General features: G+C 38.2%; 1 protein-coding gene and 1 non-coding gene across 7 annotated transcripts; both read left to right on the top strand.

Moving 5' to 3' along the window:
• Positions 1 to 12,036: 12,036 nt before the first annotated feature.
• MRTFB (myocardin related transcription factor B) lies at positions 12,037 to 89,249 on the top strand. 6 transcript variants are annotated; one of them, XM_057407889.1, is made up of 16 exons: positions 12,037 to 12,184; positions 31,040 to 31,257; positions 56,804 to 56,869; positions 59,181 to 59,236; positions 59,787 to 59,862; positions 60,780 to 60,941; positions 61,489 to 61,673; positions 68,236 to 68,376; positions 69,849 to 70,096; positions 71,633 to 71,786; positions 73,838 to 74,863; positions 76,604 to 76,759; positions 79,605 to 79,763; positions 80,043 to 80,180; positions 81,762 to 81,822; positions 83,807 to 89,249. In XM_057407889.1, exons 2-16 carry the CDS (start codon positions 31,104 to 31,106, stop codon positions 84,343 to 84,345), a joined length of 3,321 nt encoding a protein of 1,106 aa, XP_057263872.1. In that variant the 5' UTR covers positions 12,037 to 12,184; positions 31,040 to 31,103; the 3' UTR covers positions 84,346 to 89,249. The 6 variants fall into 6 exon arrangements, with proteins under 6 accessions (XP_057263872.1, XP_057263867.1, XP_057263871.1 ...); XM_057407884.1 differs by having other exon boundaries at positions 12,045 to 12,184; positions 61,492 to 61,673; XM_057407883.1 differs by lacking the exon at positions 12,037 to 12,184 and adding an exon at positions 16,843 to 16,860.
• Positions 89,250 to 95,438: 6,189 nt separating this feature from the next.
• On the top strand, positions 95,439 to 95,510 carry TRNAT-CGU (transfer RNA threonine (anticodon CGU)). The gene has a single exon. It is a non-coding gene; the product is annotated as a tRNA-Thr (tRNA).
• The last annotated feature ends 20,721 nt before the right edge of the window (positions 95,511 to 116,231 follow it).

Here is a 116,231-nt window from a genome sequence, read left to right as displayed (position 1 = left end):
AATATATGGTAACTGTCTTTACCAAAAAAACTTCCTACAATCTGCTATTCTACTCCTAAGCAGTATCTTGGCTAATTCATGCTGAACTTTCTTAGCCCATCAGGCAGAGCAAACCAGTACCCCTACTTGAAGGAGCTTTGCTTTAGGGCCAAGAAGAAACAAAGCAAAATGTAACTTTTCTAAACAACTCCTATGCTACACCGTGTCAAATGTACATTTTAAAAGTTGACATTCAGCCAGTGAGGAGTACAAACACCCTATCAAAGACTTCCGATCATTTTTAAGGCAAGATTTCGTCTGGTGGCAGATACATAAATCTAACACTACTCACCAGTTTATAATACAGTATTTATACTTCCACCCTGTGCATGCTGAATGATGGCAGTGGCAGGTGAATCAAAAAGGAACTTTACAGCTTCCCAAATGCTACAATCTGAGAATATTTCATTAGTGATATTTATAAAATATCTCTAAATCAAACTGAGGAACAAAAGCATCCCTAAACTCTTTGCAGGGACAAAAAAAAAAAAAAGGCAAACCTCTCCCTCCTCCTCTCCCTCCTCCCCCCCCCCCTCCCCCAACATACAAAGTCAACGTGTTAACAGGAAGGATGGATGGTGAATAGCGCTGTTGAGACAGAAGTGTGTGCTTAATACAACCCTTTACAGAAACTGCAGCCTGTAGCGTCCTGGCATCCTTCCTAGGACACCTTTTTGTCTGTCCTATTCCATACAGATCAGTACACATTACGTAGAGCATAGTGGTACAGAGAACTGAAGAAGCCTGAGCTAGGGCTGTGCAGCTGAATCACAGCTGCATCAATGTGCGTATGATAACAAAACTGGGTTACACGACTAAGCCAGTCACACAGTCCCAAAAACAGGGACATGAAAAGGATGGTGCTTAAAAGGTAGGATGAACATGAATAATTAATTTTCAACGAGTGCAAAATGATGTGATCACCTTCAGATTTCCCTCATCTGTTGCTAAGCAGCATTCTTTAGTCACAAGCTTTGACTTACAAAATGAACAGCAGCCTCCGCACATTTTGCTATTTTTACATTTAAAATTGTTCTTTTGCCAAGCTTTCATTATATTTCAAAATGCTCTAGAACAAAACCAAATGAGCACCGAGAGACCTGCATCCCTTGGGAAAAGACCTTAGTTACTACCTGGGACAACAGCTCACAGACTCTCCAGTCTCCAAAAAGGAATGGAGAGAGCCTCCACCTCCTAAGTACCAAAGCAAGTGCTCATATGCCTCTCAGGCCTGAGCTCTACATGAGAAATTGAACTTGCATCATGGAAAAGGCAAAAGTACCATACATATGGGTTTGTATATTCATCAGTTTCAAACTGTATAAACAAAATCCCAGAACTTTTCCTGCGGTGTGGTAAATTCATTGTATTAATTCTTTCAATCTGTACTAAGGATGTTGTTCAATGATCAGGCCCTGTTCAATGCTCTGGGCATTCTGACAAAATGAAATCAACTACCTCTCTGTGTGAGAAATTCTCTCTCATTTAATTAGAAGTAAAGGGCTGGCTGCCAATGTTCCAAAACTAACGTCAAACATCCCCACTTCAAGCACCCTCTCTTCAAAGGCCTTGATGCACTACCAGGGAGTTCAGAAATCCTTGCTCTTGAAGGCCAAGAGAAGCAATTGACAAAGAGTTCAGGATCTTTCACCAACCCTGGGCTACTAATAACCCACACTTAGATCCCATGTGTCTGCAGTTTAAACGCACTACACTAGTAAACAAAATGAATAATCATTCTAAAGTGTGAACTGACCATCAGCTCTTTTCTGACATTCATGACATGAACAAATCGTCAAGTAGAATAACATTGGTGGTCCTGCGGTGTACGTGGCCCAGAGCAGAAGATGCCTCCCAAGGAGAGAAAAGACATATTCAATAGTTACAGCAAGTTTTTTCCTACATTTCTATGGGAAAGGCAGAAGGTTTCTAGGTTAGCTAAACTGGCAGTAAGGTGTTAAATTAGGCTCTTTCCTTCCTCATCTCTCTACTGGGTAGCAGTAAGAGAGACTATAGCCACCATCACCCGGGCTTCATTTTTAGTGTTTTGGGTGTTTTTTTCCCACTGGCAAACGAATGACCAGAGATTCTGGAGTCCGCTGCCAAACCACAGAATGTATAGTCAGCTCTCTAGAAAAACATTTCCCAAAGGGATATCCTGAAAGCTTCCCAAGTCTCCCTGCCTAACTGTAGCAGCCTTTAGAGAGCTACCAATTGCTTCTCATACAGCCACTGGCCCAAATCCACACATTAGTCTATGTCTTTTTGTGTCCTTTCAGATCCATCAGCACTCAGAGAAGCATCAACTCCACCTGGCCCCGTCATCTTGTTATACCCCAAACTCTGTGCAGCTGCCTTGTTCTGCTGCTGCTTGGGTTATCACTGTTTTGGCAAGGAGTACTGCCCCTTGAAGAAGATTTGTGTTTTGTATACAGTAATGTACCAGTAAAATAGCTTTAACAAGCTGGACATTTATATTCACCTTCTGCCTGGGAATACCTGCAGACCTACACTTTACACCTACACAAGGCTATGTCCCAAGACAAATTTTTTGCAGTAGCAAGAATCAAGTGCCTTTTTCTCCCTTTTTTTGGTATACCTGGAAGAAAGAGAAAGTCTTTCTTTTTTCTTTTTTCTTTTCTTTTCTTTTCTTTTTTTATTTTAAATCTTTGTTCACTTCTTTTTTCCCCACCAACTGCTGAGTAAAAGGACAGGAAGCAGGCAACATATCCTGCAGCCTACTGGTAGGTAGAATCCTGTTGCCAACTCAATTTTATCCCCATGAGACTCCAATTTGTGCAAAACTTCAGGACCATGTCTGAGACATGAAAGAACAGCAGTCTCTGGCATGCTTCCTCTTGCTTAAAGGAACAGGCAGATGAGGAGAATAGGGGCATGAGGAGGCAGCAGGGATGGAATACACACATGTTAAAAGGTGGGGCTGCACATACACAAGAGGAAGAACAGAGAAAAAAGTCTAATGCAGGCAAAATGGGCTGATACAGGGGGATGCAGGTAGCTCATAGGAAGAAACAGCCAAAAAAAAAAAAGGAAGCTACTAGGAGGATTAAAGTAAAGAACTGGCAGAACTGGATACACCCAGACTACGTGTACAGCTGGCAGATTGCAGTGAACTGTTTCTCTTGAGCCATACTCCTGGTTTCTGTTTTTTTAGGACATAACAAGTAACATTTATAGAGCAAATAAAAAAGTTCAAAAAACATAATTTGCTGGCTGGTTTGTTTGCTCTTTAGATAAAGTAAAAACATAGGTTCTAGGTTTTAAATTCTAGCATCATTAAACATTCAACCATCAAACATTAATGAAAGCACAGAATTTAAACACCATTAATAAATACCTATTTCTTGTGTCAGACTATTCAAGGTTTAGTGCAAGACTGAATTTACAATTAATATAAGTGCTGTTTATTAGTGGTACAATCTAATGTAGTGAAAGCCAATATTACTGAGTTTTAATTATCTTGTGAGATGTAACCCTAACTTTAATACTGTTTTCTTTTATGAGAAGCCACTGATGGCCTCCAGTGAGCTTCATTCAATAAGGTCAGCTTGACTACAGTTGGCAATGGAGACTAAAGCTGTTTGCAGGATCACTGCTTCCAGACATCAAGTCCCCCAGTGTATAGTGTATAATCACTGGACTAAAATCATTGCAAGTTTCTCTAGAGAATACAAAAAAAATTGTGGCAGAGATAAGGTCAGCCTACTGTTTCTGCAACACAGCTGTTTCAAATTAATAATGGCTTAGATACTTATTTAACCTACTCCTTTGACCAGTTCTTCGGTGGGAGGGTTTTGTGCTTTTTGTTTTGTTTTGTTCTTAGCTATGATGCTGATAAATGCTGTCTTTTTCCATTTCCTTGGCATACAGAGATAAGAACTGGTAGCGTGGTTTACACAAAAAATCCATCTAGACCAGCATCCTCCCTCTAAGAGTAGCCATCCAGGGACACTTCACATAAACATTCCCATCCTCTGTTTCTTACTGAACTTAAGGAGTTGCTGGTCTGTGAAAGAATCACCCCTTTTTAACTATGTTGCCATTCTGTAAGAGTCTTTGTAACCTGACTGTTAAAAGCTTATTCAGATCCAAACAACACTGTAACAACAAACCAGCTTATCCACTTCTCCCTCAGTCATTTGAAATAACTCGGAAATACCTTTGGAGAAAGCTCTTTGGAGAATGGAGTCATTTTTACCTTGCAGAGCATGTTTTGTCCATCTCCATCTTATTTTGATCTCACACCTTTAAGGAATGTATTGGAATATAATAATTACTATGACACTAACAGAAGCCATAGCACTCATCCTAGTTTCAAAACAACCTGCTCAATTTTAAGCTATCTGTACTACTGTTCTGTAATCCTGCAAAGTACATGGCAAAACTGTGAAATTCACTCAATGACTTCTACCAAGAAATTAAATATCTACCATCAAATACGTAGATGACACTTGGCTTTGGGAGATGAGGCTAATAATTGCATTTATTTTTCTGCAGGTACTCCCGATCTTTGAGGCTATACCCTGATTAAACTGATGAAAGAGCACAGATGATAGATATTTGCAAAAGTTAACATATCCCCTACTTAAGGACCTACTGAAAGAAATAGGGATTTATCTCGTTCGTAAGTGAAAATAATATTAGTAGAATGTTACTAGAAAGTTTCCTCTATATCTTCCTTTTCCCTCTAGCTTGGATGTGATCAAAATATTCTAACAAGCAATTTCTGCAGTCATATCCTGTATTTGAACTTCTGTTGAGCTTCAGTGTTAATTGTTCCTTTGTTGACTATGGATACTCCATAGGTATGCTGGGAAAACTGGAACTACATTCTGACAAAAATACCTGGAGCAATGAATAAGTATTATAAAATGCTTTTCTCAGCATTTGAATTCTAGTAATGTGTAATTAAACCTCTTAAAGGTTAATCGTTCAATAACATTCATGTTGAGCAAAAAAACCTCATACCCTATGTACTAATCGCAACCTGAACAGGAAAAAAAAACCAAAGTGCTTCACTGGTACTCCAGGGTAAAGACAGATCTACAGAAATCCTCTGAAATGCTTCATTTGTAATCTTGTGCAGAAGTTGATTTTATGTATACAAACATATTATCTTCAGTGCTTCAATGAAGGTGTATTTCCAAATCGTTATAAAGCATTAAGCTTTAAAACTTAAATTACTAATTTTTATTATAATGGTTTTTATAATTTACAATTTATAATTATTATTAATGATGCTTTAAGACATTCTTATGCCTATAAATAACAAAAACTATATTAAAATTCTTATCTTTAATGTAATTCATTTACATGGCATTTCTGTATAGAGGTGTAGCTGTACGATACACTTCATGTGAGTAGGTGCTAAGCGTATCTCTGAAACAGCATAAATTTGTCCATTTTAAACTAAGTGCTTCAGTTATTTGTGTTGGCAGATACAGGGTTCAAGCGCTTTCTTGAGAATGATGTTCCAAATGAATGTCACAATGCCTGAAGATGAGGGCCATGAAAAAATACTACTTGAAAATGTACACTGACATTGTTTTTAAATTCTTCACTAGAGTTTACACAGAATGTGGGTTTATTGAGTGGTGTATATGAATTTTCTACCCAGAAGGCTAGTGTGATTCTTGTATACAGTTACTAAATATTTATATATCAGAAAGAGAAAGACTAGAAGACCTGCAGAATACAGGCACTGTAAGACAATCTTTCTATAAACAACAGTAGCAAGTTAATAGTCAATAAAATGATAAATAGTGAATTAGATGCACTGACTATTGCATTACCAGCAGTGACATTCCATATTCATCTGAAGCTATATATACAGGCAGCAGTGACAGCCAGATATTCTTAACAGTTCTGTGTAACAGTGTCTTCTCCTTATCAACCCATATATAGACTTGTTGGTCTACAAGACACAGAATAAATCCTCCCTTTTCTACTATGTTTGAGAAAAGAACTGATGCAAAGCTTCTTCAAAAAAAAAAAACAAATAACTGAGGTGTCATATGCAAGATTTTTACAGGTACATCTAAGACAAGTACACTGATGATTATACTCCTGCTGCTCCAGGATTATACTCCTACTCCACCTGTATTTGATATGACTTTGACGTGTAAAATCACACAAAACTGTATGGGTGAATTTGATAATTCTTGTGCTAATTTAAAGTTAATTACAGAATATTTTATTTTGTTTTAAATAATGATTTGTCTTTATTAGCAAATCTGAAACCACTGTTTAAAACTCTACAACCATCAAATTCTTTATATAAAACCTGTGCTAGAACTGAAAAGCATCTGTAGTTTCTGAATAACTTCTAAAATAAAATTTGGTGTAATGTCATTAAATAAACAATCCCTCCCTCAAATACACAGCTTACAATGGCATAATGAAATACATATTTGTTATAACTCAGAAGTACTTTTTGTTGTGAATTAATTTGGACATTAAAATATTGATATTGTGCCATTGTGTTATGCTTACTTCTACTGCAAGAAAGGGAATATAGAGTTCACTGTTATTCTTGGAGGCAAATGCTGAATGCTCTAGCTGAGCTTTTCAGTACTAAGGAGGAAGTGTTGTACACGTTCATGCCCGAGACAGGAAAGGTGGTGCTCAAAAGACAAGAGCTATTGTGTGGAGCTGGACAACTTCCGTAGAGTGATTTTATGGGAGAAACTGTTTTCAAGTAGCTACTTGCTGCTTTAAACGTCTTCCTTTCCGCTGGCTGGTATGACCATGTTGGTTTAGAAAGCACAAATACCTTCAAGACATGAGTCTCAACTGTGTTTAACATCAAACTTTTCACACACCTTTGCCACTGATACTATAGAATACTAGAAACCCAGAAAAAAAGTATTCCTTATCTTATGGAATACCTTAGAAGGTATTCCATAAGATGAACCATATCTATACCCTTTTATATCAATTAATTGGCAATGCCTTAATGCGTGCAGCAGTTGAAATCACCAGAATTACCTAGACTTCTTTGTGACGTTGAAGAGACTTTACACCTCTTGTACAATGATCTTGCTTCCCCATATTCTTTACACACTGTAAAGAGGTAATCTGCATTTCTGCATTAACTATGTAACTTCAATTCTTATAAACAAGATAGAAATATGATTTACATGTTACTATCACCGGAAATCACAGCAAATCTTTTTATGTTTCTGCATTTAAATGTGTTGGATAACTTAAAAGGAAAAACTAAGGTGAAAAAGCAAATTGAACTTTGTCAACATAATCCCTCTGTAGCAAAGGGATGTCTTGCATTTTCAGGAAAACAGAAAACAAATAGTTCTTTCTGACTAGAAACCATTCCAAAAGATTAATACAGCAAATATTCCTGTTAGTATATTTGAAGGAGAAAAAATAATAACAATTTCTTTGGCATAAATATCTGACATCCCATCTTCAGAACCATTCACACCAAAAAGTCTGTGCTAGAATTTACATTATAAATCTGTTCTCCCCCAGTTACTGTCAGGTTTGTGTGCACTATTGAATTTGTAGGCGAGGACTTTTTTCTTGTTTAATTATTAGTTTTCCCAGAACTCTCTATACCAATCTTTTACTCCCAAAACATTTTAAAATTGGAAAACTTCATAGGAGAGGGCAGCATCAACTATTTAGTGTTTTTGAAGGAGAATATACATGTTCTAGGCATGGACATTGGGATGACTTGATGAAGCCTGCTTGATTTGTCCTTAGGGAATAAATGTGAAAAACAGACATGTAGCTACGTTCAGCTGAATCCCTGTTTTTTGTGAAACACAAACATTGCTGAATAAGTCTGTAAACATCTTTAATCAAGCTCTACAGACTTCTGACCACATTAAAAGCATTTGTCCATGCAAAAAGGCCTTGAACTGAAGGTATTCCAATACTGGTTCTACTGTCTAGTTCTTGTTAACTGAATGAGTCTCACCTACTTCTCTGATATGTGCATCTCTTCCTGCTGGTTAACAGCAATAGCTGTTTGGTCTGATGTAATAATTTTTCCTGAATTTAGAGTGTCATTTCTCTCAGTCTGACACAATGATGCTTGGACACAATAAACATCCATTGAATTTGTAGGGTTATCATTTCTCTGTTTTAGTTTCATAAGTTTCAGGACCTCCTCCAAATAACATAATGGCAAAGCAGGAGCAAAATTTCAGCCTCTGAGCCATTACACAGCTTTGTTCCATTTTCCTGGAAATCTGAAATTTCAGATATACATTGGTTTTATTCAATTTAACATTAACTGTTTTGTAATCCTAATTTGATTACTTATGAAGCTATACATGAAGTACTTATTTGTAGGTGCTCATATTTCTGGTTTTTACAGCAGCCTCGCATCTGAACTGTTTCATTTGAAGGGTGACAGAAGTAAATCTGGAACAAATTATGGGTTTTCATGGTATCTTTACAGTTCATTGCTAAATTTCTGGGTCATTGCTGGGTTTAGTTTTTTTCTCAAATGAGATAAAATCTGATTAGCTAACTGTAATTTAGAGGAATGTAAGAGATATGCACCCTGTTTTAAAATGCAAAACAAGTAATAACCCTTCTAATTCATCTCAATAATTTGAACAAATAATTTGGTGTTATTATTCTATAATGAAGCATATCAAAATGTCACTCATCATCTTAAAACTGTAAGAAATCAAAACCTGACTTCTCTTAATGCATGTATGTGTTAATAATAATTGGCCTGATGGGGTATACATACAGCATTCGACTAGCTGGGTTATTAGTCCATTTGCTAGTAGAATATTCAGTCCTGTGAGTTCCATGTTGCACAATACATGTAAGAAATTACTGTGTGTGTGATCACATTCTGCTCGCAGAATACATGCATATTTTTTCCAAGCGTTCATCACCAGGCTTCCCAAACCTCTTCTAAGGCATGGGGGCGTTTCCTCCTCGTTGTTTTGATGTTTCATCAAGTTCAGTCACCTCAAACGTTTATAGCTAAGCCTGAAGGGAAAACACACGAGTTACGAGTCCCACCTCGCTTAGGTGTGTTTGCATGGCGGAGGTTTGAAGCCACACCCCGAGTTTTGCCTCGAATTTCCAACTCGTGCGACGGCAGCACCTGAAGGAAAGCTCCGTGGAACCCCCCGGCCTCACCTCAGAAATTCTCCCTAGCGCAGGGCTGGGCCAGGCCGAGCCGCAGGGTTAGCCCGGCACGGCCACAGGCCAGGTGCGCTCAGAGAAGGTACCTGACAGCGGGCGGCGGTCACCGCCAGGGCGGACAGGGACACGGCAACGGACGGCGGTAGGGCACACCGGGGAGGGTTACCTCAGAAGTGGGCAGAGACCCCCCCAGCCCCAGAGAACAGCCAAGGACAAGGACAACCCCCCGCCCCCAGCTACGAGGGTGCGATGCCGGAATGGGGCAGGGCAGGGTCCCCACAGGGCCGGGTCCTGTGGACGGGCTGAGGGCGGCCGCGTCCCCTCAGCAGGGCCGCTTGGCGGGGGCTGCTCCTGTGGTCCCGGAACCTCTCGCATCCCGTTCGGAGGTCTGCCCGACCTGGCTTCTGCCGAGACCACGCTGACAGACTTACCTTCTGTTGCACTGCGGCCGCAGATTTTTATTATTATTACTAGTTCAGTAAGGCACACAAAATGCTGGGAGAGGTACGGGGACTGAGAGTAAAAAGGTATAACTGCAGGGCCTGGCCTTAAAAATAGGTGCATTGAAATGAAAGCTTTTTCCTTTTCAAAGTAGTGAAGTCGAGACCACTGGCCTTGGTGACCCAGATCACACAACCACAGCTTGTGTTCCCTTACCTGTTAAAAGAGCAGATGCCCTTATACCAGGCTGTTAAAGAGTTTGGTTTGTTACCTATGAAATACAGAGATTTTAGATGGTGCTTGATTGGAAAATAAGTGTGTTGTCTGCAGCAGTTGTATGCGCAGATCTGTGGCTCAGGTGCACTTAAATCGACACGTGTGACGCTCTTTGGAGTGGAGGGAGCAAGGCAAAGAGCTGTGCTGCAGTGCCTTTCCTTTGTGCCAGCAAATAAATTTGCCTTCATTCTGTTTGTATGGGGTTTGTACTGGTTTCTAAGTATGCAGTGTAGAAAACTGCTGTTACACTGTCTCAGTGCAGTTCAGAGAGGTAATACTGGGACTTTATGGCTGCAGCAGGCAGTGTAGCTGAAACACAGGCAACAGGATTAAAAACAAACAAATTTAATCACGAAGTAAATATCAAAAATCTACCTTTTCATGCATATCATACAGGCAGCACCATGAAATCTCATGGCTGTCAATAAATCCAAAAAATTTACACTTCCGTCAGTCACCTTTTAAGAAAAACTCAGCTTACACCATTCTGAGTACAGCATGTTCTAAAGTTCTTGGTTATGGGAAGGCAGTTGCATTTCTTCCACATACTAGATCTATCCCTTCATAATGGAAAAATGCCCAGGTTTTGAATTAATTGATGTTTTGAAGCCTTCAACAAAGGTGCAGCTGGCATTTCATGAGATTAGTTTCTTAATGTTTGACATTTTATCTAGTTCCTTCCTGAAGTTTTCTTTCCTGTGTAATTAGTTAGGGCAAATTATGATTTTTGTGGTATAAACTTGCATTCAAAGTTCAACAGAGTGCTGTGTGGTAATCACACCAGTTATAAAGAAAATAAAAGCAAAAGCTGAAAGTCCTTAGTACGTTATTGGAAGTGCAGAGCGACTTTACCAGTTTGGCTGTATTTGGAGAAATGTGCAACACTGACCTTGATACAGGGGTATTTTTAAGAGCAGTCGTACAGTAACTTGAAAATCACCTTAATATTTACCTTTTTTTGATTTACAGGCTTCTATTGAATAAGTTACTATTATAAACAAGCTTGAAATGAGGGGCTTAATACACAGATATTCAAATAAATTGAGGGGTTTTATGTGTAAAATGTTCAGTGAATTGTAGCCCATACTTGTTAACCTAGAAATCAAACAAGATAATTGATGAAATTATGGATTAATATGATACTGAATAGGAAGTATACTTAATTATGGGTTTGAGGGTTTTGTTGTGTTTTTTTAAACAGTGTTTAGAAAAGTATTGGAAGGAAGAGGGAATACCTTTTATTGTAGGCCATTTCTTTTTTTAGACCTTTTGGTGTGCCTTTTTGGTCTTGGAACCTCTTCTTCTTGTGTTTTGGATTGTTTTTTTACATGTTTAGGTTTTAACCTCTTCCACTGATATGTATAGAAACCATCACAGCAGTCTCAGCCTTTGGGCATGCAAACTTTTAGATTAAGAAAACCCTCTGCTTGTTAGGATTCATCTTGGAACAAAAGCAGCATTGCGTGGCTGAGCCATGTATGGGACCTCTTAGGCCAACACTGATGGGTGCATAGCTCAAACTGGAAAACCCCATTAATGTTGTATGAAACAGCATGTAGTAAATGCCAACCTTAAAGATAACTGATTTTCTTTCTAACTTTTCTAAATTTGGTGTGCAGAAGGTTTACGTTGACATAATCATATGTGTCTGTAGATACATATATGTACACACATGCTCTAAAACATAAATGTTGATGACAGAACAAACATCAGTTATTACCATAGCAAAAAGCCAAAATGTGGTTATGGACATTTTCCTTTTTTGTTTAGAAAGGTTCCTTTGTATTGGAATCTGTAGAAAGCTAATACATATTTCTGTTATGAAATGATGTTATAGTGCATAGATGTAATTGGTGCTTTAACTTCCAAGTGTAAAGACATTCCAGCTCTAATGAACGGGACTTTAAGGAGCTAAGACTGGTCTTATATATTGCAGCTGAATTAAAAAGAGCACTTGTTCTTCCCAGAGGAAAGACAAATAATTAGTGTGTTAGAATTTGAGTAGTAATACAAAAGGTGCTAAAAAATTACCTTGAAATTAGTTTAAGTTTTTTTGACCTAGTAAGATACTTTAACATCCCCAATATTGAAAAAAAATTAGAAAGAACAACTTGTATTCTCAAGGTTTAAATTTCATAAGTGGAATACAGTATGCAACTTTTAAAATAAAGAATTCTCGAGACATTTTTCTGATTTTTGTTTTTCCTGTCTTTACTTTCCAATTGACCAGAAATGTGCTGAAACAGACACCACAGAAGGAGGCTAAAGATACGAGGTAAGTGCTGTATCTTACACTAAAACTTTACTTACAGGGTTTTTTTATAAAGCCACTACTTACAGTGAGCAGTCTCACTTTAAATTGTGCTGGGTATATAATCCTGTTAAAATGGAAGGCTTTCCAGAAGATATGTTCTCATACAAACAGGAATTTGGATATCAGTACTACCTGTGTTACATAAGCTAAGAGTAAGTTATTGTGATATTTTTGGTTTGCCATTTGATTTTAGTTGTTTTTAATCACCTCTTAGAATTTTGACTTATTAAATAGTCTTCTGTTGATTAAATGATATTTTCTTTTTTTTAAAAGGACTGTAATGCTTTTAAACCTTTACAAATTATGTTAGACTTTTTCTAAATGTTAATAGTTTTTGTATTGGTAGGTAAAACTTTGGCCTGTATAGCATTTTGTTGATTTTTGATTCAGGCTAGTACCAGCATAGCACCAGAGCATGTCACAGCACTTCCAAAGTGCACCAGATCCAATGTGTTTTGATTAAATAAATCCAGGTATAATGAGGAGAGGAAACTTCCTTCTTGAAGGGAGTTATGAAGAATGTTTAATGGCTGCTGATAGGATTCTGTTTCAGTAGGTATTAGGAAGGGACCCAAGCAGCTTCTTAAAATAAGGAACTTGGGTTATGTCAACTAAAACATTCTCATTTCTCTAACTGTATGCATCTCATGTTCAGTTGGTACCTAAATGGTGAAAATTGCAATCCTACCCCCTCCCTCATCATCTTTTGTATAGAGGAAAAGGGCTTTGTTGGGGTGAAGGGGTTGCTTTATTTTGGAATAACCAAGACAGAGCATCAAGCTTAAAGCCTCCCTGATAATTTCCACTGAGGCCCCTCTAAGGTGAACTAAGCTTTGGCTCCACCTCTACAGAAAAAAACAGACAGTGCACACAACTTCCATGGTTAACTGCTCCAGAGAAGGGAGGAACAGCAAGATGTACAAAACTTCCTGGGTATCCACAGAAGGTGGGATATGTCTGGAGCATTGATGTATTCCAGCAAAGCCCAGAACTGTAAGGGTAGGCAAAAAATTAGCAGCTGGAAACACTTAAAGATGGGGAGCTTCCTTTAACCTGAAGGTAAAGTGTGCTTTAGGATTGCATTCAGGCCATGTAAAGAAGGGCCAGTTTGATTAGACTTGGCAAACCAGTTCATTTCATGTCCCTGCTTAGTAAATCTGCAGCCTTTGTTTCTTGCTGTGAATATAGCTGTTACTTTTTTAGCAGCATGCCTAAAAAAAGAGATCAACAACTGAAATTAAGCCTGTTCACACTTGACAGCCATGACTGTTTCATGTTTGCTTCTTTAAATGGAATTATTCTGTGTTGTGTTGAGCACAGGGAACCAATATTGCTGCCATTGTTTCTTCAGCATTTTTATCACCTGAAGTTCAAGAGCCTAAATTGCATTATATTTATTATGGAATAAAACTTTTTCAAACTTTTGTTCTGCATTAAAGATTGACAGCTTCTGTAAAACTACTCTTTGGGGTTGTTGAGGCTTTGTTGGAGCCACAGCCACAAAAATCTTCCATATCATGAAACTCCAAAGCAAATGCACATTACAGAATTTATTAAAGTGTTCGGATTACTGTTATTAAATCCAGATGTTAATGTAATGGGTTTGCACTTGTGCAATAAACTGAATCTCTGTGATTGTTGACTAAGTAGACAGTATTTTAAGGTTTCATGTTTGAGTACTTGGCTAAAGCCATTAATTAAATGTTTGAAAACTGGCTTAAACCTGGGCATAAGGCCAAAAGCAACAAAGTGAGAGAGAAGTCATGGTTAAGCTCATTTTTGATCTTCACACTGACTAGTGAAATACAAATGAACAAAAATGCTAAAAATAAAGACAAAGCCCACTGATTTTCTACCCTTCTCCAACTGTGAATTTATGAGGTAATAGGCCCAAATTTATATCTCTAAAAAGGACGGACAGTTACATTTTTATTTCCACTTTTTGTTTCTAATGTCAGAAGTCTGTTGGAACACTGGGAAACTGCTGAAAACTTGATTACAAACTCTAGAGACATGAAAATTAGTTTGCCAGTCATTCTTTATTAGAAATGTAAAAGAAGTAGCTCATAAAAATTTAGCAGAGAAACTTGTTAATAGAATTCAAGTTAGCATGTTCCAGTAAGTCCAGTTAATACCCATAAACGGTTCTTGTACATCACGAAGTGGTAAGTTTGTAAGTATTTCCTACACAAAAAGCAAAATAAAATAGAAGCATAGAATGTGAGCTACTGCCATTCTCTGTAATAGAGTGTTGTCTCAATTCCTAATTTTGTTCCCCTTTTTTGAAAATGAAAATGTATTGTTTGGTGAAGTTGTCATCCAGAGAAGCTTTAAGCATGCATTTATGAGACTAACTGGGTTGCAGAAAGTGGAACACATGCTTAAAGCTTTTCAGGATTTAGAACCATGTGTTAGTAAAGCTTCAGGAAAGTAATAGTTGTGACTTAACATAAGCAAAGAAATCTGTATATGAATGTCACTTTTACATTGACAGATTTTCAGTGTAAATTGTGAATTATGTTTTTAGTAAGTGTTTATACTTAAATGTTATGTGAGACAACACATGATGTCACCATTACCTCATTTTGTGTTTTAAAACATTGTGTAAGTTGTATGTGCTACCAGTATTTTGTATGTTGTGAATGAGCGATCTTCCTCAGCACGTTTTGCTCTTTGATGTAAGTGCCTTTGGAAGTGTGAAAGCAAAAGGGAGTGTGTGTGTGTGTGCTTCTGTAGTCTCTCCTTGGTGGTAACTGAGTAGACAAGGGCCTCGGAATATGGGTCCTTCAGAAGTGGAGCTTGCTGAATATACTGAGATCACTATACAGAAATTAATGTTCACTAATGTTCTTCATTAAAGAACACTTTATGTTCATTGGAGTTGGTCTGAGGCGTTCCCTTTTTGTATTATTTTAGGAGGTTTTGAATGGACTAACAAATCTCTCAAATATTTTGGAGCGTTTGTTTTTTCATTGTTACTGTTACTTGGTACATTAATTTTTTAGGATTTTCTCTTTTAAAAATACCATTTAAAAAAAAAATCTTTCAGTGGAAAATACAACTCAAGACAGGTAACCAAAGGAAATGCCTTAGCGTTTTGCTAATGATTTTCAATGTGTAAGCTGTACTTTTTGTGCAGCTGTGTTCTTTATAAATATACCTAGTATATTTATATATATAAATATATATATATACAGCTAGTATATTTATAAGGGTTTTGTTAAAGCCTTGGGAACTATCTGAATTAGGAAAGAATTTTTAAAATCTTAAATGAGCTCTTGACACCATTTAATAGTGATGTGTCAGATTTGCTGTTAATTCAGATCAATGAAATACTGGGTTTGTATGGCAGTATGCTTGTTCACACATTTTCCTCTCATGGTTATGGTTGTGCTTGCTTTGCATCCAACAGGAGGAAATAAATGGATATATGTTTCTTTAGTAGGAATATTCTGAACACAGATAAATTCAGACTCTCATTGGTTGAGTGTTACTGTGCAGCAGCATTGGCTATGACATTGAATGCAGAACTGTCAATGAAGAGGTGTGTTTGCACATCAGTTCTCTTTTAAGTTTTTCACTGTTATAAAGTTCGGGGGGGGGGGTGTGTCTCAAGTAAATTGCAGAATTGAATGCTTGTACTTCAGAGGAGTAGATGAGCTTGAGCTGATTAATGTGTCTTTGCAAACCTCGACCTTTTTTCTAGTAAGAAATCCAAAACTTAAATACATCGCAAGCTTGAAGTGCTAATACTACCTGCTATCCCTGAATGCTGAGGAAATGCTCCAAAAGCAAAGGGTGGTCAGTTAACAGGTTGGTTGTTTGGGACTTGTAGTTATTTCTTTAAAAATTTCCAGTATTTCTGTAGTTTGGCTTATACCAATGAGAATAATCATGTCATCATCATAAAACTGTGTGTGAAGCTACAGGAGTGACTGAAAACCTCACCATTTTTTAATTAATGTATTCAACACTGTATTTGGATTTGAAGTTTCTCAAAAGCAGAAGGGTTTTAATACCTGGTTTATAAGGGTGTTTCCAGTAAACAATTCCAAAGAAGTTATTACTTATTATACAGTCATATGGGTTATTTACAGTAATGTTTGCTTATGTTAATGTCAGACAGTACAGCAGCACTCATATACTTGTGCTTGGTGTAAGATAAAGGGTTTTAAATGCTATCGGTTTCTGCAAAATGTAAACCGTCTTTATGGTTATAGGAATTATAAATCTTCAGTGTGAATTGAGCTTTAAATAATTCAGTCTACATCTGTAGACAATTTCAACCACCTTTCTTTGCTTCTATGAATAACACAGTAGAACTGGTGATTTCTTCTGGAATCAGATCAGCATGGTGAGGCAAACTGTTCTAGCTGTGATAGATCCAGTTTGAGTGGTTAATGGCTCCCTCTTTTGCCATATGTTCCATCCTTCCTCTGTTCTGCCAGTTTTACCATTTGACTGCTCTTTGACTGGGTCCTGTAAAATATGCCTGATTTTTAAAAAACCTGTCAAACAGCACTGGGAAATCAGAAAGGTTGAATCTCTGGGAAGGGTTGAAATGCGCATAGTAACAACCTGCTTCAGCCAGTATTTCATTTTTCTCTGCCCTGAGAAAGTTCTAAGCAGGAACAAAGGTGAGCAATATGGAGACAAACTAGAAATCTGAAACAGGGTGAATAAAACACAAGAAGGTACTTCTGCAGACTAAACCAGATTGACAGTTGACAGAAGGCTGTTGCACATAGGTAGAGTTATACATCTACTGTTTCTCAAACACTTGGGGCCAGTAATGGGGCCAGAAGGTAGTCCGAATGATAGAATTCAGTAGCATCTCTTTGATCTGTCTGTAGGTAGGTTTTTGAAAGCTTAAACCAAGCCTTGTGCTGGCTGGTTGAGAGAAGAGGATATATTAAGGACGGATGGTATACAGAGCACTTTTTAGAGGTAAGGTAGAAGTTGAGATGAGAAGTGTTTCAGTGATAAATGGAGGTTAAAAAAATAGAGCATTCAGGAAGAGGAATTGAGAAGGAAAGCAAGTAGTGAAATGATAAGACCTGATGTCAGAGAAGAAATAATGAAAATAAGCCAAGAGCAAAAGAGTAACCTGGGTTGTACTAATTCTGTCTGACCAGATAATGTTTAATGCATATCTTGTTTTCATCACATTATTAGTAGTTTTCCAACAGTTGCTAATAAAACTTTGCCGTATTTTGTTGGTATTTGGTTTTGTGGTGGGTTTTTTTGTTTTGTTGTGGGTTTTCTGGAGATTTTTTTTTGTTTTGTTTTTTCCTAAAAAATCTATTTTATTCTTTTTTAAAAAAAAAAACATCTTTGAGGAAAGAGCAGTATTGCTTCAAATTTTCAGCCTTTTCTTACTAGGTTATTCATGGTTAAATACATTGCGTGTTAGTAAATGTGTCTAACCTAAGTGTTTTGAAACATATTTAACCCCAAGAAATTATGTTTATTAAATGATGGCAGTGTCTTACATATCAGAAGGAATACAAAAGTAGGTATGTTTTCTGTTATGCTGCTTAAGACCAAAAATGTACATAAATACATAAATAAAATTATGTGGGAGAGAAATTACGGCCTGAAGTGTTTTTAGGCTCGTGAGTTTGTAAATTGACTGTTACTCTAGTCTTGATGTGTTTATGAAATGTTCAGTAAGAGCTTTTCCATTAGCATTGTGCAGAAGAATATTAGGAAAACACATTAAAACCTATTTCAGCCTGTATTTTAAGCATTCTTTTGGCTTACTGAAGCTCATGAAGTTTACTCCACATTTGAAGTACAGTTTCAGTTGAGGAAAGAGAACTATTCAGCCACGTAACTTACTGAAACATGATAAAGGTGATACTCTTTGTCCTTTGGCTCAGCTTCTCTGTTTTACCCCTACCAAAGCTTTTTGCCTGCTTGCGTTTGTTCTTCTCAGCCATTTGAGTTCAGGTTAGCCATGTCCGCTACGGTAGCTCTGCTCAGACGGAGCACCCTGTGGGTAAGGAGCACCCATGCCAACAGCCAACCCCACAGTGTGGACATGATCACCCTAACCGAAAATGAGGGGGTGAAAATCAGCCAAGAGCCGGTGATCTGGTCAGCCAGCACATCTGGTAGTGGGTTTGGTGGGTCTAATGGGAATATCCTGTATTTAGTCACTGTGCCACTGCCCCTAGTTAGTAACTACAGTTTAATTTTTGTAATCATTGGAAGATGATACACTAGTGGGGGCATGTGTTCCATGTTGAATTAGGGAATAAGCTTTAGTTAGAGATGTTTAAGTTCCATAGTAATAAGGTAGTGTTTTATTAATACAGCAGACTTAAGTAATGGTTTCTCCTTGTTCTTTCAGAAATAGCCCATTCTTCAAATAGAGGGGTGGGTACAAACTGTGTCTTTTTTACACTCACGCTAAATTGATCCTTTGTGTTACTACTTTCATCATAAATTTCTAAATACTATTTTCCTTTAAGATGATCTTTGGAAGTAATTAGTCTAAACTGAGTGAAGGAAATAATCTGTTGCAGTCAGGCATTCTCATCTTTAGGTCTAAACATGAAGTATCTGTCTTTAAATAAAGGAAGCCTTTTTTCTGTGTTGATTAACTTTTTGTTGAGTGGTTCTTGTGATGATAACTATTTCTGAAGGTCATTGTGTTTGTTTCTTGATAAGCCTATTTATAGTTACCACCATTTCTGCATGAACAGAGGACTTTTTTCTCTCCTTTATAACTGAAGGAGATTAGAATGATGATTGTTTTATAAAGGAAAGCTTTAATGGCTTTTTTTCCACTTCAAGTTGTAGTATGAGAAAATCCCAAGAAATACGGAATTTAGTTATGTTACAGCTGTTACGTCTAGCAACTGATACAGAAATGTACTGTAAACAAATTCATGGTCATCTATCCATTTATTTATTTATTTTTAAACAAGCATCTTTGTGGGGAATAAAATACTGGAACACACAATAGTTGGACAGATAAGACTTCTTTGAAAGTGGCCTTAGGCAACATAAACTCTCCTGACCCAGGGTTTCTGCTCTGTTAGTCTTCAGCTAATTTCAGTAAGGAAAATGGAATTTGAGTTCATTTTAGCTTTGGAGATCGTGAGAAATTGGTTCTTAAAGCACTGAGGGCATGGACTGTGGATTATAGCATTAAACTGTTTTGAACATTAGAGTTTTCAGGCATCATACTAATAACATATTTTTTTCTGGTTATTTTAGAATATAGGTGTTGATCTGGGGATTAAGTTTGATCCCTTATAATCTTGGTTCTGTATTTATAAAGAAACAGAAGTGATGTTCCTGCCTGTTGTCTTACTCTGTTCACAGAGAGTATTATGGGCCTTGTTGGAAGAAATGTTCTCAATTTGAGAAGTAGAAGTTTGGCTTTTTTTTTTAGTAAAGATTTTGTAAATTTTGTCTTTAACAAAATTTATTTATTTTTCTCTTAAAGTCATAATACTTCATTTGTGGTATGTCCTCATGCTTAATTTCCAGTTTTTAGGAAGCTGGGGCCTGGAGGATTGTGGTTTGGGGGTTTTTCTACTTGAAAAAGTCCTTAAATGCATGGAATTAGCATCTTTTAGTGTACATCCTTATTGGAACTGTAAAACCCCTCACTTTAATTCTTGGGAAGATACTGCAAGGAGTATATCTGTTACCACTGATGTAATTGCACTCACATTCTGACCTTTTGTCACTGTTGTGTAAAAAATTAGGCCACTTAATATGATGTGGGATTTGAGCAGTAGTTCACTGCAAAACAAATGCAATGTGACAGTTTCTGTTTGCTTCCAGGCAGGGTGTAGCAACTGCTCTTTAACCCTGCTCTATCAGTAGGTGTAACTTGGAGAAAGTATCAGCTGAAGACTGAGGAGGGAAGAGGTTGTCCTCAAGCCATGAATCTAAATGAAAGCTGGTATACAAGTGAGGAAACAACTGTGCTTTTTTCCGTTTTAAATGCTTTATAAAGTTCATAATACAAAGGAGTAAATAAACATACTTGCTCAGTTTCAGTAGCAGCTGTGGCTATCAGAAATGAGAAGTATGTTGTCCTCATTCTGGCTCCAGGATTATGATGAATACCGTGGAGAATAATTTACGTATGTTGAGTAGAAGAGTTGGCAATAGCATATGAACTGCCAGAAGTTTGTGTCACTGCCTCTGTTCAGTTGAGAAGGATGAGCATGCATGCAGTGAATATATGTGTTTAATGTATGTAGCTGTTGGTTATCTTTGGGAGCACTGACTCTTATGGTTGTAGCTCACCCAATGGTTTTATCTAAGCAGAACAGCAGCACTATTTAAAAAAAAATAAATCTTAAAACTTCCACAACCTTTTTAATGAGCCCTTAAGGGTACTTCTGTTGCTATTCAAAATGGGTCACATCTTCCAATGTAAATTGAATTGTTGAGAAGAAGAGATGGCCCCTTGAACTTGTTAATTTTTTGTTATTAGGCCTCTGTTTTCTTTCTAGTTAAAGGAAATAGAATAGAGGAGAAGATTAAGTACTTGTAGTAACTTGCAAAGTAAACCCAATCATTTGGGACAATTAAATACGTATCATAATGCTCTGCCATGCTTTTTACAGGGTGGTAACATCATAAATAAGAAGACAACAGAAAAGAGTATTCCAGATGAACTCTTTATGGACATAGCATAAGTCAGATAAAGAATGCATGGCAAATAGCTGCCACTTAAGAGGTACAGAAAGATGATTTTTGTCTTTCTTTAAATATTAATAGGGCACCTTCTAAGATTTTCTTTTGTCCATTAGCGGGTTGTTTTACAAATTTTAGTTTCAGAAGTTAAGAGCAACAAGTTGACTGGTTTCCATGGGAGCTAATTCAAGTTACTGTGGCGGTTTTAATATCTGAAAGCAGCTGTGTTGGTGGAAGCCAGGATGCAGCAAAAGGTTTGTGAGACAGATCTTCTAAATTGTCCTAAGGTTGGAAGTAGGGGGTGAACTGAGCATCATCTGCACATGTGTACTGGATTGCAGTTCAGACATAAGCATCATGATACTTGCAAGAGCCCCTCAAATGGAGCTGCTGGTAATCCCTACTTCTGCCACATTATTTTGAATTCATGTATTTAGTTTATTGCTGAATCTGAATAATAAATTCTGTCCTGTAGAAGTTGATTGTATTTTTTAAGAGGTCAAATATCAGTATTTGGTAAACCAAATATTATAATAATAACATGTTGCTGATCTCTGTAACAGTGTATAGAAATAAGAAGCAGCAAACTCTGAATCATTAAGAAGTGTTACAGAAATGCTTGTGTAATGGCCAGTCATGCTTACGAAGGAAGCTAGAAAGTAGCATGTTCAACAGGAAACAGTCCTGCAGTTCCTTCCTCTCCAAGTTGAATCCTAGTGCTTTCCTTGCTTTGTTCAAGTCAAGGGGTTGGTTTACAGGCACTAAAATAAACAGAATAGCACCTGCAGCTTAGTCATAAATGGGAACATCTTAAAGTAGCTAAGCAAACAATGAAATCATGGAGATTTAACCTTTTCTGAAATGCCTTAGCTTCTCTACCAGCATTCATTTTTAAGATAGATCAGCGTTTTGGTGATGAAAGGACTCTGAACATGTAAAGGAATTGTTAAAGATGAAGATCCAATGTATTGTTAAAATTAACTAATTCATTATTTTGGGAACTGTCAGAACACCTCTTGCAAAAAGCTCTGCGGATTTTAATTTATTTTTTTTTTCTACTGAATGCCCACTTCTAGGACATGATACTATAATGTTTAGCAATTGTATGATGTGCTAATATAAATATTTGACCCTTACTCCAGACTTCAGCTATCAAGTGCTTTTATAATACCAAAATGAACACTTGTGTTATGATTTTTTTATATGTTGCCAACTTCAATTACATAAATAGATTCTGCTGGCTACACTGGTTATGTTTACTGGTGACAGAAGATGACAGAACATGTTATCGAGCTAATTCTTTACGCAAAGTTCTGTCATAGACCAGAATAACTGAACTTGCTTTTTGGCAGGTAAATCTGAATTGATCTTGCAATTATTTGAACACTGCTGCTGTGTGCTTCATATTAAAACAGATATTAAGAACGTTTTATTATTTTTTTTAACTGGAATTCAAATAAACTGCTTCTGCAATCATATGTCACGTTTTATTGGGAAAAGGAGATGTAATTTAGATGTGTAGAGATCTGTAAGGATGAGAAACTAGAAGCACTGTTTGTTTGCACACCAATAATGTGCACAGTTTATTTGTTTTGCTTTGTTTCTTTGTCTTGCTATATTTCGGTATTATGTATGACCTTGTGTTTATTTTCTAAGTTGAGCCTAGATTTATTTGCTTCTTATTTCGTAAATCTTTATAAACTTTCTGCTACAAAGAATACTCTAAGTTAAGCTAGTGTAGGGTTATATAATTATAAAGCATTGCATCAGTAGAAGGTGTATTAAAAGATATTCTGGGTGATCCATATGGATTAATATATCACAGCTTTGATGCTTGGTTTTAATAGCTTGCACAGCTACCTGGATGACCATATCTCCCTTTCACATCATAGGCTAGCAGAGCAGTTCATACTCTTATTTCAAGAAGGTGGTTGTTGACTGCGTATTATCTTTGAGGCATAATCCTAAACTCTGCTTTTTTGTTTGGTCCATCAGACCATTTGTGTATTGCTTCTGGTGCATGCTGCAAAGATGTTTTCAGAACAGCTTCTTACAGGAAGACAGTAGGTTTGAAATATTTTAGATAATTAGTAACTAATTTAAACATTACTTTCATCTGAAGAGATTGGTTTCATTTTAGTGACTTGAATATTATGTGTATTGAACCTTGCCTTGCTTTACATTTGTGAGAAGTTTTGCATCTTGGATAAATTCTATTCTTAATTAAGATTTCAAAGCCCACAAAGTGTGAACACAGAAGATAAATTTTTGTATCTACTTAAAACATTATTAAGAGAGTTTATAGTATTTAAACTCTAACTTCACAACATTCTTATGGTTTCTGTTCTTTCCACTGAAGGGTTATGTGAAGTCCAGAAGACTCTACTAAATGTTATTTGAATGGGTTAGTTTTGAGAAGGCAGGAATGTGAAAAAAGAGTAGTTAAATCACCTGTATGTCCCTGCAGAGCAACAGGGCAAGCTTTGACTTCCACAAGCTTTAAGGAAGCTGTGGGAGGCTGCCTCTGTTCATAACAGCTCCGCACTCTGCCTGGATAACTAATTCGCAGTTAGGCTATGTCTCCCATTACAAATGAAGCACCTTTATTTTGGCCTGGAGATGGTGCAGGAAAGAGTGTATCATCTAAGATTCTGTTGACTCATCCCTTGCCTCTGTCCAGACAGAAGTAATTTCTGTACTTTACCTAGTTTGTGGTGTGCATTTGCCAGTGTAACTTATGTCTTTTCAGATTTTGATCAGTCCAAGATTTAAAGATTCCGTGCTAAGAATTAGGAAAGAGAATCTCAGTGAGGCATTATTATCAAAATATGCAAAAGTGTTGAATGAGTTTCCGGAGGTCTTTTAGTCTATGCTTGGTGGTAGTCATTTAGCTAGAGTAGACAGTACAAAAATTTAATCTCAGTGTATTAAATAAGAGAGGGGATTTATCAGAAATACTTCTCAGTCCAGTCTTGACTCCATGCCCTTTTAAGAAGCATGTAATTCCAGCTACAGGGGTGGTGAGAAGCATGACAGGACCTCAGTTCTGCACCCTGGTTTTCAAAGAAATGAATAGTAACAGTGAGTTTTTTGACAGTGCATGATCGAAGAGGATTACTCAGGTAGTCAGCCTTGAGGTTTCTCATCTCTTTCTGCATTTGTTTAATTACCTTTGTAAAAATAGCTGTATGATTTAAATCCTCTTTGCTGTGTATTTTGCTACAAAATTTATCTTCAGTAGTTAGTATATCAACACTATATTTTAACTGTAGGATTGCAATTTCTCTTTCAGTATAATAATTTAATGTCAGTATTCATTTCAAAGTTCATATACTGTATCCAAAATATTTTTAATGAGAAAGGCTGTGTAAGAAAACTGCCAAAGTTGCAAGCACCAGTGGGTTGTCAGCAGTGGTGATATCTCTTTGGGAAGAGGATCAGCACTACACTGTGTGAAGTGCAATACTGAAATGGTTGAATATTTTCAAGACTTTTTTACATTAAAAATGCCTTTTGGTCTTTTAATCCACTGTGGAATACACAAAATGAGGGGCCTAAGTCTCAACAGAATAAGCATTGTTCTTGCAATGGAGGCAGACTTAATTTGAGACATTTTCTCTTAATCAGGGAAACTATGAAAGTGAAAGATGAATTAGATTAACATATCCAGTTAAATTACTGATAATATTATGCTTATTCACATTTGTATGCTTATTCATAGCAAATACTGTCCCTTTCTATGTTCCTTTTGTACTTTGTCATGTATTCATCTTTACTGGTTCCAAATACTAGTTCAGTAAGTGAGTTTGAAACCTCCTGAGGAAACTGAAAAAGAAAAAAACAAAAGAACTTTTCTGTAAGTTTGTTGTTAAAATTGTGGTACTACATGCAAAAGGTTATTTTTTGGTTTTTACATCTCTGCTATTTTCAAAACACCAATATGTGAGACTTGGTGTAAAAGACGGGTTAGTGATTTAGAGGAACAGATTTAAATGGCTTTTTAGATACTTTGTAAGTATTTCCAAAGCTGGTTTTTATTGCTGTTATTTATCTTTCAATATTGTAATGAAATACAAGTAGTCTTTAGAGTTTGGATGGAAATTGTGCACGGGCTTGCAGAGAAAGGTATTCAGAACAATTACAATACCTTTTCATGTAGGAATTTAGTAAGATCTCAGACACGTAATAGGACGTAAGCAGAGCTGATAAGGAATTGTGCAAGTACAATATGTGCTAGTGTCTACCAAAGAGAAAGTGCTGTACTTTAGAGGTTACAGAGAAACCATTACATACCAGGCTGAGGAGCATTGTTGTCTTTGTAGCAGACGCCTAGATTTGGTATTGCTCCAGGAGCTGACTAGAGATGGATTTCCTGGAGCCAACCCTACTATTTGTTAATTTTCTTCTCACCCTTGCTGATAGGTGGCATGCCAAGAGGAGTCACCCTTTTGAAGCACGGCAGCTTTTCCTCTCTTTGAAATTGGTATTTCATCCCCAGTTCTTGTCTCTGGGAAGTGACTGTCTTAGCTTACAGTTACTGTATTGTTCATTGAGCTAAATGTGCCTGCGTATTTTGAATGTTTATGTCCCACTCCTGCTTGATCCTGTGGAAACAGGGAGGTTACTGAGCATTCCAATGGTCTGACCACTGGGGCTCAGCTAATTTGGAGATGAGAAAGGAAGTTTGCTGCAGGCATATCTATACGCTTGGTAGGGCAGCTGCATTTGGAAAGCATAGTTTTTTGCCTTTATGAGATAGAAAGAGGAATTGCCAGGTTAGTCTCATATTGTGACTTGCCACATTACCTCAGATACAAAATTCTTTCTACGCATTGACAAGGAGATCCAAGAGCTTAATGCAAGTGACCTTCATTGGCAGCTGTCACACTAACCTGCTGTGTGCGCTGCTTCAGCTTTTTAGGTGTCTCTTCTAGTGTTTCCTGGTTTCCTGACACACTGATGGGGGGGGGGGGGGGGGGGAAGAAAACCAAATCCAAACCCAACATTTTGCAATTGTAGTGTTCTTCCCACTGCAGGTTCTGGTGTATTACAAACTGCAGCAGTATCATTTAAAATTGTACTGGGTTTTATAAATGGAGAAACTTAAACCTAGGTGATTTGACTGTGATGTTCACACCATGATTCTTAGTAAGTTATGCACTGGAGCCTGGTATTGCTAATACCTTATCTGGTGTGACTACTAATAGTTTGATGCTGTGCATAGCGAGCTAAGTTCCTTGCAAACGTAAATGAATGAGCAGTGTTGAGGTCAGCCATTTGACTTGGCTGGAGTTTGAATTCACTGTGATTCTTGAACTGTTTTCCAGCAGATTTCCAAAATGAAAGCTGATTTACTACCTACGTGTCATCCAGATTTCTGTTTGTGCCAAATAAAATACCAATTCCAGTGTCTCGGCTGGCAGGGAAGTATGGATTTTCCCCCTTCTAAGATTTTTCTAAGGAAATATACTTTGTCTTTTGAAGAGAAATAAAAGAAGCGTTTGTCTTCAGCAGTTCAGAAAGATAGCAACCACCTACAATCTGTGAGAACACTTACATAAGACTCATACATTGTACAGGAGTTCTGTTCTGCCAGTACTAGAACACTGTTTCTGTGTAGTTGTCAGATACATGTGAACCAAAGCATTGCTTGCAGGGCTGCTGCACAGTCTATTCTGATAGTCTATTCCAAAGGTTAAGTAGGAAAATAATTCTGTCCTAGTTTTCGCTTTGCTACTCTTAAGCATTTTGCTGAATTCTGTGTCAAAAAAAAAAAATGAAACCACCCCCCAAAAAAAAAAACGCAAAACCAACCCACAGAAAACCACCCCCAAACCTGAGATCCTTTGGGACTATTGGAAGAATGGAGTAGTTTTATTTTAGTTGCTACAAATAAACTGGTATTACACTTTCCAACACTATCTAAGTAGAAATTATTTTCATACCAAATAGGATGATGGTTATACAGCTTAATAAACCTTTAGATATCTTGGTTTCAAAGAAGGGAGTGGAAACCCCTGAAGTGACGATTTATTTCTGGCTGTCAGATTATTCTTGTATAAAATGGGGCTTTCTCAGATTATGCAGAATACAAAACCAAGAATTTAATATACCAGTTTTTTTATTTTTTAATTGTATTTTTCTTGTGCACGTTTTTAGTGTTGAGTTTCAGTTACATTATTAATATGCTTCTGTGTATTGGTCTGCTTAAAGTCAGGGGTTACCTAGAAAACAATTACTATCTGCAAATGCAAATGGCAAATATGAAATAATTCTTCAAGATAGAGGAGGTTTCAAATAAATGAGAAAGGGGAGGCAAATGTGTTATCTTTAAAATATGATAGTATCACAGTACATTAAATTCTAAATCAGATGTGTTTCTCACTCTTGCACCTAATGACTGGATGAAGTATTTACTGTGCAGGGTTAGATTTCAATCAGGGTGAACTAATGTTCTCTTCTACCTACTCGTTTTGTGTGTTTGAGTTGCTGATGTCCAAACAAGCAGTTCTGTTAGAAATGTCAGAATGAAGCATGGGTTTTGCAAACTGAAGATAGACAGGAGACGTTCTGCATATCTTAAGTCTAGTTTCATGTGTAGTAAATGCTGCTGGTTGTAACCTCCAGCTGATGATAAAGCAATTATATGCATCTTCTCTAGCAACTAAAATGAGCGTGCTAAAAAATAGTAGTGGGTTATTATCCGATGCATACAACAGTGTAAAAAGGTGTTTCATTGAGATGTCTTTATTTTCTTCTTGTCTGTTTGAAAAGGTATTTATCAAAATTATTTTTATTTACATTTCCTAATTACTCTGACAATAAGAAAACCTGCCTAAGACAAACTAGTAATTTCACGGATGAGCAGTAACAGCTGAGTTCTCCTTTAGATTCTAATAGAACAAGAGAGAAGAGACAAATTGTTTACATTTTAGTATTACAAGTCTATAATTTGTCATCTTTACAGTATTGTTTAGATATTCTGTTCATAGAATCAGATTGTTTTGGGGTTGGAAGAGACCTTAAAGCTCATCCAGTTGCAACCGCCTGCCACAGGCAGGGACATCTTCCATTAGACCAGGTTGCTCTGAGCCCCTTTCAGCCTGCCCTTGAACACTGCCACGGATGGGGCAGCCACAGCTTCTCTAGGCAACCTATGCCAGCGCCTCACCACCCTCATGGGGAAGGGTTTCTGCCTAAGATCTCGTCTCAATCTCCCCTCTGTCAGTTTAATCCTAGTGTATCTGAGCCACTATGTAGGTCACAGACTTTTTTCTCTCTACCAAAAAAACCATTACGTATGTTAGGTGGTGGTGTGCGTTTTCTTTTTTTGGGGGAGAAGGTCAAGACAATTCATTGTTCTAAGCTCAAAAATATTTCTGTAGTCTCATACAATGACAGTTCATCAGTAAAAATGAAATGAGAGCCAATATAATTTGATACATGACTGAGGAATTTGAGAATTCAGGCTCTCTGGGAATTCTAGAGTGTCTTACATTCACAGATGATATAGCAACATAGCAACAAGGTTGTTCTGGTGTTAAAGTATCATTTGGGAAGATACCTGGATTTTTAACAGCCTACAGCCTATAAGTAAAGGAGTTTGCAGCACCCCTGCAGCAAAAGAGGCAAAGAGTATTCTGCATGGAATAGTAGGTAGTGACCTCATCCTGTTCTGTGAATCAGTGTAGACAACTGCTTGAGGAAACAAGAGGCTCAGCTGTGGTATTTCAGTGTACATGCTGCAACCTGTTTCAGTTTTGCTTCCTAGAAGCATGTTCTTGTGAAATTCTGTAAAGGATGGTAAACTGATAAATAGTGGATATTTATGCTAGCTGTTTTTTAACCAACTTTGGGTTTAGTGGTTCAAATTGTTTATCCAAAAGATTTAAGACAAGGAATTTGCAGTATCTGAGACTCTACTGTGAATTGAAACTTTCTGATTAGGGTTAGAGTTCTGCATTGGAGGACTTTGGTTTCAGAGTTTCATAATTATAAGTACATGGATTGCATGAAACTGCAATAAAATCTGAGATCTGAGAGTCACAATCAGTAGCATCTCCTGTGTTAGAGCAGAACAGCAACATGCAACAGCCACAGGTTGCAGGAGAAGAAATTCTGTTTGAAGGGGGTGGGCAACGCATTCACAGAGGGGTTACCCAGAGGTGGTGGAATCACCACCTTTAGAGATGTTCAGAACCTGACAAGACCTGAGCAGCTGGTAGCCCTACTTGGGATTTGGGATGGACTAGATGACCTCCAGGTATTTCTAACCTGATACAGTCAGGTTCAAACCACAGTTAATTTAAGCACATTTTTTGTGAGAAGTTTGCTTGTTTTGGTTTGCACTTCAGTGGTGCAATAAATAGAATTTAATGTGCTGTATATACTTCTTGCACGCTGTGTTCTTAGTTGCATCTGGTCAGTAAAGCCACATTTACATACGTTCCTGAAATGACAGTTGAAAAATGGACATGTAACTAACTTAGCAGCTTGTTCCAGAAATTATGAGAGTTGAGATGATTTAATTTATAGCAGGATATGTAGTTACCTGTAATGGGGAAAGGAGTTAGTCAAACCTAGTATGTTAAACCTTTAGTACAAGAAGGTGTTTCTATTAATTTTGTAGGATTTAATGGTGTGAATACAGCTAATGTGGTTTAATCTTTTTGAAAAGTGATTCCAAGACATAACTCATAGCTAATAAGCTGTGGATAAAATGCTAGGAATATGAGCAGATAAGCAGCTAAATTTTCCCTGAAATTCTGCTCTGAAGAGACTTTGTTAATAATGTACTTAATTTGTATGGGTGCGTAGGAGTTTGAGGAGAGTGTAATGTCAGGGAATGGAATCTGAGTCGGGTAAATTATGCTTCTAAAAGCTAAGAACAAAGAAAAAAATCTTGCATAACTGTAAGTTAATGTGTCTTCATGTAATGTGAAAGCACCAATTGGTAACTATGGAAAATAATGAAAAAATATGCACTTAACCATCATCATTGTTCTACTGAGGTATGTATCAAGCAGCACTTGTTTTTATTTTTAAATTGGCACTTTAAATCAGCGACATGATGCATTACCCCTTTTGGAGTGTAGGCCATTCTTTGGTGGTCATGATAACTTCTTTGTCATTTGTTGCTTCTTAAAATACCAAGTAACACTTCAAATCTTTTGGGTCTGGTCATCAAAATCCATGTTGCGTTGTAAAAACCTTTAAATACACACACCAGCATGTACAGTATTTATGTTCAGCGTACACAAAGTTCGAAATTGAAGGTTGGGAATGGACAAGCAGAAGTCTTTCTGAAGAAAAAGAACTAAAATTTAAAAAAAAAATCAGTAAGATTTTTTTATGGGTCTTCTTGAATTGTTAATATTTTGTATGGTTTGAGTTTCCAAGAATCCAGGGATGAACTTCATTGAAGTCCATACTGATTTATTGAAATTTTAATGTCTTGATAGGGTTCTGTGAGCTATGAAAAGCTTCTGCCAATAATTCATACTTCTGTCTCTCCTCACTGTAGATTAAGTACCACATTAATGATAGAAAGTAATAAACTGGGACTTCTGTTCCATTCTGTATTTTACAATAAGGAGCTAGTATGCAGTAAAGTTAATTTGAAAAAAAATCATGGCAAGAAGACTTCCTTCCTGGAGAGGTCAGACTAGTTCTGATACAGTTCTTTGGTACCAAGTCCAGCATTAACACCAAAGTTGATTTTTGATCTGAATGAAAGTTGTGCAGTGCTTGAAAACATTAAAAGCCCTTTGTATGTTCTCATGTATTAGAGAATGCTGAATCAATATAAGCTACTGAAAAAACAGAATGTTCTGCTGATAATCAGGCCATGTCACTTGCTAAAAGGGAAAGCACAGGGTATCCATACTGATTATTAACACTGTGTGGTTGTTCTGTCAAAGTTGAGCAGGGGAACTGCCCTGCTCAGAATCAAAGGACTGTGAAATTGCTTGTAAATACATTGCTTAAATCTATTTTTTCAAACGTGTAGTATTTCTGGAAAATTTATGGATCCTGTGTGGATCATTCTAAATTTGCGTGTTGTATGCAAAGGAACTGACCAAAACCCGAATGAGAATAGTAATGTGTCTGCCTTTAATTTTTTTTTTTTTTCTTTCCTCTCTTTCTTAGTTTTATCCGCTCCAGTGTGCTTAAGAGAGCACTTGCTCTCCCTGTCTCCAGAGGATTTACCACAATGAATCACCTGGGGACAGCGGATGCTGAGGATGACTCTGGATCACAGACCCGACTCGCTCCCAGCCCTCACAGTGAAGCAGTTGCACATGAGTTCAAGGAACTCTCACTGCAGCCCAGTCAGTACTTACCTCCTCTCAATGAACGGAAGAATGGTGAGTGCACAATGGACTCTTCTCATTTTTGCTACATTGCTTAAATGTTCCCTGTGGGAATAATGATGTTTGATTTCTTCAAATATCATTAATTGATTTGCCTGACTTGCTCTTCCCAACCCATGTTCTGTAGAGTTAAAGTGCTACAGTGCTCTTCAGGAAAGCGGTCCTGATCACCTTCACTTGTAAGTCTGGCCTGAAAGCACAACTGGAGTACTTTGTTAAAGCATATTGAATGGAGTTCTTTATGTTTTTAAATAGTTTTAACCCCACAGCTAGTGTAAAATAGAAGTATTCAATTAAATGTTTTTGGGAGTTGTATTAGTCAAAAAATAATACACACACAAAGGGATAATTATCAAGTATGTTTCTTTTTTCTGAAAAAACGATGCAGAATTGAAGTTGCACACTGTATCCTAGAAAGTGTAATTCAGCACGTAGCTTAAGGTTTAACAACACAAGAAAAAGAAGATTTACATTTTGGGAATCTTTCCAGCATCTTTCCTTGTTGTTGACGTTGGCATGGCAACTTAGGAAAATAGTATTTCCACTGTTACAGTAAGCATCAGGAGGAATTAGGTCTGAATCCAAACACAGGCTCATTTTTACAGCAGAGAAGGAAGGACTTTTTTGTGGTAGTTGGTTTTTTTTTTTTCCTCACATGAATATCTTTAATAATGAAGATTTGTTTTCCAGTATTTGCAGTAAATACTGGGAACACTGAAATGATGTAAATGATGTAAATTTCTTTAAATTGGTTTAGCTACAGTTAGCTGTTTAGTTATAATACTATAAGCATTATTAAGTAGGAAGAAAACTAACTGAATATCCGGCTTCAAAGTAGAAAAAATGGGGATATGTTTTACTAGGCTGTATGTATATCAAATGCTTCATTTTTTTTTCTTGAAGAGCTTGAAATGCAGAATATTATGTTAACTGATATAATGTATTCAGAGTATTATAAACTCAGGGACCTGCAGTTAGTTTATTAATAATTTTATTAATTTATTTATATTCTGGCTCTATATCCCTTAAAAATATTTTATATAAGTCAGAAAAAAAATTGTAACTTGGGCAATACTGTTTTTTGTTGGCTGCTATTTGATGTTAAACTGGTAATAGGTATGTCTCTAACAGAAGCTTGTTTTAGGATGTGTTACAACACTTCACCTTTTTATGCAGGAAGCAACAGAAATACTATTTAAAGCTATTTCATAATGAAGCTAAAAATGCCAGTGTGTAACTCATAAATCTCATCAAAGAGAACGTAGTGGGGGTTTTGCATCCTCTTGTGAAACTATAGCTCTAGAAAATGAGATTGTTTTTTTTTAGTTGTCTGTAAAACTGAACTGGAGGACACAGGTATCTATGTTGAGCCTAAATAAGTCACGTTTTTCATTTCTGAAGGCTACTACCCCAAGAATACACTAAATTAAACAGGGAAAATCCCTTCTACATGGACAAGCTTGTCAGTTTCTCTTGACAGCCCTTGCTATGACTGTGCTAAGTACAGACTTACCCCTTTGCTTAATTTCATTGTTTTCATAGAATCCCAGACTGGTTTGGGTTGGAAGGGACCTTCAAGCTCATCCACTGCAACCCGCTGCCATGGGCAGGACACCTTCCACTAGACCAGGTTGCTCCAAGCCCCTTTCAGCCTTGGCCTTGGACGCTGTGGGGCAGCCACAGCCTCTCTGGGCCAGGGCCTCACTAACCTCACAGGGAAGAGCGTTTTCCTAATGTCTAATCTGAATCTCCTCTCTGTCAATTTAAAGCCATTCCCCTTATCCTGTCACTATGAGCCCTTGTACAAAGCTCCTCTCCAGCTTTCATTTTATCTTCCTACTTTTACTAATAAAGGTAAAGTTGTCAAGCGGTAAAACAAAGTGTGTAGCTTCAGGTGCTAAACTTATTCATGTTTGCTCTTTAGTATTTCACAGAATCATAGAATAGTTAGGGTTGGAAAGGACCTTAAGGTCATCTAGTTCCAACCCCCCTGCCATGGGCAGGGACACCTCACACTAAACCATATCACCCAAGGCCTCATCCAACCTGGTCTTGAACACCGCCAGGGATGGAGTATTCACAGCCTCCCTGGGCAATCCATTCCAGTGCCTCACCACCCTAACATGAAAGAATTTCCTTCTTATATCCAACCTAAACTTCCCCTGTTTAAGTTTTAACCAGTTACTCCTTGTCCTATCACTACAGTCTCTAATGAAGAGTCCCTCTCCAGCATCCTTATAGGCCCCCTTCAGATACTGGAAGGCTGCTATGAGGTCTCCACGCAGCCTTCCCTTCTCCAGGCTGAACAGCCCCAACTTCCTCAGCCTATCTTCATACGGGAGGTGCTCCAGTCCCCTGATCATCCTTGTGGCCCTTCTGTGGACTTGTTCCAACAGTTCCATGTCCTTTTTATGTTGAGGACACCAGAACTGCACAGAATACTCCAGGTGAGGTCTCACGAGAGCAGAGTAGAGGGGCAGGATCACCTCCTTCGACCTGCTGGTCACGTTCCTTTTCATTTCTAATTTCATTTTTAATTCTCCTATATTGGAGAGTTCTTTTCTTAGGCATTCTTCCCATAACTTGGAAGTTTTTTGCAATTTAATGAATTAGTGAAATAATTTATAGGTAGGTTTTGTACTGTCTTTGTGTATATTCTGCTGCTTGTTTATTTTCTTCCAAATAAAAGGCAGCAGCAAGAGATTTTCATGCTTAAGGGCATAGGAGATTTTCCTTAAGAAAGTGGTGGTGAGGAAACGATAATTTGAGAAGCTGCCCCTCACTCCTCTGTGCCAGTTGACTTACGAACTGCTACTCTTCAATATTTGTCATAATTCCCCTTATGAATTAGCATACTTTTGAGCATCTTTCCTTAGCAAGTATCGGGCTTCCCACAAAGATTTTAATGTCGTCTTTGAGGAGGAGATCATATGAAGGTCACAGAATGGGCTGTTGAATATTTTTCTGCAGGAATCATTATGCTTACTATGAGCTTTGGTAGTGATCCTTTAAACCTTTCCTTTACTTGAAGGAGTCTTCTGGCAGTAGTCCAGTAGAAGGCTGAATTATTCTAGTATTGTTCTGCACAGTGTAGTTAAGCTGCTTGCACAAGTTAGTACAGAAACTGCATTTCAAGCTTTTCCAATGACACTGGAAGTGTGGGAGGCCTGTGCTTTGCTTTGGTTTTGTTTACTGTGGAGGTAATCACAGTGACAGTGCAAGCGTGTGCCTGGTGAGCCAACAGTCACTTGAGATGTTATTACCTTGTCCTTTTTCACATTTTACTCCTCTTTCCATGCCCCCTGAGATTGCAGCCATACTGCAGAGCCTAGCGTAGGAGTTCAGGTGAGCATAGTTCAGTGCTTTGTGGCCTAAAACTTCACGGTTTAGACTAAGCTGTTGTCCGTTGACAGTGGAACGCTTCTATGCTCTGCCAACTCTGTTGGAGAGGTTGGAACTTCCAGTAGAGGATCAGTAACAAATGCTTGGAGGGCAATAGCATCTTAAGCTTCTCCAGCCATTTACTACATGCAGGTGTTTACTCCCTGAATAAATTTCTTTGGCGATCGAGAGAGAAAGGGCAGCAACATTCTTCTTGAATGTCATTTTCAGGTATCTTCCATCATAAAAAGTCTGTGAAACACAAATTCTGACCAATTCATGTTTCATATTTTAATAGCAGAACAAGTAATGGGAGTTTTCAAGCTGATTTGCTAAGATTAAAGGTTTTATTGCAGGCTGAAATACTTGGACTGAACCATCTCTGAAACAAGGATTTCAGTTATTTGAAGTTAGAACAACAAACTGTTTATAGAAGTTAGCTTGTGTACGTGTTTACGTGTTATAATGAAGAATCATCTTTCCAGGATGTTGTATGTTAATGTTCTGGACTGTCACAGTTTTAGGATTCCCCTTTGTCTTTTGAGCTGTTTTCAGGTTAATGGCTGTGGGCAGTACTGGATTACTAATGAAATTAATTTCAGTTTCTCATTAGTCTGCATCTTTCTGGATAATTAGGCAATACCTAGAATGCACTGATAATGTGAACTTATGCCCTGTTCATTGCAGCGTATTACCATGCCTGTTCTCTGGAGACCAGCTCTTGTTCCACTTGCCAAAAAGCAGCAAAAGTTGCCTTTCCATGGGTTCTGCTTTTCACACTTGTGACCTGCTGAGTGGACAGCAAAGACAGGCCCATGATTCTGGCAGTTTGATGGCCAGTACTGGTGTATAGCCCATCTTCATCATGTGAGCAGTTGGGCTTCTCACAGAAATGAAGATTGGGAAATAGAATGCCATGGCCTTGAGATGCTCTGGGTTTGCATCCCTGCCTGAAGGACACTAAGTTATGTACACAATATTTGCTTTCTTAATGAAGATGCTGTGTCCTTAGGCAGGATGGTCGCTGGGGGGGAAGTGTCACAGATGAGGCTCTTCTCTGGGAGCAGAAGGGAGAAGATTGATGACTAGGTGTTGCTTAGTTAGACTGCAGTGGAGGAAGAATGACAGAGTAGCAGGCAGCACTGGCACAGCTGAAGTACTAGTCAGAACAATATACTACCCACGCACCGCACTAGTTTCACAAGCTTCTGTCTGAGAGCCAAAAGGTGGCAAGGGAGGAAGGAGGGAAGGATAGGCTGCCTGCTGCTGCCTGCAGGAGGGCGGATGGGAATGATGCTGCTTGCAGCCTTCCAACCTGCTGTTTCAGAGCCAATGGGTGGAAAGGGATTGCACATGCAGATACCATCAAAGAAAGGAAGCACTGCATGAGTAAAGCTTTTTGCATGCTGAATTAGTACTTTCCCAGAATTGGTGAGTGTGTCACTTTGGCTGGTAAGGCAGGTGTGAAGGTCAGGGTGTCAGGAGCTAGGCAATCATAGTTGTTGCCAGGGATGTTTAAAAGATCCTGGCTTCTGTGTCTTACAGCAGCCTCTCTTGGCTTTGCAGTGGCTTCCTTGTCTATCCTACTGTGCCAGAATCTCCTCGTGGCTACTAGTTTCTAAAACGGAGACATGTAAATGACTCCTGTGCAGTTGTCATCCACAGAGGAGAGCGTGGTTATATTCTTGTAAAATGGATAGAGAGCTGGTTAGCTCCTGTACAGGCCCTGGACTGTCCTTTAGCACTCTGTAGGCCTGCTTCAGCACTTTGTCCTGGCTATAAATCATTTCAGGTTGTGAGTGTGCCTGTTTGCAAATTGTGTGGGGAGCCAATTTTGTTCCAGCTAATGGGTATCTGCTTCTCTAAACCCAGAACCAGAGCAGATAAAGGACTGTGTTCTCGTTTGGTTTGAGGTTGTGTATTTTGTGCTGGAGGAGGGTATAAAAGGTTGTGATGTCCCTACCATGGCTGTCTGCTAGATCTTGCAAGTTTATAGCTAGCAGCTAATATTCTACAGCACAAACAGAGCTAAGAGTCTTGGATATTTTGTCAGGAAAAAAGCCTTGAGACAGTGAACATCTTAAAGTAAAAGCAAGACTGGTAAAATTTCAATGAGAAAATTAGCTCAAAGAAATTAGTGCCTCTGGCTGCGTAAGAACGACACTCAGGAGCAAAGACCTTAAGGCACTGAAGGTCAGCTGAGAATGACGGCTTCCTGTGGGGCCACTGGAGCTTGTGGGGAGCTGTAGTGAATTAAGGGGAAGATGCAACACCACCCACACACACCCCCAAACCAGAAAACTCCCAACCTCAAAAAAACAAAACAAACCAAAAGTGCATGTTCCAAATGGTGTATATTGAGTCTTTCTGAGGGACTGGTCAAGCCAGCTGGGAGACAGGCAGTTCTCAAAATAACTGAATGAAATGTACATTACACTTAACCTAATGATGCTACTGAAACAAATTTGATGAACCAGGGGAATTTTTCTGGCATGTAGAAGAGTCATGGGTATATTAGTTTGCCTGTTATTTCTTACCTTCCATTCCCTCATTATGTAGCACTGATAATATGCATTCTTGGCATAGTTTTATGGCTTCTGAACAAATTGTTAATCCTCTGTGCAGTTAATAGATTTGGAGCTGCAAATTTTATACTAGGGAATCAGGTGAAATCTGGGACATTCTCTTTGTATCTGTGTATGAAAGGGCTTTTTTTTCCCCAGTCATTAAGATCTGTGATTAGGTGTATTTTTTCCTCTCCAAATGGTACATAGGTAGATTACTCTGCTTAGAAGTTATTTTCTTGTGAGAGTTAGGAAAGATGAAGTGGAGAAAAGATGGCTAGCGCAACACTAGAAAACAACAAATTGAAAGCTTAAGTTCCGATTTAAGTAATAGCTTGGCACAGAAAATAACTGGAAATGTCAAATTCAGCAGTTTCATAGTCACTAAGCTGAAAGCAGTGAGATCTGAAAACAGCATTCAGATATTCTGATTAACACCACCACCATCACCACCACCACCCCCCCCCCCAAAACCCCACAAAACCAAAAACCTGAAAGTGTATTCTAAAAGGCTTATCTACCTATAGAAGTATACAATTTATGTAAGTTTACAATATAAATGTGTGCATGTGTATATAGTATAATATATATACACAATGTGTGTGTGTAAAATGGTTGCCCTGAGAGGTTGTGGAATCTGCATCCATGGAGATCGTAAAGCTGAGTGCACACAGCTGTAGGCAAGCTGTTCCAGCTGACCTTGCTTGAGCAGTGGCTGGGCTTGGGCATCTCAAGAGGCTGCTTCCAACCACAGTAATTCTGTGATCTGTCTTTGCTTTAAGGTTTTAATAGTCTATGGAACATACAGTGCAAATATTCTACTAAATAATCCTTTGTAAGAACACACAGCATGTTGTAATTAATATCTGGTTGTCTCTTTGGGGAGGGGGAGAGGGTGCTGTGGGATTTGGGGAGTTTGTTTTGGGGTGGTTTTGTTTGTTGGGTTGTTTTTATTAACAGTGTCAGCAGAAAAAACAAATGTCTTTCAATGTGCAGATTCTTTTGGTCTTCCTATAAATGTTGTCTTATCTGTTATGAGATGAGAGAGCAAACTGAGTAGGTAATGATTTCCCATTAAGTATGTCTTTGTCATTGGTACTGCCAGTTCCCACAATCCGAGCATTCCCAGGGCATCAGTCAGTGTCTACAAGGAACGATTTTCAAATATTAAAGCATGTGAAAAGACATACAGGCCAAAACTCAGAGCTCTCTAGGGACTGTGACCTCTTAAATGGAATATATTCTGACATTTTCACAGGCTACATGAAAGAATTCCAGCAGGGTCATTCCATTTGGTAAACTTATAAACAAACATTCCATCATTTTAGTTTGATTTATAGATTATTATTTTTTTAAATTATCTGCTTATTGTGAAGAGATTAGCATGGGAGACGTGACCTGTGACTGACTCAATTCAAGGCATCTGGTATATATGAAAAGATCCTGTTGGAGGGCTTGGCATTTGAATGATTACAGGAGATATGTATGTTTTCCTTTCAGGAGATCTCTCTATCAAAATGTCTTACTGTGACTTCTTTTTCCCTGAAATTCCTTGTGGATAACAAAATGCATAGCTAGAAAAGAATGTTGAGTTAATTTTAAATTCCACTGTATAATTGTTTTAAAGTGTTAGAAGCAAACCTTAGCTGTATGTGGTGGTGTTGAAACGTTGGCTGGTGATACAGTCACGACAAGAAGGTAACGTAGTGCAAACAGAGCTGGTAATCACTGTGCAGTACTTGGTATATGCACGTTTTGCAAATCATAAGTAGCACGGTAGATGACCAAATACTGCCCTTAAAAAAATTATATAAATATATGTGCAGTTAATCACGTGCACAGATAAGATGGTCTGTGTGAGACTTACTGCTGAGTTGTTGTAAGTGTCTTAAGTGTTCAAAGCAAAGAATTTATGTACTGCTATAGAAAAACCAGAACAAGAAAGCAGAATAGCGATCTATTATAAGTGGCAGGTGGGGACAGAGGAGGAAGGGGAACAAACAAAAAAACCCAGACCAAAACCCCTTAAGTTAACAGTTTGAGGTGACATTCTTACTGCTTAAAGAACTAATAGAATAAACCGTAACAGGAACTATCTAAATTAATTCTTTAGCTTGGGTAGTTAGAGCACTGTTTTGCTATGATTACACCATGATCAAGAACTGGATTATCCTAACACAGTATCACGGACCAAGAAATTCATCACGGTGTGCATAAAGCCAAGATGAAATAAATGTCTGTTTTCCCCTTTTCAAAATCATGTGGTAGTGAAATAAATTAAATACTGAAGGCTATTATTTTTCTTTTTCTTTCTTTTGTATTGTTAGGTTTGGGTTTCTTTCCTGGGGGGGGGGGGGGGGGGGGGGGGGTGGTTGGTTTTGTTTTTATGGGATTGCAGAGAAATGAGCTCCATATGATGAGAAGAGCTGGAATGTACTGTTAAAGCAATTGTTGCTTAGTTACTTCACGTTTAATGAGGTTGTGAAGTTGCTCACTGTTAGTGATCTCACTCACCAGGTCCCTGATACTTAAACAGATAACGGGGTCTATTCTGAGGGCCGACAAGCAGGCACTGTGGAGGGTGCACTGTCGCTGCATTGCTTCCTCCTGTACATTGTGATTTTGGGGAATATTTATTAAGCACTTCCTGTTTTTAAAGAATATGTTTGCTGTAGGCTGGAGTTGAAAGTCTGTGTTGCATGAGGATGGAAATAAAACATTGATTGCCTTAGATTAAAAGCAAACATGTTACTGATACTCTGATGCTCTTTGTAATCGGGTTTAAACCTGTGATTGAAAGATAACAACATTTACCGCTTAAGGTTTTCTTTTAGCTGAAAGAGATAGTTGTGTTTTGTTGTTTGATAGACATTAGTCTTTCAGGCACAGTTTTGTTTCTAGCTCATTATGGGTTTCTCTACCATTTTAATGTCCTTTAGCTATTTGTACTGTTAAAAAAAGCTCTTTGGAAACAGGTGTATATTCAAATCAGAGAGGTTATGCATCCAGTGTTTCCTTTGGAAATGAGTACTTCTCCTTCCTTTATTTCAAAACCTTCTTTATTTAAGTACCCAATGAGCAACTGAAAGACAAGATGAAAATTTATCAATTTGAACAACTTTTTTGGCCTGTTTTTTAATAATGCCATCAATTTCAAATGACAAGCCAAATTCCAGCTGCCTTTAAAAAATTAACACAAAAGCATTTCTAACTGTGAGTGGAATTGAAAGACCCCAAGCTTTTTTGAGTATATATTTTATATTTCATGGGTTGTGTTCTGTTTACAGCGTATCCGCTAAAATAAAGGCTTTAAAAAGTAGTCAAAAGACAAGCAAGTTGCTAGTGTTTCACTAACATTCTAAATGGTATTTTGTTATAGGACAGAAGGGTAATTTGAATGGGAAAGTCTTAAGTTCCCACCATTGAAGTGGATTCCTTAAAGATACGTATGGAATTAGCATCTTTTAAAACCAATAATGATAGTAACTGCTGTACAGAGCAGGTTTTTTATCTGTCAAAACAATGACCTTCAAGACAGATACTATCCAAACATAAGATGTATGCTTAAAGTGTCAACCTGGAGTTGCTGGCTGATGACAGGGCTTCTGCTGTTTTGCAAGAGCTTAAAGAATTGCTGTCAGATTTGAAAGTGCCTAAGTAAATCTGAGAAGTAGGTATGGTGCATTAGCAGCCAAAGGTATGAACAGACGTGAACCATTCTAGGAGAGTTACAAATTCATTTCATTTAGCAGGGAACAGGGAGCTGTTAAATGGCTGGTGGGGTGGTTCTGGGGATCATGAGGAAGCCCTTTGCCTTGATCCACGTGGGACCTGCTCATGATTGGAAGACACCTTTGAATAACTGAGTCTTGTTAGCTGATGAATTTAGTATGTGAACGTGCTAACCAGGTAACAGTGTTTGTTTCTTCTAGTGCAGTTCTTAGGAATGTAAGTCACTCATAAACCCGTACACTTTTCCCATGTTACAGTGCTGAAACTACAGCTATGCAGCCAGCAGTGATGAGATGCCTCAGGTGCCTGTGAAACTGCCCCAGAATTGTAGACCTTTCTAACAGGTTATTTTTTAATTTGAAGCCTTATCACTGTCATGTTAAAGCCGCTCCCCCTTTGGCCTGTCCCTACAGGCCCTTGTCCAAAGCCCCTCTTCAGCTGTCCTGTAGCCCCTTCAGGCACTGGAAGCTGCTCTAAGGTCTCCCCTTAAGGAGCCTTCTCTTCTCCAGGCTGAACAAGCCCAGCTCTCTCAGCCTGTTTCCACAGCAGAGCTGCTCCAGCCCTTGCAGCATCTCCGTGGCCTCCTCTGGGCTGGCTCAAGCAGGTCCACGTCCCTCTGAACAAAAACCGTTTTCTTCTTCCAAGGTATCTTTTCTTCCTCTCCATATTATGTCTGCTTCCAGCAGAGGCAGACATAACTCTCCAGTGTTATGTCTGCCTCCAGCCCAGCAATTCAATATTGCATAGCATTTATTGGTAATTACAATATTTGGTTACATGGAAAATAAACAGCATCATTTTGACCATCTCTTCCAGTCTGCACAAAAATTTTCTTATTTTCCATAAATTCTGTGATCCCTGCTTTTTTTTCACAAAGTTATTTGTAAATTACTGTTGATCAAACTTCTTATAGGCATTTCAAGAATTAATCTGCATGTATTGAACTGGGAGGTGAACTTGAAGCAAAATATTAGGTTTAGCTCCAAGAGGCTGAAGCATAAGCAATTTCGTTTCTGTAAATTCTGCTGTGGAATGGGTACCCTTGAAAAAGAGGAGCTCCATGTTACTAAAGCTCATCTTTCTGAACAGGTAAGAAACACTCATGAAGCCTTGAACTGCTGGCACCTAACTGCTGTTGCAGTGATCTGGCATTGACTTGAGCACTCTCACTGTTAATTTATATAAAGCACTGTAGACAGATAGGAATGGATAGAACTACTGTCACTTATGCTGCAAGAGTTCTTCTTTTGCCTGTATTTTCAGCTCCTTAGGTGTCAAGAAGTTGATATGGCCTAGTAAACTCACAGCTCCTTTAATTTGCAGTTCCAAGTATATGGAGGTCCCCCTTCTGCCAGAAGTGTGAAGCCAGGGAGAGTCTTTCAAGCCCTTCTGGCTCTGTCACACAGCCCTACACCACATAGTATCAACTGCTTGCCTGGGAGCGCGCTGTTAAGGTGAAGCGTTGGTGTTGAAGGATTGTCTTGTGGAAAGAGCTAAGGAGGCAAGATGATTTTATGATTTAATTTACTATTAAAAATTCTACATCAGGGGTTTGTTACTGTATGTAGATCTTTTCAAATCTGATGCTATAAAGTGAAGTAAGTTTTCTGAGTGGAGATGTCCTTTATAATTTCAAGCTGAAGGATTTAAAACATGAAGTAGGGGTGTGGAAAATACATGTCATGATAGCGTTTTTAGACCAAAGCGAAGGGAAAATGCACCTGCTAGAGTTACTTGTGTGACAGGTAGTGACTACTTATTTATGTATAGTTTATTTTCTTTAAGTACGTGACTTGCCAACTAGTGTCTGCTGTTCTCTCATGGCCAATGCCAGCTAATTGGAGGGGATTCATTACGCCAAAATCTTCCAAGTTGATGCTGAGGTTGATGACTCATAAGATAAATGGGATATGCGGGAGAGAGTGTCAGATCAGAAGCTGTGGGAGGAAATACTCCTAAAACTGCTGGGAATAATGAAATGCATAACTGTAAGGCAAAAGGGAGAATAATAAGATACAATAATTTATTTATCTATTTATTTAGATTGTTTATAACAAGGAAGAGAATCTGTCTTACACTGCAAGTAAAGACATGGCAATAACCAGTGGTTTTCCCGCTTGTCACTGCTAGTTAAACGTCTCTGAAACAAGACCTGGGGCTGGGGCAGGGGAACTGTTCTCCAGCACATCTTTAACATGCCAATGTGCAGCTTTGGTTATTGGTGAAACTCAATGAGCAATGAATGTGCCAGTCAGACGAAGATCAGGTGTTTCTGCTGCCTACAGCAGTGTTCAGAGCAGTGGGGGCAGGGAGAAGGAAGGAGAAACATGGAGAGAGTCCTCGGCGGTTGCTGGTCTTAGGTATCAGCGAATGCTGCTCCTTCAGCAACGGCTGGATTTATTTTTAACTGCTTGCCTCATTCTTTGTCAGATGATTGACCATCAAGCTGCATATCGAAACACGACTGTGCAGAGGAAGCGAGCGTAGCTGAAGGCAGAGGGGGAGTGGTTGCCTGGGAAGAGGCGGGATCGGGAGTTGTGGCAGGCAGCGCCGGTCCGCAGAGCGGCTGGGGGATGCCGGCGGCGGCTCCGTGCTGAGCGGAGGGAGGGGGAGCGGCGCGCTGCTGCTCGCAGACCAGGGCGGATTTTTGTGCTGGATGTTGCCATTGTAAAGGATTGTCATCATGATCGATAGCTCTAAGAAGCAGCAACAGGGCTTTTCCGAGATCCTGCCGGCGGGAGATGTTAAGCCTCTGAAGGAGAAAGAATGCCTTGAGGTGAACAGCCAGAAGAGTCTCAAGGAAGGTCAGTCACTTGCTGGGTTGGGGGCACAAGTGCCAGGCACAGGCAGCTCACCAGCATCTGTGATGAAATGCTCAGTGTCAGGAATAAGCTTTGTACATTAAATGAGATGTTGGGCTTCATCTTAAACAATGTCTCAAAGCTAAATTTAGAGTTTACCTGAGACTGTTAAAGCAACGGTGGTATCAGCTTGATAGAAACTGTAGTAGTGTCTTGTCGGAGTAGCACCTAGTGCTGACTTCATGAAGTGCTCTGAAATTGTCCTGCAAATACTGCACAAAGTGCTTCAAAATGTCACTACTGCAATACCTATAATGAAATTAATGTTAAATGTAATACTATTAAAAATAAAACCCCACAAAACTTTAGTTGTAGATGTAGATTACTACCACATTTCCAACAGTGCTTTTCTCAGCTGCTGCCCTTCTCTAGAATCCCCTTCTCCCTTCATACTTTAAATTGAATTTGATTCTGCATTTCAGGTATATGCTTTTCAAATTACACTGTGTCTCCTTAAATGATTGGGTTCAGACTGTGCATTAAATTGATATAATGCACAAGCAGTAGTTTGTAAAATAGCAATAGTCTGAGGATATTTGGAACGTTATTTAAAGCTGACAAATGGTACTACACCAGATTGATTTACAGTAGTACTTGTTGGACTGTGGTGCTAATAGTGCTGAGGCAGGGGAGTTGCCTTACTCCTAGCTGGCAGTATTCTTCCAGCTGGCCTGTGGTACGGAGAAGGAAGAAGCCTCCTGAGGTCAACTGCCAGCCCTGCGCAGCCCGGTTTGTTAACTGGTGCATGCTAACATACAGGGCTCTTGGCAGTTCAAGACTCAAACTCCAACTTCTTAATCAGAAACAACCTGTATTTGTAGTAGCAAAATTCCTGCTTTCCTTTTGCAACGCTCTGCCATGGCTCTTACTGCAGATCTCTCTGGATTGTCTGGTGATTCAGAGATTTCTTCCTTGGTGTTGTGGCAAGACTGCTGGTTTTCCCTCGTGTACATGAGATCATGCCTTTCTCAGAATTTAAGTGCTGGATTTTGGTGGGGTGTTTTTTTTTTAAATTTGGATCTTAACGTTTAAAATAGCAAAAAAGCACATTTCATTATTGAATTCAGTACCTGACAGTTTATTTTTAAAGCCCCGTTACTTAGCTCTATAGCAGGGCTAGAGAAACCACTGATTTTTATATAATGTACTGATCCTAAAGGTTTCTCCTTGATTGGGAAGATACATGGTAAGCTGAGTGTTGATGTATGTGGCTGTGGCTGGGAGTATAACAGTTCTACTCCCTTTAGAGCAGGAAAGTACTGACTGAAAGACGGTTGCAGAGAAAAGGCCAACTGGGGCTGCTTTTTCATGGAGTTTGCCTTGCAGCTCTAAACAGACCCAGTTAAACCTGCTGCTGCCGCACCCTCTGAAGATCTGTGGGGCTTCAGGAACAAAGAGGGAAGGCAAGGAAGTTGAGAGGGAAAGAGGAGTATGCATACTGTTGTGGAGAATGCTGTAGAGAAAAACAAAACCTAACATAAGCTACTAAGAAATAAAGGGAGAAAGACATGTAAAACCTAGCATGGCGGGTAATATAGGTGGGCTAATAAGTAACCACAGTAATGGTTATCTTCAGTCTTCTTTTAGTATGTCAGTTATGTAGAAAGTGGATTGAAGAATGTACATTACAGTAATGATGGTCTGTCAGAGTAGCAAAAACCCTGCAATTATGGGACACTCTTCCAGTGTAAATTAATGAATATTTTAGAATTTAAATTATTCAGTGCATAAAAGAAGGTATGATTTTTCCCCACAATCACTATCTTTGCTTCCTTTTTTCTGTTCTAGTATCTGTTCTCCATTTTCATTTTTCCCCAGCGAATATTGCTTATCCTTGTACTGCTCCTAAGTTTGGCAACCTAGTAATTAAAATAAAGAACCTCTTTTTGAGAGTATGAATGACTACAGGATCTCCTCTTCCAGCCTTCTCTCTTTCTAAAGCTCAGAAAAAGCAAGCCTCTTCTTTTCTTGTAGTATATAGAATGAATTATTGAAAACACTGCAAATCTGCAGGATTTGCCTCTAGAGAGACTAGAACAGGGTTTCACCTTTTCAGTTTATAATGTCATAAAATATGTAGCTCAGGTATTCTTTAGATTTTTAAACATCTGACTGCATTTGTTTAATTTCATCCTATTTAAATAACACTATGAATAACATTAAACCACTTCTTTTCCAGAACAGTATGTTCAAAATTAGCTTGTGGTATTCTCTCACTTCTTTTTCACCCCTGCTCTCTTTTTCCTTTAATTCAAACAAGGAAGTGACTGATTTTGCACATTAATCATCAACCTTTTTTTGCTAGAACACAAAAATACTGAACAATACTGTCTGTGAATGGTTAAAAATGCAATTCTGTTGGCAGTGGATAGAGCACATAGAAGTCAAGTAAATCAGAAGGTGCTACAGCCTTTGCTTCATAATGTATTTTGCACAGGTTTGATAAACCTAAATACCCTGAGAGAGTGCAATGCGCTTATATCAGCAACGTGTACCTTAGGAGAATTGTTAGGTGCAGTTCTTTTTTACTTGGTATTTTTTTATAAGGAAAGCCTTTTGATGGAAAAGCAAATCCTGACACTGTCTTCAGCAAATTAATATTAAGGACATTGGAATATTAGATTACAAGGATGACTATTTTCCTTTGCTTGGGCTAATGAATACTCTTAGAAGATATACATTATATTGTCCTATAGCACAGGAGGAAATCCTCTTAATTACCCTACCTTCTTGTAAACAATTCATGTATTACTATTACATTTGACCTGTTCAGTGAAATCAGTTCTTTCTTTTATCTGTTTCACCTAAAAGGTAATTTTGATAAGCAAGGAACAAAAACCACTTTTGGGCTCTGAGGCTAACTGTACAGTGCTAACAAAACAGTTTGGTCAGAAATTTCTGCAGCATTGACTTCTAATGTCAAGTAAGTCACCAAAACATTTAGAAAATTCAAGTGAAAAGCCTTAAATGAATCAGGACATCACTGTGCATACAGTTAGTAAGAAAGAGGATTGTCAACAGTATGTATATTAGCAATTAGAAATGTGTTTAGGCTGCCGATAAGAAAGTTTCTGACTAAGGAGTTAATTTTAGGAAGTCTTGCCATGTATCCTAAATTGGTTTAATATAAAGATTGATGAGCTTCTGCAAGACTGCATGGCCCTGCAGATCTCTTGAATTATTGAATTATTACATTGGTGAAACAAATCATTATGGTGCTATCTGAGCTGCGATTTAAAAGGAGACTGGATCCCAGTTTGTTTGCACCATGGTTTTCATATAGTCATCTGAGCTTCAGAGTTAAGAGTTGTCTGCATGAAAACTGTAAAGAAAAACCCCTAATCAGGAAGGAAATTTTTTTTCCACATTAAAATGTAATTGCTTTCCTGAATTTGTACTGCTTTTTAATTTTACTGGTTTGTGAGGAACTGGAGACTGGCAAGTGCTAGGAACAGGATACAGGGTAGAATGAGTGAAGCACAGGGATTTCTCAGGTGTTGCTGGAAATGTCTTCACACCGTCTGGTTAGCAGATTACCGGATTTAGTCAGGAAGGATTTCTTCCCTTCCTTTCTTGTAATCAAATCAATGTTGCATGAGAATTGTTTATTTAACAAATTTCCTACTATTGCTGGCATGTTGAATATTGGTGATACTCTTGACCTCTGCTGCTCTCCTGCGGTAGTATGTTAGACTTAAAGATTCTGCTGCTGGTTTGCCGGTTTTGCTTGGGGTTTGTTGTTTGGAGGTTTTTTTGTTTGGTGTTTTTTGGTTAGTTTTTTTGTTTGTTGTTTTGTTTTGTTTTGTTTTAGTTTATTTTTAAGTTTTGAATTTTATTACATGATGTTTAGAGATGTTTTTATGACCCCTTATCAATGGCAGTCTATTGGGTATGTTTCTTGAGACACAGATGATAAGAAAAACACTGGAAAAAAATACTATTATTCCCATACTCTTATTTAATAGAGGAAGCACTGTAAATTCAATACACTGAAACTGTGAGGCTGTGTTAAAATTCTTAACTTTATGTATCTACCATAAACGGCATCTTTAATGACAGTAGGATAATTGTATGTCTCACAAGTAAAACAGCACTTATTCCACAAAATTTTCTTCTTCAGCGTAGCACTTAAATGACTAATAAATGTTTGGTAATAGCATTATAATAAATACATGCTTAAATACTTCAATAAACCAAGGCCACAGTGTATTAATTTGATTTTGTATATAATCTGCATACAGATTATATTATAGTAGATTCTAATTAGAGGATACAGTGGAGTTCTAAGGAAACTTGCTATGGCAACTACAAGATTTGTGACAGGTTTTATAAAAGGTGAGGATTAAGACTGCTGCTGTCAAAAGTAGGTGTAGTCCCATCCAGCGCTACCGTGCCTTTTTCTTGTGCTGGCATCAGTAATTGTGCCACCTTGAAATGAGTAGGATCAGTGGACAGGTATTACTGAAGACTGTTTATTTAAGTGGTGCTGGTGTTCAGCAAGATCAGAGCACTGACCTGACATGCTGTGTCTTTGCCAGCATTGATGCAACTGGAGCCACTGGGTTTGGAAGGAGGGAGAGACCATTGTCCTTGTCAGTAATCCTGTCTTAGATCACAATAAGTTATGAAACATGCTCTGAAAACCACTGTCTGTTTTGTTACTATGCTGGAGGTTTCTTTTTTCCTCTAACAGTGCATCCAACAAAACATGTATGTACCTCAGCCTTCTTAATGTAAAGTCCTTCTAATGCAGCAACTTTGCAGTCACTGTAAGTAATCTGAGCAATCATCTGCAGAAATCTGATGTTGTTGTCTACATAGCAAGAGTTGACACCATGCCATTGCTTACATCCCAGTTTGCAATCAGGCAAATTGGTGTAAATCCACCTTCCTCAGTGTTGTGAATTAATGTTTAATCTCATGAGTTGCAGGATCTGCTGGGGTATGCTTTTTGTTGCTGGCTCTGCTGTGCCTAGGAAAAGCATGGAAAATGGAGGTAATACCTTCTCGAGAGGGCTTGGCTGGCAATCATCTGTCATCAGTGTAATGTGTTCCAAATTACCACAAAGCAAGACTGTAGCAGGTGCAGAATTTGAATGCAAGTTCCTGAGTGCCTGGACAGAACATTGCTTGACTGATGGTCGTATTTGAGGAAATGCAAATTAGTTTTTAAAAAATGAGAAGCCTGTACTAAGCTGGGGAATATTTGCAGATTTAGAAAACGTAGTTATTGTTAGTAGGCTTAAGGTATACAATTTTACAGAATACTTGGAATGTAAGCTTTTGTTTATTCAGACTTGCCACCCCAGGTAGCAGTGATTTTTTTCATTTTAAAGATTTAAACAGAGAAGTATAGATTTTGCTTTTTACCTACAGATGTGCATATACATATTCATCCCAGCAGACTTTCGGGTAATTTGTTTGGAGGTTCTTGTATGTTCTGGTTTGTTTCTAAGCAACATGTTCCATAGCAATAGGATACAATACAGATTGTCCTATATCCTAATCATTAAAGCTTCTCAACTGATGATATTGTTGTGCTTTATATTTTGTTTTAAATGTGAAGTTTACAGTTAGCTCATTCCCATCTCACTTTTTGTTTTCTGCTTTCAGTATGATGATGATACTTCTGGAAAGAGTTGTGTATACATCATTACTGGCTTACAGACACCAACTTTAAATCACAGTGGTGTAATTTAAAAGACTTGGAGGTCCTGCAGGGTTTCCTTGTGGAATTCTGAAGAGATTATCTGAAATGGCCCTCAGGAGTCTCCACTCACATGCTTTACATTTATCCAGAACATTTCTAAGCTGAAATGAAAGTATGACCAAAGAATTGCTTGAAATGAGTATGCATCAGAGGCTATTTCACTTGTCGTAATTATTTTGGATATATTCTTTGCGGAAAAATCACATATGCAGTAATGGAAAAAAAGAACTTTAAAAGTATAGAAAAGGGATTATTTTTTAAATAATATATTTTCTTTCTTAAAATTATATCCTGGCATACATTAAAGTTTTGAGGACTGAAACCAGTATAACATTCATTCATGTTTAGATGATGTCTCATTTCTTTAATGATGAATTGGTTTTGTTTCAACATTGTATTCAACAAAATGTCATCATCAGGTTGATGGAAGGCAAGTGCCACGATTTTAAATGCATCTTATCTTTAAACACTGTACAACTTACTTAGAATCACTTCCAACAAATTACAGGTAGCTAAATATTTTCATGGCTTTTCCCTGTCTTTGTCATGACATATAAATGAAAATAACATTGTTATCAAATTTCTGTATTCTGACACCTGTGGAATGAGGAATGACAGATGTAAACTAGCCACCATATTCTGTAACCTTCCTGAAACATGTACCTTGCATATCACCTGCTCTGTCTTTTAGTTATTACACAAAACATTTTTTATTCATTTTTTGTTGTATTCACAGAACAAATATTAGTTGAAGAGATTAACCTTTTTAACTCAGTAAAGCATTTAATGAGTTATAAATAGAGTACATCACCCCATATAGAATTGAGGGAGAAACAGCCACTACTCAGGAGGAAGCAAAACATCTGTCTCAGGGAAATTAATGTAAATTCTGGTATTAGAAAATGACATGTAAACTTTTTAAGTCTGAGCAGATGGAGTTTGAGGGGCAAAGGTAACTGACAGAGGCACAGAGTTAAGTACTCAAGGTGATCTCTGCTGTTCTGTAACTGTTGCCCTGTGCTATGAGGTTGGTGCAGAATTCTAATACAAAACTGATGATCACTTGTATAGTCCACCTACCGTCTGATAAAATACTCTCCTACTTTACTGCCACCCTGCTGTTCATATACTTGTATTATAGTCTTTATGCCAAATAACTGGTTTTAAATTACTTCAGATCAAAGGTACAAGAGAATAGTTCATCTCCTGCAGCAGGGCTTCATTGCAACTACAACATCTGGTAGTAACATCTATTCCTCTGTGTTTCGATCTCATCATGTTAGAGACCTTGGTTGCATGAGGGCTGTTTGAAGCTGGCAGAAAGCGATGGAGGCTTTCTGTGCAGGAGCTTTAGTTCAAAGGGAACGCCCTGTTTCCAGCACTGTCTGTTTCCATGGCAGCCTGCCTGCTGCCTGCACTGGAGTTCCGACCACTCTTGGAAATTTCCAAGGCAGGATGCAGGAATGTTGGACATTGCATTTTCCCATTTTTACTTGGAGCTTTAAGGGTTTAAATAGCTAATATCCAGTGGATTTTAACTTCGGAGGAAATAAAGAAAAGATCATATACAGCACATAAACAGTCTTGATGCATTATTTTTCATGTTGATGTAATTGGAAAGAACTGTGTGCTGTCAGATGAACCCCTTCCCTTCCCGTGGGTTAGTGTGTTTCAGCTGTGTAACTGTTAAATGGCAACCACTATTTGCTGTTTCCTAGCACCTTCTCTAAAAAGATATAATTAATATTTGATTTTAAATTAACAGGGTATGTAATTAACTGTGTTAGATGTGGAATTATTGTTGCTGGAACTGTGCACAGTATGAGTTCTGGGTTTTTTTCAAGACAAGAAGCAGTGGTGAAAGCTTGTCAATCAGTGTAGATAGCATTGTTCCTGTAGGACAACTATCAATTTATTTTTGGCCTCTTTACATTCCAGTGCTTGTGATTATATGGTACTACTTTGAGACATCTTTTTCCATAGGATACAAATTACAGATTTGTAACAGAAATCACTTGCTCAACTTTTATAACAGCTGCTTGCTCTAAGTGATTTAATAATACACTTTATTGTCACTTATTCTGTCATTCACACTGAGTAAGACCTGACTGGACTGCTCTGTATTTCTTACTTTTCAGAGGGTCTTACACAAAATGTGATGTGAACTTCCTGAAGTGCCTACTCATGCCAGCTTTAACGCACCCAAATCAGCATAGTGCTTCAGCAAGCTATTGAGGATCTGCTTGGTTTGGTTATTAATCTGTATGCCCCTTCAGGGCATAATGCATGTGAACCTGAACAGTACTCACTGTTTGGAAACAGAGGCCGTTAACTTTATAAAATCTACTGCTATATAGAAATACATTTGAAAATAATAAAGTGCACTGGTTAACAGATAACTTCTCCTTTTGTGTACCATCATCTCCATTCCCTTGATATAGAAGCATCAATTCCATGGGATGCTGACACTGGAAAAAAGCTGTAAGACTGGGAGCACCAGGCTCTGGCACTCAGTTTTTCAGGTGCTGAGAATTCTGTACCTCCAGTGAAGTCAGAAGATGCTTACTGACTTTATGAAAGCAAGATAACCTGATGTTCTTATTGTGAGGAGGGATTATGCTTTTTGGTTTCTTCAGTACTTACTTATTAAATAAGCTATGTAAGATTTTTGATCATTTTATTGACTGAAGAAAACTTGGAAATTTTGGAATCTCTTCACCTGGCATTAGTGTTACTCTTTAAATCATACACTGACTTGAAAATAAAAAAGAATATCCTCCCTTCTCTCTCAGTCAAAACAGGAGTTTGACAGACCTTTCCGTGCGTGGCTTTTATTCAGAAGCAGTTCAAAGACAGTTTCTTAGACTTGCAGTGATGTGAAGGGGGATTCCTGCCAGATAATGTTAAGTGCAAAATATTTGTGCTGTCTTCTGGTAACTAGATTTGCTCAGTGGTGTTAACATAGCTCTTCTTTTACACATACACTTTACAAGAAGAATATTATTACTGACATTAATAGTGTTTAACATATCTAAACCTTTTTCAATTCTGGGCCTTTATTTTGGAGATCATCTTCTATGATTTTAGATGTTATGCAGATAATCCTAATGCCTAATTTAAAAAATGTAAAAGTGAGAGGTAAACCATTGGGCAACAAGCTGAATGGCTTTACCCTAATAAGATCTGTTACACACAATGTTTGACTAAGTACCACCCCATGGGGAACTTCGTTTTGTAGTCCCTCATGTCTTTTGCATTCCCTTTTCCCCAGATTCCACACTGGTTTGTCTGGAAATGGTTCTTTGCAGTCAGGGGAGGGGAGAGAGAGGGGGAAGCAACCAACCAACAAAAAAACCCCACCACTCCAAAAAAAAAACAAAACAAGAGAACACTGGAGCAAATAGCACGGTGTAGTAAAGCCTGTAGATCTTTTTGGTAATTGTGTCCTCTGATCTCAACCTTCTTATATTTACCTATTTTGTGTATTACTATTGACTGTTGTAGAAATTTCTTGCTATATGGATTTATATGTATGTGATAAGGAAAGTGTATTAGATTTAATTACGTTAGATTTAAACCAGTCTGCATTCTGATCTGTAGGATGTTTCTCACTGAAATACAGCAGCAATTCTTTGCCAAAAGAATTACCAAGTGTTACCATTTCTTCCTTAGAAACGTCTCTGCTTTTAACTTTTTGTTGCCATGGGGGCTAAAAATATTTTAAGTTTTTATGTCTTTTAGTGAGATATAAATATTAGGTTTTTTTCCCCATCTGTTTGCTTTAGAAAAGCAAAAGTTTTTTGGTTTTTTTTTTTCAGATTTTAAACATCAAAAAATAATATAATTAGGATTTTTATTCACAGTTACTTTCTGTTAAGCAACTTTGTTAATGTTTTCAAGTGATTAATATTTAAACAAAAAACAAAAATTCAGGCACCATAATTTTTTTTAAACTTCTTAATTTGGGGGTTGTTCACAAAAGCAAACATCTGGTTTTCATCCAGCTTTGTTTCTGTTTAACCTCCTTGCTCTGGTCAAGTCAAGTCTTCAATGATTATCTTATACCAGTTTTCTAATCATGAGTCATCTCTTCTTTAGTATTCCCACTGCAGTGCTCTTCTGTGAGTCATGCTACAGGCTGTTCTTTCTTTACTATGTAATATAGAAGTTCCTGATATGTTTAATAAGTGAATAGCTGCATGTTCTATGTCTTCTATAGCTCTTGGTTTTTTCAGTCCTCCCCCAGCTTTTACAACCTGTCCAGATACAGATGGGACAACTTCAAAATCATCCCTTACTTGCTTTGTGATACCCAGTGTAGATTAATAGATGGGAGTGTAGGCAAGTAATGATATGAGAGACCATAATTATTTGTTAGATATATTTTTGCTAAAAAAATGCTAAAGCTTCACACTTGGCTGCATATGGTTTATGTGCAGGTACATTCTTACTGTTCTTCTCATCCTTCTGCTATAGTCTACTGTGTATTCTCTCTGTTTCAAAGCTTAAGCCAAATATCTGATCATAATTGAAGCCACAAATTACTTAAAAATACTAATTCTGAGTTAGTTACTGTGTCTGATGAGATGTATCAGTTCTGCCCTGGACATAACTGATATTGGAGCGGATCATTTTTCTTGGAAGACCTTGCGCCTGAAATAAAGAGGCGTATGTTTAAAACTAACTTGTAACTAGGTAAAAGGTTTGGTAGACACGTTTGTAGTGTGCTTAGTGTTCTAAGAAAGACAAATTTAAGTATGGTGTAAATACGGACAAAAGAGAGCTGTATAGCATGGATGAGTTTCCTGCCCAGAGCAGAACATGCTTTTTAACCCTTTCCACAGCTTCCCAGTTGTGTAAAAGAGGACATAGTTTGAGTGAAGAACAGAAAAAAGTCAAAAATAGAGTGTGATGTACGGTAGTCTTGCCATGCTGTTTAGAAATTGGCTCTCACATCATTTGGATGTGTAAAACTTAAAAGATTTTTAAAGGGGTTGCCTGTTTAGTTTTAAGACTAACTCTTGAGCTGTCTGGTTTTTTTTTCTTTTTACAGTTGTAAGCAAGAGAACCCAAAACAAAAACATACCAAGAGTTTGCTTTCCTGTAAACATCATGCCAGTTAGTGAATTTCTCAGGGCTTTGTGCTAGTGCAGCCACAGGGGGATACAAGCTTAACATGGTAACATTGTACCATATGCTTAAAGTGCACTTCCATCGAAGTGTGCATTTCTTGAATGAGCTAAATCCTGACCACTACATTATTTTTCTTAATTCACACTTGTATAAAGCTTGTGGGATTTTAAAGTTGCATGCACAGTTGCATAAATGTGTGTTTGCACACACTTACCTGCGGTTTTGGGAGCAGATTAGACCAGTGAGATTTTGAAACCCACATGGTTTTCTGCCTGAAGACTTGAACTTTCTTTGCCCATGCTCTGAACTTAATGCTACACCATACACCAAACCTGACCTAGGAAATGCTGCTAAAAGGAGTGTTAACAGCATCATTTGAGTTGGTTCAAGACTTCAGTCAACATATGTTTGCATTTACTAGCAAGAGCTACTGTAAGAAGAGGTCATGGCTTACCTGGAGCCAGATGAAATTAAGGGAAACCAACAATAACTCAAATTCTTATAAGTCTTCCCTTAACTTTTTATAGTTATTTAATATTACTTGGAAAATACAATTCATTCGTCAAAGCAGGTATTTTCAAGTTTCCAGAGGAACACAATACATTTTGAATGACTTCCCATTAATTTACATTTTACTGTTGTTACTTTTGTATTCTCCCATCTCTGTCCTTTGTAATTCTTGTGTAGCAATATTGTAAAGTCTGAACAGATCTGCCATGCCACAACCCTGAAATGTTTATATTTAAGTTCTCAATGTTTGTGTGATTCAAGAAAATAATGTCCTTGTTTTCAGGATTTGCTATTCCTGGTCTTAATGCTTTAGCCAGAGGAGTATCCTTCCTGTACTGTAGAACAGGAAATAAGCTGGTTCCTTTTAACTACTGAAAACAATGAACTTAGCCTAATTTTTTAGATATTATATTCATTTTGATGTTTTGGACAATGCATTAGTTTGTTTTGCTTCCTTGTGAAACACAATGGGAGCAGCATGCTATAATCATACATCCATAATAAGATATCAAGGCAAAATTAATGAAGGTAAATATTACACCTTTAATATTTTTTTCTTTACCATCTCTTGTTCAAAAGATCAAATCTCACATTAGGGTAATGTCTGTATGTATCTAAGAAATAATGAAGTGCTGTGATAAATTGATAAAGAAACATGGGAAGGGAACAACAGAAGAAACAAGTTCTTATTTTATTTTGGATTTTTTTCTGGGTACATTTACAAAAAAAAACCCTCATCTTTGAAAGTACGAAGCCTTTATGTCTGTGCCCTCCCCCAGGGTTTGTGGAGTTCCTGGTATAGTATTTAATGTGTGTCACATTGGTTCAGAACCTTTGGACATTTTATGAAATGTAATGCGACATAGGAAGTTACCTGTGAAACTGAAATGTTTTTTCACAAATTTGACATTATTGGATTTATTTGGTCCTTGAAATAATTATGATAAAATATATCTCGATTAAGTGGGAAACAGCATTTTCTGGTGTTTGGAGAGAGAATAAGGTCTGTTCCTGGTTGTTCTGGTGTTTTTAAAAAAGCCAGGTAAAATGTGTTTTCAGTTTTTCATATTTCAGCAGGATTTATTTAAATATACAATAAGCCTTTATATATATATTAAAAAAAGAAACTATACCTTTCCTTTTAAAATCTTCTGCCAACATAATTTCTGTTCCAGCATAGTGCAGTCATGTATGATTGGTTGAAGACATGTAAGAAGGCTATATAATCATTAGGTGTTGCAGTTTATGATATAAAATCTTTATACCCCACTATAAATGAGGTTTTCTTGAATATTCTCTGAGTAGTGTTACAAGGAGAATAAAGAATTCCTAGATTCAGACGGATACTTAATACCTCTTATGAGGCCTAGCTGATAGAAGTGGATATTATGTATGAAATGTAGTCCCTTTATCAGGTGTGACCAAAAAGCAGCAAATTCCAGTATAACTAGGATTTGGGAGTGGTCACTTGTAACTATGTTAATAGCAGTTACTCCTTAATGGTAGCTGGGTTAGAGGTTACTTTCAGGTCTGATTACATATAGAAAACAAATATTACTGAAGTTGCAATACAGTACCTTGTGAATTCTTTGTACTTTCAGAGGGATAGGGTGCTCACATATGAATGAATGATTGTTTTCTTTTGTCAGTACTTCAGCTGAGACTACAACAAAGACGGACACGAGAACAACTGGTGGACCAGGGCATCATGCCACGTAAGACTTACATTATTTCTAGTCATTTGTATCACTGTACTGTATTAATTATGGACTGAAAATGTAGAATAATGAGGATCAGCATTTCTGTGAGAATCATTAAAAATAACTTTATTATTTGAAGAGACTTGAGATCCTTTTCATAATCTAAATGAACATCATGCTCACCTAATATTTCAGTTAAAATAGCCATTGTGATGGAAATCCAAGGATTTGCAGATATAGTCTGATTCTCCCTTTATTTTCTCTCTTTAAATTATGACTAATCTTACCGAAGTAAATGGAATTATATAAATGAGTGAACATCAGTAACAAAGTTAGTAGTCTTAAAAGAGTAGTATGGCGAGGGCTGCCTAACAAAACCAAAGGGCATGTAAGAGTTGTGACTTAAGTGCCAACAGGCACGTCTTGTATGTCAAACCCTGCATGATGGTAGCTGTGATGCTGCAGGACAAGAGCCCGTGGATTAGGCCAGGCATTGGGCATTGAACACTGGATGACCTAATGCAGAAGCTTCTGTGCCTAAGCCTTTCTGAATCCCTTTCCAAGAATCTTGGGGCTTTGGTGAGTTTTTTTTAAATTTTTTAGAAAATTGATTTAAAATGTTTTTTCCAGTTGCCAGAAGTTCCTGATCAACGTGCTACAACTGGCAAACTGTCCAAACTGGTCCAAACCCAAGTTATACGATCTGTATAGTGGTAAAAACTCAATGAATGTCTTTAGATGCTGTCTTTGAAAGAGTTAAGATTGCTTTAGTGTGATGTGTCTTGTGAAGGCAGCAACATCACCAAGTTCATAAACACATTTAGAGATGTATTTATGATTTCAGAACACTCTCATGCTGAGCTTCTGTCTCTTTGGCCTGGCTACCTACCCTCCTTGGCAGCTATGCAAGAAGTTAACCGGTTCTTCAGTAAACCATTTTTCTCTCTTACACTGGAATTTAATTGCTGATCCTACTGCTTTGACAAGCAGATAATGTTTGTAAATTTGGATGTCTATTGTGTTTGTATGTCTGAATTGACAGGACTTGTATTTTGAAAGTAATTGCTTTATGCAGCTGCACTTTAGAGTCCATTTTTTCCATTATTGATTTCAGTCTGTTAGAGATGATGGATATTTCAGCAGTAACACTTGTGATTCCTAAATTGATTTTTAGGTATCATAAGAGAGCCCTCCTGAATATGGCTATTTAGTGGCCTAGAATTCAGCTGCAGTTAACTCTTTTTTTAGAGATGTTTTGATGTTCTTCCACTTGGTCTCCCAATGACTATGCTAATTGTTTAGTATGTCTTCTGACTTGTTTTGGAGATCAGACTGGCCTCAGGATGAGGGGTACACAAAACATTGAGAATTCCTAAGTGGTCAAGATAATAGGTCCAAGTTGTTAAAAGAGTCAACTGTGAAAAGTGGTTTTCCTTAAAACTAACAAATCCCCCAGCCATTGAACACTTATCAACATTATATCAAGCTTTTATAAATAGCCCAGTGTGCACTAGGTAATTCTAACTTGAAAGCACAGTTTTATAAAGCTAATCTCTTCTTGCAAGTATACAGCAGACTTCAGATTTTTTGCTTTGCTAAAGCATCTTCTCCTTCCCAGGCCTGTAGTGTTAATTATCTTCAGGAACAGAATGATTGTTGTTTTTTTTTTTTAGTGAAACCTGGGAAGAAACTTCTAAAGTGTTAAAGATTTTGTTTTGCACATTTGCAACATTCATTTTCTCTTTGCCAGAAGTGTGGCAAATAGGATGGACTATGGCTGCTGCCATTTCACTTATTCAACAGTACGGTTGAGATAGTGTTTTTTGCTCTTTTTGGCTGTTCTGCAGCTAACTATCTAACTAACTATTCTGTTTTCCAGTCTGAACATTTGAGGCTTCTACAATTTAAATCAGCACAAATAGTTCTTAAGGGATGGTCCAGTTCTCTCTAGTAACAGCAAGTATGAGGTATAGACATAGTAAATACAGTGGAATAAATGAAACAGTGTTTTGGCATTCTGAACATTACCTCATAAAAATTTCTACTGTGGAACAGTTTTGGTAAATAGATCCCAGTATACACAGTGAAAAGGTTAACTGTTACATGGTAAGTATCTGCTAAAATCAAATATTCCAAGTACTCTGTATAGCAGTGTTGCTCATCTCTGATAAATACTAGTGAATACAACTAGTATGAGTCAAAAGTAAGACTGGTAACATGCACACACAACTCTGAGATGGTGTTAAACACCCATGCACACCTGCTGATTAGGGTTTTTTTTTTGGAAATCACTTCTGTCAATTTAACTCTTACTCTCCCTTCACAGCCTTGAAAAGTCCAGCTGCATTCCATGAGCAGATAAAGAGCCTGGAGCGAGCCAGGGTAAACCATTTTGTGTAAACTTGTTATTAATATCTGAAATGAATAGTTGTGTTTGATACTGAATTCTCTGAGTATGTGAAAAAAATTCTTACCATTACAGTAATAACCTGTGCTTTTATCTTGGAAAAATCCATTAAAATAAAATATTGGTGTCAAATTTGAGAGGAACTTTGTTAAGCCTTAACAGATGAAGGCGGGGAAATAGATTTACAGTCATGATGTAATACGTGGCTTCACTGAGTTAAGAATAGGATACACGGGTAAAGTATGCTTGTGCAGTATTTCTAAAGCAAATCTATACTATTGTGATATGTGTGGTGGTATGAGGTCAAATCCAAAAGCATTCCCAACTTGTTTGGGGAAGATAGAAATTCATTAGCACTGCTTGACTGATAGAAAACCATAACAAACCAAATACCTTTAGAGCCCATGTTCTAACAGCATCCAAATGCAATTGCAAATATTCATTGATTGGATATCAGAGGTTTATCAAACCTCTTTATTTTTTCTCATAAGTAGTAGTCAATGCTATTTCCTCATTTCTTTAAAGACTGAGAATTTCCTGAAGCACAAGATTCGCAGCAGGCCAGACCGCTCTGAGCTTGTCAGAATGCACATCCTGGAAGGTACGTACCCAGTTCTAGGTACATTTTGAGCAGCTATTGGAAGGAATGTCTGTTTTGCACAGTTTCCGAACTGAATTAGGCTTTGATATGAATTATTTCTAAAGGTGTATATGCTCTACAATGGCTGTGGTAATCTGTATAATAATAGATATATCCATGGTGGTACTCAAAAGTTATGTGACATCATGTACTCTCCACCACCATGCCAACCAACCTTTAATGAACTCGACTTTTACCTTGCCTTGTTATTTTCCTTGTTGCTCAGGTCATATGAAACAACAGTCTTTTTATGAATGCAGGTGTATTACTGTGTTTCATCATAATCTTACCAAATAACCGTGATCCAAATCAATTAACAGACATTGCTTTTCAAAACATGCAATTGGATACTAGCTCGGATAAGAGTCTCTATATTGATATATCGCATCCATATTGACAGCCTTTCTCCATATTTTCATTGGCATACAATTATGAAGACTGAAATTTATGCTAAAAGCTATTTTCAAAGGTAAACTTTTTAAGATGCTTGTCAAAAGACAATACGAAAATCAGTGGATTAATTAAACCTTTACCATAGCTCACACTGGTAAACCGCTGGAGCAGCAAATGCTGTCTTCAGATTATAATAATTGCTTGTTCTTTTATATTCCCTGCTTTACTGTTGGACATTATATAAATGTTTACCAAAAGTACTACCACTGTTAGAAAAGAGGTTATATGTATAGAAAAACATGATCATGAGGATGAAAAACAGCTACAGAATCTTACGTTTGCTTATTAATTTGAGAATTTTCAGGATACTACTTGCCTGCTTTTGATAGAAGTGGAATGGCTACTGCAAAGATGAGACAATGTTGTTTGCCATGAAATTGGAGAAAAGATGGAGCAGAGCATTTAAATGAATCTGTCTTTTTTAGAGACCTTTGCGGAGCCTTCGCTACAAGCCACTCAGATGAAACTGAAGAGAGCTCGCTTGGCAGATGACCTGAATGAGAAGATTGCTCAGAGGCCTGGCCCTATGGAACTGGTAGAAAAAAATATTCTTCCTGTAGACTCCAGTGTTAAAGAAGCTATTATAGGCAAGTAGGAGTCCCACAGCTTCTCCATATCTGCCTGGAATTGTGGAATATAATAATTTAACTCTTCAGGGTAATGTTCACTAGAAGAAAATATACTCAAGGTTTATTACTACTTATTCTTTCAGTTTCTCAGTCCTAAACATCATTTAATTAAAGTTATCCTATTTTTATTCAAAACTAAGTTTTAATGACATAGTTGGAGTATAATACTGTTTTTGGAAATACTTGTTTCTTAATAAAAATTACTACAAAATAATCAAACAGCTGTGGCCGCTACTTCATCTCTCCTGGGTGCCTGTGTGCACGCCACAGATGTTAAACATACCTTTGAATCACTATGCACTTAGCTTTATCAATCCCTTGAATGTGATTTAATATGCCTGTCAGTATGTTAAAACCACAATAAATGCTTATGTATCATATGTTTAGACTGTGCTGAAAACTGACCATTTTCCAGCAGTTGGCTAATTCTGTCACCAGTGTCAAAATTTACTTTATGCAACAACAAAACAATAATTGTTTGCTTGTTTCTTTGTAAACATTCTAGCAGTTGGACAAGAGAATTATCCTCAAGCTTTGGATGATTATTCCTTTGATGAAGACAGCAGTGATGCTTTATCACCAGATCAGCCAGCCAGCCAAGAATCCCAGGGTTCAGCAGCTTCCCCTGGTGAGCCAAAACCAAGTGACTCACCATCACCAGTGACACCAAATGCTGCTACATCCACACAGGTACAGTTTTTAAGTGTTGAAACAAAATATTCACAGGAGGGGTTTTGGTCTGGGACTATAGAAACGGGGGCATAGTTTCACATGGAATTAATTCATTTGCTGTTGGACAGGAGTGCCTGTGACTCTTATTTTCTGTTTAGGAGTGTATACACTAGAACCCAGACTTAGCTGTTGGCAGCGATGAAATTCCCATAGGCTGTGGTAAAGCCATAAATTCACTGAAATTCATTATGGCCCATAGAAGATCTACATCTTTCCCAGAAGTTGTTTAAAAGGTCACATCCATGGTTTACTCCAGCTGTTACTGATTACTTAATGTCTTTCTTCATTCTGGGCAAGGTCTTGAACTCGTTGAGAATTAAACTTAGCTGAAATGACAACAGTTGACGTCAGTTCCATTATATCTCCAGAGAAGTCCATAAAAAATTTAGGTTTCCCACATAATTTAAGTGTTCTCTCCTATTGTTTTAAAATACTGCCTAAGGAATTTACTATTTGAGAGATTTAAGTAACTTTTACGTTGATTTTTCTATGAGGTTTTTAGTATTTTTTCGAGTTACTTACAAAGAAAGAAAAATAACTAAGTCTGCCATAGCAGATAAAATGTCTTAATGGTAGAGTATTTAAATGCATGACAATGTAAAGAACAGTGCATTTGAATGAAAATACTTGACTTTTCTCAAATGCTGAAATGAAGAGTGACAAAATTTTTGCCTTAACACCAGTGCTGAATTGGTTGTTGAATCAAATTGACACAAGTCTGCTGAGCTATTGTGTGTGCTATTAAAAAGCCCTTGATCCTGAACTGCTGTTTCTCTCAGTAAGCCCGTTTTCCTGTTGTACGTAAGTGGAAGCAGCTGTATTATTACAATAATTTATGTTTCAGATTGGTGCATTTTACATACAATCCATGGTTAAATTTAATGAATCATTTAGTGAAAAGATTTGGGTGTTCATCACAGTTATATGTACATTAAGTGACTACAAATGGCATCAGTTTAATAATATTGCTCTCAGCCTTGTGTGCTTGATATCGATACACCATGTGTGTATATGCAGACAGAAATTTCGTTAGTGTTGTCATTTCTGCTTGATAAGCTGAAATGTTTTCTATTAATTTGAACAGTAGCTCTTAAGCAGAAAGTGTTAATTCAATGAAATTCAACAGCCTTTGGATTTGTTTCATTTTATGCCAGCCTGCTAAAATCAAGTTGTTCTAGCCTGTATACCTTTAAAATACTTTATTTTGAAAGAATTTGAGGGTGTATTAAAATTTGACCAGTATGTAAATGGTACCACTATAAACATGTAATATTCTTCAGGTTAATGTTGATCAACTCTTATCTGTAATGGACTTTTTCCTCAGGAGGACTTTCCAAGAGTGTTCCTTCATCACTTTCTTCACTGCACTAAAGAGAAAAAGATGCATAAATTTGCTATTCAGTTGTGGTTTTTTTCATGCCTTTCTTTTTATTAAGCATTCTTTTGGAAAATGCATCTATTTCTATCTGAACTCTCAGAGGATGTGTAGCAAAGCCAGAGCTCTACATAGGGAACTGTGCTGCAATTTATTAATTAGGACACAAACAAAAGATAAGACAGAACTGATTATGGAGTTCTTACTGCATAAAGTAATGTAAAAATAAACATTTAAATAGGAGATAAATATTGTTTGTACCCCAAAGATGTTATTGTCTTAATGACCATGGATCCTTGACAGCTGAGTTAGTTTAGGATCTGCAATTACTCTCCTTGGTTTTCTTATTGCTGTAGTGGATAGAGAAAGTATTGTAAGGTTCATATTCAAAACCAATGCTGGACATGAAGTATGGCACATCCGCTTTCTTTCATTGTTCCCTAAAATGCAGACTAAGATGTGAATTTGGTTTCCTGCAGAGAGAATGTAATTTGTGTTGCATAAATTGAAAACAAACCACATGAAATTAGATTCCTAAGCAAAGAATTAGGTTCCTAATGGAGAGTTAAATAAAAATACTCAAAGCAATACGTGCCAAAAGCTTTTCAAGTAGGAAGCATAAGATAGATATGTGATTGCAGCAACAGCATAACAGAGCACTTGAATTTGATTGAAAAAGCACTTCAGCTAGAACTTCAGTCCTTTGCTTATGGATTTCATAACGTTACAGCCCCTTCTGTGAACAGATCTAAATTGTGAAGATGCTCTTCTGCAGAATAAAACAGCTGCTTACCTTGTTCCTCTGGAAATAAAGAACAACGGCACATCACGTCTCTACAGGAGATGTGTCTGGCAAATTGCTCCTTCATTCTTTTAATTTCCTCTGACAAATTTTACATTTTATTACAACATAAAATACAAAGAATGTTTTGAAAACAGTGGAGTGCAGCCAGAGTTCTTCTCAAGGCTTCCTCCTCCACACGTTTCCCGGCTTTGGAGGATGTAACATAACTTCGAGAACCTTCAGCTCTCATTGACTGATGACCTAAAACTTGCTTTAACCTGATGTATTTGCATCTGGTAAGGATTAGGCAGTTTAACCACACCACTCTAAAGAGATCAAATTGTGGTGTTCACAATTTTGAAGACATGAAACAGTTACTGTCAAAATATCTCAAGTATTCTGCTTCATGAGACAGAATATAATGACTGTTTTCTTAATATATTCACTGTAGCTTGGTGACCTGCTAGATGCTTGTTTGCAATTAGGTCCAGAAATCATATTATCTGTGACTGGAAATAGAAGATCAGTTTAAAGGAATCAGTCTTTATATTACTTTATGAAGTAATCAAGTGAAGTTAAAACCTGTTGATTTAGTTTATTTCAATTTAAAAATATATCAAGTTAATTATATACACAGTTCATCACCTCATCTAACACTTGCAGGTAACACTGGGAAGTCTGTAAGAAGCTTTATGTAGCCATTAATCCTTTGTCATTTAGGATAACAACTAATGTAAGGAAAAAGTAATTCACTGTATGGCAAGAGGAGAAGGTTTAACACAGTGATTACAACCAATACGAATTAAAGAGGGAGCATGGTTCTTTTTATTTGTGTTGGGTGTTTTGGTTTTGGGTTTTTTTGAAAGTTACTATTCCATTTGAAGAAGTTTTGTAGTGCTGTCTTTATGGAGTTTTCATAGCCTATAAAGGGGTTGCTAAACAGTATGTTTGAAGTCAAGTTATTTGTTTGGGTTCCAGAAGGATCAGAATGATGAGTTGTAAAAGATAATTTAATCAGTAAGCTGAAGCATCACATGTTTAAAACGCTTTTTAGATGGGACTTCAAGAAAAGAAAGTGTAAGATCCAGTGAAAATCATGAGATCATTAGGATTGTCCTGTGCTTTATGGTAATACTGTATGTGACACTTCGAATCAAAGACAAACTAAGTGCTTTTTTAAACGCTACTGCTATAACTAGAGTAAGCCTTTTAAACTTGATAGGAGTGCAGTATGTTGGAATACAGCACCCAGAACCCTTGCTTAAAGGGTAAGTCCCTCTAAAGTACCCTGCCAGTTCTTATGCAAGTCCAGCAAATAACAGATACTGTGTAGATATCGGATGCTTTCCAGAGCAAACACTTTGAAAGTTGGATATAAAAATAGAGGCATTTATATCTTTAGCCTGCCACCATAAACTAACACAACCCCAAGACAGGCATGTGTGCAATGTTTCAGTGACTAGGCATGGCATACTAAATCTTGCAATTTATTAAAGCAGTATCAGGAGCTTTTCCTCTGGATGGCTGCACCACAGAAAGCTCACAGCCACTAAACGCTTTAGATAGGTTATGGCAAGCTCTCTATAGATGCTGGTTGGCACCTGATGGTTGGTGAGGCAGCAAAATCTAAAAGAAACACAGAGATAGAAGGGAAAATTATTATAATTTAATTGTAAGCTGAAGGCAGAGAGTTCAGTGCCTCCAGGCTGGCAGCTTGGTAACTGCCATCCCAGAAATACGCAAGAACCAGGACATAAAGTTGCAAAATGTGTACTGTGTGTTTTTAGTGAACTGATTTAAGTCCTTTGTGGTACAATCTCATGGAGGAATAGCAGAGCATAGGAAGGAAGGAATTAGGGAGAAGTACCCATCTGACTTAATTAGAATGCAAGGTTTTAGAGTTTTTCTGAAGAAAAAGGATATTTATTGATAGGAATATAAAGGATATAAAGGATGGGCTTTTATAAGAAAGAATATGGTACTAGGTGATCTAATTGCTTTTTTAAACAGTGGAAATGCAGCTGATCTCATCTGTCTAGATTTAATACTTTAAGATATTAAACACTAGCAAAGCTGGAGAAGATTGTGTTTAGCAAAGGTAAGACAGGGAAGTTCTGGGTCAACAGGAAACTGTTAATAGTGCTCTGCAGGAGTTGATCTGGGGACCTTATTGTTTCATGTTACCATTAACAACCTTGACATAAGAATGGGTCACGCAGCAAAAGATGGAAGGCATAGTCAGCACAGAGTGTTGGAATTATGCAGAAAGAACTTGTTGATTGGGCTTGTAGAAGAGAAACAAAATTCCAATAAAATTGAATAGTTAAATTAGATAGAAAAATATACACCACCTCTCCTTCTCATGACAAAGTGTTGAAACCTGGGGACTCTTGACTTAAGAGAAAACTGAGGAGGAATACAGTGTGGGTGGCAGTGGGTCAGCAGTGAGGTAACTGAGCTATGGCATTAATGCTTCTGTGAAACTGCAAGTATGCCAGATGAGATGATTCCAGTATGAGTGTTAATGCCACTTCAAGGATCCAGTGAAACCACAGATGAAATATCCTATACATTTCCAGCTACTTATATTAAGGACGGACTAATAAAAACTAACACGAGAGGATGATCAGAGAATGAAAAAAATCTCTTATGAGAAAAGAATAAAAATTAATTTGTGTAGCTAGAAAAACAAGGGTAGAGATCTGTTTATATACAGCATCCATATCCCATCAGAGGGATATTCACGACAGACGGGAAGTGGGTTTTAAGTCAGAAAAAAATTTCAGCACAGAAAAAAATGATAGGACAAAGTTAAGCTCAGTGAATTTTGGTTATTATGTAGGAAATCTTGGGAATTTTCTGGTGGGCTGGGAAAATAATAATAATAAAAAAGTCCTAAGCCTATAAGAAGTTTATAAAAGAAACTGCACATATGATATTTTTAGCAGCAAGGGAACAAACTCAGTAAAGTTCAGGCTAGTGGATTGTACCTGCACAGTAATGTAATCCAGGAGAATTGTACCTCCTGGCACAGTCACAGCTGTGCTTTCTCTGACAATAGGAAGCTGTCGCTGTAAAACGCATCTGTGCTGCTGCATGATCATTCTGAAACAAGAAGCTCATTTCCCTGTGTTGGTGTTTGACCCTCATGAAGGAGGCTATTCTGACAGTACTAGTTTGGGTGGTAAGGTTCTCCTTGTGTACACATGATTCTGACTTTCCAGACGTTCAAAGGTACTGGAGGCCCCCGTCCTTAGGGGATGAAGCCATGTTCTCTGCAGCTTGAGGAGGCTTCTGCAGTAAACATGGAGTGTGTCTAGGGGCAAATATTAATGGTGCTTCAAACAGCGTAAAAACAAATGGAGGTATCTCTGCTAACAGTGCACGCCATTTTCCTTTCATTATTTTTAACCCTTAGCTCTCCTTTTGCTCAGCATTTTAAAAATTTTCTTTGAACTATTTTTTCTGTACTTAGTTGCATATAAAAATACAGAAATTATTTATATTCATAAAATCTGTAATTCATTGGTTCTAGAAGCCTTGATATGTGAAACTACAAGAAAAGAAGTTTATTTGACATAACCTTTTTCTGTAATTCTGAATGACTACCTTGAAGAGAAGATGTCTTTTGTATCCTTATGTCAGGAGCAGAAGTACTTCAGTGACAGCTGTCAGTTCTTTGCAGTTACGAAGCTAAGAACTGGCATCAGTTAGGTAATCTGATTCTGGGCTACCAGTGAGACAAATACATGTTAGGAGCAGTTCAAGTAAAATGTTCCTGACTTGAATGGGTGAGGTACTTCTGAAGGGCCTTCCACCTCTTTTTGTATGATTTTGAATGAAAGACAATGTTTTCATGTAGGTTGAAAGGAGAGAAGGATTCTGCTTTTTTTGTATGTTGTTATAAATCCTTTTGGGTTGTCATTCTTCTACCTGCAGAAAACCCAACAATAATAATTAAGAAAAAATTAAATGCTGGGAAAATATGTAGTAAGAAATACTACAAAAATTGATATTAAAATCAGTTACTGTTTTACCTCGGTGAAACTAAAAGCACTGTATTTTATTTGTAAAAACGGACTTCAGATGCATTTACATGCAGTAGATAAAATTCTAAACTAAGCAGTCAAGGAAAGAAACCAGTTTATCCTATTTGCTATATTTGAAGTGTGCCAAAATGTGCCTTTTTAGAATACTTGTAGACGTGTACAAAAGAGTCCTTGTTTTGCCATTCCTCCTAAAAATATTTTGTGAATTTGCCATGACAGTAAATTGTGTTAACCTTTTCACATTCTTGCAATGACTCAGATGGTGGATGTTTTTAATGTTTCTCTTTTTCCTTATATTTTTTTTAATACTAGTATCCACCTTTAACCTCTCCAGTTCCTGAATTTCTCAAAACTCCCCCTACAATTGAACAGCATGTTACACGTTCTACTGCTACAACAACCCTGACCACAAATACTGTATCTGCAGCAAAGCCTGGGCCAACGTTAGTAAAGGTAGGTACCCGTAAGAATGGCATCTGAGGACTATGTTCTTAACCTATGTCCTTTTCCAATGCTATATCTAATGAAAATACAAGTGATGTTATAGTGCCTAGAACTAACAACGTTTATTAGTGTTCAGGAGAACACGCTGGGTTGTTGACTAAAAGCTTTGCATGCTAAGATCCATCATTAACAGTTGTAGGGACTGGCTCATTATTCCAAGAGGTTCTGACAGTACAGTTGTACTGTGTAATTCTGCAGAATTATGCATTATATTGCTATGGAAGTTTTCAAGAAGTAAGGAAAATAAGATTTTTGCAGTGTTGAGTTTCTGCTTTCTATAGGTTAAATTAATTGTTTCCAGTCTAGTTTTGTGTGGAGTATAACTTAATAGAAACGAAGGCAACCACATTCATAGTCTACCTGTAACCAAACTGGTGAACAGCATTGCTCCTTTTCTGCTGCTGTTTTCTTGGGTCATTTATTGTGTAAGCAGAAGGCACTGTGTGAGAGAAGTTACTGTGTCCTTGTATTTGAGTACCAGAAGAACATACTTGGTTCTCTCGTCTGCAGTAACCTAGCCAGCAGCATGGAAAGCTTCTTCAAATCCAGTTGTGTTAGAAAATGTCTACAGTACTTCATTTCAGCAGTTTTGCAAAAGTTCTTCAGCTGTGTAACAACTGTATGTGGACTTCTGCCTAACTACATGAAGTTAGAGTTCATCCTTGTAAATTTAACTGAGAATTATTTTCTAGTATAAATCTGGCTCTATCCAGTAAAATCACAGGACTTGTACCAGCTTCCTTAACGCAGGACCTTAACGACAAATGTGAAATATCCCCCAAAACAGGCTGTAATAAATGTGCATGGATCAACACAGGATTTATGCTTTGATACCTTCTGTGTGCCTAGGTAATAGCCTTCAACTTTTCACTCAAAATAATTTCAAAGAGCTTGTAAAGGAAGGGAGTTTCATCACATGTGCAAGTATTGCTAATAGGGATGCTGCTGGAAGTTTCCGAAGAGTGATGCTGTAATTTTTAGGATTGTCCATGCTTTTAATCTAGACTTGTAAGTACCTCTGAGCTGCAGATGTTTACAGGTAGACTTTAAGATCCTAGCTTTTCCTTGTACCAAGTGCTAAGTGGCTTTGAACTTGCCTGTTTCAGAAGAATGCCTCTTTGCAGTGGCAGGTTGTGACTAGCAGAATCCCTTAGCTTCATTTGTGCCATCTATTAAAAAAACATTCACAGGCTGATTCAATGACTCCTCCTTGTGCACAGTATAAGCCAGCTGGGGTATGTTTAGTTAGTTATGTTCAAGGGTAGTTAAGTGATGCATTAGGGCAAGTTTGCAGGGATAATGGTATTCAGCAACTCTTTGCAGTAAGTGTGCTCCTATAAGGTTTATCTTTGTACCTTTCATAGCTGCTTGTAAATGAGATGGCTATAACAGTGTTTTCAATCTTTTCCATCCATAAACAGCAAAGCCACCCAAAGAACCCAAATGAGAAGCATCGGAGCAAGAAATGTAAAGAACCTAAGCCAAGGGTGAAAAAATTGAAGTATCATCAGTATATTCCACCTGATCAGAAAGGTGAGAAAAATGAGCCACAGATGGACTCCAACTATGCTCGTCTGCTACAACAGCAGCAACTGTTTTTGCAGCTGCAGATCCTGAGCCAACAGCAACAGCACTACAACTACCAGACAATTCTACCTGCACCGCTGAAGTACGTGAAGCGTTGTTTATGTCCTTTAAAGATACGTACATCAGTTACAGACCTAGTGCTTTAGAAGGAACCATGTTTTGCAAATGTTAAGAGATGTTTGAAACCTGAAAAAACTGAAATGGCAATGTGCATCACTGTGGGTATTACCGGCCTCATTTAACAAGGTTCTCTTGTTAAAATACTCCTAATTATTTTTGTATGACATTGAAACAGAACCTCTTACCTGTCAGATGCATTTTTTTCTGACCTAGATGCGTATTTGAAACTCAATTATGCAAAAGCCAGAAAGTTTTGACATCATTTTCACTCAAATATGACATAGGCGGAGCAGAAGAGCAGCTTACAGACAATGGCTTTTAAAAAGACACATACTACTGTTGTGGTTTTATTGTCCTTTTACATCGGTTTCACAGAGCACATTTTTACAGTTTTACAAAAAAGAAGAAACAGTCATTGTAAATTGGATAAAATGCTTCATCAGTGAAGCTACTGGATATAGTTTCATCGCTGATGCTTACAAGAGTTCCTTATCAGTGTTGATCTGATAGTGAGATCAACAGTGAGAAATATACTTTCTGATTTAGAGGTAGAAGCAGTCAGAAAAATAAATTTGGCAGAATAAGATGACTACTGTCTGCAGGGTTTCATTCTCACCATCTAAGATCAGTCTTTTCCTGGAAATGCTTATAGTGTAATATGCCACAGTCACACAACCCTAAATTCAAATCACTTTCAACTGTTGGGGTTTGCTGTTTTTTTTTTTTTAATATGAGTTTTCACCAAGTTATTTTTCCTCAGCAAGTGAGGCTAGAAAAGTTAAAGATACCATCTGTGGTTATATTTATAATTACCATGTATCCTAACATTTGGACTAGAGATGTTTCTGCCTGCTTACCCACGCTTCTTCTGTTCCACTTACTGACATTTCAGAAACATTTCTTCATAAATCAGTTAAACGAAATAAAAGATCTGACTTATGGTTGCTAGTGTCAATTATGGCATTTTTAAGTTTTTTATGATTATTTTGAGATCCTCATATGAGATACTTCTTATGAGTACAGCTGATAAAAATGCATGATCTTCAGGCTAAACTGCCTTCACATTGGTCTTTATTGTGTATGAGCATGGGGGCATGTATGTTGGTTTGATACATAGTTCAATATTGTGGGTTTCTTATTGATGTCAAAAAAAAAACCTTAACTGGTTGCTCTAGTTAATGAGTGATTTGTATGAACTGATTCTACAGTCCATAGTGTCCCTCAGGGATACCATGACAATAATAAAAACCATGAAAATTAAATTAGTACGCTTCACCGAAGAGAAAATTAAATACCAACATTCTACGCTCCTGTTTTCTCCTCTGTGCTGTTTTACTAAAAATACTTAATGTCTTATGTTAAACATGTATTTGTTTGAAAAAAAACCAATTTGTTCCTTAACTTGATGAGACACTAGATTGAGAATCACAGCTTCTTGACTGAAAGCATAATACATTTAGTGTTGACATTACTGTCCCCCTTTTTTTATCGCTTGAAGGCCACTGAATGACAAGCAGAGTAACAACGGGAACACGCCACTGACTAATTTGAACAGCAGCACACCCACCTCAGCTGCCAGCTCCCCAAGACAGAACACTAATATTCCTAGCCGGAAACCAGGACCTCTGCCTTCAAGCTTGGATGACTTGAAGGTAAAAATAAAAGGGATTTGTCTGTTCCTGTGTGTTACCATAGGTCATAACTTGCAAACTGTTACTGTCAAGAGTAAGCCTGGATATTATTTACCAATGAAGACTGTACTTTTCTCTTAATTATTTACAATAAGGTTGTCAGAGTTTTCAAACACAACTCTTCTGGATTTAAGTATTTGTTTGAGTGAGCCTCCTCACATGCATATGCTCTGGAAATGACATTTCTTTCCCATAGAATTAGAAGAGGAAGAATTCGGACAGATTGCATGGCTACATAATTTGATACCTTGGGTAAACCATGAGGTACCCTTCATGTGAGGTTCTAGCCCAGGCAGATTAAACACTGGAACACTATTTTCTCTGTAAAAGAAAATAGGAAATAAGGGATCTTTTTACGAGAGTTCAATACATCATCTGAAAATTAACACTAAATTTCGTAAAAGCTTCTTAAAGTTATAACCGTGTAAACTCTCTTTAAACTGTAATATGACGGGATTGTATAGGATTTTCTTCCTTCAAAATACATCAACAGGAATTAACACAGTGAAGTACCTAATGAAATTGAGTCTGAAGAAGCTTGTGGGGGTTTAGATTCAGATCCTTCCAATAGCAACCACAGGAATGTGCCAGACCTGAACAGAGGAGCAGGGACATCTAGTGGGCAGTTGCTTCATGTCTCTCTTTACAAGGCTTTGGGTTTCTGAGGGATGGGAATATTTTTTAGACTTGACAGGATAAAAGAAAGGGTTTCAGAAGATCAGATTTTCAAGACAAGAATGTACTGTCATCAGCTAAAGCCAGTCGTTTGCCAGTCTATAATATATATATGTATATATAAATATATATATATTTATATAAATATATATATATATTTTATAGACTGGCTATAGCCAGTCTATAAAATTCAATTCAAAACAGCATTTGAAATAACCTTTTCAAACTTTAAATTATTAACTAATAACTGTTTAAGATATTTAATATCTGAATTTGTGCTTTCCAGTGATTAAAGCTGTTTACTTTTTGGTATTCCTGCAAATGTAGTAGCAATAATATCAGCAGACCTGCTAGTGGTGGTTTTAACACTAAATCAGCTCTGATTAATGCTGAAATGCATTGCCGAAACCCAGAAGGATTAGAAAGCACTCTTGAACAAGGGTAGAGGAGACAGGACTGAGAAACAGCTGATAATCACTGTTAGGGAGACAGTTATTTAACACGGAGTTGATGTGGTTCTCAGAGATGCTAAAGGATTGATGTGACTTTTCATCGTTTCCAAATCATGAGGACTTATAAAGTTCTAGACTGGCAAAGTACTGAAATATTTGAGGTCACTACCTTTTACTCTTTTAGAGGTAGTTCTAACATACATGTAGCCCAAACACTCTACAGTTAGATGTGGTGTATGCATATCATAAATGGAAGCCATTCATTGTGACTGAATCACAGAATTAATTTACGCTCAACACATTTGCACTTCACTTTGTCTGAAAGCTTACTGGAAAACTGAGAACATTTTTATTCCAGAAGTTAGATTTGGATTGCTTACACTTTTTCTGTTTGTAGAAGAAACCCAGATGACACATAGCTTCAATTGTTCAGTTGGTAATTAGTGAGGGAAGCCTTTTGTGCTTGATGGGTCTGTTGACCTGATAAGACTTCTCAGATCTATGTGTCTTGATGGTGTAACAAGGGGTTCAGCATGCTGGTGTTCAGTGTTCTGATCTGCACTGCTGCCACCCTCTACAGGTTTGCTTCAGAAGCTTTTAGCCCAGAATTAGACCTGTATATTCACTTTCCCTTTTTGAATACTTATGAAAAATCTGCATGATTTGCTGTTATTCATCGTACAACAACTTAACACTACTAAGGTTTTAGCAACTTAAACAGTGAAATGAAGTAGGAGTTCATGGAAATGTGCTCAGAGATCATGCACGGTGCCAGAACCCAGAAGTGTAATAACTAGTGAATATGCTGAAAATAATTATTAAGATGGAATAAGGTAGAATGTATATAAGTAAGTTCTACTTTTTTCCTGTTGTGCTTTATTTCAGGTAGCTGAGCTTAAAATGGAGTTGAAATTGAGGGGATTACCAGTGTCAGGAACAAAAACAGATCTTATTGAGCGTCTGAAAACCTATCAAGATCTTAATAACAATGGGGTTGCTACTAGTAGCTCTGTTACAGCAGCCACCTCTACTGGGGCCACAGGTAACACTGGGGAAGTGTCTGTGTCATTTCCTGTTGCAACACTAAATAAACCAGCGGCTAACACGGTATCCAGCTTTCCTCCAGAAAAAACATCTACTGGACCTGGCTGCAAAGCAGTGAATGCAGAAAACATTAGCTCTCCTTTGCCTGTATCTCCCTCTCCTTCAGAACAATCTAGTCTAAGCACAGATGACACTAGTATGGCAGATACTTTCACAGAAATGATGACCATGATGTCACCATCACAGTTCTTAAGTACTTCGCCGCTAAGAGCAAATACAACTGATGACAACCAGAATCGAAGTAGTGGAAACATCTCAACCATGGAGTTTGATGTAGCAGAAAAGGACCGAAAGCTTCAAGAAAAAGAAAAGCAGATTGAAGAGCTCAAAAGGAAACTGGAACAAGAGCAAAAACTTGTGGAAGTCCTGAAAATGCAACTTGAGGTTGAAAAACGGGGACAACAGCAACAGTCTCAGACTTCTGGTAACTCAGCTGCTTTGGAACAGAAGCAGCTCAGTACTGCTGTCAAAGATGAAAATGCCCTTACTGATTGCTCTAGTACCAGTCAATCTGTACCTGTAGCTAGTCACTCTTTAGGACAATCAGTATATACTAGTAGCCAGAATCCAGTTGCCAAAAAGGCAGTTGTTATCAAGCAGGAGATACCTGTGGCCAAAGCTGAACCTCAGAATGCCATTTCTCAATTTTATGTTAATCCACAGCGGCAGCCACAAACTGCAGTTGTTGCCCAGCCTCAAGCTTTATTAACTACCCAAGGAACTGCACAGCTGCTCCTTCCTCTCTCTATCCAGGGACCGAATTCTACCACGGCAGTGCAGCTACCAGTTGGAAATATAAAGTTGCAGGTAAAGGTGTTTTTATTTTTCCATCATGGAAACTGCATGGCACTATTTGCATAACTTACTATAATTAGGTAAATGTGCTGCTTATAAGATTAACTTAAAAGGCAGGCTTAGCCTTTTTTCTGCTTTAGGTAAAAGGGCAGAAAGACTTAAGAGCCAATCTCTTTCTAACTTCTGGTGCTTGCTTTCTTTGCAACTTTTGTTCCCAGATACTTTCCTGAAAAGTAGCTGCCTTTCCATGCACTGTCTTCATGCACAGTTGGTGTTAATTTATATCAGCATATGCTACCAGGTTGTTAACCCCAAATTGTAATAGCTATAAACCCAGGTCTTTAATTTGAATATCCCTGTTTGCAAAATGGGTGTTTGAACCTCTTGTGTGCTGATGGCTCGTAGTTAAAAACATGAATGGTAGGATGTAGGACCCTACTGGAACTGTAAAAACACAGTTACACAAATATTATTTCTAGACTGATTATAGTATCACAGTGACTAAATACAGCATAAACCAAGATAGGTTATAAATGAAGAGGTTTAAGAGTAACTGTACCAAACTGAAACAGTTTAACATGTTGGTCAAAGGTAGATACCCAGTGCTATTATTGGGAATAGATGAAATCTCCTGCCATCCACATGGTTATTGTGCCAGCAAAGTATTCTTTCAGCCCCAGCTTGTACTTGGCTGCTGTGGCCTGTTGTGGGCTGAGGCTTTGGTGCTGTGTGTGCACAGCTGCACTTAGCAACATTTATGAGGACTGTAAAATTCTGATTCTTGCACAGTCCACAGTGCAAGAGGTGGTTCCTGGTAGGTATGCAGCCAGACGGATCGTTGTCTAAATTGTTTTTAAATCCTGCTAGCATTCTCTTAACAACCATAAGCAGCAGCTTCTGGTATTTCATTTCACTGATATTGCTGAAGTTTTCCTAACTACCAGCTAAAATTTTCTTTCCTGGGGTTAGACATGCTTCTTGCCTTTCAGTGGCCATTAAAAACTACTTTGACTATAGAATCATAGAATCATGGAATGGTTTGGGTTAAGGACCTTAAGATCATCTAGTTCCATCCCCCTGCCATGGGCAGGGACACGCTACACCAGGTTGCTCCAAGACCTGTCCAGCCTGGCCTTGAACACTTCCAAGATGAGGCAGCCTCAGCTGCTCTGGGCACCTGTACCAGTGCCTCACCACCCTCACAAAGAAGAAGGAAAGAGCTCCTTCTGTCTGTCTAACCTAAATCTCCCCTGTTTGACTTTAAACCCATCACTCCTTTGTCCTGTCACTACAGTGCCTGATGAAGAGTCCCTCTCCAGCATCCATGTAGGCTCCCTTCAGATACTAGAAGGCTGCTCTGAGGTTTCCATGCAGCCTGTTCTCCAGGCTGAACTATGATCATCTTAAAAACAACCTTTTTCTTGCATCATCAGTTTTGTCTTTCTAGTTATTCAAACATAGTTCTTATAATCCTTTCTTGCTGGTTATGCTCTCTCTGTCTCTTATACTATTTTCATTGCTCTTCACTTAATCTTCTCCACTTTGTCTTTATCTTCTGTAAACGTTCTAAAACCTTTTACTTGGGAACTCACCAGTAGCAGAGTAAAAATTTTGTTTCCTATACACAGTTCACACTCATCCTTCCCAGAATACACGTTATTGCCATTCTGCAGAATCTATGCAATAGATTTTTACATTATGTAATTTACTGTGAGATACGAATAATGCATATATTTTATCTTCATCCTTTAGGCTCAATCACAAGCTGGAATACAGACCCCATCACAAATACCTGCTCCTGTTTCTTCCTCTGGCGTGGTCCAGACAGCACCTCAGATGCATACTCCACAATCAAAACAAAACACCATCACGCAGCACGCACTTGGTCATACGCAACAAATCAGAAAGGTTTGTGGATAGCACAAGCGTTAAGATACATAGTTGTGTAACTAATTCTAGGCAGTGTCATCTGCATCATATGTAAATGGTCAGGTCACCTAATATCTCTCTACCATGTTTTTCTGTGTAATACAATGGGCTTGCAACTTCTCTTTCCAACATTTTAGTCCATGCAGGACTTACTTTGTTTTTCAGTTGAAAATAAATAAGGAAGGCTAAAGGACTTTTTCTCTTACTGGTAGTCTTCTGGCACCACTCTTACTACATTCTTCCACATGCTTGGCAGAAGTGGTATACCAGGTATTTTAGTCAGTTTCTCTTATTTGCTGCTGCTTCAAAATGGAGGATTCCTGTAGGCAGTTCTTAAGAGAAAGCTTTTCCCTATGTCTTCAGTGATTTATTATTTTAAATGAGTTCGTTTTAGTTTCCCTGCTTTCCTTGTTGGTTTCATCATTACTTGCTAAGAAAGCTATGGACTCAGATACTGAGGATGCAATTCCAGTGAGTCAGAACCCTAACATACCTATGATACCTCTCTTCCTGAGAAATGCAGGCAGTGATTCAGAGAGATCCTTCTCTTTCTCAGTCAGTTCTGTAATATCCCATTCCAAAACAGACATAGATCAGCACTGGATGCACACCCGAGAGTGCCAGTCTAGTCATGTTCATATGGTAACACAGATCAATCCAACAGCACCAGTCATCACAAAAGAAAGGGGTTTCTCTTCCTCTGAGCCTCTTTCAGGCTGACCTCTATTATTAGAGACTCAGGGATACCTTTATTGCTTCCTTAGTGGTGCTAACAACTCTGGGGCTCCTATCACTTAGTTAGTACTATCACTAGGCAAGGTTTTTCAGCCTGTCTCAAGGAAAGAGTAATTCAGAAACAACTGAGATTTCAAGATGAAGAGGCTAATTTTTACAGTAATTTTCCTGTAACTGTTACAAAATACCTAAGCCTTCAAAGTTTATATTTCAGTTTACAAAAGTGCATCATAAAAACCATGTTCTACCTGTGCAGTGTCCTCTAATCTGCTTCTGCTAAGGCTCTTGTTCAGATAAAAGTTACCTCAAAAGATGTACAATTACACCCTGCCATTTTCTACATGCCTGGCTAATAAAGGGGAGCACGCTAAATGTGCATTACCACTCTTCAGACTGCTTGTTCAGTCTGTTTCATTTCATCAACACTGAGCTTATCCTACAGAAGTCAAAACTGACCCAAAAAGAGATCTCATCCAGGTTCCCTGGCATTTGGTGAGGGGCTGGCTAATCTTACCTCTTTAATTTGCCAAGTCCCATATAGAAATTTTCCGGTCATCCTAAGGTGTATACTTGTGCCAAACTAGCAGTTTGCTTCATCTGCCGACTACAAGTTCCTTGAAATGATTGCAGGAGGTAATCAAGGATTGAAGCCTCTGGTCTTTCCCCCATACAGTTGTCATGGAGACAGCACAGTTTCCAGCAGAGTTCCCTCTGCATCTAGCTGTCCCGGAGCTGAGCCGCCTGCCAGTCCTAGCTGGTTCTCTCACACATCTACTGCCAACTCTTACACAGGAGACCAGCAACGTAATTCCACTGCTTTTTTCATCAGTGTAAGATACTGATGTGATACAACACATCAGGACAGTCTTTATGCATTGAGCATTAGCTCTACCTCTCTGCTGTTTGCATTTCATGAGGGTTGGCTATTTCAGCAGGCAGATTGAGCTCATGAACTGTGAGTGAATAATGCTACTTCCTAATTTAACCTTTTTTAGTGAAGTTGGTCTTCCTAATAGTTATCACCTCTATAAACAGTTTTTTCCCAGAACCAGTTTCCCTTGAATCTGTCTAAACTTTCTCAGGTAGCTTAGATTTTTATGTAAACCATCTGATTATTCCATTTCTTTTCTCCTGCACACTTGAGATGTCTCTTCACATCATAGCTACCACATGGCCCTTGTCTCATTACTGAATGAACTGAAAAACATCTCCTCAGCCATTCCCCCCAGTGCCAGACAGCTGGAAAGTACAAGTTTTCACACAGAAAAGATGATCAAGGGAGCTAACAAAAAACTGGATCAAACCTTTTCACAGCAGACTTAATTAAGCTTATCATAGCTTAATCTCCATCCCTGATCTAAGATTTGTCACCTTTGTCATAAAGGTATCTGGGAGCGATACAGTCTTGCACACTCATATATTCATAGCCCCTCTTTCTCTCCCTTTAACTTAAAAATACAAGAAGCAGGATACTGCTGGAAATCATTTACAGTGACTGTATGGACTATCAGTCGAAGAAATAAAAAGTTTATATACCAGTAACCAAATTTATAGTTGATACCCAAGTTCATCACTTATACCTTTTGCCTCTCCCTCACTACTCATAGATATTTTTAGATAAAATAAATTAGAATTATATGGCACAAACCAAACCATTCTATCTTAAAGCAAGGACAGGTGTGGATATATGGACTATAGTTTTTTTATCAGGTCAGAAATAAATTAGTTTTCTTGACTGTCCACTAGGTGGGGAAATCATGTAGCCTGTAATAAACTGTTCCATACTCTGCTGAATGTACTTGGGAAAAATTGTATTAGTGCACTTTCCTCATGCTTCCTGAAAAATTGCAGGGAAATATTTTTAGTTATTAGTGATGAATGAAACCACATCACAGCACAAAGTTTCTTTCAAACAGTAATTGTTCTAGATTTACAAATTATTCCACCAGAGATAAAAATCAGTACAGGTAACATTCCCTTAATAGGGAATTTAAACAAGCAGGTCTTAAAATTTATTAATGTCTTTTACCCAATGTTATTAATTAAAAAACCCAACACAACCTAAGACTGATGTATTAATCCTTTACAGGTTTTTCCACCCACCACATCAAATACAGTATTTTCCTATCAGACTGCACCAGTTACAACACCTTCACAATCTTTTATTAACGAGACATCAAACTCTAACATTCACACTGGTGGTAACCAGGTCCCCTCTGTGCAGAATGGACCTGCAACTCCTAATAAGGTAAGGTTAGCCCCACTATGTTCCATAAAGTTCAGGTTTATATTATTGTTCTTAAAGTACATAGCGCAGCTCACTCAAAGAGGAAGAAAGTTGTGTAGATTTTAATAATGTATATGTGTATGTACGTGTGAAGAAATTACTATTTTATCCCTCAGATTACCTATATTATTGATATTTGTTAGTATGTAGATCAGTATGACAATACAATCAGTGTAGAACTTGGTCAGCTTGAATTCACTAAAGCCTATTGTTTAGTCACTGTTTTGTTATTTCATGCAGCCTGGTTCTCCATCTCAAGCCCAGCCTTATATTGTTCAACAAACCCTCTTCAACAACACAGTATCCAAGACAAAAGATCCTCCTCGGTATGAAGAGGCCATAAAACAGACCCGCAATATTCAGACATCGCACCGTGAGGTAGTTATTTTCTCCTTTTAGTCTATTAAAAACATATTTTTTTCTTTAGATTTATCACAGCCATTGCTTATTTTAGTACTTGTTTGGTGTCAAGATTGTCTAACATACCCTGTTACTGTTTTCATAACTGCATTTAACTACAGGGCTCCTGTTTCATGATTCTTTTTTATTAAAGGAATAGACAGATGTAAGTAACTCTTACAGTATTCAGTTGGCAATACATGTAATGGGATAATGCTGCTATTGCTACTTAATAGCTAACCTTCACCCAACTTGTTTCAAGGATGTATGATACCCAAACTTCAGGCTTAAAAGAGAGAAAGTAAATTCAAGTAAACTTGACGAGAATGTGTTTGTGTTTATACACATTTAGGCAGACGTTATATACATGAGCCCAGGTGCTTGCCTGAAAAGAATCTATATTTAGTGATCTTGATGAATAATTCTACAGATTGCTTTGTCAGTTTACCACGATACCCTTTCATGTTGGAGGAAAGTTGCAAACAAAACTAATTAGCATCCCTAACCTCATGTGTTTCTGAACTATTCCAAAAGATAAGGTATTGAAGTGACTTATTATTGGTTGCTGGTTTCATGGTGACAGACACTCAGACAGAAGCATGAGTTTCTAATGCTATTCCATATGTTCTTGGCATGTGTGAGGCATCCTCACAGTGAACGCACACAGGTCTTACATGACCGACTGCCAGTTAGCCTCCCCACTGGCCTCTCTTCAGGAGCTAGATCTTGGGATGACAAATTATTTCACATCTCCACAGTATAATCAGAGTTACACGAGGTTATAACAGTTATACCAGACAAAGGTTATAATAGAGTTATACCAGAGTATAACAAATTACTTCCCATCTCCAGAAAAAAACAGTGTTTTAAAACACTGTTTTAGTTTTTGAGACCATCATGAAAGTCTCCATTTTTCCTGGACAGTTTTTGAAAGAATGGTTTTGTGGGGATTTTTTAAACTTTTGCTTAAGGTTCAGATATTCAGGAGATGGCTGTTTAAAACAAACAGATAAACAGTTGATGAAAGCTTCCCCTCCCCTTTAAAAAAGAAAAGAACATGAATCTACAGATTGGAAAAAAGATAGAAAAAAATACCCCAAACCTACAATACCAAACACAAACAAGGCAACAACCAACAAAACCGTACCTAACAAAATGCATCTTGCATGATGGCTATTCACAGGCTGTCTCTGAGAGAAAACATTTCAGGTTGCACCCCCCAGAGCACGGCAGTTATTGCAGATACTTACCCTGGTACAAGACAGGGTTAGTAATTGTCCTTGTTCCTAGTTTTCAGCACCTCTCTTCTGGGTTGCCTTCGTGAAATCTGTCTTGCTTTACAGATTTTTTTCCCTATTCTGTTGTATTGAAAATGACCACAGGGATTCACAAGTGTCTCTCCAAACTATTTCTCTGTTTTCTAGATTGACAGTTTCATATGAATAATTTTAGTCTTGATCATAGGTTAGTACTTAATGTACCATTGAAAAGTGTTAGGCTCAGTCACCTTAGGCATAAACACTACAAGAAAAAGAATAACTCTTTTCTCATGCATTACAGATTTCCAGTGCGCACAGTCAGCAGATGGATGATCTTTTTGATATTCTCATCAAGAGCGGAGGTAAGCTAAGTGACGTCTGTCTGATACAGAGATTAAAAACCTGAGAATAAAAATTCAGTACTATACTGAAATGAATGAAAGGATAGAATTCTCCCAGGGAGAGGAGACAGAAGCTCTACAAACTGGATGAAACTTGTATTTCTGAAAGTTTGCATTAATTATCTATTAAAGGCAACATTTACCAAAACACATGCAGTCAAACTGCTGTGGAACTTCTCTGCTTTTAAGTTAGCTCAGGCAGACCTCTGTAATAATCCACAGCATTCAAACGATGAAAAGAATGCCTTAGGTTACCACAGATGTATTTTATCAAAATTGAAAAAGTTGAGCAAGTCCATATAACATATATTGAAATTACACAAAAAAATAGAGTAAGAGTTAAAGCAATATTGATACCAAAATTTCATTAAATATAACCACGTATTATCAGCTCTTAAACATCAAAGACACATGACCAGAAAGAGTATGTATGAACTACATCAAGGCATTGATGAATAAAAACTTTTTGTCAGTTAACATAAGGAAGCTATCAGAAAGCAGACAAAATAACCGGAGTAACATACAAAGGTAGCTTTGCAGTAGGAGGCGGCTTTCAGGCATAATTAGGCTTTGGAGACCAAGAAGCCATTCCAATACTGGGAAATGTTCTGGTGCTGAGCAATTCAATTAACTTAATGTTTTGTAATACTGTCATATAAGGATCTTGACAGCCATGAATGCCAGGACAGAAGTGACTGATTGTGGGCTATTAGAAGATTTTAGCCATATTCTAAACATTGCAGTATTTTCTCTTTTCCAAAGCAAATTGCAAAGTCAGCTGAAGAAAATGGAGTAGACAGTGACAGACTGAGATAAGTGACCTGTGCAGTGAACAACTCAAGCTAAATGGAAGAATGCTGTCAGTGCTTTTATTGAAATATTGCATGGGTAGTTTGAACTGGAACAGAGGATGTAGGAAACATTCCTGTGTAACATTATCTAGGTGTTCCTGCTCCGGCAGGGGGATTGGACTAGATGATCTTTCGAGGTCCCTTCCCATCTCTAGCATACTGTGATACTGTGATACTTAGATCTTCAAGTGTTACGTTACTAAAACTATTTGAAGGTTTGTGAAGTTGCAATAAAAAGGCAGCTATTTCCTGATCATCTTAATGAAAACCAAAGTAAAGTATTCAGGCCTCTTGTACTTACATAAGTGAGCTCTACAAAGAAAAATACTTAGTTTATTAAGGCACCTCAAGAGTGTGAGAGGGTCCATTTAGTAATGCTTTGCTTTTTTACTAAGTAATCCTTTTAACAGATGCTCTTACAGGTTTTAAGGATGTGTGATTTGCTTGAAAAGTGGTGCAAAATACATTGTCAGGTGTACATTTGCTGGCAGAAACATCAACTGTGTTAGAGGATTTATTTCCATGTTCTGTTCTGTCTAATCCTACTTTTGGATTACATTAATGTATAAGAATTAATTGGAACTTATACTTTTTTTCCTTTTATTGTTAATATCACTATCTTATATGGAACTTCTTGACAGAAAGAGTAGTTTTAGATCCTAGATTGATCTCTGTGACTCTTATCATCAAGGTGGACATAGTACTAAACAGGGATGGAACTGGAAATTGAAAATGTGTTGGTTCCATAATTATTCTGGTTAGTCAGAACTATAAACATTAATGAGGTAAAGTTAACATCTAGAAAATTGTTCCTTTTTTCATCAGTATAAATATTCTGATTGGCTGAAATATTACTGAGAGCAGAACTCTGGAACTTGTTTTAAAATACTTTGTTGTTCACAGAGTACCTGACATAATCTTATGTATGTAGCGTTAATATATCAGAACAGCAAAATTGCTCCTACTCCGTTGAGTTCACTGTGGGAGCATCTCAAAGTGTGCAAAAAAAGGGGTGGATGTTGTAAGCCTAAGGATATGTCATTATCTTTTCTGTATTCAGTAGTGGAGTGGTTTTGGTTTTGGTTTTATTACAGAGATTACCCTTCCAATAAAGGAGGAACCATCTCCCATTTCTAAAATGAGACCAGTAACAGCCAACATCACTACAATGCCAGTGAACACAGTGATATCCCGCCCACCACCACAAATACAAATGGCCCCTCCTCCTGTGTCATTAGAACCAACCACCAGCTTGTCTATAAGTTTGGAAAACCAACTTGAAGCCCTCTTGGATGGAACTTTACCATCAGGTAATGAAATTCCTCAACTGACAAGCAGTAATGAGGACAGAGAGTCATTTTCTTTGATTGAAGACCTCCAGAATGATCTACTTAATCACTCCAGCATTTTAGATCACTCTCATTCACCCATGGAAACATCCGACCCCCAGTTTACCAGTAATAATTCCTGCCTGTCTCTTGACCTTCCTGATGCAAATTTGGACAATATGGAATGGCTAGACATCACGATGCCCAGCTCCTCATCGGGACTCACTCCTCTCAGTTCTACTGCCCCCAGCGTGTTTTCCACTGACTTTCTAGATCCGCAAGATCTACAGTTGCACTGGGATTAAGCTGTAGCCAACGAGAACACAACCTGTGAGTCTCTTTACAGCAGAGGTCCATTATTATATTATTCTGATTGCAGTTAAGATAAATTAAGACAGTAATATTTGGAAGAACAAATGCTTGAAGCTAATTCCATACTGATTTTCAAGTTTACAACAGTGAATTACTTTATGCTCCTAGCAGTAATGCAGATCAGGGCCCTCTGAAAGCTGTATTTCATAATTCAAGAAAGGATGATTATACTTACTGATTAAAAGTACCCCAAGGTAAAATACATCACAAATATTTAAGAAAGAAGTTATGTCTTTGACTTTATAATGCTTAAATGAGAAACACAACGTGGCTAAACTTAGAGAAGAAAAAGTCAGATTTCAACCGACTGTATTAACACAGTGAGCAAATGTTTGGGGGAGGGGGAGGTATCGCTGCACTTCATTGTTCCTGTGGATAGCCTGAGCCAGGTTCAAAATGAATTGCGAGGGCAAAGGCAAGTAGAAGCACTGGCTGGTTCAGTGAAATTTCATATATCTAGTCTCTTAATTTGTTCAGTTGTTTTTGTATTTTGGTTTTGTGGTTTTTTTAAACTCTTCCCCTATACTTTAATCATGAGGGAAGAATTTAACCACATTCAAAGGGATATTAAGTGTAACTGCAAGAAATCCACTGTAGCTACGCCAGGTAATATTGAGAACACTGAATTTTCTATAGCGATGCTCTGGATTTAATAACTAGATTTTAATCTGTATATCAGACAGTTATTTGTATACTCTTTTAACTTTGTATAGTTTATTTTTGCAAACAGAGGGGAACAGTGGTCTTCAAACAAGAGATTACTGTAATGGAAGTAATAAATATCCTAATTTACTGTGTGCTTGAGGATATTTGTTAGATCGTTGAATCCAGTATCTCAGCATATTAGAACAGTTTGAGGAAGTAGAAAAGTTCAACTCATGCTGTTGTGCATTATGATCCTGCAAGCATCTATCCCAGTGCCCTCAATAAAAGATGTTTGCAGGATCAGACCGAGTTGTAGGGACAGTACTGACAGGACAGCCATCATTTCTTATTGAATACTTTATCTGTTGAACAGCTTTGTCTACCACTACATAACATCAGGGAAGCTAAACAGAGAAGCTGCTCAGTGAGAATCCTAAATAGCAGTATCAGGATGTACTGTTTCATGGTAAGACATATTTCATGCCTGAAATAGATAATTGCAAAAATTAAGCTCTTACCTCAAAGCACAGCACATGGAAATACTATTTTTTAAGCCCTTAGTAATTTTTTTCAGTCTATTATGCATGCAGGTGGAAGAAAAAAAAACCGACACAAAATGCAAACAGAAGTAAAATACTCTGACATTTTATGCTTGTCTCTCAGGTGATAGCTGTTAAATGTTGCCATAGATGATGTAGGCTGATAATCAGATATAAAATCGGAATTATTTCCTACTAGGGATTTCCTAAATTAAGATAAATTCCCCTATTTCCTGAACAGTGGAAATGGGCTCGTATTTTCTAGTCTGAAAACTGAGCTCATTGCAGAATTCCTTCCTCACCACTATCTTTCAAAAATTAAATTTTGTAGAAAGTAATGGAAAAAAGCCCTGAAGCTTTTGTTTACTTCTTAGAGTAATGATATGTGTCAGAGTATGAAAGAAATAATGAAAACAGAAAGTAGCTGTTAACTATTTAGCGACCTCTGTCACATTTTATGAAAATCACTACAGTGTCATGGTAACATGAAACAAAATACTGTTGTCAGAAAGTGTTGTGGAATTAACTGCAAATTTATGTCTCCAGATGCACAATGCAGCCTGGTTTACTAATATTACACAATTCCATTGGCTTCAGATAAAATAGTGGATTATATCAGTGGCTTAGGGTTTAAACTGGCATCATATGTTTGCGTCATATCCAGCTACCAGCACTTTAAATCATTATGTATCTTCAGTAGTTTTACAGGCCAGGATTTACTTTAATCTAAAACTAAGTAAAGAAAAACAATCTGTGGAGATTTTCACAACAAAAGATGAAGCTGAAAGACATCCTTCCTTAGTGCTTCTTGCTGTGCCTACAATACTTGAGTACATTACTACACATGGACTGTCTGCCTTAAAATTTCATAGTATAGGACTCTCCAGTAACGCTGAACAAACACATTCAACTTTTTGCATTCCTTTTCATCATATGATCTTTGGAGCTAATACTCTGAGATACTAAGTGCCCTCAACTGTTAAGAGAATAGCAATTAAGGACTCTTGGTCTGATCGGACAACTTTGAATGAAATTTAGTGTTCTGCAGTACTGTCAATTTATTGTGTGTAATACACCAGATATCATACCACGTACATGTGGTTAGAGTTAGCCCTTTTTGACCCTGCCTTCTGATTAAGAAGCAAGTAAATTAATTTTTAGAGGACAGATAAACCTAGAGCAACTGTACTGTCATTTTGATGTGCATGTAAATAGAGCTTAAAACTGGCAAAGTCATCTTGCTACAAAACTATCCTTATTGACAGTGTAGAATGTTAACTAATCCATAGGAATCTGTGTGCAGAAATAAACCCAAGCAGGTAAGATGTGTTGTTATCAGTACATCATAGCTTTCTACTCTGAGTCTATTTGAAAAAAAAAAAAAATTAAAAAATTAAGGGATCATTTTTGTTTCTGAAGTACAAATACTCTAGTGTAGGGAATGTGTGATTATTTTTTTGTACATTTCAGACTTGTGTATTAAACCTTATATAGAATGGTTTGCTTTAGACTTTGTTCTGAAATGTGTATTTGCCATAGTTATAATGCCTGTTATGGCAGAAATAGGTTTGCTTAAGACTTCTGTGTGTGCATGCTTTACATGACAATTTTTGTCACACAAGTACAATACATCTTTAGAAATTTAATCATGACCGTGCAGTTCGACTGTGCAGAACTAAATACTTCTCATTAAGAGAACAGTTGCAAAAGGAATGCACTGGCACTAAATTTGCCATGTAATGGCTGCAGTATACTGATGGAACATATCCCATCAAATGTTGTTGTTAGTAGATCCTTCAAAGTAATTAGGAATGCCATTTTATCAGTGTGAAAATCAAAAGTTGGCGTTTACACTTCTAGACACTGAGAGAGCTCAGACATGTTTGGCAAGTCAAGAGTGACATCCTGCATTTAATACAGAAATGGTATTGGTTATGCACTTTTTGTGCCATTCAGCATTAGTTAAGGCAAGTAAGTTTACAGGCAATTTTTTTTTTAACATTACAAATATTTCAGAAATCTTGGTGTCATAAATATAGCAGTTCTCTCTGAGAATAAAATGTATTTATGGCAGTTGTTCACTACAGAAATTTAGAGTCTAATCCAGCAATGTGGGCTTGCAGAATCAGACCTTTAAAAAGTTGAGGCAACAGCTTGCCACAGCTTTTAGAAATAATCACTACTTAATACTGAAATTTCTTTCCAAGGTACTTCTAAATTCACCACCAGGAGTTATGTTCAAGGAAGCAAGTGATCAAGATGGAAGTTTCAATGTTAAAATTGAAATGTATTGCAATGTTATGTATCTCAAACATTCAGATGCCTGAAAAGCACAGGCACTGTAGTTGGAAACCAGGCACAAGCTGCTGAACAGTTTCAAGACAGAGAAAATGCAATCACAGAATACATGTAACTGGAAGGGCATTATTGAATCAAACTCAGTACAGCTCACCGATGTAAACTATTGTTATTTGGATGACATCTTCAGTGTATTATAAACTTAAAGCAAATCCTATTAAAACTGGAAAAAAATTCTTTCATTTATCTCTAGTTAATGATCTGTGGAAACTTTATATTGTGGTCTATTAAGTCACCTTTTGATGACTTATAGACCATACTACAGATGGCTTTTAACACGAGATAATGTGGAATGGAGTTGCATATAGTATACACATAGCCAATAAAGAGCATACATAAAATCTGAAGTAATCTCAAATATTCCTTTTATACCAATTTGCTAGGAATAAATAAAAAGTGCAAAAAAGAGACACATACATCATTCTGTAGTGTCCATACTGACTAAAGACTTTTTAAGTTAAAAGTGCATATTTTTAGAAATCTAGCCAAAAAGCCATTCTAGCTATGAGAGAAAAATCTCAATAAAAAGCAGGGAATGGTTAATAACTATATAATAACACTATTTTTATAAAAAATACAGCTCAGATATTCAAAAGACAGCCTAAAATAAATTATTATAATATAAAAATTTAAATAGGAACCAAAGTATTGCCATTTATATTGCCAAAGGAGGCACTTTGTATTTTGAAGCATAGGAAATTAAGTCCCCAGAAGTATTATCCATACTTTTTTTAAAATTAAGGATGTAGATATTTTGAAAGCTGGTTTTGATGTTTAACAGTACAGATTTGTTTTTGTTGTTTGAGAAATTTGTAGTAAGTACTAGCACAGGCTTTTTTCCAGATAGGATTTTTCTTCACAGTACTGCTTGCAGTAGAAATAATGCTAACCCTAGTAGGTGTTTCTCTTCTTATTTTCATAGTCATAATTATGTCTTAGCATCTCATTTTGTGGAAAGAAGAAGATAGACACCTGTCTCTAGGGCCCTCTTCATTTAAGCACTACTTTACTAAATGCAAATTATGGCAATCAGGGCGTCAGTTTATGTATTGCCTTTCTATAAGAAACCATGATGCCTTTGTATTTGCTGTTTGCACCCCTAAAATCAATTCCATATGTTTGAATGCCATATGTTTTGCACATTGTACTGTATATATGTAATGCATACTGTATTTTTATATGTGTACTACATTTATCAAATATTTTGTACATAGTGGCAATATTGTAGCTACCGAGGAAATGTTTGATATTTCAGCATTTTTGCTAAGTGTCTCAAATAAAAAAGGAAAACTGTGTTCATTTGTCCATGCTTACTAATTAAAATGCAAAATACCTTGTAATAATAATCACAAAATCAGATTAATAATAATCACAAAAATTGTGACATTTGGCCTATGTTGTAAGCACATTTCTAACAAAACAAAAGAAAAAAAAGAAGAATGAAATCTGCACTTACACAAACCCGAAACGATTGATGGTTTATCTTCAAAATCGGCCAAAATCTGTAGGAATAGACTTCCTGTACTCTCACAGTGTAGGTCTGGACTTTTTCTTTTTTTAAGCAATACTATTGCATTAATTCCTTTCCTGTTTTCTGTTCTTTTCTCAAGAGCAGGTAGGGTAAGAACCCAGACTTTTCAGTGCTTTTTGTCACTTTAAAAAAATGCAGTAGAATAATTTACATAACACAGGTAAAATACAGGTGATACTCTTCAACAGATTTTAAATGAAGCGGCTTCATAAAAAATGAAAACAATTGCAATCTATGACCTTTATATGTAGCTCATAATTCATACAGTCCTCATTTCATAGTTTGTCACTGGATTTTTTATATGATGTGCAGCTGCTTGGGTTCACCCCCAAACACAAGCACAAACCCAAGCAGCTATGACAATGCAATTGCAGAGACATATTAAGCAATTTTGGACATTCCCTGCTCTTTTACACAAAGGCAATACACCTTATTTAAAAAGTCTTCTAAAGTCTTAACACAGAAGAGGACTTAAAATTATGCAGTGCATGCAGTGATGGTGTATGACTGCGTAGGGGTACTAAGGAGGTCACTGAACAGCACTAGTTTAAACCCGTCCCTGTGAAAAATCAATCAAAACTCAAGATGCTGTGATAATACCTGGTAAAATATAACATGATTCTTGTGTGTACTTTGTTAACAACAGAGTCATGTCTCTAGCAAAATTTTCTCAGGATAATCTCTTGGGTGAGTCCACAGTGTTTCCTTGTGGAAAGGGGAACAAACTGCAACACTGAAGTCATGTATAAAAGCAGCCGCAAGAGAAATGGAGGAAGGGAGTCGGTGTTCTGGCTCACAGTGCCTGGGTGAAAAGGAAGGAGGAAAAACCTGGAGTGTTTTCTTCACTACAAGTAAGATTTTTTCAGGGAGGCAAAACCAACATTTTGAAATACAGACTGAATGGGACATGCTAGAGAGGTGTATGTTCCTGTTGAGAACCTCTCGTGTCAGTGTCCCGGAGCAGACTGATGGAATGGTTCCACTGCTGCTCAGAACAGGCCACACAGAGCTTTGAAGAGGCACAGCCTTCTAAATCTGGCAAGCTTCTGAACATTCTCCAGGTAGTTAAACCTCATTTGTGAGTCAAATGCAACATTTTGTTCACTTATGCAAATGAACTTCTAAGGCCTCTCAGAGTGAAGACAAAACCAATTAAGCATCAGTGCAGATTACTGGGTGTATTTCACCTTCCAATACAGACTTCCGCTCCTCATTGAGTTACGCTGTCTCAAACAGAAATAATCCCTAAGTTGATATGGGCATTCTTTTCAGCTACAAAATACTTTGATTCTGTTTCATACTGTGTTAAAGGAAAGGAAATAGTGTATCACATTTTTCTAAATAGATGCTACCTGTAATTACCTAACAATGGAAATGAATTTGTAAAGAAAACCCCAAGTGAGTACAAAGAATAAGGCTCTGTGAGAGAAGAAGGGATATTTCAGAACTATAGTAAGGCAAAGAAAGGATCAGAAAATTATTTCTGGTGTATAAAAGACTGCACCCATTTTCATTCATGACTTTCCCTTATTCTAAGGCTTTCGAAATGTGCTAGATTGTGAGATTTTGCATCTGCATTTTGTATTCTGCTCAATTTGTGTTCTAGAACATCACATTTCTTCAGAATGAGCTATAAGCTGATCAATATGCACAAGCTGATTTTCACAGTGAAGCTGCTTCATTTCAATATTTACTATGATACTTGTGGAGGCAGTCCCTATATTAGATCATCCAATCTTTCCTTGTTAAAGTCTGTTCTATGCTGATGACATCAGAACTCGGGCAAATACCCATAAAACTGAAAAAGCCTATTACTATGCCCAGTAAATTGCATAAAATACATTTTCTTTATGAACACAGCCATTCTAAAAGTTTGTAGGCTGTATTTGCCACAATTTCCTTTCAGCTATCACACATCAAACAGAAATACTGCAAAGCAAGTTCAGTAATTTTTGACCACACATTTGTGCATTACAGAATTTATAGTTACAATATATCAGAGATAAAGCACTTGAATTTGGTGCCAACTGACTATTTGGGGTTTTGATTGTTTTACAAAGACCAAGAAATAAATAAACACATAACCCTCCCTCCCAAACTGTGTTCATATTAGTATTAACATGTAACCCCTAAGCCAAGAAGGACTGGTGAAGCTTAAGATTATGCTGAATGAACTTCTTCCACAGGCTAAACCCTGGCTTTCAATAAAACCTGAATATATAAATTCATATTAATTCCAACCTCATGAAGTTCAACCAAGCCAGGTGCAAGGTCCTACACCTGGGTCGGAGCAATCCCAGGCACAGCTACAGGCTGGGCAGAGAAGAGATTCAGAGCAGCCTAGCGGAAAAGGACTTGGGAGTGTTGGTTGATGAGAAACTTAATATGACCCAGCTTCAGTGCATGCTTGCATCCCAGAAACCAACCATATCCTGGGCTGCATCAAAAGGAGCGTGACCAGCAGGTCAAAGGAGGTGATCCTGCCCCTCTACTCTGCTCTCATGAGTCCTCACTTGGAGTATTGTGTGCAGTTCTGGTGTCCTCAACATACAAAGGACATGGAGCTGTTGGAGCAAGTCCAGAGGAGGGCCACAAGGATGATCAGGGGACTGGAGCACCTGAAGAGAGGCTGAGAAAGTTGGGGCTGTTCAGCCTGGAGAAGAGAAGGCTGCGTGGAGACCTCAGAGCAGCTTTCCAGTATCTGAAGGGGGCCTACAAGGATTCTGGAGAGGGACTCTTCATTAGTTACTGTAATGATAGGACAAAGGGGTATTGGGTTGAAACTTAAACAGGGGAAGTTTAGATTGGATATAAGGAGAAAGTTCTTTACTGTGAGGTGAGGCACTGGAATGGGTTGTGAATGGTCCATCCCTGGTGGTGTTCAAGGCCAGGCTGGACAGAGTCTTGGGTGACATGGTTTTGTGTGAGGTGTCCCTGCCCATGGCTGGGGGGTTGGAGGTAGATGATCTTAATGTCCTTTCCAACCCTAACTATTCTATGATTCTATGATATTACACCATGTTCTACAAATGGCCATCACCACATTTGTATTTGTACAATATTAAATGCTATATACTCCTGTCTATTAGCTTCTTATGTATTATACAACATTTGTATATGAGTGACATATTAGCATATTTGTACTGTCTCAAGTCAGAGATGTCACACAGATTTCTCCGCACCCCATACTGTAATCTACAACCCCACCAAGACCTTGCTAAAAGAGAAGTTACAAATTAGAGGAGCATCTGAGATGTAACAGCTAGAGGCTTGGTTTGGTTTTGTGTTGTTTTCCTTTAAGTATTTTTCCATAAATTTATACAGTAAAAAATATTTACCTTCACATAAAAAATTACTTTAAGGTGAGCCTCCAGTCTTCTCTGCCGAAAAAGGACTGCAGGGCCACTCAATGGTAACACTGCATGTTTCCTGAATCCCTCCAAGACAACTCTTTCATAAAGCTAGGACAAAGTCTTAGTTCACATAACTGTTAACTGAGGAGCACTCCAGCTACCCTATAGTATGTCTTTAAAAACTCAGTTATACAAATTCTGCATGAATTTGACTGTTCCCCTTCTATGTCCTCAAAAGAGTCAGGGAAATCTGTAGCAAGACTTAATTTTGTATTTTAAAACAGACATCAAAACCCTCTCCTAAAGCAACACCTCCATCTCATAGTGAGGCTTACGGAAGGGGGGGGGGGGGGGGGAACGGTGATTATTTTCTCCTTCCAACAAAATCTCTGACATGATCTTTTCAGCACTGGAATCTTCTAAAGACTTTCCTTTTGGAAATCCATGTGGTGTTTTAAGGAAAATTTTGTCAGAAGAGAACAGTGCATAAGGCGGATTCAGCATAAAGAATAAGGACTTTTGCAGAGAGCTCAAACAAGGGTAGTGACCGGCATAGAAGACATTCCCAGACAAATGTATCCAGGCATCAGAAGACACCACAGGCAATAACATGTTTTAAACCAAACTTACATTTTTAGTTATAAAAACTACCATTTTGATAAACCAACTTACCATTAAACAGCTCCATGTTCCAGACACGTTACTGCAGTTGGGCTGAGAGAGTAGACAACCACTTTTAGTCAAAATCAAGTATATCCTCCTAATCTACTCAGAAGATATTCATGATTCCAAACTGAACTCTCAGTCTCCCCATACAAGTAAAGAACTTTAGCATTAGAAATTGATTTACCTTGAATTAGTTGACTAGAAATAGATTTACCATTAAATACTATTTCTGATGCCAACCAAATACATTTATTAAAAATGGAGTCTATTTGGAGAGATACAACCCCTATGAATACCACATGTAAGTCAAATAGTCCCTCTGCTTCCTCCCAGCACAAAATCACTTCTCAGCTCACAAGGATACCAAAGCATGAATAAAACAAATGCAGACATGAGCTGCACAGGAACTGTGATGAGAAGTTACAACTGGCACATGAAAGAGCATATTTTGTAACAAACTAGCAGGCCAGAAATGGAAGAACATCAGTCAAAACCACTTTACTAAAATCTTAACTCCTTCCTGCTGCCACCTGGGTCACACTAACTCCCTCTTCTTCAGTCAGCTTAGAGAACTGCCCCTTTGAGGTCACCCTTCATAAAAACCACTGGTGTGAGAGCTCAGGAGGCAGTTTCCACTCCTACAAGTCACCACAGTTGTGAAGTGCTGCACTGACTGCAGTGATAAAGAGCAGAACTCAGCAGCAATATTGTGGCTTTCCAGAGCCCAGATGTGGGTATGTCCTTTGAAGCTAGAGATAAGCAAGACCAGCAGATAAAACTCCAGCAACTGTTCGGGTAGGACAGCATCAGTTATGCTTGTAAGGGCTGGAAAACCAGAACAAATCACCTTTGGGGCAACTATCCCAGGACAGCAGCAAACACACTTAACATGGGCTGACCACCCACTGAGGTAATTTAAATCGAGTACCTTTCATTGTAGGAAATGTGAGTTCAGACTGCTCTGTTTGCTGGAACACACAGTTAGCACGAAGAAGCTGGGAAATGGCAACTGTTAAAAACCTGACATTTGTCCATTCAGCCAAGCCATCAGGTGTGAGTTTTCCTGATGACAGTTCAAAGAACATCCCAAAATGATCCAGACAGATCACTCTCCTAACACACCTGCATTACAGCACCACCGGGTTAGTAACTGATCTCAGCCTTTCCAAAGGTACCTGTCAACATGTCCACGTGCTTCTTCCACCAGACAAAGACCAGTGACCATCGCTGGGATCAGCTCCCCCAAAAGACAGTGAACAAAACTCTTGTCATGCAGGGAGGTGGGAATATAATTTGGGTGCCCAGCAAAAGTTTCACAGTTTAAAAGGATCTCCACAATGAAAAGTAAATGAACACTAAAACCTTTATTTTTAGATCACACTTGTAAATATGCAAGAGGCCAAATCTAGAAAAACACGTATTCTAGTATCTTTTCTGCATTTAACGTGAAGCTTCGTATGGAACAAGCAGCGGGCACTCAGAAAGTTTAATTTAATATTTATAATTTAATTTTTCTTTTCTTGGCGAAGGAAAGCTTTAACACCGCTTCCCCCCACCCTCCCTGGTCAGGAGGAGGACCGCACATTCCGGCACACTGACCTAAACGCCGAAGTGCCAACGTTGGTAACAGAGCTCCCTCCGCAGCACCGCTGCCCGCCCCCCGCAGCGGCGGCCCCTCAGGCCCGCCCTCACACGGGGAACGCGGAGGCTGCCCCGGCCTAGCCCCGAGGAGCGGCCATGGCGGGAGCCCCCCCCGGCGCCGCACCACACCGCCCGGCACCCGGCAGGTGCCGGCGCACGCGCAGGCGCACGCGGCGGGCCGCGGGGGCGTGGCGCGAAGCGGAGGCGGCCCGCCCGCTGCTGGCACGCGATTGGCGAGGGCAGACGGGAGTGGCGCCAGCGATAGAAGGGCGACCGGAGAACCCGTTAACGCAGGCGCGGTGGCCAAGTGGTAAGGCGTCGGTCTCGTAAACCGAAGATCACGGGTTCGAACCCCGTCCGTGCCTCGGGGGGGGCCCGCGCTTGTGGGTCTTTCTTATCGTTTTTAGGGGACACGGCGTGGCCTCTGCGATGGGATCCTAGCGCTCCCGCCTTCCACCGGCATGGTACCCAGCAGAGCAGCGGGCGAGCACCCAGCAGCGATTACCGCCCCCCGGCAGGGTGGAGAGCACGGCGCAGCGCTTCGCTGCAGCAGCGGCACCTCAGCGGCTGCGGCAGGGGGTGGTGCCGCACCTGCCATACCTCGCTTTCTCCTGCGCTTCCCCGATCACACCTGCACTGCATTGCACTGTATTGCACTGCATTGCACTGCATTGTACCGCATGACAACGTCTACATCCGCATCTGCTACACTACCAATGTTTTTCTTCAGACCACCTTCCTCGGGGGTTAAGCCGGTACTCGAGAGACCCTGAAGCAGCAGAAGATCGTTTCAGATGTGCAAGGAAAAGACGTGTATCGAAGCCAGGTGGAAGCCGTGTCACACTCATTCCCTGCATGGTGGCTCCAAAGCACCCACCAAGACACAAGTTTGTTCCTGTGAGGAACAAGCGAAGTCTCTGCTCGATCTTCTCCACCGGTTGATCATCCAGGTTCCTGGGGCCTTTCATTGTGATTTAATTCTGGTTGAAATGTGAGGTTTCTTCCTCTGTCTTACTAACCACTTAAAAGGATTTGCAATCTGGTTAGTGTTCATTTCCTATTTTTTAAGCAGGAAAACTCCCTGTGACGTTGGAAACACAGCCAGGGCGGGTTGGTTCCGTCAGCCGGCGCTGTGCAGTACTCACCCACCGCCGAGCACATGCAGACCCTGGGCATTAGGACACATCAGCCAGGCTCAGGCACATGCACGGGACCAGCCACAGCCCTGCACACAGATAAGCGCTTAAAACCATCCTAACGACAGCAGTAAGAGCAGCACTACACATTAATAACAGCACTACAAATGGAAGGAAACCTCTATTCATGTTTGATACTTGCTCGCCATTTGGAATTTCAGTGCCCTTTGGTTTTGTTTTGTTTTCTTCCTGACAAATTTTCCTCTCATATTCTGCACCATTGTTGTCTAGAATCCAAATTGTACAATTGTAGTGGGAACAAAAAAACTGTCATTAACTACTTACACCACATTTTGTAAAACCTTTTAACATTATATATATACATTGTGTTGGTAGGTCAAAATCATCATTCAAGTTGTAAATTGATTTAAAGAAGGGCTGTTGCCATTTATTCTATATAAGGCTCTCTTTTCTTATTATGAAGATTATATAACGATTTATAGTGATACATAATGAAGATATATATTAATTTAACATGATGAAGATTATCTGACTGCATTAAATACATGTAATTCAAATGTCTTTTTTTTTTTTTCTTTGCACTTAGTTTACTGGCAATACTCACAAATCTCCAGAACCACTTCTTAGAAAATTTGGCATGATCTGAAGAAACATCAGCAGAGAGGAAACGGGAGCGCTTACCTTCCAGCTCAGTTGTGAACTTTAGATTTCTACTATGAAGCCCATGACCACACTGCCCAACCTCCCTGGAAAGAAATGTAAGTTATTGACTTTGGGCAGTGACAGTTTCAGCACAGAGCACATGCAAAACTGGGTTTTGTTGTCCTAGGTATTTTCACTCATGTACACAAAGGACACTGAGGAACAGCCATGTCCCTGGAGCTGCTTTCATAAGAGGACTTTCAAAACTAAACATAAAAACCCAAGTCAAGGGCAAACAATGTTTCTGATAAGCACTTTCTGTTACTACAACCTCAGGGTTAAACCCGGTGAGGAGCTACGTTGCCTGTGGTGAGTGATGCTTTCATAAAGTCTTGTTTGTTTTGCAGAAATATATTTATAAGCCTGAGCCAGGTACACACCAGAGCTATAGCTGTCCCCATACAACAACAGCTTGAGGCCTGTGAGTCCCTGTTACATTGCACAGACGCACACACAGATCAGATTGTGCAGAGCCCATTTTTCCATAGCTTGCAGACAGAACTTAACATTTTGCTAAATGACATTGCTCAATTCTTAGCACAATAATAATGTTGCTAAGTAACATTTTAAGATGTCTTATAGTTAATTTACTTGAAATTAATTTTGTAATTAGAAAACTGTTTATGAAGTCACAACCTAAAAGAAACAAGTGCAGGCCAGAAATTGGTAAATCCAGCAGCAGTTAAGATGTAGAAATAATTAACATACCACACAGGTTTACTGCCATGCCATATATCCATTTATATGACATTAAACCTTTTTGAAAGTGTTACTAGATTTGCTTTCAGCTTCCTACTTGTCTAGGCAACACAACACCCAAATTTTAACCTCTTTCCTTTTAGGTCAGGTTTCCACCCCCCTAAATGACACCTCTCATCACTCCTGCTGCAATCCCCCAGATCCCCTCCAGTTGCTGCATATTCTTCTTGAAATGAAGACCCAAAGTGGACACCCTACTGCTGCTTACTGACACTGAGCAGAGCATTTCTGCACATCACAACTCACAGAAGGACACTGTGAGCGATGAAGTGGGAACTTGGATTATGAGCCTGAGCTGCCATAGTGAGAGTGTTCCAAGAAGCTGTATGGCTGGCATCATATCCCATGGCATGAGTACAAACCATCCCAACTGGTACATGTGGCTCTGTCCCCAAACCAGACCCTATGATGGGAAGTTTAAACTTGAAACTTCCTCTCAGTCAAGTTAAACTTCCCCTCTATCCCCCCGCTCCAGAGCACCCCATGCCACCCAGCATCCTGGGCACAGCATGGCAGGTGCCCTATAGCAAGTGGTTAAAACAGCAGCCAGAGTCTGATGGGGCTGAATTCCAGGGTAGAACCTGCAGCAGGGAGTCATGTGAAATGAGTCCTCTTACTAATCCAGCTCCTAGTATCCACCATTGAACCATTTTGTAGAAATGGTTTACAAACCCCTCACACTGTGCAGGCTTACTGGTGAAAGCAGAAGGTGAAGCAAATTTAATTTCGTTTCATCATTTCTGTCATTTTAACAGAGCCTCCTGCTGCTTTTTTTGAGTTAATTGGATTTTACATGTGACAACCAGTATGACCAACAGAGGACAGCACATCCATTTCTTTTAATGATCAAAAGAACCTGAACTTGAAGCTGCCATTCACTTTTTCACTCAGGAAATGAGAGTGACAAGACAGAGTCGCGCCATGTGCCATAAGTAAGCCAGCCAGCTTAGAAAGGCCTTTTTAGCAATTAACTAGAGCTGTTTTGAATTCCAAGAGATTACTTACAATAAATCTACTTCTGACCAGGCATTACTGCTGACAAAACACTGGGTGCACCTCTCTGAAAGCTGGGTCTGTGTTGGGAAGCGATTGTTTACTGAGCAGTTAAAACATCCTTGGAGTCAAAGCACACTTGGGATTGGCAGGTGAACTCTGCTAATTCTGCTTCAAAACTGCAGACAGACAGACAGACAAGGTGCCTCTAACTAAGGTTTGATTAAATGGGAGCGTTTATCAAACACTGAAGTAAAGCCAGACTCCAGTGGTTTAACTGCATTTGATTGGGGGGCAGAGAAGACTCTGCAAGTCATAATGAAATTCAAAGAACAAACACAAGGATTTCATGTGGCTGAGGGAAATTTCGTTACGGAAATTCAATTAACCTGCAAGAGCTGCACACATTGAAATCTATTCTCTTTTCCCAAAAGGTGGTTCTTGTGGTTTTTATAGCAACCTTTGCTGTTCCTCGATAAATAATGCTTTATTACAAATGCATTGATGTCTTTATATAATTAATAGCACATAACAACATTGTCATCCATTACTGCTTTGCTAACATCAGTTTCCGCTTGCTGTGAAATGTGTCAAATAGTGGGTTTTTAAGATGCAATTAAAGAAGGACTGGGTGTAAGAAACAAGCACAAAGCAAACACAAAGATTTAGGAGACACATGAAGAATAACCCTGACTCAGGACAGTGCGGGGTCTGCTGCAAGTCCCGATTTAAATTTGTAAGGGCCCGATCCTGAGCGTGGCTGAGCAGAATTGACAGCCGAAGATACGGGTAAGTCACTGGGGACTGACAGTGCTCAGCAGTTCTAAGTATCGGGGCCCTCAAACAAAAGCCAACCTACGAATTCCCATTCATGCGAGTAACGATGCTGCGCACAGCTACAGCACCAACATGAATTATTCACGTTGGCATAGCGTGGAAGCTGCAAGCCGCAAAGCCTGTTTAAAATCACACACAAGTACCAATTCGTGTTCCTGTCATAGATGGGAGGGTTATTTTTTTCCCCCACGTTTCATTCATATGTGTATTATTCCTTTTATTTGCTGTGCGCATAGGTCTGATGGGACATGGGGGAAAGTAAATACAGGAGATAGACATCTGTAAACACTGGTAGAAAAGGGGGTTACTGATTAGGTCTCTTCTCATACGAAACTCCTAGATCATACCGGAGAAACGTGAGTTAAGCGTTTTACCATTCTTTTTTTTTTAACCATTATCTGATCAGAGAAGCATGAAAAGCACTTTACTGCTCACTGGATTTTTTTTTTCCCTGTGCTCGGAGCCCTCTGCAGGAAGTGAAGCTGAATTTCACAGATCTTCCCTTTCTGACGTCTCCCGAATTTCTAGGAATGCCCCTTCCCTATTACTATATTTGGAGGTAGTTTCTAGGAAAAAAAAACCTTTTGGGCCGGCCCGGGACCCCGCGTTGCTCCAGGGGGAGGCCGAGCTCCGGGTGCCCGGCCCCGGCCCCGCGGAGTTGGGGCGCTCCCTGCTCGGGCTGGGAACTCCCGGCGCCGGCACGTCTTTGTACACTGCTGGAGCAACGAGCATGGAGAGGGAGTGGGAAGGGAGAGGTGGCTTTGTGGCAACAACGGGGGAATCTTCTCTAGTTTCTTCCCGGTGGCTGCTCTTTTTTATCCCGTGCACTTTTTCTTTTTTTTTTTTTTTTCCCCTCCTTTTTAAAGGAAGAAAATCTAAAGATAAAAAAAACACCTTTTGGATTTTTCCCCCCTCCGCTTCCCTTCTCCCCCTCCCCTCGCTGTGGCCTCTTGTTTAGCTTGTGGCGTGACCGTGATGAAGAAATGTTTCTGGGAGCCTGGCAGGGCGATCTTTTTATGTAATGAGTCAGGATTTTGCCAACGGAAGGAGCCGGCTCCGAGCGAGGATCGTGGGGCTGCCTCCCTCCCAGCACGAGAACCTGCTGCCGAGCGGCACCCGCTCCGCTCCTCGGGAGCCCCGCTCGCCTCGCCGGGGGCACGGCCGCTGGCACTGACAAGCGGTGAGTTGCGCGCTCCTTCCGCGCCCCTACACCGCGCTGCCCGTCGCGGGGATCGCGTGGCACCCCACGTCCTCGCCGGGCTGGCAGGTGGGGCCGCGCCCGCCGCCGCGGGGAGCGGGAGGCTCCGAGCCGGGCGGGCACCTGGGCGAGTGGCTCCGCGCCGACCGAGCCTGCGCGGCCGCGAAGAGGCGCCCCTGGCCCAGCGCCGGCCCCGCTCCCTCCGGGGGCAGGCCGCGCTGCGGGTGGGAGGCCGGCTCCTTCGGCAGCCGCAGGTGTGTCTGCACGCGTGGGGCCCGGCCGCCGGCCCCGTCTCAGTCCCGGAGCCTCCGCGCGGCTTCCGCGGCCGCGTGTGGCCGAACACGAGTGGCTGAGGGCGGGGTGAGTGAGGGGGGTCGGGCCGCATCGTCTGACAATTGCTTGTGTGAAGGAACAGTGAGAAAAATCTTGGTAAACCGTCCCAGGTCAGTGGGTTAATTCCCCCTTCTGCAGGCCACGTATTCTGTTTGAAGGTTTCTACTCAGCCAAGATTTCCACCAACTCCTCTGCGTGTTCCTTCCACAGCGTGTTTGCTGACCACGCAGCATTTCATCGGTGACAGCAGTCTCCAGCTCTGCATTTTGGTTGTCAAAAGCAGAATAAAAGTAATAGTGGCTTTTCCAACACAATAATTAGTTTCTTTTAAAGTAATGGACAGCATTTACCTACTTCAGTCATCCAAATGTAAACTTAATGCTTTTAAACCTGGACTTAACAGTTCTGTTGGAACTACCAACTGAGGATTTAGAAAATATGTTTCTTTTGTCTACAGATTTCTGCTTCTCTCATCTTTGAAAGAAGTTTAGGACACATAATGCTGAGAGTAGTGAGATTTAGACACAGCTGAATACATGAAACTACCCGTTAGTGGAAGAGACCTCACTGTTTCAAGGGAAGTGAAAATATTTTCTAGTTTATTGTACAAATAACAAATTCAGACTACTGACCGACAGCTCTATAACATGTCAGCTTTAGTTTAAATTATAGTGGAACAGATAAACAAGTTGTTACTCACTTTGAGAAGAAATCTTAATAGATACTTTGAGTGCTGGGTGTAATAAATGACTGTTACTCTGGAGGAGTTCTGTGTCATTATAGGCACTTACAGAAGCACTGCTTACCTACTTAATAAATAAATAAATCATAAACTGTGAATAAACCCAAACAGTATCTGTTAGCAATTCCTGCTGTCCAGAGAGTGAAGAAGTGTGTGCTGTGATGTGGCTACAATATTCTCTGTTATTAGTCTGACAGTTACCCACTTTATAAGCAACAATTCTCTCAGCTGATTTGGCATATCTTGCAAAGATACTTTACTTACAAATTGAATCCGGGAAGGTTGTGGTTCCAGAGTCGGGGTTTTGGGGGCGAGATGAGCTTATGTATTATCCAACTGGCCCACAAAGTCCCGCTTTTGGTGGTCACTTTGTTCTGCAAAAGAAACCAGTACCTTATGGCTCTTACAGTGGATGTTAAACTTAGTAAACTACTGCTGCACTTAATAAAAGGCTATTATACATTTAAATGAAGAATAATAATATTCTAACTTTAATATTGTCTTCAGTAATGAAAAGTGGATAGAAAATATAACTATTCTGAAACTTAGACATAAAAAAAGATCAATTTCTAACAGTTGTTGGTGATTTTCTCTTGAAAAGACGAAGAAAAAGTTAATGTTTCAAAGAGTGGGCATTCAGTATAGGTGAATTGGGAGAATAGGAAGTAAGTCCTTAGAAAACAGAGGCAACTTAAAACTTGAAAACATCATATAAACACTGGGAACATTTGTATTGTCATTCCCCTGCTCAGCTCTCTGCACACAAAGTGTTCAGTTTTAATGGTTCTCTTCAGCTAGCTGTTTTTTTTTTTATGTGTGTGTGCTTGTGTGTGTACACATGTACAGTCTGTTTCTAGGTATCAGTGTAAAGATTTCTAATTTTTGTACTGATTACAAGTTTTAGAGTGTATTTTTATGAGTAAGCCTCTGTAAACCTGAGCTTGATAGAGCTGTTTAAGTTCATGTTACTATTTATATTTTGGTATCAATATCATAAACAGTTTAAGCATAATTTTTACTTAAAAATTACATAGTTGTACTTTCCTCCTGGGATTGAAAGTTTGTTAGTACATAAGCTGAAGTTTCTTGTGGTTCTGAATATACTGTACACATATTTAAGACTGAGCGTAACACAGTATACTCACACAATATGATTTGTACAGTGGCTCATGTACGCAGCATACACACACCAGATAGCCACAGCAGCATCCTCTCTGTTGGTGTAAACGCATCTGTCATAGTTTTGACATTTTCTGCCAGCTATAATAACCTGCTTAAGTTACACATAAACATCTCCACATTTGCACTGTGGCCACAGTATCATTGCAGTCAGATTCATTTGAAGAGCTGACCTACTCAGACTGAATCAATCTGATTGTTTGAAAACGGCCTGGAAATTCAGCCAAAGTTAGCCAGTGATGCACTCTTACAGCAAAGTTGCTGCTATACGATCCGTTGTGTGACTGTATGCAGGATCTATATGTTCATGCAAATGAATATCATGCTGAATTATGAAGATTTTTCTATGGAATTCTGGTATTTTACATTCTATAGTAATATGATTACTACACATGTAAAATAGGACTTATCCAAACCTGTGACAAATTCCTCACTTGTTTAAGACTGAAATCTGATGGGGAAGAGCTTAGGTCAGAATTGTGCGGTTAATATGCCTTTTTGCTACTATTTTGCATAAAATAATGCTGTTCAAAAGTTGCGTTTATGAGAAGGTTAATTTTTCATCAAGCGATCAAGTTACAAATTCAACTGTAGGAACTGGTTTAATTTTTAATTATAAATTGTGAATACATTCTAGACCTGTCCAGTATTACAAGTTGTCAGATTTGGATTGATTTAACTCCTATGGTGTCTTCACTAGCACTCTGAGAAGATAAGAGCAGAGAATTAGAGATCAGAAAGTGGATCAATGTGAGGATCCTGCCTGAAGTGTAAAAAAGAAACAAATTTCCGTACCCAAATAGCAGCAAAGATCAGCTCTGCTCTGCTGAAATAGAGCAGTTGCTTCTTATCAACTATTGCTTTAAAGCTCTTAAATTAAACCATGTAATTTTGTATAGCTGCTTTCAGCAAATGTGCTTTACGTTGCTCCCTTTGTTTACCAGCTATATTTAGATATTTTTTCAAATAGGTTCTATTTGATTCTCTATTGAAGCTAAATAAAATTTACATGCATTCCTTCTATCACCAATAATGTAGTTATAGAATTAATAAATGATTTAAATGATTAATGAGAATTGTTAAAGAACACAGTTACACTTCTGTAAGGCTTGCCTCATACAGTTATTATTCACATTTTTCCCCATTAGTAAGCTTACAGAAAGAGCTTCCGTTTGTCTCTAGTGTGCACTAAACCAGTTTTCTCCTACTACAGGCATCATGCACAGATACTAAACTTTAAATGTATGTTCATTTTATATGAGTTACCCAAATTAATGATGATGAGACAAACCAGTGATAGATCCCCTAAACACCTGTGTTATAACAATGTGATCTCTTACCCTCACGCAGCTTTTCCCATAAGGTTTGTGTGCAGTGTGGGGCGGTGGCCTCAGAGCCTGAGACTCCTGAAGTGTGTGCTCTGTATCCAGAGCATTAATAATTAAATACCTGGGATCAGTCTATCGTGCTATTAGACATGAAAAAAAGAAATGTACGGAAGATAAGAAGTAGATGGTATGTTTGGAATCAAAATTAATTTTCCTTGAGATAAAAAACAGTAATGAATTATTGAAAAAATGCTATTTAGACATATCAAGTCAAATTTATTAAATTGAAAGTCCTACTGCCTTTGTATTTAATCAATTTAAAGCTAATTTTTTAGAGTTACTTTTCTGTATTTTAAGGAAACCTTTAAAAAAACAGTTTACAGACACTGAATCAGCAGAGGATTATCAAATGGCCGAATCTGTTTACTTTAGAAATCTTATTGAAAGCAGTGAAAAGATCAGAGTCTCCACCAGAATCCAGTGACGTGGTGTGGGGATTGGTCTGTGCCCTGCATTTTCTGAGGCAGGGCCTCAACCTTTGACATCTGCTGACCTCATGTTGCAACAGAAGAGTTTTGTGTTTCCCCTCTGATCTAGCCATAGAATAAAGAGAGGGAGGTAATGACCCCAAGTTTGGAAATGCATGACCTGGAACAACTAAAAATTTTGCCTTAGGGACGGCTACAAAATCAGCCACCCCTTCCTATGAAGCTACCCACAGTTTTTCCAGGGCGGGAGCACAGACACTCAAGGTATGACTTTTACAGCGTCTTGTTCTTCGCTCCCTGTTACAATGCTACACATCAGCACTGCTTGCCTGCCTAAAATACGAACCTGGTGCCACAAACAAAATACAACAGTATGTTCTGAACCTGTTTCACAGGTTTTGCACAAACCCCCTTTTTATTTGCCTTAAAAATCATATATAGCAGGTTATGAAAGAAAAATTAAGGTTTTTTATGGCTTTAAAATACCCCTTGGAAAAACACTGCTGTCACTTGGAACCTGCACCTGCAGTGAAAAAAGTGGTGGAAAAGTTGTGTGACATGAACTGCACAACCCACTTCAGAACATGCAGCTTCAGACTCTGAAGCTGCTGGTGAAATTAATGGGTTTAAGGCACCACTCACCCTGTTCACAGGACATACTAGTTAATGAATACACAAATCTCTTGTTGCAGTGTCATACGCTTTTCTCAGTCAAAACACAAATGTGCAGGGAATTTGGTAAAGGTACAAAGATGGAAAAGAGAACAAACACTTTTTTTTGCCTGTTGTCAAAAGGCCCAAATAATTTGTGTTTACAAGGTTTCAGCGCAGGGGCAGTGGTTCTGTAGGTGACGTGTGAATGGCGTTATTCAGTTTGTGGATTTTTTTCAGGACATTTCTACAACATGTTCAGAATAAATAAAAGTAATAGGACTAGAAACAAAACCATACCTATTGCTCAGGTAACTTGCTTTGGGAGCTAGCCAAGTATGACATGTTAGCGGGTGGTTTCAGGAGCTTACTGCTGATTTCTGACTCCCTGTTAGATATACAGCTCTTCAGTTATCTACGTTTTATTTTGTACATTGGAATCATAATTCTCTACAAACAGGCTCCAGAGTTTGGTTTTTTTTTCATTTTCCTCCCTGGAGCATGCCTGCTCCAGCTGAGCTCAAAAGAAGTCTTAAAAATGACGAGTAAGTCCTGTCTGGTTTTGTAATATACTGAATGCTTACATCCTTGGTATACATTATTAACTTTAAACAAACTATTTTGATGTTTTCATTTAATACTGCGGTAATATTTTGATTTAGCTGTTAATGGGAGAGGCTACAATTCACCAGTGTAATGTAGTATTGATGCATTGCTGCTACTTTAAGTATCTCAGCTTCAGTCACAGTCCAAATCCCTTTACTGGAATCATGGCCTCTCTGTATGAACTGATAAAAAATACTAGCTAGACACCAAATGTTTTAAAGTAGTAACTTTTGTTTTGTAGGTCAGGATATGAATCAAAAAGACAAAATGCATTGTGTCATCTGCAGCTAGGCAAGTGTAAATGGCATTAGGAAAGGGTGAGAAAAAAGTCATTTCAGGATGTTTCAGGATTGGCCCACAAGGGTCAGTAAAAATCACTGTGTGCAGTAATTTTACTGAAGGGCTGTTTCTGTTGGTTACACACTGCTATTGTTAAAAATTACTATTTCAGTCAGCATAATCTAGAATTCTGCTCTGCTGCTGCTGTTTGTATAAAAGCTTTCATTTGCAATAAAAGGCTTATTTTGAAATCACAAAAACCGCACACACCTCTGTGGGTAGGTGCCTGGATGCTGGTGTATATCAGCAGGATCTCCACTGAAATCACTGGACCTACATCCACAAAAAACACAAGTGAGATCACAGTGAAATTTCAAGAACCTGAGGAAAGAAGTGGGTTCATTTTTTATATTATAACATGAAAAAAGAGCAAGTGTATTACACGGAACATTGTATTAAATAACGTATAAGGAATTAAGCATTGTTGTTTTCAACAGTATTATATTTTACATGTTATGCTACAAGAATCTGTTGAAGAATATTCCTGTTAGGTGCTATTTACTGTGGATTGTTTTAAAAGAGTAGTTTTTCATTAGGCATGTCAATTGAGGAGGCAGAACTAAAAGTTCAAATGTGCTACATGTTTTACTAAGGAGATTTATAAATATGGAGTATTCAGTCTTTACTAAATAGGATTCCTCTGCATTTTCACTCTGAATGGTCTTTCTGTATGTGTGGAAAGCTGTCCACATGCCTGGCTGGAAAATAATTTGAAAGCCTTTAAAATGAAAGATGTTACATGTTTTCTTTATGTATCATCTTCTTCTATAAACTAACATTTGCTCTGTCATTGAAGCAAATCCTTAAAAATGAGAGATGCAGGTCAGCTGTTAACTGATGATTATTCTGGTTTATATTTTGCAGTTTGGGATGTGAAAGAACAAAAATTGCCCTGGATTGTCTGTACTTTATGCATAATGTTTTTAGCTTTCCAGCACTAACAGTATTTCTAAGACAGTTGTTTCAAAAGTCACTTTGGTTTATGGACAGAACCATTTTATACATCCAAAGCAAAGGAGTTAGAGGCTATTTGAAAAACTACAATTTTCCTATGCAGGAGACTAACAGGAAATTATGAAATCCTGAAGTATTGTTGGAAAATTGTTCTAACTTAAAAAAATTTTCTTTATAGTTTCATTCTTGATGTTCCACAGCATTCACCACTTCCTGCATGGCTCTTTACCGCAGGGAAAATGAGGGACTTTTGGGGGCAGATGTGTTTCCATTACACCATCATAATGCCCCTAAAAATCCTTATTGCTCTTGCAGTATTCTTCTGTGTTGCTGGGCCTGGTGTGAACTACTTGAAGACCTAGCTTATAAGTACACCTTTTCTCTAAAAACACTTAGAAAAACCCACTGAGTTTTATTTTGTTTATCTTATATTATTTATAGTTGTGTTTACTGTTGCTTAAAATATAAATGGCAAGATATGAAACCACCTGTTGGTAAACAGATGTCGTAAGTCATAAATCCAAGGGACATGCTGATAACTGTGTGGTGTTATGAAGAGGAATATATTCTGGCTTAAGAGTGAGAGCTTCATTCTTTTGCTCTGATTAACTTGTGTTTAACATAACATTTTCATGGGTATGTCTCTCAAACATGACACAGATTTTGCAAGCTAATTTGAATGATTGCTGTAGAGGACCTCACTGAGAATATTAACTGAATTTAAGAACATATATCAGGTCATTTATCACATGCATGGATCTGCCCAGTACTTTTATTTAAATCAAATGCGCAAAAAATATTCAAATCAAATTTCCATGCAGTCCTAAAATAAATTTGTGATTAAACCTAGAAAAGACATTATCTAGGTGTTCCTGCTCCGGCAGGGGGATTGGACTAGATGATCTTTTGAGGTCCCTTCCAATCTCTAGCATACTGTGATACTGTGAAAGACATTGTGGGTTCTCAGCTATTCTATGCTTATTCAACTTGAAGGTCTTCGTGTGGGCATACCTCTTGCTGGGGCTTTTGAGGAAGGAGGGATGGCATAGTCCATTGGGAATGCAGTCATGCTGCACGACTCCTCCCTACCCCTCCAGGTGAGCATGAGCCATCTCCAGGATGGGCACAGATTACTCCTGCTGGGTTGCAAGGTCCCCTGAAATCTGCAGATTTCCATAGTTCTTGAAGGAAAAGGCAGAACATACAAATATAAATATGGCTTGGTTTTGGCTGGGTATTGCAGTGCAATATATCATCAGCTGGACAGGTGCAGTACTAATATAACATTTGTTTCAGGTGTAGGACAGAACTATAACTGGTTTGTGTTAAATGTACTCTGGACTTCACTGACCAGCTTAAGAGAAATAATAGACAAACTGTGTCACATCGTCCCTCTGACAGTGTCCAGTACCTTCAAAATATTTGGTGACATAGGAAAGAAATGAGCTGGGTAGATCCTCACAAGCCCTTTTATGTTAAAGTGTAATCCCCAAGTAAATGCATTTCTTCATTCTGCTAAAGGAGCAGTTCTCATTTTTCAGGCAGGAAAATCCTTCAGGTTAAGTCACATCCTATAGGTCACAAAGCAAGCTTTGCTGTTATGACTGGAACCCAGAACTTTTGATGCCCAGATAAATACCACAATAACAAGAAAATTACTTTCTAGAAGGACGTTATGAGCCATGTTGCACAATACTATATTCATGGGTCAAAACACGCTGGCGTGTGCATTTCAACATACATTTGAACATGCAACAGCGTTTTAAATGTATGTTTAGACAGAAAGCAGTAAAAAACCTAGTCATTACATTAATTATAATTTTTCAAATCAATACTTAGGTGTTTCTGTTTCGACTACTGATTGCAAGGTGATTCCCATCACCTTCTGACATAAATGAAAGGTGCTGTAACGGACTGGCACAAGGCTTATGCAGCCTTTACAATTCTAAAAGTAACTTACAAGGTATTAGATGAGTTGAATTATAAATGTCATTAGTAAAGCTTTATTTGCCAGCTGTGTGCACATTTAGCAAACTTTGTATTTCCAAGTAACACTCCTAGCTAGAGGCTCTGCATTTAATGGAAAATGGTTAAAGAAATAAAAAGAAGTGTTACACCACACATACGCTGTCGAGTTCTGTCATAGTAAGGAGCAGTGAAGGGAGGACACCCAGAGCTATAAATTGCATCACCTCTATATAAAACACTGCTAATATGAACAGACTGGAATTCTAGTTACTTCTTTAAAGTCTTTGGGGACTATGCCAGTCACAATGCTGTGCAAAGAATACTGTGATAGATCTGAGCATTGAAACTGATCTGATTTTTGTATTTGTCTGTATTACAACCTTATCTTACATGTAATCTTTCCAGGATATCAGACTTTTTTTTTTTTTTCCTTTCCCCTAACCTAAGCAGTCTTTCATAAAAGTTCTTGCATCTAGAACTCATAGATCTCGACAGCTGATTCTTACACACATACCCACTTACATACACGCAGGCCAGAGCAAAAGTCAGATTCCCTCTGAACATGTGTTCTGTAAATACATAGAAATACATTTAGCATACGACACTGCTATCATGAAAAGTATTTGCTTAGACCTAGCAATCCTGAGATTAAATTCAAGGAAGGAAATCAAAATCAGTAACACTATATTCCTTTTATATCTAATAGGAATCACCTGACATGCAATTGTTACTATTTACACATTTTTATCACTGAATAAGTAATAAGCAGTAGAAAATGGGAGCCATGCACATGGTTTGAGATGTGTACTTGAACTTTCAAATTCAAATGCTTGCTTCAAATTGTTTAAGTATTTAAATTATTTTGGTTTGAAATAGTATGTCACAAACCTCTCTGGATCTGATACAGCCCCAGAGGAAGGACTGCAAAACTCACCTGTAAAACTGTCCACTGAGGCTAACAGCACTTCATGAATAGCCTGTGAGTAGGTTTCAATATTAAATATTTCGTAAAAGATACTTTTGCTGCCTGGGTTGTTAGGTTTTTTTGGTTGTTTTTTTTTTTGTGGTTGTTGGTTGGTTGGTATTTTTTTTTTTAACATGAGCAAAGCAAAGATTTCTGTTGCTCTCTTCTTAGGGATTTTGATTTCTTTTAATTATAGGACCAAGAGTCATTAACATGAACTAACAAATTTATGGTGTTGTTCTAGACATTAGAACAGTAGCAGCTAGGTAATATTCTTGAAATAGAATTTTCACAGTGGAAAAGATATTAAATGTTTGTTATGTGCCAAGAAATGAGTAATATGAGAATACTTTCACTCTTTTACAAAATGGAAGAGCATTAACAGCACTGTAGGTTTTGATTATGTATAAAGGTTTTGTGATTACCAATAGTCTCATTATAATAAACAAAAATAGCAGAAAAGACATGCAAGTATATAATAGGTTGACTAAGATGAACCAATCTCATTTATGTATCGAATAACCACATTATTGTCTCAAGTTTTGAATATTACCTCAACTGTATGTACATTGACTATTTGTTATTCAGAATGCAGAACTTGGGTCATCCATTTTAGTAGTATTTATTTATTCACGATGTTATTTGACTTCCAATATGTTAAATCTAGCTTCTTACTAAATTAAGATAGCATCCACTCTGCTCCAGTCAGTCTGATTCTACACCAGTACAGGTCCCTGGACCACTACCTGGAGAGTATGTGACTACGTGAAGAGCAGAGTAAGGGTTTGGATGCAGGAGGCAGTTCTGTACCTGTGTCATGACGAAGATGCTCAGAAAAGCTCAGATCAGGCATCTAGTTTTACAGTGTGTTAGAGAAAGTTGTGGAAAGGGGAGAGCTATAGCAGAGTAATGTAAGATGCTGTAAATAAGTACAGAATAAAAATCCGACTAGTTTTCTGAACAGAGGACCACAGTGTGGCCAGAAGTAAGGGTAGAGGAAGCAGACCAGTATTCATCATGAGCCTGCAATGTATCTTTTCCTTAAATGGTTAGTTGTGGGAGCAGAAATGCACACAAAAATAAACTCCACTAATAAATGGTTGCTACTACATTTCTCAATTATACTGAACTGTTTCAGACTTTGTCAATATGTGCAGTTTTGTTTTCATTTTTAATTAACTTTTAAATGTGTATAAACATTTTTTATTCCCAAATTTAAACCACCAGTGCCAAGATTTTGCCTGAAGTGGATCTTTATGGTTGGATTATAAACAAGTGCAAATGTAAGTTATGAAATACAGTGCTGACATAATCTTAATTATAGCTGAAAGAAGGTTTGCCAGTGTGAATACAGTGTAGCGATACAGAGATCATTGTAAGTTAATAATGATCATTAAAAGAAAACACACATTTCATAATCATGCTTTCATCAAGATAATATGATCTATTTTACACTTAAGCAGTTAGAAGCAAAGCTGAAATATTTGGAGATGATTAACTTATCCGGTGGTTAGACTTGACAGGTGATATTACCTGATAAATAATATACTGAGTTACTGCAATTTTTAACCGAAATGATATTTTTTTGTTGAATTCTGGGTTATTGTTTGCTTTGGTTTGTCTGTTTATTTTTTTTTTGTTTTGATTTTGTTCGTGGGGTTGGTTTTTGCTTGTTTGGTTTTGGGTTTTTTTTAGAAAAAGCCACTTAAAAGATTTTATTTCTTTTTTTCCAATGACAAATTGTATTTTTTATATTCATTTGAAAGAGAAATCTACAGCCTTGATCTGACTGCTGTCTGAGGCTTTTGGAGATCTCAGGGGTGAGAACAACATAAATATCTAACTAGACTGCAGCAGGTTAATTTTGCACCAGAAGAAGCACTGAGATACATAAAGCCAGGGAACATCTGCTAGTCATCTTTCAAGTTCTGAACTAATCCATAACAAAATTAGCCCATGACTGGAGGTAGGAGTAAGGAGAATTGAGTGTGTCCAGGTCTTTAGAGTATAGTTTGAATTAAATATCGACTCTGTGATGTAATCTAGATTCATATTAAAATAATCTAGATTCAGTATCTTGATAATTCATATTAAATCATCTTACAGTATAAATTTATACTAACTAGTACCAGAATTTCACAGTAATATTCTTTTAAAACTCTGAATATATCTAAAAACCTTAGGAAAATAAACCCCTTACAATATATCTGAAATGAAAATGTGGAAAGTTTTGGTTCCAGTCTGAGCATTAGGAGATGAATGTTGGAAACAGAAGAGGATTCAAGGTCTGGTCCCTGATTTGTCCTCCAGCCAGTCACAGGAAGGTGCAGAATGCCTTCATTAGAACCTGTGCCAGGTAAGGTACTGCACACCCCTCACTTGTCACAGCAACCACCTCATTTTAGAGTGCATTTTAACCAGGAGGCAAGTCAGCTCTGGCCTGGCCTTACACATGGTATCTTTCTGTACCAGCTCTATTCCTATCTCCTTTGCTGGAGCCTTTATCTGGCTCATAAATAGAAAGTTCCAAGAAGTAAAAAAAACACCCCACCAAACCAAACCCAAACCCAGAGGTAACTGCTTTTAAAGACACTCCTGGCAGAAAATAAAGACTGCGCCACGGCTGCACTTCACCGATAACGTACCTCTTGCTAAACCCTTCCCAGCATGGTGTGGATAAGGGGAAGAATTATACCAATTAGTCAGTTCAAGCCTCTTGATTTTTCTCATAGAGCAGAGCACCCCACACGTAATGTCCTGCAGGAGACATGAATCCAGTGTGGCACGTTGTATGACAGAAGCATGCCTTTGCCAGGGGTTGTACAGCACAGTGGTGCATGTGGTGGAAGTAATACTGGCTCTGTCCTTTGTGCTGCATGCACTGGTTGGCACTGGTCAGCAAGCGGATCACACCGGACCTTTATTCTTGCTGGTTTACATGTCTGGCTGTATTTGCCTTTTCTCAGCCATCACCCACAAAATTACAAGAAACGGTGGACTGCTGCATTATGAGTTTCCTCTTGCCCGAATCGCTAATCTCTTTCTCATTGTTAGTAATGGGATTGAAAAACAGCCTGCAGCCCTGATGCTGCATAGCAAACTGGTTAGCTACACAGTTTTACCTCATTTCACTAGGAATTAGTAGGAGCAGAGCTGTCTATTTGGAACACCAAATTCGGCAGAGTGTATATAGACAATAAATCTAATAGAAAGTTTATCTTATTGCACAGAAAAGTTAACATTTCTAATGAACCATAATATTGGATGCTATTAACATTACATATATGTTCCAAAGTCGTATTTTCCCCTTCTATTTATGTCACAGAGAACAGAAAGATGTATTTCCCAATTCTATCTGCAGAACACTAAAACACTTCAGTATTTTATGCTAACACATCAGAATACAGCAGTGTTACAGCACTAATATGGAGTTTTAAACATATTTGGGAGATAGGGAGTTTGTTTCTCTTCTGTGTTTCTACATCTCCCAGTCCCGATCTACATGTTTAACACTCAAGTGTTCAAAGATTGGAAAGAAGAAATAATAATTTGAAGGTGCTGTACATTATTTCGAACATTTTTTGTACTTCAGGCTGTAGATAATTATTACCAATGTTTAGCATTAGGAATATGGACAATGTTGTGCTGAGAAAAGGCATGGGAACAAATAGAGCAAACCAAAGCCTCTTTAGACTGCAAGCCACTTGCCAGTTGCTTCTTACAGGAACTTTCAGTTTTGCTGCTTGCTTTGAGTGTAGCAAAAAGATAAACATTTTCTTGTTGCAAGTTAACAAATACTGCCATGCATGACAAGTTGATAAGCAGTATCAAGACTTGTATCAGGAGTTTATTAGTTCGTTGGAACAAGATAGAAAGATGATGAAAGGTGTTGATGTGCTGCTGAAAAATGAAAAAAAATCGGTCAGTGCCCAAACTTTTCTGCTGGAAAAGGTTTTCTATTCTTTGTAACTGGAGCTTTCACTGCTGTGGACAGCTTTTCATGCTGTTTGTGGTAAATTAATGTATCTGCCTCTTTTGCACACGTTATAGCCCTGTGCTGTGGTTCTGTGTTTTCAGGTGGTACAAATACAGGAGTCTACATTCAACAACTATGCTAAAGTGATGGCACAATAGGCAAGAATTTGGACTGTTAGATTTAAAAGAAGCATTAATTAAATACTGTGTATTTAGGTATGGTACAAAGCAGGAGCTATGATGGGTTTTGCTGTACACCTTTATGTAGCACTCCTTAAAGTCTTGCCTGATTATTTTTCTGAGGTAGGCCTATATGCCTTAGAACGAAATGATTCTGTTTGACTTGTGATATTGTCACCAAGTCTGTATTTGAACGAAGATCTGCCAAAGTAAATAATAAAACTCCTGCTGTATGTATCCCAGATGTCACTTTTAGTTACCTTTTGAAATGCTATGCGGCATAATGTAAACACTGAGAAACAGAGATAATGCACAGTGATGTAATATCAGGGTTTACTGGCAAAAACTGGGTATATTAATCACAGATGATAAAAACATAAGGATAAAGGTCTTCTATCTAGGCTATAGGAAGAGACTTCTATCCTACACTTAAATACTTTTTTGTATCATTTATTTTATTGAATATTAAATTGAACTATTTTAGAAGTTTTCTTTTTTTTTTTCTTACCAAAGTATCCATACTGTTTTTATAGTCCCTTTCCCCACTAAGATAGGCTTTTAAGCACCACTGACATTTGTGGTATGCCAATTTTTATGGCTCTAGAGAAATAACAGTAGTACACTGTAGAGAAAATTGTGACACATTTTGCCTGGAAAATGTGTTACACTCTGTCACAGAAATATGAAGAACTTATTTTAATATCCTGTCTCACAATATGGGGTAAAAGGGACAGGAAAGTTAGGACGGGTAGATGAAATGTAAACTTCAGCAAGGGGTGATCAGTAACCAGAGGGCTATAATATTTTCAGTTATTTGCAAGACTCAATGATTCCCAGATGCCTGAAGTAGGGCAAGGATGAGGACTAGGAATTTCTTCTGGATTTGATGGTTGCTTGGCACTGTGGAATGTAGGTACCTTTGCCCATTTTTATGAGAATTGCATCCTTTGCCTTGTTTTCCCTCTGGGAGCTCACAACTGAATACATAGACAGTTGTTCAGGACTTCCTTTCTTCTTTTATTTGGTGCACACAGAGAGAAGATGTGTGTACAGGATGTTTATTGAAAAGAATAAAGAAATTTTACTCTTCCAGCAACAGAATGCTTATGAGGGAGAGTGTCACACATATATGGATATTTTGTGAAAGGAAACATGCTCCTGTCTGTCATGAAGGATAAAGAGCAAAGGCTTTCTTCCTCTGTATTCTCAGACACTGAGTAACATTCTGCTGCAAGACCAAAACTGTTTGTTTGCAGATGCTTGGCTTCCTTGAAAACATAAACAGTTTTTCTGGTAGCATATTTATTCACCATACTAATATTAGTAAACTAGGGATTATTATTTTCTAAACTGAGCTACTCTCAGGTTAATACCACAGAAGTATTGCTATTGGCATGCTAGATATTTTCAATTAATTAAGTAAATAAGTTCAATAATTTAATAAATGAATAATTTTCAATTAGTTATTTATAATTTCGCTAATTTAATTTGCTTATCCTGGTTTCTTCTGATTCTCAACTCTAGAATATAAAAACTTAGGTAACTTAAACCAGACACTGACATGTACATGTAAATACAGGTATGGGTTATGGCCATAATAGGAGCACACTGAAAGTAGATCTCTCTTGATACAGGAGATGAACTGAAAATGTAGCTAGAAAATATTTGACTGTTTTTAACTAAGAGATATTTGGATTTAGCCAGATATCTAATGTTTGAATGCAGGATTTATT

This window comes from Pezoporus wallicus, unplaced genomic scaffold (assembly GCF_028554395.1).
Source record: "Pezoporus wallicus isolate ANWC-B61680 ecotype Strahan unplaced genomic scaffold, APGP_CSIRO_Pwel_v1 contig_4012, whole genome shotgun sequence".
Taxonomy (NCBI): domain Eukaryota; kingdom Metazoa; phylum Chordata; class Aves; order Psittaciformes; family Psittacidae; genus Pezoporus; species Pezoporus wallicus.
This window is presented reverse-complemented; position numbering and strand designations above follow the sequence as displayed.

What these genes read in the sequence shown, in the direction of transcription:
- MRTFB (XM_057407889.1), top strand. Translation starts at nt 31,104, where the DNA reads ATGAATCACCTGGGGACAGCGGATGCTGAGGATGACTCTGGATCACAG. An exon ending in CAGAATGCACATCCTGGAAG is followed by an intron (nt 59,863 to 60,779) that starts GTACGTACCCAG and finishes TGTCTTTTTTAG; the next exon opens with AGACCTTTGCGGAGCCTTCG. An exon ending in CAAGCTTGGATGACTTGAAG is followed by an intron (nt 71,787 to 73,837) that starts GTAAAAATAAAA and finishes GCTTTATTTCAG; the next exon opens with GTAGCTGAGCTTAAAATGGA.